The sequence below is a fragment of the Pelophylax lessonae genome (genome assembly GCF_965119305.1).
Source record: "Pelophylax lessonae genome assembly, chromosome: 11".
Taxonomy (NCBI): domain Eukaryota; kingdom Metazoa; phylum Chordata; class Amphibia; order Anura; family Ranidae; genus Pelophylax; species Pelophylax lessonae.
This window is the reverse complement of record NC_138778.1, coordinates 234,303,010-234,439,251: the sequence shown is the minus strand read 5'-3', so window position 1 is coordinate 234,439,251 and position 136,242 is coordinate 234,303,010. Positions and strand designations below refer to the sequence as shown.

At 50.4% G+C, this 136,242-nt stretch overlaps 1 protein-coding gene across 1 annotated transcript; it reads left to right on the top strand.

The window, feature by feature from the left end:
* The first annotated feature begins 28,796 nt into the window (after positions 1-28,796).
* On the top strand, positions 28,797-128,056 carry RGS9 (regulator of G protein signaling 9). Its single transcript, XM_082272755.1, has 19 exons — positions 28,797-28,956; positions 57,248-57,344; positions 65,933-65,983; positions 72,636-72,742; positions 75,503-75,554; positions 75,962-76,020; positions 78,643-78,719; positions 82,730-82,811; positions 82,902-82,964; positions 87,416-87,445; positions 90,587-90,648; positions 92,498-92,611; positions 94,983-95,098; positions 98,680-98,767; positions 102,688-102,826; positions 102,910-102,992; positions 115,610-115,727; positions 121,444-121,955; positions 127,594-128,056. The coding sequence occupies exons 1-19, from the start codon at positions 28,894-28,896 to the stop codon at positions 127,745-127,747; spliced, it is 2,067 nt and encodes a 688-aa protein (XP_082128881.1). The 5' UTR covers positions 28,797-28,893; the 3' UTR covers positions 127,748-128,056.
* Positions 128,057-136,242: the final 8,186 nt, after the last annotated feature.

Below are 136,242 nucleotides of genomic sequence, written 5' to 3'. Positions count from 1 at the left end.
ATCCCGCCAGGAAGCGGTCACTGTACTGGGCCAACCAAAAGTGTCCAAGGCGTTCCCCACCCTGTAGCCCGTATAGAATTCCTCAGCCACTGATGATTGGCCCAGTACAGTGACAGCTTCCTGGTGGGATTGGTCCTGTGGGTTTGGACTCGGATCTGAACATAGTGTATATTATGAGTGCGCTAACCTGTGTGTTGGGGAGGCAGCACTTAAAGCGGAGTTCACAATAGATTTTGTGCCATCCGCTTCCTTAGTTTCACCTGAAAAACAATTGGATATTCCCGATTTTTTTTTTTTACTTACCTTGTTTCAGAAGAAAATATACATACCTTCCTTCCACTTCCTCCCTCTGCGGCCGCGGCCCGCGCCGTCACTTCCTGTCCTGCAATGCGTCCTGGGAGCTATTACTCATCACTCCTAGGATGCAATGGGCAGTGACGTAGGCGGCCGGCCGCTCCTCTCATCGCGTTATTTGCAAACAGGAAATAACGCGATGATAGGCGTTCCTATGGAAACCCTCACTATGCCGATCGCATAGTACTGGGCATGCGCGAGATTTCGCGCTGCATTCATCTGCCCCATCCAGCAGGAAGCAGGGCATACATTTATCATACTGCGGCTTCGGGTGACCACAACAAAGATGTCGGCGCTCAGCAAACGATTTCTAAAGTAAGATTTTATGATTGCAAATCACTTATTAAACTGTGTAAAACCGGATTAGCGGATGTATGAAGGGCGGTGGATCACTATTTGGGAAGTATTTTTTAAATAAAAAAAACGATTCTGTGGCCGGAACTCCGCTTTAAACTTTAAGAACTAGAGAATGCAAACAATGGGAATAAAATAAGTGCGCTCTTCAGAAATTTGTGCAAGTGACAAAAAAGAAAATGCTATGTAAGAAATAGCAAGGTGTAAATAATTTAACCACTTAAGCCCCAGCCCTATTTCGGACACTTTTTGTTTACAAGTTAAAATCAGTATTTTTTCCTAGAAAACTACTTAGAACCCCCAAACATTATATATATATATTTTTTTTAGCAAAGACTCTGGAGAATAAAATGTCGGTCATTGCAAAATTTTTTGTCACGCGGTATTTGCGCAGCGGTCTTTAAAACGCCATTTGTTTGGAAAAAGTTTGAAAAATCACATTTCACTGCATTTAAAAAATACTAAACAGTAAAGTTAGCCCATTTTTTTTTGTATATTGTGAAAGATGATGTCACGCCGAGTAAATAGATACCCAACATGTTACGGTTTAAAATTGCGCCCCCCCGTGGGATGGCCACAAACTACGGTCAATAGAGATCTCAATCTGCGACGCTTTAAATTTATAACGGTTACCAGTTTAGAGTTAGAGTGTAGCTCTTTTTTTTTAACCGCTTGCCGACTGCTCACAGTATATTTACTGCGGCAGTCAGCCCCTCACAGGCAGAGGGACGTAGGTCTACGTCGCTAGCCTGTGAGGCTCTGGGGAGCGAGCGCGCGCCCGCGGAGGCGCGCTCCCGCGCGGTCACGGACCCCCCCCGCGCGTGTGACTGGCGGACCCGATGTCCGCCGGTCACTCGGCGATCGTCGGGGGAGAGGGAGAAAGTCAGGCGGCTTGTGTAAACAAGCTGCCTGTCATTCTCCTTGGTGTAAAGACACTGATCACACGGATCTACTATGTAGATCCGTTGATCAGTGTCCTTACAGCTCAAGCCACAGCCAATCACAGTAGAAAGCACGCCCCTAGGGACACACACAGCCCCTCCCTTCCAAATAAAGTTAACCCCTTCACTACCAGTGTATTTTTACAGTAACAGTACATATGTATAGCACTGATTACTGTAGAAATGTCACTGGTAACCCCAAAAGTGTCAAAAATGTCAGTCAAGGGTCCGATCTGTCCGCCCCAATGTCGCAGTACCGCAAAAAAAATCGCAGATCGCCGCCATTACGCGTTAAAAAAAAAACAACAAAAATGACAAAAATCTTTCCCTTTGTTTGTAAACGCGATAACTTTTGCGCAAACCAATAAAAATACGCTTTTTGCGATTTTTTTTACCAAACATATGTAGCATAAAACAAATTGGCCGAAAATGTTAAAAAATTTTGATTTTTACATTTTTTTTGGGGGGGGAATTTCATATAAAAAAATGTGAAAAATATTGTTATTTTTGCAAAATTGTCGCTCTTTTTTTGTTTATAGCGCAAAAAGTAAAAAGCGCACAGGTGATCAAATACCACCAAAAGAAAGCTCTGTTTGTGGGAAAAAAAGGATGTCAAATTCGTTTAGGTACAGCGTCGCACGACTGCGCAATTGTCCGTTAAAGTCACGCAGTGCCGAATCACAAAATACCCCCTGGTCGTTTAGCAGGAAAATCCTCCGGGGCTTAAGTGGTTAATTATTGCCCACGCTCTGGCGATCGCGGCAATACCTGTGTGGTTTGAACAGCGATTTCATTCGTGGCTCGACTTGCGTATACGTTTTTTTTTATGCGCGAGCTAACGGTGACGGGGGCGGCTACATTTTTTATTTATTTTTTTCCTATTTATTTTTTCTTTTTTTTAACTTTATTACAGGTTTTTTAAAAAAAAAAAAAAATCTGATCACTTTTATTGCTGTCACAAGCAATGTAAACATCCCTTGTGACACCAATATGTAGACAGGTACTCTTTATGGAGGGATCGAGGGTCTAAAAGACCCCAAACCCCTCCACTACACTTCCATGTATGCAAAACGCCGAAAACGGCGTTTTTGCATACAGCCGTTTTTTAAATTTGCAGCACAGTAACCCGGAAGTGAGGTCATGGACGCCGCCTCCGGGTTACGTCATCGGAGACCCGATCGATGCCGTTTCCGTCATTCATCGGGACTCCATCCAGCAGGCGGACGCGCCGTCTGGGTGCTCGAGGCTCCCGGTGGGACGGGAGCCCTGAGCAAAGCCACGGAAGGCGGCGGGAGGGGGGGGGAGTCCCCTCCCGCTCACCCGGGTAACGATCGAGCGGCTCCCGAGCCGCATGGGTCGTTACCGACGGAAAGCCGACCGTCGGCTTTAAACCACGGTACCGGGATGATGCCTCTAACTAGAGGCATCATCCCGGTATAACCCTGCAAAGTTACCCAACGTACCGGTACGTCAGTATGTGGTAAGTGGTTAAATCCACCAAAGACAAAAAAACTCCTATCCTCAAAAGCTGTGTTTGGTGACAAATTAGAGTAACAACACCCCATAAAGTGTAGATACCACCACACTGAGAAGAGACAAATGGCAAAAACTTTCCACAAAGTTTGCACAAATACGTGCTTGTGAAGAAAATATAGTGAATGGCTCCTTCTGGAGTTACTATGGGAACTACATCGCAGGCAACATATATATAGTGGGGATCGAAAGTTTGGGCACCCCAGGTAAAAATTTGTATTAATGTGCATAAAGAAGCCAAGGAAAGATGGAAAAATCTCCAAAAGGCATCAAATTACAGATTAGACATTCTTATAATATGTCAACAAAAGTTAGATTTTATTTCCATCACTGACACTTTCAAAATAACAGAAAACAAAAAAATGGCGTCTGCAAAAGTTTGGGCACCCTGCAGAATTTATAGCATGCACTGCCCCCTTTGCCAGGCTGAGACCTGCCAGTGTCACGGATTGTTCTCAATCATCGTCTGGGAAGACCAAGTGATGTCAATTTCAAAGGTTTTAAATGCCCAGACTCATCTGACCTTCCCCAACAATCAGCACCATGGGATCTTCTAAGCAGTTGTCTAGAAAACTGAAACTGAAAATAGTTGATGCTCACAAAGCTGGAGAAGCCTATAAGAAGATAGCAAAGCCTTTTCAGATGTCAATATCCTCTGTTCGGAATGTCATTAGGAAATGGCAGTCATCAGGAACAGTGGAAGTTAAAGTACTGATAAGGCTGCAGTGATGGGCACTGATAAGGGTGCACTGATGAGGCTGTACTGATGGGCACTGATAGACAGCACTGAAGGGCACCGATAGGGGGCAGTAATAAGCTGCACTGATGGGGCTGCACTGGTAATCAGTGTCCCGATTTTCAGTGTAAAGAACGTACTGAGATCCTTGCCGGTCTCCTTTCCAAACACAGACTCAGTCTGTTTATATGTGATCAGTTGTGGTTGGACACAGCTGATCACATGGTATAAGGCTGCTGTGATTGGCCCTTTACCGTGATCTGTGATCATCTGTGTTCAAATCACACAGCAGTCACAAGTCACGCCCGATGCGCACCACAGGGGGCGTGCTGGGGGGTGGGGCTCTGGGAGGATCTCCATGTGCGCCCTTCTAGAACTAGAGGGATTGCCAAGGTTCTGTTACAAGGGAAGGGGATACATTTAGTGAATTTGGAGAGAGTCTCTTCATGTGATCTAGCCTTGCTTGCCTTCCATAGTACTCACTGTGTGAGGGGAAACTTGAAGAATTACCTTCTGGATGATTGGAATTGTCCTACAGTGAAATAGGATGGTGAGGTGAGGTGGAGTCCCGGGATCATTTTGCTTGTCATAGAGGTGTATAGAAGGTTGGGGGAGGGCTCCCTTTTCTTTATCACCTGAATTATGCGGAGTGGTGTAAAGGGCACAGGGATTTCGGATACACTTTTTCTAGTTAGAGTCGTTGTTCACTCCTTCATGTGACACGCACGGTGCCGGATTTTCTTGCAGCAGAAGATCCTCCATGTTGGATTGGTGGCCCATCATTCTGAGTGAGGTTGGAAAGATTTGGAATGTTGAGAGAAGCGGTGAGCCTTGGGCGGTCTGGAGAAGGGTGTGGAGGAATATCAGATCTCTCTCTAGGTGAGGGTCTTTCTATGTTCTCTTTACTATCTTTACCTTGTAATTTGGGTGTTTGGTGTATGTGTGTGTTTAGGTGAAGGTTTTGGGTATCCCCTGTAGGGTTGATTTCTTGTTTGCCATAAACCTGTATTTCTGTTTAGGAGAAGAATTTACTGAACTGAAAATATTTTTTATGTCATACAAATATGTACTGTATGCATTCATTCATTCATTCACTTATGTTTTATGTGCTTATTGCTTGCAAGAAAAATGAGTGATGATCCACATAGATGGAGCCCAGGATATCCTAGGAAATGTTCTATTCATTGCAATGATGGTTAATGATGACCTACTGTACATATAAGGAGCCCATGGTGTCTGGGGGGTAACACTCCATCCATTGTGGTGATGGTGGTAAGTGATTATCTACATATAAGGAGCCCAGGGTCTCTGGGGGTAACTCTTCATCCATTGTGGTGATGGTGGTAAGTGATTATCTACATATAAGGAGCCGGGGTCTCTGGGGGTAACTCTTCATCCATTGTGGTGATGGTGGTAAGTGATTATCTACATATAAGGAGCCGGGGTCTCTGGGGGTAACTCTTCATCCATTGTGGTGATGGTGGTAAGTGATTATCTACATATAAGGAGCCGGGGTCTCTGGGGGTAACTCTTCATCCATTGCGGTGATGGTGGTAAGTGATTATCTACATATAAGGAGCCGGGGTCTCTGGGGGTAACTCTTCATCCATTGTGGTGATGGTGGTAAGTGATTATCTACATATAAGGAGCCCAGGGTCTCTGGGGGTAACTCTTCATCCATTGCGGTGATGGTGGTAAGTGATTATCTACATATAAGGAGCCCAGGGTGTCTGTGGGGTAACACTCCATCCATTGCAGTGATGGTGGTTAGTGATTATCTACATATAAGGAGCCCAGGGTCTCTGGGGGTAACACTTCATCCATTGTGGTGATGGTGGTTAGTGATTATCTACATATAAGGAGCCGGGGTCTCTGGGGGTAACTCTTCATCCATTGTGGTGATGGTGGTAAGTGATTATCTACATATAAGGAGCCCAGGGTCTCTGGGGGTAACTCTTCATCCATTGTGGTGATGGTGGTAAGTGATTATCTACATCTAAGGAGCCCAGGGTCTCTGGGGGTAACTCTTCATCCATTGCGGTGATGGTGGTAAGTGATTATCTACATATAAGGAGCCGGGGTCTCTGGGGGTAACTCTTCATCCATTGTGGTGATGGTGGTAAGTGATTATCTACATATAAGGAGCCCAGGGTCTCTGGGGGTAACTCTTCATCCATTGCGGTGATGGTGGTAAGTGATTATCTACATATAAGGAGCCCAGGGTCTCTGGGGGGTAACACTCCATCCATTGCAGTGATGGTGGTTAGTGATTATCTACATATAAGGAGCCCAGGGTCTCTGGGGGTAACACTTCATCCATTGTGGTGATGGTGGTAAGTGATTATCTACATATAAGGAGCCAGGGTCTCTGGGGGTAACTCTTCATCCATTGTGGTGATGGTGGTAAGTGATTATCTACATATAAGGAGCCCAGGGTGTCTGTGGGGTAACACTCCATCCATTGCGGTGATGGTGGTAAGTGAGTATCTACATATAAGGAGCCGGGGTCTCTGGGGGTAACTCTTCATCCATTGTGGTGATGGTGGTTAGTGATTATCTACATATAAGGAGCCCAGGGTGTCTGGGGGTAACACTCCATCCATTGCGGTGATGGTGGTAAGTGATTATCTACATATAAGGAGCCCAGGGTGTCTGGGGGGTAACACTCCATCCATTACGGTGATGGTGGTAAGTGATTATCTACATATAAGGAGCCCAGCATTTCTGGGGGTAACTCTTCATCCATTGTGGTGATGGTGGTTAGCGATTATCTACATATAAGGAGCCGGGGTCTCTGGGGGTAACTCTTCATCCATTGTGGTGATGGTGGTTAGTGATTATCTACATATAAGGAGCCGGGGTCTCTGGGGGTAACTCTTCATCCATTGTGGTGATGGTGGTTAGTGATTATCTACATATAAGGAGCCCAGGGTGTCTGGGGGTAACACTCCATCCATTGCGGTGATGGTGGTAAGTGATTATCTACATATAAGGAGCCCAGGGTGTCTGGGGGGTAACACTCCATCCATTACGGTGATGGTGGTAAGTGATTATCTACATATAAGGAGCCCAGCATCTCTGGGGGTAACTCTTCATCCATTGTGGTGATGGTGGTAAGTGATTATCTACATATAAGGAGCCCAGCATCTCTGGGGGTAACTCTTCATCCATTGTGGTGATGGTGGTTAGCGATTATCTACATATAAGGAGCCGGGGTCTCTGGGGGTAACTCTTCATCCATTGTGGTGATGGTGGTAAGTGATTATCTACATATAAGGAGCCGGGGTCTCTGGGGGTAACTCTTCATCCATTGTGGTGGGGGTTATTGATTATTTTAATTATTAATACTATACAGGATTTATATAGCGCCAACAGTTTACGCAGTGCTTTACAACAGTACAACTACAATACACTTTAATACAGTGGGAATCAGAGGGCTCTGCTCGTTAGAGCTTTCAATCTAAGAGGGAGGGTCAAGAGATACAAGAGGTAATAACTGTGGGGGGATGTGCTGATGGAGAAAATAAATGTACAGTTGTTAGGTGGGGGCCCGATAGGCTTCTCTGAAGAGATGTGTTTTCAGGGATCGTCTAAATGTGGACAAAGTGAGAGATACTTAGACAGATTGGGGTAGAGCCTTCCGGAGGATGGGAGAGGCTGGGGAGAAGTCCTGGAGGTGAGCATTCGAAGAAGTGACAGGGGAGCTAAAGAGCAGGAGGTCCTGGGAGGAACGAAGAGAACTATTTGGTTGGTATTTTGAGACCAGGTTAGTGATGTAGCTGGGGGCCAGGTTATGGATGGCTTTGTAAGTTTTGGTTAGTATCTTGAATTTAATTCCTCAGGTGAGTGGTAACCAATGAAGGGATTGGCAAAGAGGGGTAGCAGACGCCACGCAGTTTGTAAGGTGGATGAGTCTGACGGCAGCATTCATGATGGACTAAAGGGGGGGGGGGGATAGCCTATTTAAAGGTAAGCCAATGAGGAGGGAGTTGCAGTAATCGAGGCGAGAGATGACCAGGGAGTGTATTAGAAGCTTTGTGGTGTCATTGGTTAGGAAGGGACGTATCTTGGAGATGTTGCGAAGGGTGATGCGGCAAACTTTGGACAGCGACTGGATGTAGGACCTAAAGCATGGGTGTCCAACCTTTTGGCTTCTCTGGGCCACATTGAGTGTAGAGAAATTTTCTCGGGCCGCATATAAAATATATACTATAGTTAAGATATATAAGTAATAAAACGCTGCTGTGCCCTTCCCGCGCTGCCGCGCGCCCTTCCCAGCACTAATTTAACACAACTGGTGGATGATCCCCTCCGAGGCAGCCTCTGCCTACAGTTAGTTGGAAACCTCTGTGGCCGTGCCCCCGACTCGACTCCCTTCCTCCCCAGCAAAAAAGAAAAAACAATTGTCAGGGGGCAGTGGGCCGCATTGCCTGTGGTTCGGGGCCGCAGGTTGGACATGCCTGACCTAAAGCATAATTCAGAGTCCAGGATTACACCTAGGACCTTGGCATCGAGGGGGCGGGTTGATCGTTGGGCCATTGATTTTAACAGAGAAATCAGGGGAAGAGGACCATGGGGGGGGAGGAAATATCATGAGCTCGGTTTTGGATAGGTTGAGTTTAAGGAAGTGATGGGACATCCAGGCTGATATGTCTGTTAGTAAGTTGGTGATGCGTGAGGAGACTGAAGGAGTGAGCTGAGGGGTGGAGAGATAGATTTGGGTGTCATCAGCGTAGAGATGATATTAAAAAGCCATGGGAGGCAATCAACTGACCCAGGGAGAAGGTGTAGATTGAGAAAAGGAGAGGTCCAAGAACAGAACCTTGGGGGACCCCAACAGAGAAAGGAAGAGAAGAGGAGGTAGTAGAGTTGTAAGTGACACTGAAGGTGCGTTGGGATAGGTAGGATGAGGACCAGTGAAGAGTACGGTCTCGGAGACCAAGGGAGTGAAGTTTATGGAGGAGGAGGGGGTGGTCTACTGTGTCAAAGACAGCAGAATGGTCCAGGAGGAGTAGTACAGAATAGTGTCTGTTGGTATTAGCCGTTAGTAGGTCATTTGTGAGTTTAAGGAGAGCAGTTTCGTGGAATGTTTAGGCCAAAATCCAGACTGAAGGGGATCAAGAAGTTTGCTCTTATCTAAAGCCTCGTACACACGCGTCGAAAATCGGCAGGGAATTTTCATCCTATGACTGATCTGCCGATTTTCGGCTTGTTAGTATGATGCTTCCGACAACCGACTCTGACTTTTCGGCCGAAAAAAAATCTGGTGTGCAGGCTATAAAATTTTTGTCCGCCGTCAAAACACGTCTGATTTTCGTGCAGTCAGTACAGATTTCGACAGGGAAAAATCGAATGAGCAAGACTGGGCATGGTCAGAGAAGAAAGAACACAAAGAAAGCAAACCAACACATGACATCACTTCTGAAGTAGAATTTTGTCGGGCGAGAAAATTCGTGTGCAGTCTAGGCACATTCCAACCAACAAAAAACCACACTGGACAAAAGACGGACGATCGGTCGGCCGATAATCGTTGCGTGTGTACGGGGCTTTAGTCAGTCAGTCACTCAGGAGTTTGGAGGAGAAGGGAAGTAAGGAGATGGGGCAAAGGTTGTGAAGATTGGAGGAGTCCAGTGAGGGTTTTTTAAGGATGGGGGTGACTAGCGCATGTTTTAGAGAATTGGGGAAGATGCCAGAAAAGAGGGAGATATTAAAGATGTGGAGATTAGAGAGCGTAGAATAGAGTCAGAGGGTGAGCGTAGCATTTGCAAGGGAACAGGATCCAGGGGGCAGGTGGTTAGATGGGTGTTAGAAAAAAGTCCAGCAACCTTGTTAATACTAGCAGGGTTGAACGAGGAAAGTAATGATTGTACCTGTGGACATGGGGTGTTAAGTGGGGGTGGTTTCTGCACATTTGAGATCTCCTCGTGAATTTTATCGATCTTTTTTTTAAAGTGGCGATCTCCTGGGCAGAGAGTGAGTTAGTAGGTGGAGGCAGTGGAGGTGGAGCACAGGGTAGAAAGTTAAAAGATAGAGAAGAGTTAACGGGGACTAGATGAGAATGTGTTAATGAGAGTGATAAAATAGGTCTGCTTGGCCGTGAGGAGGCAGGAATAGTATTTTAGGAGGGCAGATTTATATTGGTTGATGTCTTCCTGGGACTTAGTCTTACGCCATAGGCGCTCAAGAGCGAGGATATGTTTTCTGAGACTTCTGGTGTCATCAGTTTGCCAGGGTTGTAGCGGTCGGGGCCTGATTCTGTGTGTAATGAGGGTAGTGAGCTTGTCTAGGAAGGATGATAGTGAGCTACTATAGATGGAAGTGGCTAGGTTGGGGCATGATAGGGGTGAGATTTTGTCATAGAGATGGTGGATAGCAGAGTAGAGAAGAGAAGGGTTGAGGTGGCAAGGTTTCTACGGGTAACTGTTGGAGGGAGAGGAGGTGGAAGACAGGAAGAGAGTGAAACTAATATGGTGGTGCAGGTGATCAGAGAGTGGGAGAGGATTGTTGGAGAGATAGGAGAAGACAAGGTCAAGGGTGTAGCCATTGAAGTGTGTAGGAGCCTGCATTCATTGCTTCAGGTCAAGAGATGAGGTTAGACTGAGAAGTTTAGAAGCAGTAAATATTAGCATTAACAGGGATGTTGAAGTCATGGAGATTATTTGTGGGGATTTCAGAAGAGAGAAAGTGGGGTAGCCAGGCAGAGAAGTCATCAAGGAAGGTTGATACTGGTCCAGGGGGCCAGTAGATGACAGCAATTCTTAGAGAAACAGGAAAAAATAGACAAATGCAATGTGCCTCAAAAGAGGAGAGTGTCAGAGAGGGAGGTGAGTGAAGTACCTGATAGGTGCTGCATGTGGCTAGAAAAGGATTCCCTCTCTGGGAGTAACTCTCCATCCATTGTGGTTGGGGTTATTAATGATCTACATATAGGGAGTCCGGGATCTCTGGAGGTAACTCTCCATCCATTGCGGTGGGGGTTATTAATGATCTACATGTAGGGAGACCGGGGTCTCTGGGGGTAACATTCTGTCCATTGTGGTTTTTTTTTGCATTATACTGTAATTCATTAAGGTGTATTTTTTCCTAAAAATTTGCATTTTAAAAATGCTGAGCAAATACCGTGTGGCATAAAATATTGCAACAATCGCCATTTTATTTATAAAATATATTTTTTATTTATTTTTTATATGTACTAAAAAAGATATAATGTTTGGGGTTCTAAGTCATTTTTTTGCAAAAATACAGATTTTCACTTGTAAAGTGTCAAAAAAACGCTGAGACCCACCACAGTTATTATCCTCTGGCTCTAGGTGTGATGTATATCTCCAGGAACATCTCCCAGCTCCGGAGTCTGCACTGTGTCTATGTCTATACTGAGTCTTTTCTGATAGAGGCTGGCTCTAGGTGTGATGTATATCTCCAGGAACATCTCCCAGCTCCGGAGTCTGCACTGTGTCTATGTCTATACTGAGTCTTTTCTGATAGAGGCTGGCTCTAGGTGTGATGTATATCTCCAGGAACATCTCCCAGCTCCGGAGTCTGCACTGTGTCTATGTCTATACTGAGTCTTTTCTGATAGAGGCTGGCTCTAGGTGTGATGTATATCTCCAGGAACATCTCCCAGCTCCGGAGTCTGCTCTGTGTCTATGTCTATACTGAGTCTTTTCTGATAGAGGCTGGCTCTAGGTGTGATGTATATCTCCAGGAATATCTCCCAGCTCCAGAGTCTGCACTGTGTCTATGTCTATACTGAGTCTTTTCTGATAGAGGCTGGTTCTAGGTGTGATGTATATCTCCGGGAACATCTCCCAGCTCCGGAGTCTGCTCTGTGTCTATGTCTACACTGAGTCTTTTCTGATAATGGCTGGCTCTAGGTGTGATGTATATCTCCAGGAATATCTCCCAGCTCCAGAGTCTGCACTGTGTCTATGTCTATACTGAGTCTTTTCTGATAGAGGTTGGTTCTAGGTGTGATGTATATCTCAGGGAACATCTCCCAGCTCCGGAGTCTGCTCTGTGTCTATGTCTATACTGAGACAGATATGGAAGGAGAGAGCTTGGCCTCAGGCTGGATCCCGGGATCTCACCCAGGAAATGTCTGTACATTGGCGGGATCTTCCTCTAGGAGCTCTCAGACAGACGTGACACCAGGCACACGGAAGTCACAGCACCATGGGGTCAGTGTGGTTAAAAGTTCACATGCTGGGGGAAGACAGACATGAAGGAGCGGCCTGGTGTTTGATGTGGAGAGCTGGGCGTCACATGCGATAACCCGTGCCGTGAGAGCTCAGATCATAGATCTCATCTGCTGCTAAGTGGACCATATAGAATGTGTGATGGGGGGATGGGATCCTTCGTCTTTTGGTAATAAGCAGCAACAAGTCCCATCAGTCAGGAAGATGGTATTTGCTTCCAGGACAATGGGGACCAAATCTAGACTGAACGTGGTGCATGTGAGAAAGATGGCCGGGCCCACTACATGGACGCAGCAGGGCCTAAATATTCCATGGCAATGAGAAGTGACCAAATGTGATTGGGGGGGGGGGGGGGGTGTTAATATTTTCTGTAAGGGCCAACACAGTCAGATTCAGCAGGCTTTTTACAGTGCATCCAAGGTTGTGTACACTGTTATGTCCCCTAATGCCCTGGTGGGTGGAGCCACTATGAGCGGAGGCACTACACTGTGCTGTCCCCTAATGAGTGGGCGGAGCCACTATGAGCGGAGGCACTACACTGTGCTGTCCTCTAATGCCCTAATGAGTGGGCGGAACCATTATGGACGGACGCACTACACTGTGCTGTCCCCTAATGCCCTAATGAGTGGGCGGAGCCACTATGAGCGGAGGCACTACACTGTGCTGTCCCCTAATGCCCTAGTGAGTGGGCGGAGCCACTATGAGCGGAGGCACTACACTGTGCTGTCCTCTGAGGGGGCGGAGCCACTATGGGCGGAGGCACTACACTTTGCTGTCCCCTAATGAGGGGCGGAGCCATTATGGGTGGAGGCACTACACTGTGCTGTCCTCTAATGCCCTGAGTGGGCGGAGCCATTATGGGTGGAGGCACTACACTGTGCTGTCTCCTGAGGGGGCAGAGCCACTATGGGCGGAGGCACTACACTTTGCTGTACCCTAATGAGGGGGCGGAGCCACTATGGGCGGAGGCACTACACTTTGCTGTCTCCTAATAAGCGGGCGGAGCCATTATGGGTGGAGGCACTACACTTTGCTGTCTCCTAATGCCCTAATGGGTGGGTGGAGCCACTATGGGCAGAGGCACTACATTGTGCTTTCCCCTAATGCCCTAATGAGTGGGCGGAGCCACTATGGGCGGAGGCACTACACTGTGCTTTCCCCTAATGCCCTAATGAGTGGGCGGAGCCACCATCACGTACCTGGTGGAGATCGAGCTGTAGAGAGGGCTTCTCTTGCACCTCCTGTCCAACACCCCTGGTAGAGATGACAGGCGGTGTAGGACACAGAGTGGCACGAGGGCCGGTATAGCAGGTGGTGCCTTGCCAGGAGACTGATAGCTGTGGATCACCGGATGAGCATCTGGAACTGGAACTCAGTAAAGCTGGATGAGAAGGCAGTAAGGAAGCCGTAACACAAGCCAAGGAGTCGTCAACAGCCGGGCAGCGCGGGTACAGGAACGTGAGACAGAAGCAGAGTCAGGATACAAGCCAAAGTCGGTACACAGCGAGGTACAAAGGCATAAAGACAGGAGCAGGGTCAATCACAGGAAGGGGTCACAGGTAGGCAGGCAGGAATCCAAAGGAGAGACAAGGACAAGCCGGGTCAGAATGGGTAATCCAGAAGCAGGTCATGGCACAGGTAAACAGGAACAAGCTGAAAGACCACTCAGCAATGTGCTCCTGTCACTGCTCAGTTTAAATAGGCCGCTTGGCGCCAAATGCATGTGCGCACGTTCGCGTACGCGCATGCGCATATGCACATTTCTTCCTGTATACCCAGTAATGTGCCTGGGCATGCGCACCAACTCCTGTTTGGGTCCAGCTGAGCGTCTCTTACAGCCACTATGGGCGCAGGCACTACACTGTGCTGTCCCCTAATGAGGGGGCGGAGCCATTATGGACGGAGGCACTACACTTTGCTGTCCCCTAATGAGGGGGCGGAGCCATTATGGCTGGAGGCGCTACACTTTGCTGTCTCCTAATGCCCTAATGGGTGGGTGGAGCCACTATGGGCAGAGGCACTACACTGTGCTGTTGCTTCGTGCTTTGACTGCAATACCCATACATTGCGTTTTGCAAGTGGTTTTCCGAGATTATGGATGAAGATATCCCCGGGATTGTTTTGTTTTCAGCCGGCGGCCGACATCTCCATGAGTCGCTGGAACGCTTTTAGAAGAAACAGCCCCCCCCCCCCTCCTCCCGCTGCTCGCTGGCGTTTCTCGGGCTTACCGTTTCCACCACACACTAGGAAACTATCCCATGGTGTGGCCAGCCGGTCACAAAGACCATCAAAGAGTAAACCTGCTTTGATCGCCTCTTTGGCCTTGGAGGATCGGAGCGATGCCATGACATCACTTCCGGTCCAGGGTGGAAGTAAACAATTTTTTTTTTTTTTTTTTAGAGTTTTTTAGTTTTTTTTTTAGAGCTTTTAAAGTTAAAGAAGAGATTTTGGTTCTTTTTGACCCCAGATCTCTCCATAAAGAGGTCCTGTCATTCCTATTTATATTACATGGGATGTTTACATTTCTTGTGATAGGAATAAGAGTCCATTCACACTGCCGCGACTTGTGAGGCCACCTGTGTGCCCTCAAGTCGCACCCAAGTCGCTTGACATAACAAAAGCAATGTTAATCAATCAGTGCCGTCTTAATTGGCACTACTGAAGTCGCTCCGACTTCAGAAAAGGGTCCTGTACTACTTTGAGGCGACCTCTATCCGACTTGTCCCAATAGACTTCAATGGGAGTCGCCTCCAAGTCGGATCCTTATCTTATTTGAAGCGACTTGTGAGCCAACTTTCCATTAAAATGGTCCTGAACCAGAAAAGAAGATCATTTTTCTTAGAATTTTTAGTAGCTCAGGGATGGGGCTCCGCTCCTTTCATACCTATATGTGTGTATGTGTATATATACATATATGTGTGTGTATATATACCCCTATACAGAAGGTCAGATGTCATGCCTGCCTCCAAAGACGCCCAAAAAATGCGAAGGTGTGAAAGGAGCGGAGCCCCATCCCTGTGCTACTAAAAATTCTAAGAAAAATAATCTGTTTTTTTTTTTTTTTTCTGGTTGTGGACATGCTACAGAGCTGAAACTTCACAGGGACACTTTTTTAGACCCCCCAGACACTAAATCCAAAGAAATCTCTTTTTTTTTTTCAATAATTTTTTCAATAATTGGCTCTCTATCAAAAACGACAATTTTTAAGAACTTTTTTTGTGTGATTGAGCATGACCCAGAACCATCATATTCTGATTGGCCAAATACAAAGTCATACAAAGTCGTCTATCATACAAGTCGCGCTGAAGTCACGCTGAAAGTCGCGCTAACAAGTCGCCCCTTATGAGGCGACTTTCTGGTCACGGCAGTGTGAATGGGGTCTTAAAGAGATAAAAATAAACAATTAAAGGGACAGTGTCAAAATAAAATAAATAAGAGGGAAAAAAAAAATAAAGCACCCCCCATCCCTCCACCGTGCTCGTGCGCAGAAGTCAACGCATACATAGGTTGTGCACGCATATGTAAACGATGTTTGCACCACACATGTGAGATATCCCTGTGAACATTAGAGTGAGAGCAATAATTCTAGTAATAGACCCCCTCTGTAACTCTAAACTGGTAACCCTTAAAGGCATTTATAGAGATTTTTAAGTGCTATAGTTTGTCGTTATTCAATGAGCATACGCAATTTTAAAGCATTACATGTTAGGTAACTACCGTATATACTTGAGTATAAGTCGACCTGAATATAAGCCGAGACCCCTAATTTTACCACAAAAAAGTGGGAAAACTTATTGACTCGAGTATAAGCCTAGGGTGGGAAATGCAGCAGCTACTGGATCCAACTGGACCACCACAAGACACAAAACAGGGGCTGCGGGCACGGTACAGGAGATGGCACAGGTCATAGTATAGGCATTGCACAGGTCATGGTAAGGGCATGGCACAGGTGATGGTACAGGCATAGCACAGGTCATGGTACAGGCATGTCACAGGTCATGGTACAGGCATGTCACAGGTCATGGTACAGGCATGTCACAGGTCATGGTACAGGTATGTCACAGGTCATGGTACAGGCATGTCACAGGTCATGGTACAGGCATGTCACAGGTCATGGTACAGGCATGGCACAGGTCATGGTACAGGCATGTCACAGGTCATGGTACAGGCATGGCACAGGTCATGGTACAGGCATGGCACAGGTGATGGTACAGGCATAGCACAGGTCATGGTACAGGCATGTCACAGGTCATGGTACAGGCATGGCACAGGTGATGGTACAGGCATAGCACAGGTCATGGTACAGGCATGGCACAGGTCATGGTACAGGCATGTCACAGGTCATGGTACAGGCATGGCACAGGTCATGGTACAGGCATGGCACAGGTCATGGTACAGGCATGGCACAGGTCATGGTACAGGAGATGGTATAGGCATGGCATAGGTGATGGTATACGCATGGCATAGGTGATGGTATACGCATGGCATAGGTGATGGTATAGGCATGGCACAGTAAGTACAGGCATGGCACAGTAAGTACAGGCATGGCACAGGAGATGCAGTGCTGCGGGCATGGTACAGGAGAATGTCCTGTACCATGCCCGCAGCACTGCAAGAGGAATTGCAGGGGCTGCGGAGGAGTCTCACTTACCTGTCGGTGAGGCGCCTTCAATTTAAAAATCGCGCCGCCCGGCGCCAATACTACGTCACTGCAAATGCGCCGCCGATGCTCGGGAAAGCTTGAACACGTTCGGCTAGTCCCGGGCATGCGGCACATGCGCAGTGACACATCGGCGCCATTTTTAAAAACACAGTTAAGCCAGTGACTCGAGTATAAGCCGGGGGGGGGGGCATTTTCAGCATGAAAAAACATGCTGAAAAACTCGGCTTATACTCGAGTATATACGGTGTATATACTCGGCGTAACATTATCTTTTATATCCTACAAAAAAATTGGGTTATATATTGTGTTTTGTTTTTTTTAATCATTAAAATGTAATTTTTCCCCAAAAAATGCGTTTAAAAAACTGCTGCGCAAATACTGTGTGGCATAAAACATTGCAACAATCACCATTTTATTCCCTAGGGTCACTGCTATCTATCTATCTATCTATCTATCTATCTATCTATCTATCTATCTATCTATCTATCTATCTATCTATCTATCTATCTATCTATCTATCTATCCATAATGTTTGGGGGTTCTAAGTAATTATCTAGCAAAAAATACTGATTTTAAACTTGTAAACAAAATGTGCCAGAAAAAGCCTGGTCTGGGTGGAGCCACTATGACCTCATAGAGAGGGCGGAGCTGGAACCCTGGGAACACACAATTTGATTTTTTAGAGTCAGGGGTCGGCCCTGGGGCTAAGAATCCACCAAGTCATCAATCATTAATTAATTCACACAGGTGTCTCCAATTGGTCATTAAGAAGACTGATATAAGGTTACCGATTTATTTTGGTAATTTATATATTGCCGAAAATACACAAGGATCTTTTTGGATGTTTTTCCAGTAAAAGAAAGAACATTTGTGCAGCAATCCCTGTGGACTTTTCTCTTTATATATATGGCCTGTGGGATGGCTTGATTGCTTTGCACACGAATCTAATGAACCAATGCTGTTGTGCTGCTCACCGCATCTGTGATATATATATATATATACTGACAGCGTCAGTAGAGCAGAGGTTGGTGTCAGTAGAGCAGTGGACGGTGTCAGTAGGGCAGTGGACGGTGTCAGTAGAGCAGTGGATTGTGTCAGTAGAGCAGAGGACGGTGTCAGTAGAGCAGTGGACGGTGTCAGTAGGGCAGTGGACGGTGTCAGTAGAGCAGTGGATTGTGTCAGTAGAGCAGAGGACGGTGTCAGTAGAGCAGTGGACGGTGTCAGTAGGGCAGTGGACAGTGTCAGTAGGGCAGTGGATGGTGTCAGTAGGACAGTGGATGGTGTCAGTAGAGCAGTGGACGGTGTCAGTAGAGCAGTGGACGGTGTCAGTAGGGCAGTGGACGGTGTGAGTAGAGCAGTGGACGGTGTCAGTAGGGCAGTGGATGGTGTCAGTAGGGCAGTGGATGGTGTCAGTAGGACAGTGGATGGTGTCAGTAGAGCAGTGGACGGTGTCAGTAGAGCAGTGGACGGTGTCAGTAGGGCAGTGGACGGTGTCAGTAGAGCAGTGGACGGTGTCAGAAGGGCAGTGGATGGTGTCAGTAGGGCAGTGGATGGTGTCAGTAGGACAGTGGATGGTGTCAGTAGAGCAGTGGACGGTGTCAGTAGAGCAGTGGATGGTGTCAGTAGAGCAGTGGATGGTGTCAGTAGGGCAGTGGATGATGTCAGTAGGGCAGTGGATGATGTCAGTAAAGCAGTGGACCATGTTAGTAGGGCAGTGGACGGTGTCAGTAGGGCAGTGGACGGTGTCAGTAGAGCAGTGGATTGTGTCAGTAGAGCAGAGGACGGTGTCAGTAGAGCAGTGGACGGTGTCAGTAGGGCAGTGGACAGTGTCAGTAGAGCAGTGGACGGTGTCAGTAGGGCAGTGGATGGTGTCAGTAGGACAGTGGATGGTGTCAGTAGAGCAGTGGACGGTGTCAGTAGAGCAGTGGACGGTGTCAGTAGGGCAGTGGACGGTGTCAGTAGAGCAGTGGACGGTGTCAGTAGGGCAGTGGATGGTGTCAGTAGGGCAGTGGATGGTGTCAGTAGGACAGTGGATGGTGTCAGTAGAGCAGTGGACGGTGTCAGTAGAGCAGTGGATGGTGTCAGTAGAGCAGTGGACGGTGTCAGTAGGGCAGTGGATGATGTCAGTAGGGCAGTGGATGATGTCAGTAGAGCAGTGGACGGTGTCAGTAGAGCAGTGGACGGTGTCAGTAGAGCAGTGGACGGTGTCAGTAGGGCAGTGGACGGTGTCAGTAGGTCAGTGGATGGTGTCAGTAAGGCAGTGGATGGTGTCAGTAGGGCAGTAAATGGTGTCAGTAAGGCAGTGGACGGTGTCAGAAGGGCAGGGGATAGTGTCAGTAAGGCAGTGGATGGTGTCAGTAGCGCAGTGGATGGTGTCAGTAGGTCAGTGGACGGTGGGAGTAGAGCAGTGGACGGTGTCAGTAGAGCAGTGGACGGTGTCAGTAGAGCAGTGGATGGTGTCGGTAGAGCAGTGGATGGTGTCAGGGCAGTGGATGGTGTCAGTAGGGCAGTGGAAGGTGTCAGTAGGGCAGTGGACGGTGTCAGTAGGTCAGTGGATGGTGTCAGTAAGGCAGTGGATGGTGTCAGTAGGGCAGTAAATGGTGTCAGTAAGGCAGTGGACGGTGTCAGAAGGGCAGGGGATAGTGTCAGTAAGGCAGTGGATGGTGTCAGTAGCGCAGTGGATGGTGTCAGTAGAGCAGTGGACGGTGGGAGTAGAGCAGTGGACGGTGTCAGTAGGACAGTAAATGGTGTCAGTAGGTCAGTGGATGGTGTCAGTAAGGCAGTGGATGGTGTCAGTAGGGCAGTAAATGGTGTCAGTAAGGCAGTGGACGGTGTCAGAAGGGCAGGGGATAGTGTCAGTAAGGCAGTGGATGGTGTCAGTAGCGCAGTGGATGGTGTCAGTAGGTCAGTGGACGGTGGGAGTAGAGCAGTGGACGGTGTCAGTAGAGCAGTGGACGGTGTCAGTAGAGCAGTGGATGGTGTCAGGGCAGTGGATGGTGTCAGTAGGGCAGTGGAAGGTGTCAGTAGGGCAGTGGACGGTGTCAGTAGGTCAGTGGATGGTGTCAGTAAGGCAGTGGATGGTGTCAGTAGGGCAGTAAATGGTGTCAGTAAGGCAGTGGACGGTGTCAGAAGGGCAGGGGATAGTGTCAGTAAGGCAGTGGATGGTGTCAGTAGCGCAGTGGATGGTGTCAGTAGAGCAGTGGACGGTGGGAGTAGAGCAGTGGACGGTGTCAGTAGGACAGTAAATGGTGTCAGTAAGGCAGTGGATGGTGTCAGTAAGGCAGTGGATAGTGTCAGTAGAGCAGTGGACGGTGTCAGTAGGGCAGCGGACGGTGTCAGTAGGGTAGTGGATGGTGTCAGCAGGGCAGTGGATGGTGTCAGTAGGGCAGTGGATGGTGTCAGTAGAGCAGTGGACGGTGGGAGTAGAGCAGTGGATGGTGTCAGTAGGTCAGTGGATGGTGTCAGTAGAGCAGTGGACAGTGTCAGTAGAGCAGTGGATGGTGTCAGTAGGTCAGTGGATGGTGTCAGTAGAGCAGTGGACAGTGTCAGTAGAGCAGTGGACGGTGTCAGTAGAGCAGTGGACGGTGTCGGTAGAGCAGTGGACGGTGTCAGTAGAGCAGTGGACGGTGTCGGTAGAGCAGTGGATGGTGTCGGTAGAGCAGTGGATGGTGTCAGGGCAGTGGATGGTGTCAGTAGGGCAGTGGAAGGTGTCCGTAGAGCAGTGGATGGTGTCAGTAGGGCAGTGGACGGTGTCAGTAGGGCAAAGGACGATGTCAGTAGGGCAGTGGACGGTGTGAGTAGAGCAGTGGACGGTGTGAGTAGAGCAGTGGGCGGTGTCGGTAGAGCAGTGGACGGTGTCGGTAGGGCAGTGGAGGGTGTCGGTAGAGCAGTGGATGGTGTCGGTAGAGCAGTGGATGGTGTCAGGGCAGTGGACGGTGTCAGTAGGGCAGAGGACGGTGTCAGTAGGTCAGTCGGCGGTGTCAGTAGGGCAGTGGACGGTGTCAGTAGAGCAGTGGACGGTGTCAGTAGGGCAGTGGGCGGTGTCAGTAGAGCAGTGGGCGGTGTCAGTAGGGCAGTGGACGGTGTCAGTAGAGCAGTGGGCGGTGTCAGTAGAGCAGTGGGCGGTGTCAGTAGAGCAGTGGGCGGTGTCAGTAGAGCAGTGGATGGTGTCAGTAGGGCAGTGGACGGTGTCAGTAGAGCAGTGGACGGTGTCAGTAGGGCAGCGGGCGGTGTTAGTAGAGCAGTGGGCGGTGTCAGTAGAGCAGTGGATGGTGTCAGTAGGGCAGTGGACGGTGTCAGTAGAGCAGTGGGCGGTGTCAGTAGAGCAGAGGACGGTGTCAGTAGGGCAGTGGACGGTGTCAGTAGAGCAGTGGGCGGTGTCAGTAGAGCAGTGGGCAGTGTCAGTAGAGCAGTGGGCGGTGTCAGTAGAGCAGTGGGCAGTGTCAGTAGAGCAGTGGACGGTGTCAGTAGAGCAGTGGACGGTGTCAGTAGGGCAGTGGACGGTGTCAGTAGAGCAGTGGGCGGTGTCAGTAGAGCAGTGGGCGGTGTCAGTAGGGCAGTGGACGGTGTCAGTAGGGCAGTGGGCAGTGTCAGTAGAGCAGAGGACGGTGTCAGTAGGGCAGTGGACGGTGTCAGTAGAGCAGTGGGCGGTGTCAGTAGTGCAGTGGACGGTGTCAGTAGGGCAGTGGATGGTGTCAGTAGAGCAGTAGATGGTGTCAGTAGAGCAGTGGACGGTGTCAGTAGAGCAGTGGGCGGTGTCAGTAGAGCAGTGGGCGGTGTCAGTAGAGCAGTGGGCGGTGTCAGTAGAGCAGAGGACGGTGTCAGTAGGGCAGTGGACGGTGTCAGTAGGGCAGTGGGCGGTGTCAGTAGAGCAGTGGGCGGTGTCAGTAGAGCAGTGGGCGGTGTCAGTAGAGCAGAGGACGGTGTCAGTAGGGCAGTGGACGGTGTCAGTAGAGCAGTGGACGGTGTCAGTAGGGCAGTGGGCGGTGTCAGTAGAGCAGTGGGCGGTGTCAGTAGAGCAGTGGGCGGTGTCAGTAGAGCAGTGGATGGTGTCAGTAGGGCAGTGGACGGTGTCAGTAGAGCAGTGGGCGGTGTCAGTAGAGAAGTGGGCGGTGTCAGTAGGGGGAATTTATTATTATTTTTGTTTACAACTTTTTTTGGGAGCCCCGTTAGGGGATTTGGTAAAACATCAGGGGTCTAAACAGGGGGAATTAATATTTTTATAATTCATATAGGGGGATGGAGAATGGATGGGGGATGGATGGAGTGATGTCACCGGATTTCCTTCCTTCCTCTGCAGTCCTTTACAGTCCGCTTCTTTCTTGGAATATATTTTCTGATGTGAGATTGCAGGATTTGCAGAACCTGAACCCCGGGCAAAGGAACTCTCATAGAAATCCGTTCCTCAATAACTACAGAAGATAGAAATCTACTTTCTGAGCAACCTTTACAATCCCAAATATTTCCTTGTAAAAGTATCAGTGACATCATCACTGTGCTGTACATAGCCTGTGTAGAGAGCAGAGACGTGGGAGGGATCAGGCAGGCCACACCCACTACAGATAATACAGTAGGGGGGCGGAGACAAGACCAGTCCCCCTGCACAAAGATAGAGAGCAGAGCTGTGGGAGCCGCCCAAGTCTCCACCCCCTACAGAAAACTACAGAAGGGGCAGAGACAAGAGTGTTCCCCCTGCCCAAGACAAGGAGAGAGCAGAGCTGTGGGAGGAGCTCAGCAGGTTCCACCCACTATGGAAAATTACAGGAAGGGCGGAGATAAGACCAGTCACCCTGCACAAGGAAAGAGAGCAGAGCTGTGGGAGGAGCTCTGCAGGCTCCACCCTCTACAGAAAATTACAGGAGGGGGCGGAGACAAGACCAGTCCCCCTGCACAGGGAGAGAGAGCAGCAGTGAGCGGTCTTTATTGCAGGAAGTCTCACACTGGAGGATTGCACAGATCTGGAAGTCACATGACTGATGGATTTATTATCTCGGTCAGATCTACCTATCAGAGTCTGGGATCCTATTGGCTGTCGGGGGGGGGGCACTATAGAAGACATTGCCCCCCCCCGGATCTCTGATGAATAAATGTCCCGGGGGGTTTCCAGGTCTCATTGAATACACAGAGAGAGGAGGAGAGGGATGTGAGGACGATGCCAGTGATCCCCCCCCCCCACCGCAGAGGATCAGTTCCTCTTTGTGGACGCACACAGCGGCAGGTTTGGTGATGTACGACATAAAATACTTTCACTTCTGTGAAATCTCTGCACTCGGTTCCTGCAGACTATCGCTCCACCCAGACACAACGCTCAGCGCCCTTCACCCACATCTCCACCGCCAACAATACACAGCCCCCCCCCCCCCCGCACTGCGGCTCCTAAACTCCATAGAAGTCTCTGTCTGTGTTCACACAGGCTTCTACCGGAGATTAGGAGCGCTGACATTACCGGAGCTTCAACCTCAAAATCCCTTTCAGGATAGGAAGGTTTTTGATGCCGGCCTCCGGAATGATTTTGCGTTTTCCAGCAGCCGGGGGGTAAAGTACGCTGTGTGTACATGAAACCTCCCACTTCTGTCTGTACCGGAGCAGTGTGCGGGGGAGGGGGGGGGGCAGAGACCCAGACTGGGGTGTGAGGACAGCGGCAGGGATCAGGGTGAAGGGCCAATCACAGCTGATCACCATGTGAACACTCTTACCCGTTATCGGCATTTCTTTCCTCATGCGTTGTCACCGTGTGAGGAGAGGAGAGGAGAGCCGGAACACGTGACATCTACACTGATAATCAGTGCAGCCCCAACAGTGCCAGTCAGTGCTGCCTATCAATGCTGCCTATCAGTGCCAGTCAGTGCCCATTAGTGCTGCCCATCAGTGCTGCCTATCAGTGCCCATCAGTGCTGCCTATCAGTGCCAGTCAGTGCTGCCTATTAATGCCCATCAGTGCTGCCTATCAATGCTGCCTATCAGTGCCAGTCAGTGCCCATTAGTGCTGCCCATCAGTGCTGCCTATCAGTGCCCATCAGTGCTGCCTATCAGTGCCCATCGGTGCTGCATATCAGTGCTGCCCATCAGTGCTGCCTATCAGTGCCCATCAGTGCTGCCTATCAGTGCCCATCGGTGCTGCATATCAGTGCCCATCAGTGCTGCATATCAGTGCTGCCCATCAGTGCTGCCTATTAATGCCCATCAGTGCTGCCCATCAGTGCTGCCCATCAGTACCTCCTCATCAGTGCCGTATATCAGTGCAGCCTCATCATGACCATCCCATCAGTACAGCCTCATGAGCGCTGCCTCTTCAGTGCCCATCAGTGCTGCCTATTATTTCCCATTTGTGCCTCCTCATTAGTGCCACATATCAGTGCCTATCAGTGCCACATATCAGTCCAGCCTCATCAGTGCTGCCCCATCAGTACAGCCTCATGAGCGCTGCTTCTTCAGTGCCCATCAGTGCTGCCTATTTATTCCTATTAGAGCCTCCTCATCAGTGCCCATCAGTGCCTCCTCATTAGTGCCGCATATCAGTGCAGCCTCATCAGTGCCGCATATCATTGCCTCCTCATCAGTGCCCTATATTAGTGCAGCCTCATCAGTGCCCATCAGTGCTGCATATTAGTGCCTCCTCATCAGTGCCGCATATTAGTGCAGCCTCATCAGTGCCTCATATTAGTGCAGCCTCATCAGTGCTGCATATCAGTGCCTCCTCATCAGTGCCACACCTGACACCTGTCACCGGGACAGGAAGTGAGGGGCGATGTCTGTAACAGAGCCTGTGACACCAGTAAAAACCTGCCAGGGGCTCTAGCATTCCCCTACTCTAGTATAAAAAAGCATTTCTCTGTTCCCTTGTTGCAGATTTCCCCTCACTTCCTGTCTGGTAAAACGTTGTCACCGGGACAGGAAGTGAGGGGCGATCTCTGTCATAAAATTATCTGCTGAGTATTCCCGGGGCATTTCAGGGGCCCCATCCCCACCAGCTGAGTATTCCCGGGACATTTCAGGGGCCCCATCCCCACCAGCTGAGTATTCCCGGGACATTCCAAGGGCCCCATCCGCACCGGCTGAGTATTCTCAGGACATTCCAGGGGCCCCATCTGCACCGGCTGAGTATTCCTGGGACATTCCAAGGGCCCCAGCTCCGCCGGCTGAGTATTCCCGGGACATTCCAGGGGCCCCATCCCTGCCAGTTGAGTATTCCCGGGACATTCCAGGGGCCCCATCCCCACCGGCTGAGTATTCCCGGGACATTCCAGGGGCCCCATCCCCACCGGCTGAGTATTCCCGGGACATTCCAGGGGCCCCATCCCCACCGGCTGAGTATTCCCGGGACATTCCAGGGGCCCCATCCCCACCGGCTGAGTATTCCCGGGACATTCCAGGGGCCCCATCCCCACCGGCTGAGTATTCCCGGGACATTCCAGGGGCCCCATCCCCACCGGCTGAGTATTCCCGGGACATTCCAGGGGCCCCATCCCTACCGGCTGAGTATTCCCGGGACATTCCAGGGGCCCCATCCCCACCGGCTGAGTATTCCCGGGACATTCCAGGGGCCCCATCCCCACCGGCTGAGTATTCCTGTGACATTCCAGGGGCCCCATCCCCACCGGCTGAGTATTCCCGGGATTTGGTTTCTATCACTCCACTCAGAACTGACATTTCTGGAAGATTCCTCTTCCTCTGTCATCCCAATGTGCGGGAAATGTGTTACACCCCTCCCCCCTCCCCTTCACACACAGAGATCTACTGATTATCACAATGTATCCATAGAATAGATTGGATCTTATCAGTCCTCTATTCTTCCCTATCCTTCACCCGGGGATCCTGTCCTAGGGTGACAACGCTCACCTACTGCATGGGAAAGAAGAAGTGTTGTCCCCCTAGGACAGGACTACAGAACACCTCCCCCCTCCCCCCACACACCTGACATGATAAAAGGTCTACAATACAAGGAAATATTATGAGGGGTTCTCACCATCCCTGTATAATGATAGTGTGTGACTGTGGGGGAGGGGACATTAGAGTGTAAGCTCCTCTGGTACAGAGACTGAGGTGACTGTGGGGGAGGGGACATTAGAGTGTAAGCTCCTCTGGTACAGAGACTGATGTGACTGTGGGGGAGGGGACATTAGAGTGTAAGCTCCTCTGGTACAGAGACTGATGTGATTGTGGGGGAGGGGACATTAGAGTGTAAGCTCCTCTGGTACAGAGACTGATGTGATTGTGGGGGAGGGGACATTAGAGTGTAAGCTCCTCTGGTACAGAGACTGATGTGATTGTGGGGGAGGGGACATTAGAGTGTAAGCTCCTCTGGTACAGAGACTGATGTGACTTTGGGGGGAGGGGACATTAGAGTGTAAGCTCCTCTGGTACAGAGACTGATGTGACTATGGGGGAGGGGACATTAGAGTGTAAGCTCCTCTGGTACAGAGACTGATGTGACTGTGGGGGAGGGGACATTAGAGTGTAAGCTCCTCTGGTACAGAGACTGATGTGACTGTGGGGGAGGGGACATTAGAGTGTAAGCTCCTCTGGTACAGAGACTGATGTGACTGTGGGGGGAGGGGACATTAGAGTGTAAGCTCCTCTGGTACACAGACTGATGTGACTGTGGGGGAGGGGACATTAGAGTGTAAGCTCCTCTGGTACAGAGACTGATGTGACTGTGGGGGAGGGGACATTAGAGTGTAAGCTCCCCTGGTACAGAGGCTGATGTGACTATGGGGGAGGGGACATTAGAGTGTAAGCTCCTCTGGTAGAGAGACTGATGTGACTGTGGGGGAGGGGACATTAGAGTGTAAGCTCCTCTGGTACAGAGACTGATGTGAATGTGGGGGAGGGGGGCATTAGAGTGTAAGCTCCTCTGGTAGAGAGACTGATGTGACTGTGGGGGAGGGGACATTAGAGTGTAAGCTCCTCTGGTACAGAGACTGATGTGAATGTGGGGGAGGGGACATTAGAGTGTAAGCTCCTCTGGTACAGAGACTGATGTGACTGTGGGGGAGGGGACATTAGAGTGTAAGCTCCCCTGGTACAGAGGCTGATGTGACTATGGGGGAGGGGACATTAGAGTGTAAGCTCCTCTGGTAGAGAGACTGATGTGACTGTGGGGGAGGGGACATTAGAGTGTAAGCTCCCCTGGTACAGAGGCTGATGTGACTATGGGGGAGGGGACATTAGAGTGTAAGCTCCTCTGGTACAGAGACTGATATGACTGTGGGGGAGGGGACATTAGAGTGTGAGCTCCTCTGGTACAGAGACTGATATGACTGTGGGGGAGGGGACATTAGAGTGTAAGCTCCTCTGGTACAGAGATTGAAGTGACTGTGGGGGAGGGGACATTAGAGTGTAAGCTCCTCTGGTACAGAGACTGATATGACTGTGGGGGAGGGGACATTAGAGTGTAAGCTCCTCTGGTACAGATACTGATGTGAATGTGGGGGGGAGGGGGACATTAGAGTGTGAGCTCCTCTGGTACAGAGACTGATATGACTGTGGGGGAGGGGACATTAGAGTGTAAGCTCCTCTGGTACAGAGATTGAAGTGACTGTGGGGGAGGGGACATTAGAGTGTAAGCTCCTCTGGTACAGAGACTGATATGACTGTGGGGGAGGGGACATTAGAGTGTAAGCTCCTCTGGTACAGATACTGATGTGAATGTGGGGGGGAGGGGGACATTAGAGTGTGAGCTCCTCTGGTACAGAGACTGATGTGACTGTGGGGGAGGGGACATTAGAGTGTAAGCTCCTCTGGTACAGAGACTGATGTGACTGTGGGGGAGGGGACATTAGAGTGTAAGCTCCTCTGGTACAGAGACTGATGTGACTGTGGGGGAGGGGACATTAGAGTGTAAGCTCCTCTGGTACAGAGACTGATGTGACTGTGGGGGAGGGGACATTAGAGTGTAAGCTCCTCTGGTAGAGAGACTGATGTGACTGTGGGGGAGGGGACATTAGAGTGTAAGCTCCCCTGGTACAGAGGCTGATGTGACTATGGGGGAGGGGACATTAGAGTGTAAGCTCCTCTGGTACAGAGACTGATATGACTGTGGGGGAGGGGACATTAGAGTGTAAGCTCCTCTGGTACAGATACTGATGTGAATGTGGGGGGGAGGGGGACATTAGAGTGTGAGCTCCTCTGGTACAGAGACTGATATGACTGTGGGGGAGGGGACATTAGAGTGTAAGCTCCTCTGGTACAGAGATTGAAGTGACTGTGGGGGAGGGGACATTAGAGTGTAAGCTCCTCTGGTACAGAGACTGATATGACTGTGGGGGAGGGGACATTAGAGTGTAAGCTCCTCTGGTACAGATACTGATGTGAATGTGGGGGGGAGGGGGACATTAGAGTGTGAGCTCCTCTGGTACAGAGACTGATGTGACTGTGGGGGAGGGGACATTAGAGTGTAAGCTCCTCTGGTACAGAGACTGATGTGACTGTGGGGGAGGGGACATTAGAGTGTAAGCTCCTCTGGTACAGAGACTGATGTGACTGTGGGGGAGGGGACATTAGAGTGTAAGCTCCTCTGGCACAGAGACTGATGTGACTGTGGGGGAGGGGACATTAGAGTGTAAGCTCCTCTGGTACAGAGACTGATGTGACTGTGGGGGAGGGGACATTAGAGTGTAAGCTCCTCTGGTACAGAGACTGATGTGACTGTGGGGGAGGGGACATTAGAGTGTAAGCTCCTCTGGTACAGAGACTGATGTGATTGGCTCAGTGATCTCTGTACAGCACTGAGGTATATGTCAGAGATATATAAATGTATAATGCTACTGTAATAGGTAATATAAGAAGACAGTTAATAATCAGGCAATCATGTTTTTATGTTTCTGTTGATCTGACTGGTAAAGGGTTAATTGCTCTCTGCTCTCTCCCTGTACAGAGCGCCTCTAATGGTCAGAAGGTGAAGTGACTCTCCTGTAGAATAGAGGTGCCCCGTGCGCCCTCTAGCGACCTTATTCCGGTACTGCAGCCACTCAGCTGAGCATGCAAATGAGAACAGCTGCTGTGTGGTTGCTGATTGGCTGCAGCTTGGAGGATCCTGAGCTGGGAGAGGGGCAGAATCCCTGAGCCCACCACAACCTGAGTGTCTGCTGTGTGTGCTGCTATCTGTCTGCTGCCAACATGACTGTCAAACACCTAGACCAGGGCCAGCACTACAGGCCCAGGATGGCATTCCTGAAAAAGGTGAGCATTGCTGCCAGTGCAGAGTGTGATCAGGGCTCTGACATTTGTTGCTTGCATGGAGTGTGTGCAATGTTTATACCATGTATATGGATAATGCTTAGTGTTTATCTTATGTGATCATACAATGTGCGCTCTGTGATCAATATTTATACAATGTATGTGATCAGTGATCAATATTTATACAATGTATGTGATCAGTGATCATACAATGTGTGCTCTGTGATCAATGTTTATACAATGTATGTGATCAGTGATCAATGTTTATACAATGTATGTGATCAGTGATCAACGTTTATACAATATAGGTGATCAGTGATCATACAATGTGTGCTCTGTGTTTGTTTGGGGGTATCTGTGATCAATGTTTATAATCAGTGTTTATGTAATAATGTGATCAATATTGATACAATGTGTCCAGTGTGTTTACACAATGTGTGCATTCAGTTGTTTAATGTATTAATTGATGAATGTATCTCTGATCAATGCATGTTTCCAATATTAATACACCATACGCATGCGGGATACGAATGGCATACAATGTATCTATGTGCCCAGCATGCGGGATACCAATGGCATACAATGTATCTATGTGCCAGGCGTGCGGGATACCAATGGCATACAATGTATCTATGTGCCAGGCGTGCGGGATACCAATGGCATACAATGTATCTATGTGCCAGGCGTGCGGGATACCAATGGCATACAATGTATCTATGTGCCAGGCGTGCGGGATACCAATGGCATACAATGTATCTATGTGCCAGGCATGCGGGATACCAAAGGCATACAATGTATCTATGTGCCAGGCGTGCGGGATACCAATGGCATACAATGTATCTATGTGCCAGGCGTGCGGGATACCAATGGCATACAATGTATCTATGTGCCAGGCGTGCGGGATACCAATGGCATACAATGTATCTATGTGCCAGGCATGCGGGATACCAAAGGCATACAATGTATCTATGTGCCAGGCGTGCGGGATACCAATGGCATACAATGTATCTATGTGCCAGGCGTGCGGGATACCAATGGCATACAATGTATCTATGTGCCAGGCGTGCGGGATACCAATGGCATACAATGTATCTATGTGCCAGGCGTGCGGGATACCAATGGCATACAATGTATCTATGTGCCAGGCGTGCGGGATACCAATGGCATACAATGTATCTATGTGCCAGGCGTGCGGGATACCAATGGCATACAATGTATCTATGTGCCAGGCGTGCGGGATACGAATGGCATACAATGTATCTATGTGCCAGGCGTGCGGGATACGAATGGCATACAATGTATCTATGTGCCAGGCGTGCGGGATACGAATGGCATACAATGTATCTATGTGCCAGGCGTGCGGGATACGAATGGCATACAATGTATCTATGTGCCAGGCGTGCGGGATACGAATGGCATACAATGTATCTATGTGCCAGGTGTGCGGGATACGAATGGCATACAATGTATCTATGTGCCAGGCGTGCGGGATACGAATGGCATACAATGTATCTATGTGCTATGCATAACATATAAAGTGTACCTTCTATATACAAGGAGGCTTATTTATTAAAGTCGTCAAATCTTCATTAATTAAAGTGATTGATTATTCCAGTCATTCTTCCAATCATGTAAAGATACAAATTCCCCTTTATTGTTTCACCTTCCTGTGATTGAAGTGAATAGTCAATCAATGTATTGATTCTGAAGTACTTTGGTAAATACGCCCCTGGGTATGTGCGGTGTTTTATACAAGGTGTTGGGTTGTCAGCCTGCCATGGTGATCCTTGCTTATGCTGTGTTTGTCCTCTCCAACCAACTCCTCATATTTATCCCATAATTTGGTATTGAAGGGTGTGATGTACTTTCTCCATTTGATATTCATTGAGTGAAGCTGGTGGTGGGATTGCTGTGTTCGTGCTTCCATTGAGTGAAGCTGGTGTTGGGATTGCTGTGCTGGTGCTTCCATTGAGTGAAGCTGGTGGTGGGATTGCTGTGCTAGTGCTTCCATTGAGTGAAGCTGGTGGTGGGATTGCTGTGTTGTATTTTTCATTGGCCAATTTCTGGGTTGGACCTTTTGTTGACCGATTTTCTGGGTTGGATCTTTCGTTGGCCGCTCTCTGGGTTGGAGCTTTCATTGGCCAATCTCTGGGTTGGAGCTTTCTTGGCCGATCTTTGGGTTGGATCTTTCGTTGGCCGGTCTTTCTCTGGGTTGGATCCTTCGTTGGCCGTCCTCTCTGGGTTGGATCCTTCATTGGCCGTTCTCTCTATGGGTTGGATCCTTCGTTGGCCGTCCTCTCTCTGGGTTGGAACCTTCTTTGGCAGTCCTCTCTCTGGGTTGGATCCTTCGTTGGCCGTCCTCGCTCTGGGTTTGATTCTTCGTTGGCCGTCCTCTCTCTGGGTTGGATCCTTCGTTGGCCGTCCTCTCTCTGGGTTGGATCCTTCGTTGGCCGTCCTCTCTCTGGGTTGGATCCTTCCTTGGCCGTCCTCTCTCTTGGTTGGATCCTTCCATGGCCGTCCTCTCTCTGGGTTGGATCCTTCGTTGGCCGTCCTCTCTGGGTTGGATCCTTCGTTGGCCGTCCTCTCTCTGGGTTGGATCCTTCGTTGGCCGTCCTCTCTCTGGGTTGGATCTTTCGTTGGCCGTCCTCTCTCTGGGTTGGATCCTTCGTTGGCTGTTCTCTCTCTGGGTTGGATCCTTCGTTGGCCGTCCTCTCTCTGGGTTGGATCCTTCGTTGGCCGTCCTCTCTCTGGGTTGGATCCTTCGTTGGCCGTCCTCTCTCTGGGTTGGATCCTTCGTTGGCCGTCCTCTCTCTGGGTTGGATCTTTCATTGGCCGTCCTCTCTCTGGGTTGGATCCTTCGTTGGCCGTTCTCTCTCTGGGTTGGATCCCTCCTTGGCCGTCGTCCTCTCTCTGGGTTGGATCCCTCCTTGGCCGTCGTCCTCTCTCTGGGTTGGATCCCTCCTTGGCCGTCGTCCTCTCTCTGGGTTGGATCCCTCCTTGGCCATCGTCCTCTCTCTGGGTTGGATCCTTCCTTGGTTGTCCTCTATCTGGGTTGGATCCTTCGTTGGTCGATCTCAACCTGTGACATTGCATGATGGTGTAATGCTTTGGCTCAGTGCGGCAGTTGTTTGACACTTTAATGTAGAGCAGTAGGTGGGGTTTTCTATAATTCAACCAATTCAATAAAGAACTACACTGCTCAAAAAAATTAGAAAGAACACTTTGAAAACACATCAGATCTCAATGGGGAAAAATATCATGCTGGATATCTATACTGGTATGGACTGGGTAATGTGTTAGTATCTATATTGTTAGGAAGTGGACTGGGTAATGTGTTAGGATCTATACTGGTATGGACTGGGTAATGTGTTAGGATCTATACTGGTATGGACTGGGTAATGTGTTAGGATCTATACTGGTATGGACTGGGTAATGTGTTAGGATCTATACTGGTATGGAATGGGTAATGTGTTGGGATCTGTACTGGTATAGACTGGGTAATGTGTTAGGCTCTATCTATGCCCATGCAATTTTTCTCCCCACCCAAACATCCCAAAAAAACAAACCCACACCTAGACTTATCTAAACAAACTATTACACTTGGATTTTGTATATACTTCACATTCTTCGATCAATCATCTTATTATTCTTGCACACACTTTATTGATTGGAATGGATCTCCGGCGTGCTATTCTATTTAATGTGTTTTTTTTTTATTATTTTGGACATTGTTTGTTTTTTAAATGTTTTATTTTTCATTATGTCTTCTCACTAAAATGCTGTGCAGATTTCACATATAACAAGGCAGGCTTTTTATATCCATTTATTTCTTTTATTATTATTATTATTATTGTTATTAAATGCAAAAATATTTTTTACAGCACTGGAGATTTGGGAGCGCTGCCCAGTAGGGTCAACTTTTCCAGTTGTTATACAGTCAGGTCCATAAATATTGGGACATCGACACAATTCTAATCTTTTTGGCTCTATACACCACCACAATGGATTTGTACTGAAACAAACAAGATGTGCTTTAACTGCTGACTTTCAGCTTTAATTTGAGGTTATTTACATCCAAATCAGGTGAACGGTGTAGGAATTACAACAGTTTGTATATGCCCCTCCCACTTTTTAAGGGAACAAAAGTAATGGGACAGATTAGCAATCATAAATCAAACTTTCACTTTTTAATACTTGGTTGCAAATCCTTTGCAGTAAATTACAGCCTGAAGTCTGGAATGCATAGACATCACCATATACTGGGTTTCATCCCTGGTGATGCTCTGCCAGGCCTCGACTGCAACTGTCTTCAGTTCCTGCTGGTTCTTAGGGCATCTTCCCTACAGTTTTGTCTTCAGCAAGTGAAATGCATGCTCAATCGGATTCAGGTCAGGTGATTGACTTGGCCATTGCATAACATTCCACTTCTTTCCCTTAAAAAACTCTTTGGTTGCTTTCGCAGTATGCTTCGGGTCATTGTCCATCTGCACTGTGAAGCGCCGTCCAATGAGTTCTGAAGCATTTGGCTGAATATGAGCAGAAAATATTCCCCGAAACACTTCAGAATTCATCCTGCTGCTTTTGTCAGCAGTCACATCGTCAATAAATACAAGAGAACCAGTTCCATTGGCAGCCATACATGCCCACGCCATGACACTACCACCACCATGCTTCACTGATGAGGTGGTATGCTTTGGATCATGAGCAGTTCCTTTCCTTCTCCATACTCTTCTCTTCCTATCACTCTAGTACAAGTTGATCTTTTTCTCATCTGTCCATAGGATGTTGTTCCAGAACGGTGAAGGCTTTTTTAGATGTTGTTTGGCAAACTCTATTCTGCCCTTCCTGTTTTTGAGGCTCACCAATGGTTTACATCTTGCGGTGAACCCTCTGTAATCACTCTGGTGAAGTCTTCTCTTGATTGTTGACTTTGACACACATACACCTACCTCCTGGAGAGCGTTCTTGATCTGGCACACATACACCTACCTCCTGGAGAGTGATCTTGATCTGGCCAACAGTTGTGAAGGGTGTTTTCTTCACCAGGGAAATAATTCTTCGGTCATCCACCACAGTTGTTTTCCATGGTCTTCCGGGTCTTTTGGTGTTGCTGAGCTGACCGGTGCATTCTTTCTTTTTAAGGATGTTCCAAACAGTTGATTTGGCCACACCGAATGTTTTGCTATCTCTCTGATGGGTTTGTTTTGTTTTTTCAGCCTATTGATGGCTTGCTTCACTGATAGTGACAGCTCTATGGATCTCATATTGAGAGTTGACAGCAACAGATTCCAAATGCAAATAGCACACTTGAAATTAACTCTGGACCTTTTTATCTGCTCCTTGGAAATGGGATAATGAGGGAATAACACACACCTTGCCATGGAACAGCTGAGCAGCCAATTGTCCCATTACTTTTGGTCCCTTAAAAAGTGTGAGGCACATATACAAACTGTTGAAATTCTTACACCTTTCATCTGATTTGAATGTAAATACCCTCAAATTAAAGCTGAAAGTCTGCAGGTAAAGCAAATCTTGTTTGTTTCATTTCAAATCCATTGTGGCGGTGTATAGAGCCAAAAAGATTAGAATTGTGTCGATGTCCCAATATTTATGGACCTTACTGTATATGTTGCATCATTTAGTCACCTGCTGTATGCACATATCTTGTAGCATTATTTTTAAAGTGGTTGTAAACCCACTTTAAAGACTTTTACCTATAGGTAAGCGTATGATAAGGTTTACCTATAGGTGCTATAAATATCTCCTAAACATGTACCGTTTAGGAGATATTTACAGTGCATGCAGCCGATGACATCATCGGTGCATGCGCTGTGAAGGAACGGCCACCTGTGCAGTTCCTTCAGAGCCCTGCCCTGTGACCAACGGCTCCCACGCGCATGCTGATGTAATCAGCGGCGATCAGCAATTTTTTATTTTTTTTTTTTGAGGGACTGCTACATTGTGGCGGACAGATCGGACCCCTGACTGACATTTTTGACACTTTTGGGGGGACCAGTGACATTACTACAGTAATCAGTCCTAAAAATATGCACTGTTACTGTAATAATGACACTGGCAGGGAAGGAGTTAACATTGTGGGTGATCAAGGGTTTAAATGTGAGCCTAGGGGAGTGATTCTAACTGTGGGGGGGGGCGTGGCTTGTGAAATGACCATAGAGACATGTGTTCCTATATAGAAGGATCACAGGCGCTCTGTGATCATTCCAGGGAGAACCAACGGTCAGCTGTGTTTACAACATCCGACTGTTCTTCTCTCTCAGCGGGGAGCGATCACGGTTGTCAGGCGGCAATCGGAGCCACCTGCCCCGTGCATTGGCTTCCCCGCTGACGAGCGGGGGTGGGAGAGCTCACTGCCAGCGGCACGCGCTCGCCCCCTAGCCTCCTGCTCGTGGCCGACGTACAGTTACGGCGGTTCACGCAGGAGCGGGTGACTGCCGCAGTACAAATGCGGTGGATAGTCATAAAGCGGTTAAGGTCAGCTATGCTCCGCCCCTTTTCAACAATGTCATGAAGGGGAGGGACTTAGTCATTATCACATAAAGCTTCGGTATTTAAAGGTTTGAGAAACCTGATGCAAAAGCAAAGCTGACCCTCTCTGTTTTGGGTCTGTGCATGCACGTGACGTCAGTACGTGCTGTGACGCCACGTGTCGTGCCTCTGTGCATGGGGCCACAAATCTCCTCAATTTCCTTGCCCCAGGCTCCCCCTTTCCTGGGATGATAGCACCGGGGTGGCCTGGGGCTGAGGACAGTGGTCCGCACAGCTGCTGTCAGTCACTGCGCAAGCCGCGACTCACGAGTATTTATTTTTAAAGGGAGAAAAATAAGCCTCTCTTTGCTGGTTTTCAGAGTGCTGATCGCCGCTCACATGACCCGCCACCTCTCTCCTCCTCTCGACCTCTCCTCCTCCCCTCCTACTGACGTCAGCGGGGGAATCCTCGGCCCCGGCCGCTGCAGGCAGCTGTCGGAGAGGGTGAGGAGAGAGCTGGCGGCTCACGTGAGCGGAGATCGGCGCTCTGAAAACTGGTAAAGAACGGCTTATTTTTTTGAAAACGCAGACACAGGGGCATGGGCACACAGGAATATTAAACTGACCAGACAGGATAGTATAAAGTGGCTTAACAACAACTTTAAAGGGGAAGTTGAGATTCCAGGGGGGGCACTTGCCCCCCCCCCCATGTGGACGCCCATGATGCCTGCATTTCCAGCAGAAAAAAGGTGCATGCAGCATTTTAAAAAAGCAGTGGCCTTGACATTGCATCATGCTTTTGCACCGTGTGATTTACCTGCAGTTCCCGAATCCGCATATGCTCTGTGTTTTTTTATGTGATGTCTACACATGTAAAAACGTAGCATGTTTGCAGGTGCAGGATCTGCAGAGAAATCGCATGGTGCAAAAGCATGATGTGATTTCAGGGCCACTGCATTTTTAAAATGCTGCATGCACCTTTTTTTCTGCTGGAAATGGAGGCATGGCAGCCCATTTAAACAACCCACATACATGTGAACCATCAGGCAGTGCTGCGTTTTACTGTCTGTGTAGATGTCAGCACAGTGCCGCCACTGGTTTTGTGAGCCATGATGCGTGCTCTCCAAATTTAAGCCACAGCCAGGTCAGAGTTTTGGAACTTAAATATGGGGAGCCAGGGGAGAAGAAGGACCTTCCTGGTCTGCCGCTCACCATCTGCGGGCTCACTCTGGTGCTTCCGGCTGCCACTGGCACTCTGACATCGGCTCCTACCCGAGGCCTCCCGAGTCGGGTCCTGTTGTGCAGGCATGGCATGGGGCGGAGTCAGAACGTCATTGGAGCTCACGGCCCCACCCACTCCTTGCTCGAGAAATGTACAGCACAGCGCGCTTATGCCAGCTGTTGCCTCTGTGAACTGGAGTGGGCATTTTGCGGTGTCGTGAGGAAGTCGGAAGTACGAAACGCGTCAGGGCGTGGCCAGGCGGCGTAACCTCATACGTGTAAACAAGGAGTCTGCAAACCCGGAAGGCGCGCTACCTACGGCGTGGAGCCTGGGTCCCGGTCCCGATGGGTGATCACCTCCTGATCTGATATGCTGTAATTTTACCAAGGAAATGTGAGTGCAATATATTTACTGTGTGTGCAATAAAGCGGAGTTAAACGTTATTACACTAGTGGAGTATTTCTCTCCCCTTGCATGTCTGATACGTGATTGGTCCTGAGCTAGTGATTCCGGTCTTGGAAATCTGGAGGAAATTGTGATTACTTGTCTGTTTGCTCTGTCATGAGAGTGGCTGAGCCTATGAAGTCGGTGAGTGGGCATTGCATCTCCCCCTTCAGAGCACAGTGGTGATGGTTGGTGACCCCATACATCTGCACCCACAATTTACTTCTCCATAACGGATGTCTCATGGACTATTGCTGCATATCATTGATGAATTATACTGCATTGGTGTCAAAATTTATTTTAATTATATTTTATTTATTTTATGGTTGTCAGTGGTAGCTGACGCTTCTGGTAGGTGTTGTGATTTTGCTCTTCACCCTTGCGCTACAGGAATATTGACCATCTGTGTATTTTAATATTCTTCTTTTTATTTATATGTTTCTTATCAAGTAGCAGCATTTACCAATTTAGAGTGTGAGTTATCTCCTCAACAAGCGCTAGGTTGCTTGCAATTAGGTAGGATACGGTGTGCTTGTAAGCAGTTTTTCACAAATGTGTAATAGCGTTTGTTCTGGACTGAAAGAGGAGAGCCCCTTTAAGAGCTTCAGGCAGCAAATGTGTCAAAAAAGTGGGATGAGATAAGTGATGGCATTGGAGGACGTGGCTGTATTTGAGGATGTGGTGGGGCATGTATACTTAGTGTGTGATCATGTATACTTAGAAGAGTCACCAGACTCTCTTCAGATCTATTATCATACAGCTGCGCCCTCTGAAGGCCGTATGGATGCAGCAAGTGACGTCCCGTCTCCCATCGTTCATTCATTTTCTTCATCATCTTTGTCATAGCGTGGAGGGGGGTGGGTTGACCCCTCCGGATTCATACCTGAGTAGAAAACCTTGCTGGGAGTCGGGCCCCTGCCGCCTGTCCTCCAGGCAGGGTGATGTGGATGGAGCCTTCCAATCTGCTCTAATCCCGGCACTTTGTCTTATGTCTCCTCCACCGGGGCTTATCCCACTGAGGAGAATTACACTGATGGCCTGTGACAAGGCCAGCTGCTCCCTGCGGTCGATGCGCTCCTCGGCACTGAGAAGATTTGTGCTGTCCGGCCTGTGAAGGGTTAAAATGTACCCAAAGCCAAAACTTATTCAGCTTTGGATAGAGTGTGGATGGTGTCAGTTATTAAATCCTGAAGGTGATCAGTAGATAGAGAGGGTAAGGGGCTACTCCTCTATGTCCCTGAAGGTGATCAGTGTACGGAGGAGTCATCCCTTACCCTCTCCGTGTCCCTGAAGGTGATCAGTGTACGGAGGAGTCATCCCTTACCCTCTCCATGTCCCTGAAGATGATCAGTGTATGGAGGAGTCATCCCTTACCTTCTCCATGTCCCTGAAGGTGATCAGTGTATGGAGGAGTCATCCCTTACCCTCTCCATGTCCCTAAAGGTGATCAGTGTATGGAGGAGTCATCCCTTACCCTCTCCATGTCCCTGAAGATGATCAGTGTATGGAGGAGTCATCCCTTACCTTCTCCATGTCCCTGAAGGTGATCAGTGTATGAAGGAGTCATCCCTTACCCTCTCCATGTCCCTGAAGGTGATCAGTGTATGGAGGAGTCATCCCTTACCCTCTCCATGTCCCTGAAGGTGATCAGTGTATGGAGGAGTCATCCCTTACCTTCTCCATGTCCCTGAAGGTGATCAGTGTATGGAGGAGTCATCCCTTACCTTCTCCATGTCCCTGAAGGTGATCAGTGTATGGAGGAGTCATCCCTTACCCTCTCCGTGTCCCTGAAGGTGATCAGTGTATGGAGGAGTCATCCCTTACCCTCTCCATGTCCCTGAAGGTGATCAGTGTATGGAGGAGTCATCCCTTACCCTCTCCATGTCCCTGAAGGTGATCAGTGTATGGAGGAGTCATCCCTTACCTTCTCCATGTCCCTGAAGGTGATCAGTGTATGGAGGAGTCATCCCTTACCCTCTCCATGTCCCTGAAGGTGATCAGTGTATGGAGGAGTCATCCCTTACCCTCTCCGTGTCCCTGAAGGTGATCAGTGTACGGAGGAGTCATCCCTTACCCTCTCCATGTCCCTGAAGGTGATCAGTGTACGGAGGAGTCATCCCTTACCCTCTCCATGTCCCTGAAGGTGATCAGTGTACGGAGGAGTCATCCCTTACCCTCTCCATGTCCCTGAAGATGATCAGTGTATGAAGGAGTCATCCCTTACCCTCTCCATGTCCCTGAAGATGATCAGTGTATGGAGGAGTCATCCCTTACCTTCTCCATGTCCCTGAAGGTGATCAGTGTATGGAGGAGTCATCCCTTACCCTCTCCATGTCCCTGAAGGTGATCAGTGTACGGAGGAGTCATCCCTTACCCTCTCCATGTCCCTGAAGATGATCAGTGTATGAAGGAGTCATCCCTTACCCTCTCCATGTCCCTGAAGATGATCAGTGTATGGAGGAGTCATCCCTTACCCTCTCCATGTCCCTGAAGGTGGTCAGTGTATGGAGGAGTCATCCCTTACCCTCTCCATGTCCCTGAAGGTGATCAGTGTACGGAGGAGTCATCCCTTACCCTCTCCATGTCCCTGAAGATGATCAGTGTATGAAGGAGTCATCCCTTACCCTCTCCATGTTCCTGAAGGTGATCAGTGTACGGAGGAGTCATCCCTTACCTTCTCCATGTCCCTGAAGGTGATCAGTGTATGGAGGAGTCATCCCTTACCCTCTCCATGTCCCTGAAGGTGATCAGTGTAGGGAGGAGTCATCCCTTACCCTCTCCATGTCCCTGAAGGTGATCAGTGTATGGAGGAGTCATCCCTTACCCTCTCCATGTCCCTGAAGGTGATCAGTGTAGGGAGGAGTCATCCCTTACCCTCTCCATGTCCCTGAAGGTGATCAGTGTAGGGAGGAGTCATCCCTTACCCTCTCCATGTCCCTGAAGGTGATCAGTGTACGGAGGAGTCATCCCTTACCCTCTCCATATCCCTGAAGGTGATCAGTGTACGGAGGAGTCATCCCTTACCCTCTCCATGTCCCTGAAGGTGATCAGTAGATGGAGGAGTCATCCCTTACCCTCTCCATGTCCCTGAAGGTGATCAGTGTACGGAGGAGTCATCCCTTACCCTCTCCATGTCCCTGAAGGTGATCAGTGTATGGAGGAGTCATCCCTTACCCTCTCCATGTCCCTGAAGGTGATCAGTATATGAACAAGTCCACCCCTTACCCTCTCCATGTCCCTGAAGGTGATCAGTGTATGGAGGAGTCATCCCTTACCCTCTCCATGTCCCTGAACGTGATCAGTATATGAACAAGTCCACCCCTTACCCTCTCCATGTCCCTGAAGGTGATCAGTGTACGGAGGAGTCATCCCTTACCCTCTCCATGTCCCTGAAGGTGATCAGTGTATGGAGGAGTCATCCCTTACCCTCTCCATGTCCCTGAAGGTGATCAGTGTATGGAGGAGTCATCCCTTACCCTCTCCATGTCCCTGAAGGTGATCAGTGTATGGAGGAGTCATCCCTTACCCTCTCCATGTCCCTGAAGGTGATCAGTGTATGGAGGAGTCATCCCTTACCCTCTCTGCGTCCCTGAAGGTGATCAGTGTACGGAGGAGTCATCCCTTACCCTCTCCATGTCCCTGAAGGTGATCAGTGTACGGAGGAGTCATCCCTTACCCTCTCCATGTCCCTGAAGGTGATCAGTGTATGGAGGAGTAGCCCCTTACCCTCTCCATGTCCCTGAAGGTGGTCAGTGTATGGAGGAGTCATCCCTTACCCTTTCCATGTCCCTGAAGGTGATCAGTGCACGGAGGAGTCCTCCCTTACCCTCTCCATGTCCCTGAAGGTGATCAGTGTACGGAGGAGTCATCCCTTACCCTCTCTATGTCCCTGAAGGTGATCAGTGTATGGAGGAGTCATCCCTTACCCTCTCCATATCCATGAAGGTGATCAGTGTACGGAGGAGTCATCCCTTACCCTCTCCATGTCCCTGAAGGAGATCAGTGTATGGAGGAGTCATCCCTTACCCTCTCTATGTCTCTGAAGGTGATCAGTGTACGGAGTAGTCATCCCTTACCCTCTCCGTATCCCTGAAGGTGATCAGTGTACGGAGGAGTCATCCCTTACCCTCTCCATGTACCTGAAGGTGGTCAGTGTACGGAGAAGTCATCCCTTACCCTCTCCATGTCCCTGAAGGTGATCAGTGTACGGAGGAGTCATCCCTTACCCTCTCCATGTCCCTGAAGGTGATCAGTGTATGGAGGAGTCATCCCTTACCCTCTCCATGTACCTGAAGGTGGTCAGTGTATGGAGGAGTCATCCCTTACCCTCTCCATGTCCCTGAACGTGATCAGTATATGAACAAGTCCACCCCTTACCCTCTCCATGTCCCTGAAGGTGATCAGTGTACGGAGGAGTCATCCCTTACCCTCTCCATGTCCCTGAAGGTGATCAGTGTACGGAGGAGTCATCCCTTACCCTCTCCATGTCCCTGAAGGTGATCAGTGTACGGAGGAGTCATCCCTTACCCTCTCCATGTCCCTGAAGGTGATCAGTGTACGGAGGAGTCATCCCTTACCTTATCCATGTCCCTGAAGGTGGTCAGTGTATGGAGGAGTCATCCCTTACCCTTTCCATGTCCCTGAAGGTGGTCAGTGTATGGAGGAGTCATCCCTTACCCTCTCCATGTCTCTGAAGGTGATCAGTGTACGGAGGAGTCATCCCTTACCTTATCCATGTCCCTGAAGGTGGTCAGTGTATGGAGGAGTCATCCCTTACCCTCTCCATGTCCCTGAAGGTGATCAGTGTATGGAGGAGTCATCCCTTACCCTCTCCGTATCTCTGAAGGTGTTCAGTGTATGGAGGAGTCATCCCTTACCCTCTCCATGTACCTGAAGGTGGTCAGTGTATGGAGGAGTCATCCCTTACCCTCTCCATGTCCCTGAAGGTGATCAGTGTACGGAGGAGTCATCCCTTACCCTCTCCGTATCCCTGAAGGTGGTCAGTGTACGGAGGAGTCATCCCTTACCCTCTCCATGTCCCTGAAGGTGATCAGTGTAGGGAGGAGTCATCCCTTACCCTTTCCATGTCCCTGAAGGTGATCAGTGTACGGAGGAGTCATCCCTTACCCTCTCCATATCCCTGAAGGTGATCAGTGTACCGAGGAGTCATCCCTTACCCTCTCTATGTCCCTGAAGGTGATCAGTGTATGGAGGAGTCATCCCTTACCCTCTCCATGTCCCTGAAGGTGATCAGTGTAGGGAGGAGTCATCCCTTACCCTCTCCATGTCCCTGAAGGTGATCAGTGTAGGGAGGAGTCATCCCTTACCCTCTCCATGTCCCTGAAGGTGATCAGTGTACGGAGGAGTCATCCCTTACCCTCTCCATGTCCCTGAAGGTGATCAGTGTATGGAGGAGTCATCCCTTACCCTCTCCATGTCCCTGAAGGTGATCAGTGTACGGAGGAGTCATCCCTTACCTTATCCATGTCCCTGAAGGTGGTCAGTGTATGGAGGAGTCCTCCCTTACCCTCTCCATGTCCCTGAAGGTGATCAGTGTATGGAGGAGTCATCCCTTACCCCTCCATGTCCTTGAAGGTGATCAGTGTACGGAGGAGTCATCCCTTACCCTCTCCGTATCCCTGAAGGTGATCAGTGTACGGAGGAGTCATCCCTTACCCTCTCCATGTACCTGAAGGTGGTCAGTGTATGGAGGAGTCATCCCTTACCCTCTCCATGTCCCTGAACGTGATCAGTATATGAACAAGTCCACCCCTTACCCTCTCCATGTCCCTGAAGGTGATCAGTGTACGGAGGAGTCATCCCTTACCCTCTCCATGTCCCTGAAGGTGATCAGTGTACGGAGGAGTCATCCCTTACCCTCTCCATGTCCCTGAAGGTGATCAGTGTACGGAGGAGTCATCCCTTACCCTCTCCATGTCCCTGAAGGTGATCAGTGTACGGAGGAGTCATCCCTTACCTTATCCATGTCCCTGAAGGTGGTCAGTGTATGGAGGAGTCATCCCTTACCCTTTCCATGTCCCTGAAGGTGGTCAGTGTATGGAGGAGTCATCCCTTACCCTCTCCATGTCTCTGAAGGTGATCAGTGTACGGAGGAGTCATCCCTTACCTTATCCATGTCCCTGAAGGTGGTCAGTGTATGGAGGAGTCATCCCTTACCCTCTCCATGTCCCTGAAGGTGGTCAGTGTATGGAGGAGTCATCCCTTACCCTCTCCGTATCTCTGAAGGTGTTCAGTGTATGGAGGAGTCATCCCTTACCCTCTCCATGTACCTGAAGGTGGTCAGTGTATGGAGGAGTCATCCCTTACCCTCTCCATGTCCCTGAAGGTGATCAGTGTACGGAGGAGTCATCCCTTACCCTCTCCGTATCCCTGAAGGTGGTCAGTGTACGGAGGAGTCATCCCTTACCCTCTCCATGTCCCTGAAGGTGATCAGTGTACGGAGGAGTCATCCCTTACCCTCTCCGTATCCCTGAAGGTGGTCAGTGTACGGAGGAGTCATCCCTTACCCTCTCCGTATCCCTGAAGGTGATCAGTGTACGGAGGAGTCATCCCTTACCCTCTCCATGTCCCTGAAGGTGATCAGTGTACGGAGGAGTCATCCCTTACCCTCTACATGTCCCTGAAGGTGATCAGCAGTGTTGGGGTAGTTACTCAAAAAATGTAATTAGTTACTAGTTGCTAGTTACTTCTGTAAATTGTAATGAGATTACTTTACTAGTTACTGCATTTGAAAAGTAACTTCACTACTTATTACTTTACTTTCCTCTTTCTTAATTGACCGTGTAGAAGAAGATACATGACACTCTTTCTGCATAGAGTTTATTGTATAAACACAGGCTTTGGGAAACATGAGAACAAAACCTGAAAAAACAGAATAAAACATAAAGTACAACAAAAAGTCATAAACTTCATCCCTCTCTATTCTTCGAAATAACGATTGTATCGCACGGCTTGGGTAACGAAGGAAAGCGCGTGCCTATAGCCTAGTAAAGTAGTGTAGTTACCAATATTAGTATTGTAACTAGTTACTTTACTTAGTTACCAAAAAAAGTAATGTAGTTACTGTAATCAGTTACTTTGTAACTAGTTACCCCCAACACTGGTGATTAGTGTACGGAGGAGTCATCCCTTACCCTCTCCATGTCCCTGAAGGTGATCAGTATATGAACAAGTCCACCCCTTACCCTCTCCATGTCCCTGAAGGTGATCAGTGTACGGAGGAGTCATCCCTTACCCTCTCCATGTCCCTGAAGGTGATCAGTGTACGGAGGAGTCATCCCTTACCCTCTCCATGTCCCTGAAGGTGATCAGTGTACGGAGGAGTCATCCCTTACCCTCTCCATGTCCCTGAAGGTGATCAGTGTACGGAGGAGTCATCCCTTACCTTATCCATGTCCCTGAAGGTGGTCAGTGTATGGAGGAGTCATCCCTTACCCTTTCCATGTCCCTGAAGGTGATCAGTGTACGGAGGAGTCATCCCTTACCTTATCCATGTCCCTGAAGGTGGTCAGTGTATGGAGGAGTCATCCCTTACCCTCTCCATGTCCCTGAAGGTGGTCAGTGTATGGAGGAGTCATCCCTTACCCTCTCCGTATCTCTGAAGGTGTTCAGTGTATGGAGGAGTCATCCCTTACCCTCTCCATGTACCTGAAGGTGGTCAGTGTATGGAGGAGTCATCCCTTACCCTCTCCATGTCCCTGAAGGTGATCAGTGTACGGAGGAGTCATCCCTTACCCTCTCCGTATCCCTGAAGGTGGTCAGTGTACGGAGGAGTCATCCCTTACCCTCTCCGTATCCCTGAAGGTGGTCAGTGTACGGAGGAGTCATCCCTTACCCTCTCCGTATCCCTGAAGGTGATCAGTGTACGGAGGAGTCATCCCTTACCCTCTCCATGTCCCTGAAGGTGATCAGTGTACGGAGGAGTCATCCCTTACCCTCTCCGTATCCCTGAAGGTGGTCAGTGTACGGAGGAGTCATCCCTTACCCTCTCCGTATCCCTGAAGGTGGTCAGTGTACGGAGGAGTCATCCCTTACCCTCTCCGTATCCCTGAAGGTGGTCAGTGTACGGAGGAGTCATCCCTTACCCTCTCCGTATCCCTGAAGGTGATCAGTGTACGGAGGAGTCATCCCTTACCCTCTCCATGTCCCTGAAGGTGATCAGTGTACGGAGGAGTCATCCCTTACCCTCTCCATGTCCCTGAAGGTGATCAGTGTACGGAGGAGTCATCCCTTACCCTCTACATGTCCCTGAAGGTGATCAGCAGTGTTGGGGTAGTTACTCAAAAAATGTAATTAGTTACTAGTTGCTAGTTACTTCTGTAAATTGTAATGAGATTACTTTACTAGTTACTGCATTTGAAAAGTAACTTCACTACTTATTACTTTACTTTCCTCTTTCTTAATTGACCGTGTAGAAGAAGATACATGACACTCTTTCTGCATAGAGTTTATTGTATAAACACAGGCTTTGGGAAACATGAGAACAAAACCTGAAAAAACAGAATAAAACATAAAGTACAACAAAAAGTCATAAACTTCATCCCTCTCTATTCTTCGAAATAACGATTGTATCGCACGGCTTGGGTAACGAAGGAAAGCGCGTTCCTATAGCCTAGTAAAGTAGTGTAGTTACCAATATTAGTATTGTAACTAGTTACTTTACTTAGTTACCAAAAAAAGTAATGTAGTTACTGTAATCAGTTACTTTGTAACTAGTTACCCCCAACACTGGTGATTAGTGTACGGAGGAGTCATCCCTTACCCTCTCCATGTCCCTGAAGGTGATCAGTGTACGGAGGAGTCATCCCTTACCCTCTCCATGTCCCTGAAGGTGATCAGTGTACGGAGGAGTCATCCCTTACCCTCTCCATGTCCCTGAAGGTGATCAGTGTACGGAGGAGTCATCCCTTACCCTCTCCATGTCCCTGAAGGTGGTCAGTGTACGGAGGAGTCATCCCTTACCCTCTCCATGTCCCTGAAGGTGATCAGTGTACGGAGGAGTCATCCCTTACCCTCTCCATGTCCCTGAAGGTGATCAGTGTACGGAGGAGTCATCCCTTACCCTCTCCATGTCCCTGAAGGTGGTCAGTGTACGGAGGAGTCATCCCTTACCCTCTCCATGTCCCTGAAGGTGATCAGTGTACGGAGGAGTCATCCCTTACCCTCTCCATGTCCCTGAAGGTGATCAGTGTATGGAGGAGTCATCCCTTACCCCCTCCATGTCCCTGAAGGTGATCAGTGTACGGAGGAGTCATCCCTTACCCTCTCCGTATCTCTGAAGGTGTTCAGTGTACAGTGGAGTCGCCCCCCCCCCCCCCCCATTCAGGGTACTGGTACGGCTGGTTCACCAGTTCAGCACTGAGTGCCTTTCCATGTTCTCTCTTCGGGTGGATTGCTCTTTGCAGCTGATGTAACATGAGGGGCCCCGACTACATTAAATGAAAAACATTTCTCATGTCATCCACCATGTTCTTCAGCATTTACTAATTGAGGTGTGTGTGTGTGTGTGCATGTGTGTGCGTGTGTGTGTGTGTGTGTGTGTGTGTGTGCATGTGTGTGTGTGTGTGTGTGTGTGTATGTGGGTGTGTTTGTGCAGGTGTGTGTGTGTGCATGTGTGTGTTTGTGCATGTGTGTGTGTGGGTGTGTGTGCGCATATGTGTGTGTGTGTGGGGAGGGAGGGGGTGTGTTTTTTTGAGCTATGTGCAGCGCAGCTACCTAAAGGCCACCAATTGGGCTGAACTTCTCATTGGTGTCCAGCAGTCAGGACGATAGACGGTGATTTGTGATTGGTTGTTGGGGGACACTGAATATTTCTAGTGGCCTTTCTCGGGAAAGGTAGAAATATTGAGGAGATCCTGAAGAGTCCTGGCTGGGATTGGCTCTTGGGCTGTTCAGGACAATGGGCCATACTTCTCATCACCTGCGGGTCCCACTATGACCTCCCAGTGGAAGTTTGTATAGTTTTATCCCACCACAGGTACACTTTACAGGTGAATTAGGGGCTTGTCCCACTACCTGTCTAACCTAGCTGGTCCAGCCCAGCAACCATCAGTTACTACGGTCCCGCTAACCTCCTCATCTGGGGGCTTAGAGAGACCCCAATGCCAAATACTGAGAGATGCAATCAGCTCACCTCATATGGCCCACCACCCAACGCAGGCATGATACTGGCCTCCTCTGTGGGCAGACCCCAACACCAAATACAAGGAGATGCCATCAGCTCATTTATGTGGTCTAGCCCAGCTACCACTTCCTACTGCCACTATGATACTGGCCTTTTCTTTGGTATTAGAGAGGTCCCAACACCAAATACCCAGAGATGCCATCAGCTCACCTAAAATGGTCCAACTCTGCATCCACCACCAACTGCAGCAATGATCCCAGCTTGCTCCTTGGGCTTAGAGAGACCCCAACACTAATTATTTAGAGATACCATCAGCTTTCCTAACTGGTCCAGCCCAGCACCTGCCACTTACTTTACTGCTGTCCTGCTAACTGACCTCATCTCTGGTCTTAGAGATACCCCAACACCAAATACAAGGAGATGCCATCAGCTCACCTAAATAGTCTAGCTCAGCACCTGCCATTACCTGCAACCATAATACTGGCCTCATCTCTATGCTTAGATATACCCCAACACCAAATACAAAGAGATGCCATCAGCTCACTTACATTGTCTGGCCCAGCACTCGCCTCTTATCACAGCCAAGATAACATTCATTCTTTTCTGTGGGCTTAAAGACCCTAACACTAAATACTCCGAGACACCATTGGCTCACCGAGGCGAGATGATCTGGTCCAGCACTTGCCACGTACTGTAGAACCACTGTCGGCCTCATCTGCTGGATTAGAGACTACAACCAACACCAAATACTCAGAGACGCAGTCAACTCTCCCAACTGGTCCGATCAAGAACCCACCACTTACTGCAGCCTCAATACCAACCTCATCTCTGGGCTTAGAGAAACCTCAACACCAGATACTTATTCCATTGGTTAATTAAAATGATCCAGCCCAGCACTTTCTGCTTACTGTAGAACCACCACTGGCCTCATCTCTATGCTTAGATCATCCCCAACACCAAATACTCCAAGATCTCATCAGCTCACCTATGTGGTCTGACCCAACACCCACCTCTTACTGCAGCCATGATACCAGCCTTTTCTGTGGGCTTAAATACCCCACCACTAAATATTTAGAGACACCATCAACTCACTCATATGGTTTGACCCAGAACCTGCCACCTACTACAGCTGCAATACCAGCCTCATCTCTGGGCTTAGAGAGACCCCAACAGCAACTACTCACAGATGCCACCAGCTCACCTAACTGATCCGGTGCAGCACCCGCTAGTTACTGGTTCCCTACTACTGGGCTCATCTGTGGGCTGCAACACCAACTACTACACAGAGATGTCATAAGCTCAGCACCCACCATCTACTGCAGCCATGATACTGGCCAAATACTCGGAGACGCAGTCAGCTCACCTATGTAGTCTGGCCCAGCACCCAACTCTTAATGCAGCCCCAGCTCCTGGCTTCATCTGTGGGCTTAGTGAGACCCCCAACACCAAATACTCAGAAGCCATCAACTCACTCAAATGGTCCAACCCAGAACCTGCCACCTACTGCTGCCCCAAAACCAACCTCATCTCTGGGCTTAGAAAGACTCCCAACACCAAACATTCATAGAACCGCCATCGGCTCATTCTCTCTCAGTGACGTTTATTTTTTATACGTTTTGTACCTTTTGCCCTGTCTTCTCCTGCGCTGTCATTGTCAAGCCCTATAATGAAGGTTGGCACCTTGCAGAATGGGCAACTCATGTGGAAGCATCTCACAGCGCATGTGATGGTGATAATAAACCCTGGGGGCCACTCGCTACCCTGGGGGCCCATTCACTATATACATGGATGGTGTTTTGTGGTGTCAGTTTGCGTTGTATGAGCCGGTATGCTTACTATAGGCCCTCAACACACCACCAAAGAAAATGTTCTGACCTATGTAGTGTCCGGTGCTTTATATTGTGTGCGTCAGAGTGTGCTGATGGTCGGGGGTGTGCTTTGGGGGTGCGCTGATGGTTGGGGGTGTACTGATGGTCGGGGGTGTGTGTCAGAGTGTGCTGATGGTCGGGGGTGTGCTTTGGGGGTGCGCTGATGGTTGGGGGTGTACTGATGGTCGGGGGTGTGTGTCAGAGTGTGCTGATGGTCAGGGGTGTGCTGAGGGGTCCCGTGTGTGCATTGTGTATCGGAGTACGCTGAGGGTCTAGGGTGCGCAGGGGTGCGCTAAGGGTCAGGTATGTGCATGGGTGTCACTGAGGGTCAGGTGTGTACATCGGGGTTGCGCCGGGGGTCAGGTGTGTGGGTCGGGGTTGTGCCGGGGGTCAGGTGTGTGGGTTGGGCTTGTGCCGGGGGTCAGGTGTGTACGTCGGGGTTGTGCCGGGGGTCAGGTGTGTACGTCGGGCTTGTGCCGGGGGTCAGGTGTGTACGTCGGGGTTGCGCCGGGGGTCAGGTGTGTACGCCGGGGTTGTGCCGGGGGTCAGGTGTTTGGGTGGGGCTTGCGCCGGGGGTCAGGTGTGTACGTCGGGGTTGCGCCGGGGGTCAGGTGTGTACGTCGGGGTTGCGCCGGGGGTCAGGTGTGTACGTCGGGGTTGCGCCGGGGGTCAGGTGTGTACGTCGGGGTTGCGCCGGGGGTCAGGTGTGTACGCCGGGGTTGTGCCGGGGGTCAGGTGTTTGGGTGGGGCTTGCGCCGGGGGTCAGGTGTGTACGTCGGGGTTGCGCCGGGGGTCAGGTGTGTACGTCGGGGGTCAGGTGTGTACGTCGGGGGTCAGGTGTGTACGTCGGGGTTGCGCCGGGGGTCAGGTGTGTACGTTGGGGTTGCGCCGGGGGTCAGGTGTGTACGTCGGGGGTCAGGTGTGTACGTCGGGGGTCAGGTGTGTACGTCGGGGTTGCGTCGGGGGTCAGGTGTGTACGTCGGGGGTCAGGTGTGTACGTCGGGGTTGCGCCGGGGGTCAGGTGTGTACGTCGGGGTTGCGCCGGGGGTCAGGTGTGTACGCCGGGGTTGTGCCGGGGGTCAGGTGTTTGGGTGGGGCTTGCGCCGGGGGTCAGGTGTGTACGTCGGGGTTGCGCCGGGGGTCAGGTGTGTACGTCGGGGGTCAGGTGTGTACGTCGGGGTTGCGCCGGGGGTCAGGTGTGTACGTCGGGGTTGCGCCGGGGGTCAGGTGTGTACGTCGGGGGTCAGGTGTGTACGTCGGGGGTCAGGTGTGTACGTCGGGGTTGCGTCGGGGGTCAGGTGTGTACGTCGGGGGTCAGGTGTGTACGTCGGGGTTGCGCCGGGGGTCAGGTGTGTACGTCGGGGTTGCGCCGGGGGTCAGGTGTGTACGTCGGGGGTCAGGTGTGTACGTCGGGGGTCAGGTGTGTACGTCGGGGTTGCGTCGGGGGTCAGGTGTGTACGTCGGGGTTGCGTCGGGGGTCAGGTGTGTACGTCGGGGTTGCGCCGGGGGGTCGGGTGTGTACGTCGGGGGTCAGGTGTGTACGTCGGGGGTGCGTCGGGGGTCGGGTGTGTACGTCGGGGGTCAGGTGTGTACGTCGGGGGTCAGGTGTGTACGTCGGGGTTGCGTCGGGGGTCAGGTGTGTACGTCGGGGGTCGGGTGTGTACGTCGGCCGCGCATTACTGTCTGCTCTCTCACATGTCATCAGCAAACCCGTCCTAATTGCAGCCAATCACAGGGGAGAGAAACCTAAATCCACCAGCCCCGGGGGAATTGAGACTCCCTGGCCACATTGGGGCGGAGCTGGGAGCTCTGTGCCAGAGTCCTCCCCCCATAACTGGAATATCTATTTTCGGTGGGCAGACCGGACCCCATAGACTGTGCCAATACAATCTCCACCGACCAGCCAGAACATTATGACCACTGACGGGGGAAGTGAATAACATGGATTATCTGGTGACAATGACACATGAAGTGGGTGGGATATATTAGGCAGCAAGTGAACATGTTGTCCCTGAAGTTGAAAGCAGAAGAAGAGGCATGGAAGAAGGTGGCCTGGTCTGATGAATTCAAGAATGATTTGAGGAACACAATAGTGAGTTGAGGTGTTGACTTGGCCTCCAAATTCTCCAGTTCTCAATCCAATTGAGGATCTGTGAGATGTGCTGGAAAATCAGGTCCAATCCATGGGGACCTCACAACTTACATGATGTAAGGGATCAGCTAGTGACGTCTTGGTGGCAGATACCACAGCGAACCTTCACAGGTCTATTGGGGTCCATGGTGGTACCCAATATTAGATGGGTGGTCATAATGTTCTGGCTGATCGGTGACCACTCGTGTTGTGAAGGAGGCGGCCGATCACCCACAATGCTCTCTGGCGGTGAGGGAACACTGAGCAGATGTCGGCACTCTGCACCACCAGGACCTTATAAGGAAGAGCTGGCAGCAACACGAGCAGAGCCAAGATACATTGTGATCAATACCCAGAGCAGGCCATGCCATCCAGATCTGCCCGAGCCGGCCATGTCGTCCAGATCTGCCCGAGCCGGCCATGTCGTCCAGATCTCCCCGAGCAGGCCATGCCATCCAGATCTGCCCGAGCAGGCCATGCCATCCAGATCTGCCCGAGCCGGCCATGCCATCTAGATCTACCAGAGCAGGCCATGCCATCCAGATCTCCGCAGAGCAGGCCATGCCATCCAGATCTCCCAGAGCAGGCCATGTCGTCCAGATCTCCCAGAGCAGGCCATGTCGTCCAGATCTCCCAGAGCAGGCCATGTCGTCCAGATCTCCCAGAGCAGGCCATGGCATCCAGATCTACCAGAGCAGGCCATGGCATCCAGATCTACCAGAGCAGGCCGTGCCATCCAGATCTCCCAGAGCAGGCCATGGCATCCAGATCTCCCTGGAGCCATTGATGTGCTACCACCTGGAGTCCTAAGAACCTCACCTGTCACATCTGGAGAGAAGTGCCTTGGGGGGGGGGGATGACTTCACACTGATAGGAGGAGAGAGCGGAGTGACGGGGAGATGACATCACACTGATAGAAGGAGAGAGCGGAGTGATGGGGAGATGACCTCACACTGATAGTAGGAGAGAGCGGAGTGATGGGAAGATGACAGCACACTGATAGGAAGAGAGAGCAGAGTGATGGGAAGATGAATTCACACTGATAGAAGGAGAGAGCGGAGTGACGGGGAATTGACATCACACTGATAGGAGGAGAGAACGGAGTGATGGGGAGATGACATCACACTGATAGGAGGAGAGAACGGAGTGACGGGGAGATGACATCACACTGATAGGAGGAGAGGGCGGAGTGACGGGGAGATGACATCACACTGATAGGAGGAGAGAACGGAGTGACGGGGAGATGACATCACACTGATAGGAGGAGAGAGTAGAGTAACGGGGAGATGACATCACACTGATAGGAGGAGAGAGCGAAAGTGACGGGGAGATGACATCACGCTGATAGGAGGAGAGAGCGGAGTGACAAGGAGAGAAGATGTTACTATATTACAACCCCGCCTATCTTAATTGTTATGTGTTTTATATTAATAATAAAAACAGCTGCTTGTACACAGAGAATTGTGTCAGCTGACCGCTCCGAGCCAATAGAATAGACGCTGATATGTGATCAGTCTGAGCCAATGTGGTGACAGTTGGCAGTACGGTGATGTCATGTGATCAGTCTGAGTGGGAATTCCTCTGCCCCGGTGGGCGTGTTCCTGCCAGGAGATGGGATTGTATGCGGGTTCCTTTTCTCTGAGTGTATAGAGTATATATAATATATACAATCTGATTGTCTTCTCCTCCCCCATTAATAGAAGGTGTGCTGGCCAATAATAAGACGTTGGTGTCAGATGGTCTTCTATATAATCTGTGACCCCCCCCAGACACCCCTGTATGGACCCCCCCCAGACACCCCTGTATGGACCCCCCCCAGACACCCCTGTATGGACCCCCCAGACGCCCCTGTATGGATCCCCCCCAGACGCCCCTGTATGGATCCCCCCCAGACACCCCTGTATGGACCCCCCCCAGACACCCCTGTATGGACCCCCCAGACGCCCCTGTATGGACCCCCCAGACGCCCCTGTATGGATTCCCCCCCAGACACCCCTGTATGGACCCCCCCCAGACACCCCTGTATGGACCCCCCAGACGCCCCTGTATGGATCCCCCCCCAGACACCCCTGTATGGACCCCCCCAGACACCCCTGTATGGACCCCCCCAGACGCCCCTGTATGGACCCACCGACGCCCCTGTATAGAATAGACCCCCCCCCCCAGATGCCCCTGTATGGACCCCCCAGACGCCCCTGTATGGATCCCCCCCCAGACACCCCTGTATGGACCCCCCCCAGACACCCCTGTATGGACCCCCCAGACGCCCCTGTATGGACCCCCCCCAGACACCCCTGTATGGATCCCCCCCCAGACACCCCTGTATGGACCCCCCCCAGACACCCCTGTATGGACCCCCCCCAGACACCCCTGTATGGACCCCCCAGACGCCCCTGTATGGACCCCCCAGACGCCCCTGTATGGACCCCCCCCCAGACACCCCTGTATGGACCCCCCCCCAGACACCCCTGTATGGACCCCCCCCCCAGACACCCCTGTATGGACCCCCCCCCAGACACCCCTGTATGGACCCCCCAGACGCCCCTGTATGGATTCCCCCCCAGACACCCCTGTATGGACCCCCCCAGACACCCCTGTATGGACCCCCCAGACGCCCCTGTATGGATCCCCCCCCAGACACCCCTGTATGGACCCCCCCCAGACACCCCTGTATGGACCCCCCCAGACGCCCCTGTATGGACCCACCGACGCCCCTGTATAGAATAGACCCCCCCCCCCCAGATGCCCCTGTATGGACCCCCCAGACGCCCCTGTATGGATCCCCCCCCAGACACCCCTGTATGGACCCCCCCCCAGACACCCCTGTATGGACCCCCCAGACGCCCCTGTATGGACCCCCCCCAGACACCCCTGTATGGATCCCCCCCCAGACACCCCTGTATGGACCCCCCCCAGACACCCCTGTATGGACCCCCCCCAGACACCCCTGTATGGACCCCCCAGACGCCCCTGTATGGATCCCCCCCCCAGACACCCCTGTATGGACCCCCCCCAGACACCCCTGTATGGACCCCCCAGACGCCCCTGTATGGATTCCCCCCCAGACACCCCTGTATGGACCCCCCCAGACACCCCTGTATGGACCCCCCAGACGCCCCTGTATGGATCCCCCCCCAGACACCCCTGTATGGACCCCCCCCGACACCCCTGTATGGACCCCCCCAGACGCCCCTGTATGGACCCACCGACGCCCCTGTATAGAATAGACCCCCCCCCCCCCCAGATGCCCCTGTATGGACCCCCCAGACGCCCCTGTATGGATCCCCCCCCAGACACCCCTGTATGGACCCCCCCCAGACACCCCTGTATGGACCCCCCAGACGCCCCTGTATGGACCCCCCCCAGACACCCCTGTATGGACCCCCCCCAGACACCCCTGTATGGACCCCCCCCAGACACCCCTGTATGGACCCCCCAGACGCCCCTGTATGGACCCCCCCCAGACACCCCTGTATGGACCCCCCAGACACCCCTGTATGGACCCCCCCCAGACACCCCTGTATGGACCCCCCCAGACGCCCCTGTATGGACCCACCGACGCCCCTGTATAGAATAGACCCCCCCCCCAGACACCCCTGTATGGTCGCTGTGCCTGGCCCGCTCTGCCATTAATGACCTTCTTGTGTATTGTAAATGGCAAACAATGAAATCCCCCCCCCCCCCCCCCTCCTGACAGCTCAGCCTGGATGTGGAGTGCAGACGCCGTCTTGCCCTTTCGGAGGATTCCGCCCCCTCAGTGGCGCTCAGCGGTCTGCGCTCAGAAGTGGGTTAGGTGTGAAGGGAGCGTGAATTATACATCACCCTCCACTCTCTGCGCTCCGGGGGGGTCAGCGCTCCGGGGGGGGGGGGGGGGTCAGCACTCCGGCACAGACGCTTTCTGTACTTTTTAATTTTTTACATCAAATTTTATTGAATTTTAATGGAGGCCGAATTTTCCAGACGTTCGGCTCTGCGGAGGAGCGCCGGAGACCTTCCCTGTGCTATTCCGCATCTGTAACTCGCATCCCCACCTCCGGGTGATTTATTTATTAATCACACCAACCAATCAGATGAAAGGAAATTCCCCTCACTGAATGCAGTTCATAAAGTGTTTGCTGACATGCAAAGATCAAAAACATGAGAAAAATGCCAACACCTGTGCAATGTAACAATGTAACAGCATGTGAGGAGTTCCATAGGGGGGTGCAGCACTAGAGAAGTCCTGGAGAAGAGAATGGGGGGTTAGAAAGTTCATAGAGGAAGTACAACACTAGAGAAGACCTGGTAAGGGGAGCTAGTAGTAAGAAGTTTCATGGGGGGGTGCAACCCTAGAGAAGTCCTGGAGATGAGGATGGGGGGGGGGGTGGTTCCGTGGAGGGGGTGCAGTACTATAGAAGTCCTGGGGATGAGAATGAGTAGTAAGGAGGAACTACAAGTCCTGGCAAGGAGAGTTGGTAGTAAGGAGTTCCATGGGGGGGGGGGGGGGGTGTAGCTCTAGAAAAGTCCTGGGGATAAAGATGGGGTGAGGAGTAACAGGTTTCATGGAGGGGGTACAGTACTATAGAAGTCCTGGGGATGAGAATGAGTAGTAAGGAATTCCATAGGGGGGTGCAGCACTAGAGAAATCTTGGAGATAAGGAATGGGGGGTAAGAAGTTCCTTGGAGGAGGCACAGCGCTACTAAATTCCTAGGGATGAGAATGGGTATTAAGGAAACCCATAGAGGAGGTGCCGCACTAGAAAAGCCCTGGCAAGGAGGGTGGGTAGTCCTGGAGATGAGGGTGGGGGTTCAGCTCTAAAGAAGTCCTGGAGATGAGGATGGGGGGTGTAAGAAGTTCCTTGGAGGGGGTGCAGTACTATAGAAGTCCTGGGGATGAGAATGAGTACTAAGAACTCCATGGGGGGGGGGGGGGGGGGCGGGTGCAGCACTAGAGAAGATCTGGGGAGGAGAGTGGGTAGTAAGGAGTTCCATAGAGGGGCGCAGCACTAGAGAAATCCTGGAGATAAGGATAGGGGGGGGGGGGGGTAAGAAGTTCCATGGAGGAGGCACAGTATTACTACAATCCTAGGGATGAGAATGGGTGGTAGGGATTTCCAAAGAGGAGGTGCAGCACTAGAGAAGTTTTGGCGAGGAGAGCCCGGGGACACCGACAACAGGGAGGGCTGAGCTGCCACCAATGACACAAACTACGGGGGGGGGGGGGCTGAGCTGCCACCAATGACACCCAACTACAGGGGGGGCTGAGCTGCCACCAATGTCACAAACTACGGGGGGGGGGGCTGAGCTGCCACCAATGACACAAACTACGGGGGGGTGGGGGCTGAGCTGCCACCAATGACACCCAACTACAGGGGGGGCTGAGCTGCCACCAATGTCACAAACTACGGGGGGGGGGCTGAGCTGCCACCAATGACACAAACTACGGGGGGGGGGGGGCTGAGCTGCCACCAATGACACAAACTACGGGGGGGGGGGGCTGAGCTGCCACCAATGACACCCAACTACAGGGGGGGCTGAGCTGCCACCAATGTCACAAACTACGGGGGGGGGGGGCTGAGCTGCCACCAATGACACAAACTACGGGGGGGGGGGGCTGAGCTGCCACCAATGACACCCAACTACAGGGGGGGCTGAGCTGCCACCAATGACACCCAACCAAAGGGGGGGCTGAGCTGCCACCAATGACACCAACTACGGGGGGGGCTGAGCTGCCACCAATGACACAAACTACGGGGGGGCTGAGCTGCCACCAATGACACAAACTACGGGGGGGGCTGAGCTGCCACCAATGACACAAACTACGGGGGGGGGGGGGCTGAGCTGCCACCAATGACACCAACTACGGGGGGGGGGGGGGGGCTGAGCTGCCACCAATGACACAAACTACGGGGGGGGGGCTGAGCTGCCACCAATGACACCAACTACGGGGGGGGGGGGGGCTGAGCTGCCACCAATGTCACCACACATACTGACTGGCCATTTTGTGTGTCTTCCAGATTGAGGCGTTATTGTTGGAGATGCAGGATGTGGAGTTGGGAATAAAGACTCACACCCAGCGCCTGATGATCACCACCATCCCTCATGCAATCACAGGTAAGTCGCATGTTTGCCGCATAATCCGGATTTCTGCTACTGCTAAGAAATTACGTTCTAAAAACCAAATCTACTCCAAACTAATTCTTCACACAAGTCTCCGCCCCTCCCACAACACTGAGGTTTCCCCACATTATTTTGTGTCTCCGCCCCTCCCACAATGGTGGGGTTTCCTGCAGTAGTTTGTGTCTCCGCCCCTCCCACAATGGTGAGATTTCAAGGCATTCATTGGTGTAATCCATCTCAATCATGATGACCCGTGGCCCACCAATCTGTACAGGCCACACTCCCATTACTAAATGACAGATTCCGATAAATTTGCAGCCGACCATAAATTTGGGGATCCCCAAATTTGGACAATGACGTCACCTGAGATTGCCAAATTTGGACAATGATGTCACCAGGGATCCAGTGGTAATTTTGGCAGCAAATTTCAATTTAGTTTTAGTTATAGTCTTTTAACTAAAATTACATTTTAGTTTTAGTCAAATTCTAGTCATCTGAATTGTTTTAGGTTTAGTCATATTTTGGTCGACTAAAATCTCCTGTACATTTTAGTCAACTACAAATTATGTTTACATAGTTAGGTTGAAAGAAGACACAAATCCATCCAGTTCAATCAATAAAAAACAAAAAACAGTAAAGAAAACCCAACCATACAATCCCATATACACAATCCTATACCCGCCCCAACCATACAATACCATATACACAATCCTATACCCACCCCAACCATACAATCCCATATACACAATCCTATACCCACCCCAACCATACAATCCCATATACACAATCCTATACCCACCCCAACCATACAATCCCATATACACAATCCTATACCCACCCCAACCATACAATCCCATATACACAATCCTATACCCTCCCCAACCATACAATCCCATATACACAATCGTATACCCACCCCAACCATACAATCCCATATACACAATCGTATACCCACCCCAACCATACAATCCCATATACACAATCCTATACCCACCCCAACCATACAATCCCATATACACAATCCTATACCCTCCCCAACCATACAATCCCATATACACAATCCTATACCCACCCCAACCATACAATCCCATATACACAATCCTATACCCACCCCAACCATACAATCCCATATACACAATCCTATACCCACCCCAACCATACAATCCCATATACACAATCCTATACCCTCCCCAACCATACAATCCCATATACACAATCCTATACCCACCCCAACCATACAATCCCATATACACAATCGTATACCCACCCCAACCATACAATCCCATATACACAATCTTATACCCGCCCCAACCATACAATCCCATATACACAATCCTATACCCGCCCCAACCATACAATCCCATATACACAATCCTATACCCACCCCAACCATACAATCCTATATACACAATCCTATACCCTCCCCAACCATACAATCCCATATGCACAATCCTATACCCTCCCCAACCATACAATCCCATATACACAATCCTATACCCTCCCAACCATACAATCCCATATACACAATCCTATACCCTCCCAACCATACAATCCCATATACACAATCCTATACCCTCCCCAACCATACAATCCCATATACACAATCCTATACCCTCCCCAACCATACAATCCCATATACACAATCCTATACCCACCCCAACCATACAATCCCATATACACAATCCTATACCCGCCCCAACCATACAATCCCATATACACCATCCTATACCCTCCCCAACCATACAATCCCATATACACCATCCTATACCCTCCCCAACCATACAATCCCATATACACCATCCTATACCCTCCCCAACCATACAATAATATATACACAATCCTATACCCGCCCCAACCATACAATCCCATATACACAATCCTATACCCGCCCCAACCATACAATCCCATATACACAATCCTATACCCACCCCAACCATACAATCCTATACCCTCCCCAACCATACAATAATATATACACAATCCTATACCCGCCCCAACCATACAATCCCATATACACAATCCTATACCCACCCCAACCATACAATCCCATATACACAATCCTATACCCGCCCCAACCATACAATCCCCTATACACAATCCTATACCCACCCCAACCATACAATCCCATATACACCATCCTATACCCTCCCCAACCATACAATCCCATATACACAATCCTATACCCTCCCCAACCATACAATAATATATACACAATCCTATACCCGCCCCAACCATACAATCCCATATACACAATCCTATACCCACCCCAACCATACAATCCCATATACACAATCCTATACCCGCCCCAACCATACAATCCCATATACACCATCCTATACCCTCCCCAACCATACAATCCCATATACACAGTCCTATACCCACCCCAACCATACAATCCCATATACACAATCCTATACCCGCCCCAACCATACAATCCCATATACACCATCCTATACCTTCCCCAACCATACAATCCCATATACACAATCCTATACCCGCCCCAACCATACAATCCCATATACACAATCCTATACCCTCCCCAACCATACAATCCCATATACACAATCCTATACCCGCCCCAACCATACAATCCCATATACACCATCCTATACCCTCCCCAACCATACAATCCCATATACACAATCCTATACCCACCCCAACCATACAATCCCATATACACAATCCTATACCCGCCCCAACCATACAATCCCATATACACCATCCTATACCTTCCCCAACCATACAATCCCATATACACAATCCTATACCCGCCCCAACCATACAATCCCATATACACAATCCTATACCCTCCCCAACCATACAATCCCATATACACAATCCTATACCCGCCCCAACCATACAATCCCATATACACCATCCTATACCCTCCCCAACCATACAATCCCATATACACAATCCTATACCCGCCCCAACCATACAATCCCATATACACAATCCTATACCCTCCCCAACCATACAATCCCATATACACAATCCTATACCCACCCCAACCATACAATCCCATATACACAATCCTATACCCTCCCCAACCATACAATCCCATATACACAATCCTATACCCTCCCCAACCATACAATCCCATATACACAATCCTATACCCACCCCAACCATACAATCCAATATACACAATCGTATACCCACCCCAACCATACAATCCCATATACACAATCCTATACCCACCCCAACCATACAATCCCATATGCACAATCCTATACCCTCCCCAACCATACAATCCCATATACACAATCCTATACCCACCCCAACCATACAATCCCATATACACAATCCTATACCCGCCCCAACCATACAATCCCATATACACAATCCTATACCCTCCCCAACCATACAATCCCATATACACAATCCTATACCCGCCCCAACCATACAATCCCATATACACAATCCTATACCCTCCCCAACCATACAATCCCATATACACAATCCTATACCCTCCCCAACCATACAATCCCATATACACAATCCTATACCCTCCCCAACCATACAATCCCATATACACAATCCTATACCCGCCCCAACCATACAATCGCATATACACAATCCTATACCCACCCCAACCATACAATCCCATATGCACAATCCTATACCCTCCCCAACCATACAATCCCATATACACAATCCTATACCCACCCCAACCATACAATCCCATATACACAATCCTATACCCGCCCCAACCATACAATCCCATATACACAATCCTATACCCTCCCTAACCATACAATCCCATATACACAATCCTATACCCTCCCCAACCATACAATCCCATATACACAATCCTATACCCGCCCCAACCATACAATCCCATATACACAATCCTATACCCACCCCAACCATACAATCCCATATACACAATCGTATACCCACCCCAACCATACAATCTAGGGCTGGGCGATATGGCTGAAAACTGTATCACGATATCAGTGTTTCATATCGGTCGATATCGATAATTATTGATATATTTTATTACCCATTTAAAATAAGGACCCTAGGGTGAGAATGCAGGGCGGCGGGCATGGTACAGGAGAATGCAGGGTACTGGCATGGTACAGGAGAATGCAGGGTACTGGCATGGTACAGGAGAATGCAGGGCACTGGCATGGTGCAGGAGAATGCAGGGCACTGGCATGGTGCAGGAGAATGCAGGGCACTGGCATGGTGCAGGAGAATGCAGGGCACTGGCATGGTGCAGGAGAATGCAGGGCACTGGCATGGGACAGGAGAATGCAGGGCACTGGCATGGTGCAGGAGAATGCAGGGCACTGGCATGGGACAGGAGAATGCAGGGTACTGGCATGGGACAGGAGAATGCAGGGTACTGGCATGGGACAGGAGAATGCAGGGCACTGGCATGATGCAGGAGAATGCAGGGCACTGGCATGGTGCAGGAGAATGCAGGGCACTGGCATGGTGCAGGAGAATGCAGGGCACTGGCATGGGACAGGAGAATGCAGGGTACTGGCATGGGACAGGAGAATGCAGGGTACTGGCATGGTACAAGAGGATCCGGGGTTGTGGGCATACTACAGGAGATGCAGTGCTGTGGGCATGGTACAGGTAGACCATGCCCGCAGCATTGCATCCCTTGTAGTGTGCCCGCAGCCCTGCATAATGGCAGGTAGTGAAGCTGTTTCACTTACCTGTTCCAGAGGCGCCTTCATTTTAAAAATGGCGCCGCCACGTCATTGCGCACGCGCCGCCACCGCTCGTGTAATTTCGGCTATTTCCGGCCTCTCCCGAGCGGCGGCGGCGCGTGAATACATGTCACCGCGCACCCGCCGCCGCCGCTCGGGAGAGGCCGGGAATAGCCGAAATTACACGAGCGGTGGTGGCGCGTGCGCAATGACGTGGGGGCGCCGAGCGGCGCCATTTTTAAAGCTTAAACCCGTCGGAGCGGACTTATCGTTCAAAGTCTTTTATTGCTATCGGAAATGTCACTATCGCGATACATATCGGTATCGTTTTATCGCCCAGCCCTAATACAATCCCCTATACACAATCCTATACCCTCCCCCACCATACAATCCCATATACACAATCCTATACCCTCCCCAACCATACAATCCCATATACACAATCCTATACCCTCCCCAACCATACAATCCTATATACACAATCCTATACCCTCCCCAACCATACAATCCCATATACACAATCCTATACCCTCCCCAACCATACAATCCCATATACACAATCCTATACCCTCCCCAACCATACAATCCCATATACACAATCCTATACCCACCCCAACCATACAATCCCATATACACAATCCTATACCCACCCCAACCATACAATCCCATATACACAATCCTATACCCACCCCAACCATACAATCCCATATACACAATCCTATACCCACCCCAACCATACAATCTCATAAACACAATCCTATACCCTCCCCAACCATACAATCCCATATACACAATCCTATACCCACCCCAACCATACAATCCCATATACACAATCCTATACCCACCCCAACCATACAATCTCATATACAAAATCCTATACCCTCCCCAACCATACAATCCCCTATACACAATCCTATACTCTCCCCAACCATACAATCCCATATACACAATCCTATACCCGCCCCAACCATACAATCCCATATACACAATCCTATACCCACCCCAACCATACAATCCCATATACACAATCCTATACCCGCCCCAACCATACAATCCCATATACACAATCCTATACCCACCCCAACCATACAATCCCATATACACAATCCTATACCCGCCCCAACCATACAATCCCATATACACAATCCTATACCCTCCCCAACCATACAATCCCATATACACAATCCTATACCCGCCCCAACCATACAATCCCATATACACAATCCTATACCCTCCCCAACCATACAATCCCATATACACAATCCTATACCCGCCCCAACCATACAATCCCATATACACAATCCTATACCCACCCCAACCATACAATCCCATATACACAATCCTATACCCACCCCAACCATACAATCCCATTTATATTATGTACACCCAGGAAAGAATCCAGGATTTTTTTATAGCAATCTAGTGAGCTGGCCAGAACCTCCTCTGGAGGGAGTCTATTCCACATTTTCACAGCTCTTACTGTGAAGAAACCTTTCCGTATTTGGAGATGAAATCAGTTTTCCTCTAGACGTAAAGAGTGCCAAATGGAATGGGATTAGGTCTATTGTAACGCATTATTTAAACATTTCTCTAGAATTTCCAAACGAATTCTATACTCCTGGAGTAAAAATGGAATAATCTGTTATTATTTCTGGTATTGGGGGTTGAACTCACAGATTTATCCGTTGTGATATAAAACGTCTTTATAAATAAAACCGAGTTTCATAAACAAACAAAAATATCGCTTTTTGACAAACAGAAATGCAACTTTAAAATACAAAAAACTCAAAAACTGTAATCTCTTGGCTGTGATGTCATCGCTCATATCACCGAATCTATCACCAGCATTAAATATTAAGAAAAAATAGAAGAAAAGCTTTTTTCCTAATTGTTTCCCGTCCAGCAGCTCAGGAGACGCCCTTACTTATGTGTGTGCGGTGGTGCAATGTTTAAACTTTAATGTGTTATTATTACCGGCTCTGGATGGAATTTTGTTGCTGATTTAGAAATGGCCGGCAGAGGAGCGTTACTTTTTATATCAATTTTTGATTTAGTTTTAGTTTTAGTCTCTTGGCTAAAATGTCATTTTAGTCATATTTTAGTCATCTGAATTCTTTTATTCGACTAAAATAGTGTGAATTTAGTTGACAAAAATATTTTAGTTGAAGAAATCAACACTGCTGGGATCCCCAAGTTTCGGCAAGGACTTCAGCTGGGATTGCCAAATCTGGTCAGAGTCTCCTGGAATTCCCAAATTTGGTTAATGACGTCACCTGGGAATAACAAAATTTGGCAAAGACATCACTTGGCATTGCCAAATTTGGTCATTGACGTCACCTGGGATCCCCAAAATTTGGTAATGACATCACCTGAGTTCCCCAAATTTGGGCAATGAGGTCACCTAAGATCTTCAAATTTGGGTAAAGACGTCACCTGAGATTCCCAAATATGGACAATGACATCACCTAGGATGACCAAATTTTGGCAATGACGTCACCTGGGATGCCCAAATTTTGGCAATGATGTCATCTAGGATGACCAAATTTTGGCAATGACGTATCCTGGGATCCCCAAATTTGGGCAATGACATCATCTAGGATTTCCAAATTTGGGCATTGACGTCACCTGGGATCCCCAAATTTGGGCAATGATATCACCTGAGATCCCCAAATTTGGACAATGATGTCACCTGGGATGCCCAAATGTGGGCAATGACATCACCTGGGATGCCCAAATGTGGGCAATGATGTCACCTGGTATTCCCAAATGTGGGCAATGACGTCACCTGGAATCACGAAATTTGGGCAATGACGTCACCTGTGATGCCCAAATTTGGGCAATGGCATCACCTGGGATCACCAGATTTTGGCAGTGACATCACCTGGGATCACCAGATTTTGGCAGTGACATCACCTGGGATGACCAAATTTTGGCAATGATGTCACCTAGGATGACCAAATTTTGGCAATGACGTATCCTGGGAGCCTCAAATTTGGGCAATGACCTCATCTAGGATTTCCAAATTTGGGCAATGATATCACCTGGGATCGCCAAATTTGGGCAATGACGTCACTTGGGACCTCCTGCGTTAAGATTAAATGACAACAGCCAGGAATTTGTCATTTAGTAGCGGGGGTGTGGCATGTAATTTGGTCATTGGTCTACCAGGAAGGTTATCGGCCATCCCCAGACCTGAGCGCTGTGCGTTGCAGCTTTATTCTATGAGAACGCAGAGAATGGGGGAGGTGGTGCTGTATTGGAGGAGGTGATGGCAGATGTTGGTGATATGTCGGTAGACTCCCCCAGGATACGCTCGGTGTAGGAGGAATGTCCCCTGCCATAGATGGGAAGAGGACAGAACAGTGGCGAATCCTCTTCACATGGGGTGATGGGTATCTGCAGGCTGACGCACACACATCGCAGCGCTGCGTCTTTGTGACGCTGATGAACATCTCGCCATCTTCTGGAATCCTCCAGATAGAGATGACCTTGTCTGACCTCTGCTATCACACTGCCCATTGGATGGGGCTGACATAGATGTAGGGGGATCATTACACCATGTGACAGACCACTCTCGTCTCAGCCAATCACATCTCACCCCGGGGTACAGAGCGATGAAAGATTATTTCTGATTGGCTGCAAAGCCCCTATTTATGAAGAAGTCTGTATACACTGAGCTATGGTACCCAACATCCTGACAGGTAGATTTATAGTGGTACAGGCGCCCTTCAGTCCTTGTCAGTCCCTTCTGGGGTTTGTAGTGCGGCTTTTACAGCCCGGCTGGCCACCAGCACACGGGATGACGTGCAATGAAGGGCGGTCAGCCTTTGCTGCTCCATATTTCTGATGAGGATGTGAATGATGAGATAATTGTGTTGGTGATCCCTCCTGATTGGTGTGTTTATTGGACAGGTCACGATATCCTGGAGTGGCTCATTCAGAGGTTACAGATCGGAGATGAAGGTGAGTGAAGGACGCTCGATGTTCCACCATGTGGCGCTCCACCAATGTTTCATGTTTTATGACTTTGTATATTCAGCTGTAAGAAACCCCAATAACCCTCCTATGTGACCACACATCGCATCGTTCACCTATTTATCATCGCGATGGGCGATGGGTCTGAGCGCGCAGGACAATAGACGAGGGGGCCTGAGCGTGCGGCACAATAGATGAGGGGGCCTGAGCGTGCGGGACGATGGGCGAGGGGCCTGAGCGTGCAGCACAATAGATGAGGGGGCCTGGGCGTGCGGGACGATGGGCGAGGGGCCTGAGCGTGCGGCACAATAGATGAGGGGGCCTGAGCGTGCGGGACGATGGGCGAGGGGCCTGAGCGTGCAGCACAATAGATGAGGGGGCCTGAGCGTGCGGGACGATGGGCGAGGGGCCTGAGCGTGCAGCACAATAGATGAGGGGGCCTGGGCGTGCGGGACGATGGGCGAGGGGGCCTGAGTGTGCGGAACGCCCCCAGTCTTCAACCTAACCTGCGGCACGTCCCCAGTCTCTGACCTAAACTGCGGCACGTCCCCAGTCTCTGACCTAAACTGCGGCACGTCCCCAGTCTCTGACCTAAACTGCGGCACGTCCCCAGTCTCTGACCTAAACTGCGGCACGTCCCCAGTCTCTGACCTAAACTGCGGCACGTCCCCAGTCTCTGACCTAAACTGCGGCATGTCCCCAGTCTGTGACCTAACCTGTGGCATGTCCCCAATCTCTGACCTAACCTGCGGCACGTCCCCAGTCTCTGACCTAAACTGCGGCACGTCCCCAGTCTCTGACCTAAACTGCGGCACGTCCCCAGTCTCTGACCTAAACTGCGGCATGTCCCCAGTCTGTGACCTAACCTGTGGCATGTCCCCAATCTCTGACCTAACCTGCGGCACGTCCCCAGTCTCTGACCACACCTGTGGCATGTCCCCAATCTCCGACCTAACCTGCGGCACGTCCCCAGTCTTCGACCTAACCTGCGGCACGTCCCCAGTCTCTGACCTAACCTGTGGCATGTCCCCAGTCTTTGACCTAACCTGCGGCATGTCCCCAGTCTCTGACCTAACCTGCAGCACGTTCCCATTCTCCGACCTAACCTGCAGCACGTCCCCATTCTCCGACCTAACCTGCAGCCTGTCCCCAGTCTCCGACCTAACCTGCAGCCTGTCCCCAGTCTCCAAACCTATGCTGCAGCATGTCTCCGACCTAACCTACAGCACGTCCCCATTCTCCGACCTAACCTGCAGCACGTCCCCAGTCTTCGACCTAATCTGCAGCATGTCCCCAGTCTCCGACCTAACCTGCAGCCTGTCCCCAGTCTCCAAACCTATGCTGCAGCATGTCTCCGACCTATCCTGCAGTACGTCCCCATTCTCCGACCTAACCTGCAGCATGTCCCCAGTCTCCAAACCTATGCTGCAGCCTGTCTCCGACCTAACCTACAGCACGTCCCCATTCTCCGACCTAACCTGCAGCACGTCCCCAGTCTTCGACCTAATCTGCAGCATGTCCATAGTCTCTGACCTAACCTGCAGCACGTCCCCAGTCTCCGACCTAACCTGTGGCATGTCCCCAGTCTCTGACCTAACCTGCAGCACGTCCCCAGTCTCCAACCTAACCTGCAGCCTGTCCCCAGTCTCCGACCTAACCTGCAGCACGTCCCCAGTCTCCGACCTAACCTGTGGCATGTCCCCAGTCTCTGACCTAACCTGCAGCACGTCCCCAGTCTCCAACCTAACCTGTGGCATGTCCCCAGTCTCCAACCTAACCTGTGGCACGTCCCCAGTCTCTGATCATCATTTATGTCCAGTACTCCATATACTGAACTTTGTGTGGCCCTTTGGTGATATCAGGCGGCACAGTTGGGGGCCCATATACCATCCAAAACAACAAAGAGAACATTGAGCCTGCGATAAACTTTACGCAGCATTTCTCTGGAGACAAAACAAAGCCATTATAAATTGGCGTTGGTTCTGGCGGTGAGCGAATGACCAGAGACTTGGGAAATCTCCGCCATTGTTTGAGTGGTGCTGCTGTTGTCATGTTTTGTGTCCTAATGAGAGAGGATTCATACATGGCAGATCTATCAGAAAAGTGATGGCCCCCCTCTCTGCGGCCCCTCCCCCCCTCTCTGTGCCCCCCCCCCCCCAGGCCTGGGACCCCTTCATGGTGATCTCTTCCGCCAGTCTATTCCAGGTACAAAGCTGCTTCTTTCTGGTGACATTAATTATTGCAAAGGTCATCGGAGAGATGATCAGTGTGACGGGAAGACATTTCCAGTATAATGGCCAATTATCTCGCCTCTTCATTAGCATGGCGGATCCGTGTCTTCCCTGTGTGAGCGCTTATTGGGCTCATGTTACCCGGGAGCCTTTGTAGTGCCGATGTCCGCCACCTGGGGGGGCTGCATTTATCATCTTCTCTATTACGTGAAATGATGGCCTCAAGGCTGAGGGAGCCAAGAGCCAGGACATTCCTGATTGGTCATCACCTCACAGCGCCCCCCAGTGGAAGGATTATCATGAATCTGTGTGTCTGGCATAGAGGAATATAATCCTTCATCTGCAGAAAGACACCCATGTGTGAAGTGTCAGCTCTGCAGGACAGAATATTGCATCTCTCATCATGTTTACTGCCGCCATGGATTTACTCCATATGGATATCCAATGGCATCCCTCACTTCTAATGGATTGTTATCTCTTATTATGTGTGATGGCCAAACCGAGGGGATCGGTGATCCCAGGAATCCGCCGGACACTCCATTATCTACTGATCTATACTAATGGTTCTCCCAATCCACCCCACCCTAATACCCTGTCACCTGCCCCCCACCCGACTACTTACCCTGTCATCCTGATCACTGCCCCCTTCACCCTAATACTTACCCTGTCATCCTGATCACTGCCCCCTTCACCCTAACACTTACCCTGTCATCCTGATCCCTGCCCCCCTCACCCTAATACCCTGTCACCTGCCCCCCACCCGAATACTTACCCTGTCATCCTGATCACTGCCCCCCCCACCCTAATACTTACCCTGTCATCCTGATCACTGCCCCCCCCCCCACCTAATACTTACCCTGTCATCCTGATCACTGCCCCCCCCCCCCAACCTAATACTTACCCTGTCATCCTGATCACTGCCCCCCTCACCCTAACACTTACCCTGTCATCCTGATCACTGCCCCCCCCCCCCACCTAATACTTACCCTGTCATCCTGATCACTGCCCCCCCCACCTAATACTTACCCTGTCATCCTGATCACTGCCCCCCCCCCCCCACCTAATACTTACCCTGTCATCCTGATCACTGCCCCCCTCACCCTAATACTTACCATGTCATCCTGATCACTGCCCCCCTCACCCTAATACTTACCCTGTCATCCTGATCACTGCCCCCCCACCCTAATACTTACCCTGTCATCCTGATCACTGCCCCCCCCACCTAATACTTACCCTGTCATCCTGATCACTGCCCCCCCCCCCACCTAATACTTACCCTGTCATCCTGATCACTGCCCCCCCCACCTAATACTTACCCTGTCATCCTGATCACTGCCCCCCTCACCCTAATACTTACCCTGTCATCCTGATCACTGCCCCCCTCACCCTAATACTTACCCTGTCATCCTGATCACTGCCCCCCTCACCCTAATACTTACCATGTCATCCTGATCACTGCCCCCCTCACCCTAACACTTACCCTGTCATCCTGATCACTGCCCCCCCCCACCTAATACTTACCCTGTCATCCTGATCACTGCCCCCCCCACCTAATACTTACCCTGTCATCCTGATCACTGCCCCCCTCACCCTAATACTTACCCTGTCATCCTGATCACTGCCCCCCTCACCCTAATACTTACCCTGTCATCCTGATCACTGCCCCCCTCACCCTAATACTTACCATGTCATCCTGATCACTGCCCCCCTCACCCTAACACTTACCCTGTCATCCTGATCACTGCCCCCCCCCACCTAATACTTACCCTGTCATCCTGATCACTGCCCCCCCACCTAATACTTACCCTGTCATCCTGATCACTGCCCCCCTCACCCTAATACTTACCCTGTCATCCTGATCACTGCCCCCCCCCCAACCTAATACTTACCCTGTCATCCTGATCACTGCCCCCTTCACCCTAACACTTACCATGTCATCCTGATCACTGCCCCCTTCACCCTAACACTTACCATGTCATCCTGATCACTGCCCCCCCCCACCTAACACTTACCCTGTCATCCTGATCACTGCCCCCCTCAACCTAACACTTACCCTGTCATCCTGATCACTGCCCCCTTCACCCTAACACTTACCCTGTCATCCTGATCACTGCCCCCTTCACCCTAACACTTACCCTGTCATCCTGATCACTGCCCCCTTCACCCTAACACTTACCCTGTCATCCTGATCACTGCCCCTTCACCCTAATACTTACCCTGTCATCCTGATCCCTGCCCCCCCCACCCTAATACTTACCCTGTCATCCTGATCACTGCCCCCCCCCCCAACCTAATACTTACCCTGTCATCCTGATCACTGCCCCCTTCACCCTAACACTTACCATGTCATCCTGATCACTGCCCCCCTCACCCTAATACTTACCCTGTCATCCTGATCCCTGCCCCCCTCACCCTAATACTTACCCTGTCATCCTGATCACTGCCCCCCTCACCCTAATACTTACCCTGTCATCCTGATCACTGCCCCCCCCCACCCTAATACTTACCCTGTCATCCTGATCACTGCCCCCCTCACCCTAATACTTACCCTGTCATCCTGATCACTGCCCCCTTCACCCTAACACTTACCCTGTCATCCTGATCACTGCCCCCCCCCCCCCCAACCTAATACTTACCCTGTCATCCTGATCACTGCCCCCTTCACCCTAACACTTACCCTGTCATCCTGATCACTGCCCCCCTCACCCTAATACTTACCCTGTCATCCTGATCACTGCCCCCCTCAACCTAATACTTACCCTGTCATCCTGATCACTGCCCCCCTCACCCTAATACTTACCCTGTCATCCTGATCACTGCCCCTTCACCCTAATACTTACCCTGTCATCCTGATCACTGCCCCCCTCACCCTAACACTTACCCTGTCATCCTGATCACTGCCCCCCCCAACCTAATACTTACCCTGTCATCCTGATCCCTGCCCCCCTCACCATATCATCCTGATCCCTGCCCCCCTCACCCTAATACTTACCCTGTCATCCTGATCACTGCCCCCCCACCCTAATACTTACCCTGTCATCCTGATCCCTGCCCCCCTCACCCTAATACTTATCCTGTCATCCGGAGCCCTGTCCCCCCATCCTAATACCCTGTCACCTGCCCCCCACCCGAATACTTACCCTGTCATCCTGATCACTGCCCCCCCACCCGAATACTTACCCTGTCATCCTGATCACTGCCCCCCTCACCCTAATACTTATCCTGTCATCCGGAGCCCTGTCCCCCCATCCTAATACTCTGTCATCCTGATCCCTGCCTTTCCCCAGCCCCCTCCAACCCTAACACTTACCCTGTCATCCTGATCCACCACCCCCCCCCCCCACCATAACACTTATCCTGTCATCCGGAGCCCTGTCCCCCCATCCTAATACCCTGTCATCCTGATCCCTGCCTTTCCCCAGCCCCCCCCTCCCTAATACTTACCCTGTCACCCTGATCCTTACGCCCCACCCTAATACTTATCCTGTCATCCGGAACCCTGTCCCCCCCATCCTAATACCCTGTCATCCTGATCCCTGCCTTTCCCCAGCCCCCCCAACCCTAATACTTACCCTGTCTTCCTGATCCCTGCCCCCCCACCCTAATACTTACCCTGTCATACTTATCCCTGCCTGTTGCCAGCCCCCCCCTCACTCTTATACTTACCCTGCATCCTGATCCCTGCCCCCCCCACCCTAATACCCCACCTGCCCCTATCCCTGTCCCCTACCCGGTTACTTACCCTATCATCCTGACATCCTTATCCCAGCCCCCCACCCTAATACTTACTCTGTCACCCTGATCCCTGCCCCCCCCCACCCTAATACATACCCTGTCCCTGCCTTTCCCCAGCCCCCCACCCTAATACTTACCCTATCATGCTGATCACTTAATTTCCCCTGCCCCCCCCCCCCACCCTAATACTTACCCTTTCATCCTTTATCCCTGCCTGTCCCCTGCCCCCCACCCTAATACTTACCCTGTCATCCTGATCTCGCCCCACCCTAATGCTTACCCTGTCATCCTGACATCCTTATCACTCTCCCCCCACCCTAACACTTACTCTGTCCCCCTAATGTCTGCCCCCCCCATCCTATTACATACCCTGTTATCCTTATCCCTTCCTTTCCCCAGCCCCCCACCATAATACTTACCCTCTCATCCTGATCTCTGCCCCCCTCACCCCAATACTCACCCCATCCTGATCACTGCCTTTCTGCTGCCCCCCACCCACCCTAATACTTACCCTTTTATCCTGATCCCTGCCTGTCCCCCCACCCCCACTGTAATACTTACCCTGTCATCTTGATCCCTTCCTGCCTGTTGGTTGTCATATGGGGGGTGACACCTGGCAGCACTCTTCTGTTCTATGTGGTTATCGCTGGTTGTGCTTTGTTTTCTCTCCACAGAGGGGCAGCATCTGGGCAATCTGATGGTGAAATGCGGCTACATCTACCCTCTGCAGGAGCCCACCAACCTCGTCCTGAGACCAGACACCAGTCTGTACCGCTTCCAGGTCTGGGGGTGCAGAGCGGGTGTATAATGCGAAGATGTACATAGGGTCGGGGGAAGGGAGAGTGGTAAAGGGATGATGATGGGGTGCAGGTTGAGAAAAAGGGGATGAAGATGGAGAAAGATGCAAAGATGAGCTGGAGGGTAATAGGAAGAGGGTGAAGATGGACGGAGGATGAGGATGAGGTGAAAATGGGGTGTAGGATGAGAGAAAGAGAGGGTGAAGATGGAGGACAACGTGAACATGGGGTGCAGCATGAGAGGAAGGAGTTCATGATGGGGTGCATGAGGAGAGGAAGGAGATGAAGATAGAGAAAAAGGTGAAGATGGGGGTACAGAAGGAAATGAAGGTGAAGATGGGGTGCAGGAAAGAGGAAGAGGATGAAGATGGAGGTGGAAGTGAAGATGGGGTGCAAGAATTGAGGAAGGGGGTGAATATGGAGTAGGAGGTGAAGATGGTGTACAGAAAGAGATGAGGATGGAGGAGAAGGTGAAGATGGGTGCAGGAAGAGAAGAAGGGGATGAAGGTGAAGATGGGGCGCAGGACAAGAGGAAGATTGGGAAGCAGGAGAATATTATGAAGATGGGGTACAGAAGGAGATTAGGATGGAGGAGAAGGTAAAGATGGGGTGTAAGACGAGAGGAAAGGGATGAAGATGTAGTGCAAGAGGAGAAGTAGGGGATGACGATAGAGGAGAAGGTGAAGATTGGGGGCAGGAGGAGAGGAAGTGGGTGAAGATGGGGTGCAGGAGGAGAGGATAAGGATAGAGGAGAAGGTGAAGATGGGGTACAGAAGGAGATAAAGGGGAAGATGGGGTGCAGGAGGAGAGGATAAGGATAGAGGAGAAGGTGAAGATGGGGTACAGAAGGAGATAAAGGGGAAGATAGGGTGCAGGAGAAGAGGAAGGGGATGAAGATGGAGGTGGAAGTGAAGATGGGTGCAGAAGGAGAGGAAGGGGATGAAGCTGAAGGTAAAGATGGGGCGCAGGATGAGAGGAAGGTGATGAAGATTTGGAAGCAGGAGTAGAGGATGAAGATGGGGTACAGAAGGAGATTAAGATGGAGGAGAAGGTGAAGATGGAGTGCAAGACGAGATGAAGGGAATGAAGATGTAGTGCAGGAGGAGAGGTAGGAGATGAAGATGGAGGAGAAGGTTAAGATCAGGGGCAGGAGGAGACGAAGGGGGTGAAGATTGGGTGCAGAGGAATAAGACTGGGAAGCAGGAGAAGAGGAAGGGATTAAAGATAGAGGAGAAGGTGAAGATGGGGTGTAGGAGGCGAGGAAGAGGATGAAGATTGGGTAGCCGGAGGAGAGGAAGGGGATGAAGATGGAGTATAAGGTGAAGATGGGATACAGAAGGAGATGAAGAGGTGGAAGTGAAGATGGTGTGCAGGAGTAGAGGAAGAGGGTGAAGATGGAGAGGGTGAAGATGGGGCGCAGGACGAGAGGAAGGGGGTGAAGATGGAGTAGGAGGTGAAGATGGGGCGCAGGACGAGAGGAAGGGGGTGAAGATGGAGTAGGAAGTGAAGATGGTGTACAGAAAGAGATAAGGATGGAGGAGAAGGTGAAGATGGCTGCAGGAGGAGAGGAAGGGGATGAAGATGGAGGAGAAGGTGAAGATGGGGCGCAGGACGAGAGGAAGGGGATGAAGATTGGAAAGCAGGAGGAGAGGATTAAGATGGGGTACAGAAGGAGATGAAGATGGAGAAGAAGGTGAAGATGTGGTGCAAGACCAGAGGAAGGGGATGAAGATGTGGTGCAGGAGGAGATGGAGGAGAAGGTGAAGATAGGGGGCAGGAGGAGAGGAAGGGGGTGGAGATGGGGTGCAGGAGGAGATAAAGGGATTAGGATTGGGAAGCAGGGGGGGAAGAAGGGGATAAAGATAGAGGAGAAGGTGAAGATAGGGGGCAGGAGTAGAGGAAAAGGTTAAGATGGGGTGTAGGAGGTGAAGAAGGGGATGAAGATGGAGGAGAAGGTGAAGATGGGGGTGTAGGAGGAGAGAAAGGGGATGAAGTTTGGTTAACGGGAGGAGAGGAAGGGGAATGAAGATGGAGGAGACGATGAAGATGGGGTACAGAAGGAGATGAAGATGGAGGAAAAAGTGAAGATGGGAAGCAGGAGGGGAGGAAGGCAATGAAGACAAGAAGGTGAAGATTGGATGCAGGATGAGAGGAAGGGGGTGAAGATGGAGAAGAAGTTGAAGATTGGGTACAGAAGTAGATGAAGACGGAGGAGAAGGTGAAGATGGGGTACAGGAGTTGAGGAAGGAGATGGAGGAAAATATGAAGATGGGGTGCAGAAGTAGATGAAGACGGAGGAGAAGGTGAAGATGGGGTGCAGGAGGAGAGGAAGGAGATGAAGATTGGGAAGCAGGAGTTGAGGAAGGAGATGGAGGAAAATATGAAGATGGGGTACAGAAGAAGATGGGATGAGGAAATTATGATGGAGGAGGAGGTAAAGATGGGGTGCACGGCAATTGGAAGGGGAAGAAGATAAGAACTAAAGTTGAGGTGCAGGCTGAGAGGAAGAGGATGGAGATGGAGGTGAAAATGGGGTGCAGGGTAAAATGTAGGGGATGCTAGGTGAAGGAGGTGAAGAAGGGGGGTGCAGACTTGTATAAAAAACAATGTTCCTTGCTGGGGTTTGGAGGTGTAAATTCTGCCCTCTCCGGTGGGGTTGCATAGTATATAGTAGTGTTAATGTTCCCTCTGCTTTGTGGCTGAGAAGTTTTACATTTCCCATAATGCTCTCTGTCTCATTCCAGACTCCATACTTTTGGCCAACACAGCAGTGGCCAGCAGAGGATACGGACTATGGTGAGTGTTAGACCAGTCCTGTCTATTCATCCATGTGCAGGGAGTGGGAGGGATTATAATATGGTGACAAGTTTTAGGGTGGGGAGGGGCAACAAAGAATTATCAATGATAAGGAAAGTATCAAAGCAATTAATGTGCTGTATGTAAATGAGGAGGCGGAGACAGCTAATGGAAGTCTTTCGTTGATGAAGGCGGGGTTCCTAGAGGTTTAGCAAATATCTGACTTAAGTCACAAAGCTAATAATTTTAATTTTTAAGAAAGTGACAGTTATTTTCAGTCCAATAAGATTTGAGGATTGAAGTCACATGGATAATATAGAGAGTCGTATTCTTGTGTTAGAGCTTTGTGAATTGAGCTATTTCTTTCCTGTGTTGAGTCGTTGATATTGATCGGGTTTTTGTTGCAGCAATTTACCTGGCGAAGAAGAATATCCGGAAGAAGGGGATTCTGGAGGAGTATGAGAAGGTGAGTACACAGGGCGGGGAGAGATCTGACCATTCACAAGTGAGCCATAAGACTCATGAAGAATCCTCCAATCACAGCTGATGATGCCATAAATCTTGGTTCAGAGATCTCTCCACCCACCTAAATATCCAACATCTCCGACAAATGACTCTTCCAAGAGGACATGTCATTAAAAATGCATCAAACTGGCACATTGCCATTCTATGCACCCCTAAAACCAGGTCCTTACAGTACTTCTAGATATTTGCACCCCCTTCCCCTTTATAGATATCTCCCCCTACTTCCCCCTTCTGGATATCTGACCCCATTCTGACCACATTCTGTTTCCCCCACATGCACCCCAGTATTCACTTTCTGTTCCCATACCCCCTGTACCCCAGTATTTACATTCTGTTTTCCTATCCCCCTGCACCCCAGTATTCACATTCTGTTCCCATACCCCCTGTACCCCAGTATTTACATTCTGTTTTCCTATCCCCCTGCACCCCAGTATTCACATTCTGTTCCCATACCCCCTGTACCCCAGTATTCACATTCTGTTTTCCTATCCCCCTGCACCCCAGTATTCACATTCTGTTCCCATACCCCCTGTACCCCAGTATTCACATTCTGTTTTCCTATCCCCCTGCACCCCAGTATTCACATTCTGTTCCCATACCCCCTGTACCCCAGTATTTACATTCTGTTTTCCTATCCCCCTGCACCCCAGTATTCACATTCTGTTCCCATACCCCCTGTACCCCAGTATTCACATTCTGTTTTCCTATCCCCCTGCACCCCAGTATTCACATTCTGTTCCCATACCCCCTGTACCCCAGTATTCACATTCTGTTTTCATATCCCCATGCACCCCAGTATTCACATTCTGTTTTCCTATCCCCCTGCACCCTCCTGCACCTCAGTACTCAACCCCCCCCCCCTCATTCTGTAGTATTCACTTTCTCTCTCCTCTCTGCACCCAATACCCATGCTCTGTTCCCCTACCCCCAGTACTCCCATTCTGTTCCCCTACTCCCTGAACCCCAGTACTCACATTATGTTCTCCTACCCCCAGCACCCCAGTACTCCCATTCTGTTCCCCTACCCCCAGCACCCCAGTACTCCCATTCTGTTCCCCTACCCCCAGCACCCCAGTACTCCCATTCTGTTCCCCTACTCCCCGAACCCAAGTACTCACAATCTGTTCCCCTTACCCTACACCCCAGTACTCACATTCCGTTCCCCTACCCCCACACCCCAGTACTCACATTCTGTTCCCCTACCCCCCACACCCCAGTACTCACATTCTGTTCCCCTACCCCCACACCCTAGTACTCACATTCTGTTCCCCTACCACCCCAGTATTTACATTCTGTTCCCCTACCACCCTCACTCCAGTACTCGCATTCTGTTCCCCTACTCCCCAAGCCCCAGTACTCACAATCTGTTCCCCCTACCCCCACACCCCAGTACTCACATTCTGTTCCCCTACCACCCCTGCACCCCAATATTTACATTCTGTTCCCCTACCCCCTGCACCCCAGTACTCACATTCTGTTCCCCTACGCCCGGCATTCCAGTACTCACATTCTGTTCTCCTACCCCCTGCACCCCAGTACTCACATTCTGTTCCCCTACCCCCGGCATCCCAGTACTCACATTCTGTTCTCCTACCCCCGGCATCCCAGTACTCACATTCTGTTCTCCTACCCCCTGCACCCCAGTACTCACATTCTGTTCTCCTACCCCCTGCACCCCAGTACTCACATTCTGTTCCCCTACCCCCGGCATCCCAGTACTCACATTCTGTTCCCCTACCCCCGGCATCCCAGTACTCACATTCTGTTTCCCTACCCCCCCTGCAGCCCTAGTATTTACATTCTGTTCCCCTACCCCCCTCACCCCAGAACTCACATTCTGTTCCCCTGCACCCCAGTATTTACACTCTGTTCCACTACCCCCCTCACCCCAGTACTCACATTCTGTTCCACTACCCCCTGCACCTCAGTACTCACATTCTGTTTTCCTACCCCCCCCCCACACCCCAGTATTTACAGTCTCTTCCCCTACCCCCAATGCACCCAAATACTCAAATTGTATTCTCATACCCCCTGCACCCCAGTATTCACATTGTTTTCCTATCCCCCCTGCACCCCAGTATTCACATTTTCTTCCACCCCTCCCTACCCCCCCCCCCCCTGCACCGAATAACTCGCCCACACCCCAGTACTCACAATTTGTTCTCCTGACTTTTTCACCCCAGTATTCACATTCTGTTCTCCTACCCCCAGCACCCCAATACTTATTTTCTGTTCTTCTACCCCCCTGCACCACAATACTCAGATTTTGTTTACCCCTGCACCACATTATTCACATTTCTTCCCCCCATACCTCAGTATTCACATTCTGTTCTCCCCCTTCCCTCCCTGCACCCCAATACTCACAATCTGTTTCCCCTGCACCCCAGTATTCCCATTCTCTTCTACCTTCCTGCACCCCAGTACCAATATTCTCTCCCCTGCCCTCGCTCACAGACAGCACCGTGTTTTGCCTCCCCCCCTTCCCCCGTCTCCCTGGGCTCTCCATAATTTATGCTAATTTCCATAAGAGCTCATTAGATTTCCCTTCCTCTTCCCGTTCCAGGAAAACTACAGCAATTTGAATAAGAAAATTAACCACAAATGGGACTTTGTCGTCATGCAGGCGAAGGAGCAATACAAGTGAGTACTCCGCCCCTGTACGTGTTGTCTCATTAACCCCTTCCTTCCAACGCGTGACGCTATGCGGGGGGGGGGGGGGATCGCAGGTAAACCACAGCTACCATGGGCATCCGGAGGTAGGGGCAAGGGGGGGCAAATGCCCCCCTTTGGAATCTCAACTTCCCCTTTTAAGTGGTTGTTAAGCCACTTTATACCATCCTGTCTGTTCTGTTTAATAATCCTGTGTGCCTGTGTGTCTGTGTTTTAAAAAAATAAGCTGTTCTTTACCAGTTTTCAGAGGGCCGAGCGCCGCTCACGTGACCCGTCAGCTCTCTCCTCTCTCCGGCTGACAGCTGCCTGCAGCGGGCGGGGCCAAGGATTCCTCACTGATGTCAGTTGGGAGGGGAGGAGGAGGGGAAGAGGAGAGGAGGAGAGAGGCGGCGGGTCACGTGAGCGGCGAGTGACACTCTATACTTGTAAAGAATGGCTTATTTTTATAAAAAACAGACACAGGGGCACACAGGATTATTAAACAGACTGTAGACAGGATATGAAACTTTAAATGAAACTACAGCAGCAGGAGAGGAGGAGGGGTGGGCACTGACACAGGAGCAGACAGGCAGGGAGGGAGGGGGGGGGGGAGAGGACAGAGAAGGACAGGAGGACTGCGGATGATGGAGGCACGTAAACTGACCACGGTGTCAGGGCTCAGCAGCCATGGTATACCGTGGTCAGTTTACAGGGAGGATATAGCCAGGCAGGATCAGCCAGGTATTTTAGGTGATAGAAGGGGCCAAATTACACAGCAAAGCACTGTGCTGTATAACATGATTTAAGGGAATATACTCAAAATAAGTATAATGACTAAGCCCCTCCCCTTCATGACATGTTGAAAAGGGGCGGAGCATGGGTGACCTTAAAATTATGCCCCCCCCCCCTGAAAAAAGTTCTGCGGACGCCCATGACAGCTACCTGTATCATTTATAGGTTGGGCCGATAAGATGGATGTGATCAGCTAGCCAACACCCGGGCAGGTTTAGGATCCGATTCCTCAAACTCAGAGTAGCACCCAACCATCCTAAAGGAATGCCACAGTGACCTCTCAGTCCATGTTTTTATGTCATTTTAGCATGCCTAAAGTGGGCCTCCACTCTAAACTGAGAATATGCTGTTATAGGGAACGCCTGCTGTAGAAATGGTAATTCTGTGCCCCGCCTTCAGGCCTGAATTCCTCCTGAAAACTATCAGAGCGCTTCCTGTGCCTGGCCACGCCTCCTGTTCTATAGCCTCATATATCTGCAGTGTGACATCATCTCCAAACTTTCTATACAAAGGGACAGATAACTGTCCTTCAGAGTTTGCAGGGGCCGCACTGTGGCCAGTGGGGTTAGAAAAGGTTCTGACATCAGTGGGAAAAAACAATGCCCCATCTTTGGTGCCTGTGGGAGAAATTGTGTCCTATCGTTGGTGTCATTGGGCCCCATTGTTGGTGTCAGTGGGAGGAATAGTGTCCCATCATTGGTGTCAGTGGGAGGAATAGTGTCCCATCATTGGTGTCAGTGGGAGTAATAGTGCCCCATCATTGGTGTCAGTGGGAGTAATAGTGCCCCATCATTGGTGTCAGTGGGAGGCAGGGCAGCCATCAGGGGGGGACAGCCCATACACATGTAAGGGGCCCAGGCGTTCCATGGGGCCCAGCTGCCCAGGCCCAACCAATGAGATCAAGTTGTTGCTGCTGTAGTAACTAGCAATTGCTAAAGCAGGGTGGCCGCAGAGTAAGCTGATGCAGTCGAAGGGATGTCTCTTTGCTGGATTGGGCTGTCTTTTTGCTAAATATGTGAGCTTGTCTCTTTGCTTAATTGGGATGTCTCTTTGCTGAATATACGAGGCAGTCTCTTTGCTGGATTGGGATGTCTCTTTGCTAGATTGGAATATCTCTTTGCTGAATATATGAGGATGTCTTTTTGCAGGATTGGATTAATTTTCATATATTAAGTTGTAAGAGTGTTAAAATAAAAGTGGGTGCACTGAAGGACTCAGTAGGATTGCCAGCGGGCAGATTTGGTGGGATGGCCAGAGGACCGGCCCTGGGGAATGTTGGTTGCCAGGCCCGGAGGGGCCCAGACCTAAAGCTGTGTAAGGGGCCCCAGAATTTCTGATGGCTACCCTGGTGGGAGGAATAGTGTCCCATCATTGGTGCCAGTGGGAGGAATAGTGCCCCATCATTGGTGTCAGTGGGAGGAATAGTGCCCCATCATTGGTGTCAGTGGGAGGAATAGTGCCCCATCATTGGTGTCAGTGGGAGGAATAGTGCCCCATCATTGGTGTCAGTGGGAGGAATAGTGCCCCATCATTGGTGTCAGTGGGAGGAATAGTGCCCCATCATTGGTGTCAGTGGGAGGAATAGTGCCCCATCATTGGTGTCAGTGGAGGAATAGTGCCCCATCATTGGTGTCAGTGGGAGGAATAGTGTCCCATCATTGGTGTCAGTGGGAGGAATAGTGTCCCATCATTGGTGTCCTTGGGAGGAATAGTGCCCCATCATTGGTGTCAGTGGGGGGAATAGTGCCCCATCATTGGTGTCAGTGGAAGGAATAGTGCCCCATCATTGGTGTCAGTGGGAGGAATAGTGCCTCATCATTGGTGTCAGTGGAAGGAATAGTGCCCCATCATTGGTGTCAGTGGGAGGAATAGTGCCCCATCATTGGTGTCAGTGGGAGGAATAGTGCCCCATCATTGGTGTCAGTGGGAGGAATAGTGTCCCATCATTGGTGTCCTTGGGAGGAATAGTGCCCCATCATTGGTGTCAGTGGGAGGAATAGCGTCCCATCATTGGTGTCCTTGGGAGGAATAGCGTCCCATCATTGGTGTCATCAGGAGAAATAGTGCCCCATCATTGGTATCATTGGAAGGAATTGTGTCCCATCCCTAGTGTCATTGGGCCCAATTGTTGTTGTCATTGGGAGAAATTGTACCCCATCATTTGTGTCATTGGGAGGAATTGTGTCCTATCATTGGTGTCATTGGGCCCTGTTGTTGCTGTCATTGGGAGAAATTGTACCCTATAATTTTTGGTATCTTTGGGAGTAATTGTTCTCCTTCACTGGTGTCAGTGGGGGGAATTATGCCCCATTGTTAGTATCAGTGGATGAAATTGTGTTTAAAGGTGCACTGCTGCCTGTGACTGCTGGTCTCACTGGGTTTGGAGTGAGATTTGGTGATGTCACTACTTTGCTCCTTACTGTACCTGAGGACCTGCAGAATCTCCCTGCTTCCAAGCCTTATTTCAGGAGACTTGGGGTAAGATTTGGTGATGTCACTACTCTGCTCCTCACCGTTCTCCTTGCTGGAGGGGAAGCTGAACCTGAGGACCTGCAGTGCAAGAATCTCCCTGCTTCCATGCCTTGTTATTTCAGGAGATTTGGCAATGTCACTACTCTGCTCCTCACTGTTCTCCTTGCTGGAGGGGAAGCTGTACCTGAAGTCCTGCAGAACAAGACTATCCCTGCTTCATCCATTCTGCAGATCCACCTCTGTCATTACCCCACCAGTCACCGGGGGGGGCAGCTCTGACATGAGGAAGCATAATCCTTCTTTAGCCAAGATGTCCGCCTCCGTGAAGATACAGTCCAGAACAAGACTTAGTCATCCAGTAATAAGCTAAAGATCAGCTGAGGGGGAGCACACAGGCTGCGTTGGGGACTAGTCCTTTGCTCGCTGTTTTCCAGGCAAAGCTTTTCTCAGTTCAGGTCCTCTGTTCAGCATACTTTAAGGGGTGCATTAAAAAAAAATTGTCAGCTCCATCTAGTGGCCACAATGCTTTCTGTCCTGAAATACCTTAATCAGGGAAGTACTCCATAGTGGCCAATAGATGGAGCTGTGAATCATAGGAAATCAACATATATAATATTTTATGAGGGCTTGTGATAATTTTCTTGTTTTTTTTTTGTCATAATTGATATTCTGTTATGCAATTATAATACTTTGTGAATGATATCTGTGAAATGTAACCTTGTTGCCATTCATTTCAGGGCGGGGAAGGAGCGTAAGAAGGCGGACCGGCTGGTGCTGGATTGCCAGGAGAAAGCGTACTGGCTGGTCCACCGGCCACCAGTGAGTAACCCGCCAACCGGCCGCAAATTTATTGAACGTTTTTCTTCTTTAAATCCATTGATGACATTACCTCCGCCCCTTTTCTTCCAGCCAGGGATACTGGACGTGTTGGATTATGGGATGGACAGGGCCAGTGACCCCAACGTTGTCAAGGTAAACAGGTGAGACGCTGGTGCAGGCGCTGCAGGATGGCGCCATGAAGCTGGTAACATCACAGGGGGTGCGGTCTTTCCAAACCTGTGGTTTTACCCCCCCCCCCCCAGGGAAAAATTTTGGGCGTTTTGGAATATGGTGAACAAATGAGCAGTCGCCAAGTTTGCTGGTGCGGAGGTGAAAGGGTTAAGGTCGGATCGCTCTGCGTCATTTGTAATTGGATTCACGCGGCGGTCCTGCAGGGCTGAATTATGCGGTCACGCTCGGTCAGGGTGACGGACGCACAATGAAGGATCGCTGATAAACTTCCCAACGAGGCCCTCGAACGAGTCAGAGATGAGAGATTAGCGGGGTCTGGTGGGATCTGTTGCTATGGCAACACTGTGCGTGTAATAAGGCCAAGGAGGGGGTCTCAGGAAGACAAGCGGAGACGAGTTCCTCTGACTCATCTCCTGTACAGCCCAACTGACGCAGGCTAAGAGGGGAACTATACGAGCCTGCGCTATTTCCTGATTGCGTCCCCGAGGGGAGGGCTCCTTTAATATCAGCGCGGCGGGGTAATGGGGGGGCATTCATCAAATAAGAGTTTAGCTTCACTTTACTAAAATCAATATTTATCCTTCATTTACACATTGGAGGCGGGATTTTAGAGTTGCAGCATCTGGTTTCTATGGGTTACCACACTTTATCAATGATTGTTACTCTCTACTATTGGTGGTTACTCCTATCAACGCTTCTTATCAGTGAAGGGGGGGATTTGTACTGGGAGTACTGGATTTGAGGGGGGCTCTTACTATTGGGGCTCCTTATCATACTAGGCTGTATGTTGTGTTCCCCCACAGGGAGAGGGGACTTGTAGCCCCCCACAGGGGAAGGGGACTTGTAGTCGCCCTCGGGAGAGGAGGGCTTGTAGTCTCCCCCCTCAGATAGTCGCTCACACTGGGAGGAGACTTGTAGTTGCCTACAGGGGGGTAGACTTCTAGTCACCCACAGGGGCAGAGACTTGTAGTCGCACACAGTGGGAGGAGACTTGTAGTTGCCCGCAGGGAAGGAGACTTGTAGTCTCCCCCCTCAGGTAGAGGAGACTCGTAGTCGCTCACAGGGGGAGGGGACTTGCAGTCGCCCATAGGGATAGGGGACCTGCAGTTGCTCACAGGGGGAGGAGACTTTGTCGCCCCCCTCAGGTAGAGGAGACTTGTAGGCCCCCACAGGGGGAGGAGACTTGTAGTCGCCCACAGGGGGAGGAGGCTTGTAGTTGCCCACAGGGGAGGAGACTTTTAGTCTTGTGGTCTCCCCCCTCAGATAGTTGCTCACACTTGGAGGAGACTTGTAGTCGCTCACACTGGGAGGAGACTTGTAGTCGCTCACACTGGGAGGAGACTTGTAGTCGCTCACACTGGGAGGAGACTTGTAGTCGCCCACAGTGGGAGGAGACTTGTAGTCGCCCACAGTGGGAGGAGACTTGTATTCGCCCACAGTGGGAGGAGACTTGTAGTCGCCCACAGTGGGAAGAGACTTGTAGTCGCCCACAGTGAGAGGAGACTTGTAGTTGCCCACAGGGGAGGAGACTTGTAGTCTCCCCCCCTCAGGTAGAGGAGACTTGTCGCCCACAGGGGAAGAGACTTGTAGTCGCTCACAGTGGAAGGAGACTTGTAGTCGCTCACAGTTGAAGGAGACTTGTAGTCGCCCACAGGGGAGGAGACTTGTAGTCGCCCGCAGGGGGAGAAGACTTGTAGCCGCCCACCGGGGAGGAGACTTGTAGTTACTCACATGGGAAGGAGACTTGTAGTTGCCCACAGGGGAGAGACTTGTAGTCGCCCTCAGGGGAGGAGACTTGTAGTCGTCCGCAGGGGGAGAAGACTTGTAGTCGCCCACCGGTGGAGGACGCAGTATGAAGTGTGTAGTATGAAGTATTGGCGTTCTCTGTAATGTGACCTTTCTTCTCTCTTCTCCTCTCTCCGCAGGTCGCTCTTTGAACTCTTCTCTGGGGGAATGGTGGTGAGAATGTGGCGGTGAGGCAGAGGCCGGGGTGTCGGATGATAAGGACTTCATTGAAGGACCAGGGAGACAAGGAGCCCTTTTATGTTCTCTCCTCGCTCTGCCCGGCACGCCGCGCTCTTATTATCCCCCAAATTGTCCACGCTCAGCGTGCAGAGAGCGCGTGACACAACAGATTTCATTGTGCGTCCCCAGAGAGGCCGAGGGCACCCCTCACTTTGTAAGAATGAGTGCCCGGCTTCCAGGAAGAGATGGCGGTCAGTCCCACTTCTGTGCGATCTGTCATTGTGGAGTTCATTAAAGCCCAACTCCGGCCAAAATGTTTTTGGATGGAGTGGGGATCCTTCCCGAGGTGCTGTTCTAAAACCTGTCACCAGAGGGGGGCACTGAGCAATCTACGCCCCGCCAGTGCCCTCCACCTCCAGAGTTCCCTCCATACATTGGCAGTTATTATAGAATTTATTGAACTGGAATAGAATAAGACGGTCATATTGTGTGTCGTAGTCCCGATCACAAAGTGGTGACAATTGGAAGCTGTAAGATTTTTCTATCTTTGTGGTTTTGGGGGTTCAGCTTCTGCATTGATGTTCAGACATAATAACATGTGGGGGGTCCAGGAGATGTGAGTTTCGGGGTCACCTCGTCTTCTACATACACAGAGAACCCCCATACTGAGCAGCCTGAGGGCATGAATGAAGTGTCACTATGTGCACTTCCAATAAAGTTGGCCAAAAAAAGTGAACTGTGTGATACGCTAAAACACATCACTCCACCCCCTACCGCACCTCCCTGCAGCCCAAAACTGACAGCCCCCGCATCCTAAAATGGTGGGTTTAAATATGGGAGGTGTGAAGGGGCCCTAAAAGAGCCCTTAAATATAATCTATGACTCCGCTGTCCACAGGTGACAACACTGCCACTTGATTCCACTGCAGAATGAACAGTGTTGTCACCCTGTTACAGAAAGTTAAAAAATAAGCCACCTGCTGGCAGAATCAACAGGTAATAAAGTTATGTTACAATGGGACTCAGAAATTCAAGGACTGGAGCTGAGGAGGGTTCATTCCACTGACAGACTCCTTCATATATGTGTCACTTTATTTTGTACTTTATTACTGCACAAATATATGGCGCTGGAGGTGAGGGATAAACGGGTAAGGTGAAGGGGTTGTACAGGTAAGCAGGTTGTACAGGGTTCTACAGGTCAGGGAGTTGTACAGGTGAGGGGGTTGTACAGGTAGGGGGGTTGTACAGGTAAGGGGGCTGTACAGGGTTATACAGATAAGGGGGTTATACAGGTCAGGGAGTTGTACAGGTGGGGGGGTGTTGTACATATGAGGGGTTGGTACATGTGAGGGGTTGGTTCAGGTGAGGGGTTGATACAGGTGAGGGATGAGGGGTTGGTACAGGTAAGGGGGCTGTACAGGTCAGGGAGGTTTACAAAGATCATTCCCTGCAGATTGTGTAAGTTTGCCCACTTACATAGATATGGCGGGTGTATAATTTTATCATCGGTGTATTTTATATGATAGAGACAGAATATCAACCAAAATCCAGAAAAAAACACACATGATACAAATGTTATAAATTAAGTTGAGGGGCCAATGGGCGGGGCCATGTATTGTAAAATCTTGGATGAGAACCTTCTTCCCTCAGCCAGAACACTGAAGATGGGTCATGGATGGGTCTTCCAGCGTGACAATGACCAAAACATATCGCCAAGGCAACAAAGGATTGGCTCAGGAAGAAGCACATTAAGGTCATGGAGTGGTCTAGTCAGTCACCAGACTTTATTCCTATAGAACATTTATGGAGGGAACTAAAACTTTGAGTTTCCAAGCAACAGCCAAGGAACCTTAAGGATTTAGAGATCTGTAAACAGTGGTTCAAAATCCCTCCTGAGATGTGTGCAAACCTGGTCACCAACTACAAGAAACGTCTGACCTCTGTGCTTCCAACAAGGGTTTCTCCACCAACTACTAAGGGGATGAAATACTTATTTTACTCACTGAGCTGCAACTCCATTTATAACATTTGTATCATGTGTTTTTTCGGAATTTTTGGTTGATATTCTGTCTCTATCATATAAAATACACTGATGATAAAATTATACACCCGCCATATCTATGTAAGTGGGCAAACGTACAAAATTTGCAGGGGATCAAATAATAATTTTCCCCTCTGTACACATCACTATGAGAGGGGATCAATCCCTACACAGATGGAGCAGATTCCGGTGATCAGAGTTACACAAGTAGAGATTCATTTCACATTCATTGTGATTGTCTGCAAAAAAAAAATGCGACTGTGTTCTACGTGTGTAACTCTCTAATGGATGTGTCCCATCTGTATACCGATCAATTACTTCACTGATAATCCCAGAGCTCCCACCCTGATGGAGTTTAGTGAATAGCGATATTGGTGTCACATGTCTTCTCTCTTTGTGTCTTACAGAAGAAGACGGTGGATTTCTACAGGCGTGAAGTGAGTATCTGTTCCTGGAAAGACGGGGAACAGGCGTGATTACACCTTGTGGAATGAAAACACCATTCCTTCCTCTCTATATATATCTGGGTGGGCGGCTGGCTCGCCAAAAATATACACCATTAACTCTTCCCTCCCCTCATCTGATTCCTTCTTATATACCATTAACTCTTCCCTCCCCACATCTGATTCCCTCTTATATACCATTAACTCTTCCCTCCCCTCATCTGATTCCTTCTTATACACCATTAACTCTTCCCTCCCCACATCTGATTCCTTCTTATATACCATTAACTCTTCCCTCCCCACATCTGATTCCTTCTTATATACCATTAACTCTTCCCTCCCCACATCTGATTCCTTCTTATATACCATTAACTCTTCCCTCCCCACATCTGATTCCTTCTTATATACCATTAACTCTTCCCTCCCCAAATCTGATTCCTTCTTATATACCATTAACTCTTCCCTCCCCATATCTGATTCCTTCTTATATACCATTAACTCTTCCCTCCCCACATCTGATTCCTTCTTATATACCATTAACTCTTCCCTCCCCACAGCTGATTCCTTCTTATACACCATTAACTCTTCCCTCCCCACAGCTGATTCCTTCTTATACACCATTAACTCTTCCCTCCCCACATCTGATTCCTTCTTATATACCATTAACTCTTCCCTCCCCACATCTGATTCCTTCTTATATACCATTAACTCTTCCCTCCCCACATCTGATTCCTTCTTATATACCATTAACTCTTCCCTCCGAACAACTGATTCCTTCTTATACACCATTAACTCTTCCCTCCGAACATCTGATACCTTCTTATATACCATTAACTCTTCCCTCCCCACATCTGATTCCTTCTTATACACCATTAACTCTTCCCTCCCAACATCTGATTCCTTCTTATACACCATTAACTCTTCCCTCCACTTCGCCTTCCTGCTCTGAATTCCTATTATAGTGTTTTTCATGTTTCTATCTTGCCTTCCTGGTTTTTGTTCCATGGAGTCACTATTATATTTTATATCACGAAGTATAATAAAACCAGATTATGCCAGATTTAGGGAGATTGGATTGTTTGATAGAGATCACTGGAGGACTTCATATGGGGAACAATAGGTGATAGAGATCACTGGAGGTCTTCATATGGGGAACGATGGGTGATAGAGATCACTGGAGGTCTTCATATGGGGAACGATGGGTGATAGAGATCACTGGAGGACTTCATATGGGGAACAATAGGTGATAGAGATCACTGGAGGTCTTCATATGGGGAACGATGGGTGATAGAGATCACTGGAGGTCTTCATATGGGGAACGATGGGTGATAGAGATCACTGGAGGACTTCATATGGGGAACGATGGGTGATAGAGATCACTGGAGGACTTCATATGGGGAGTAATTGGTGATAGAGATCACTGGAGGTCTTCATATGGGGAACGATGGGTGATAGAGATCACTGGAGGTCTTCATATGGGGAGTAATTGGTGATAGAGATCACTGGAGGTCTTCATATGGGGAACGATGGGTGATAGAGATCACTGGAGGTCTTCATATGGGGAGTAATTGGTGATAGAGATCACTGGAGGTCTTCATATGGGGAACGATGGGTGATAGAGATCACTGGAGGTCTTCATATGGGGAACGATGGGTGATAGAGATCACTGGAGGACTTCATATGGGGAGTAATTGGTGATAGAGATCACTGAAGGTCTTCATGTGGGCAGCGATGGGTGATAGAGATCACTGGAGGTCTTGGTGTGGGGAACGATGGGTGACAGAGATCACTGGAGGACTTCATATGGGAAACGATGGGTGATAGAGATCACTGGAAGTCTTCATGTGGGGAGCTATGGGTGATCGAGATCACTGGAGGTCTTTGTGTGGGGAACGATGGGTGATAGAGATCACTGGAGGACTTCATATGGGTAAAGCTTGGTGATAGAGATCACTGGAGGCCCTCCTATGGGGAACAATGGGTGACAGAGATCACTGGAGGTCTTCATATGGGGAACGATGGGTGATAGAGATCACTAGAGTTTTTCATGTGGGGAACGATGGGTGATAGAGATCACTGGAGGACTTCATATGGGGAATGGTTGGTGATAGAGATCACTGAAGAACTTCATATGGGGAATGATGGGTGATAGAGATCACTGGAACAGAACGATGGGTGCAGGGATTCACTATCTGTCTGGGGAACAGATCATACTGCAATGCTGATTTTTAGATTGAAGGATAGAAGAAGGGAAATGTCTATTGTGGATGTTCTACATATTAAGGAGCTCCGGCTGGAAACCCTCCTTTTAAGTCTTTGTAGAATTGTGTTGTGTAGGGATTGTTTGAGATAAATAGGACTTTATTTGGTGATTAATCTCTTTTTGATCTTCTGTGATTAAGAAGTGTAATTTCTGATCTATAGGGAGCTGTGTAAGATATAGAGAGCGGTGTAAGATGTAGAGAGCGGTGTAAGATGTAGAGAGCGGTGTAAGATATAGAGAGCGGTGTAAGATGTAGAGAGCGGTGTAAGATGTAGAGAGCGGTGTAAGATGTAGAGAGCTGTGTAAGATGTAGAGAGCGGTGTAAGATATAGAGAGCGGTGTAAGATGTAGAGAGCGGTGTAAGATGTAGAGAGCTGTGTAAGATGTAGAGAGCTGTGTAAGATGTAGAGAGCGGTGTAAGATATAGAGAGCGGTGTAAGATATAGAGAGCGTTGTAAGATATAGAGAGCAGCGTGAGCTGTATGGAGGGGTATAAGATTTATGTAGGGGTGTAAGATATAGGGAGGGGTGTACTATATAGGGAGCAGTGTAAGATGTAGGGAGGGGTGTAATATATATTGAGTGGTGTAAGATGTAGGGAGGGGTGTAATGTATATAGGGAGCAGTGTAAGATGTATGGAGGGGTGTAAGATGTAGAGATGGGTGTAAAATATATGGAGCAGTGTAAGATGTAGAGAGAGGTGTAAGATTTAGGGAGCGGTGTAAGATCCAGAGAGTGGTGTAATCATGGAAGGGAGACACTATGTAGAGATTAGAGCCGATGACTCCAGCTGGTTGGGGGGGGTTGGTGTTGTAGAGGAGATGTGAAGATTATCAGTGGTATAAAGAGTCTGTACTCCTCTCCTCTACAGATCATGTACTATCAGCAGTCTCTAATGAGATCCACAGTGAAATCCTCCGTGTCTGTGAATGGGTAAGAAATGTCTTCCTGGATAACAAATATGGCGCTGATCTTCCCTCCCATCTCTCCATTCCTCCTCCTCCCCTCTCTCTGATACAATGTAAGACTTGTAGAGAACACTAGAGGGAATCAGTCACCATTGGTTACATGTATTAGCTAGCTCCCTCTAGTGCAAGCTGTGATGTATAGGAATCAGTCACACGTCATGTAGACATCTACAATCACATCTTTGTTTTTTAAACTCTTTACTTCCTGAAGTGACACCACTGTCATCCAGAACACTGACAGAGAAGGTGGTGTCACTCTTCTAGCTGTATCTAGTGGAGGTGTGTGAGCTAGAATACCTTTGTTGGATAGGGCGCCTCTCATAGGGTGCCTCTCATAGGGTGCCTCTCATAGGATGACTGTCATAGGGCGCCTCTCATAGGATTACTGTCATTGGGCGCCTCCCATAGGACGCCTCCCATAGGACGCCTCCCATAGGACGCCTCCCATAGGGCGCCTCTCATAGGGCGCCTCTCATAGGGTGCCTCTCATAGGATGACTGTCATAGGGCGCCTCTCATAGGATTACTGTCATTGGGCGCCTCCCATAGGACGCCTCCCATAGGACGCCTCCCATAGGACGCCTCCCATAGGACGACTCTCATAGGGCGCCTCTCATAGGATGATTGTCATAGGACGCCTCTCATAGGATGCCTCTCATAGGACGCCTCTCATAGGACGACTCTCATAGGATGACTCTCATAGGACGTCTCTCATAGGACGTCTCTCATAGGGCGCCTCTCATAGGACGCCTCTCATAGGGCGCCTCTCATAGGGCGCCTCTCATAGGACGCCTCTCATAGGGCGCCTCTCATAGGATGACTCTCATAGGATGACTGTCATAGGGCGCCTCTCGTAGGAGGACTGTCATAGGACGGCTCTCGTAGGAGGACTGTCATAGGACGGCTCTCGTAGGAGGACTGTCATAGGACGCCTCTCGTAGGAGGACTGTCATAGGACGCCTCTCGTAGGATGACTGTCATAGGGCGCCTCTCGTAGGATGACTGTCATAGGGCGCCTCTCGTAGGAGGACTGTCATAGGACGGCTCTCGTAGGAGGACTGTCATAGGACGGCTCTCGTAGGATGACTGTCATAGGGCGCCTCTCGTAGGATGACTGTCATAGGGCGCCTCTCGTAGGAGGACTGTCATAGGACGGCTCTCGTAGGAGGACTGTCATAGGACGGCTCTCGTAGGAGGACTGTCATAGGACGCCTCTCGTAGGAGGACTGTCATAGGACGCCTCTCGTAGGAGGACTGTCATAGGACGCCTCTCGTAGGAGGACTGTCATAGGACGCCTCTCGTAGGATGACTGTCATAGGGCGCCTCTCGTAGGATGACTGTCATAGGGCGCCTCTCGTAGGATGACTGTCATAGGGCGCCTCTCATTGGAGGACTGTCATAGGGCGCCTCTCATAGGAGGACTGTCATAGGGCGCCTCTCATAGGGCGCCTCTCATAGGATGACTCTCATAGGATGACTGTCATAGGGCGCCTCTCATAGGAGGACTGTCATAGGGCACCTCTCATAGGATGACTGTCATAGGGCGCCTCTCATAGGATGACTGTCATAGGGCGCCTCTAATAGGATGACTGTCATAGGGCGCCTCTCATAGGATGACTCTCATAGGGCGCCTCTCATAGGTGTATTTAGGGTGTGCTGGGAATTTGAGCAAACAAAGATGTATTGTTTCCTCCATTGTAATAATAATTTTGAAATAGTAAATTGGAGTGGGGATTGCTCATCAGCAACGATTCCTATTACTTTCCTCTGTACAAGAAAACCGCCATGTCTGATGCTCTGTGTTTTCCCATCAGGATCCTGAAATACTGTGAGCAATACTTCACCCATGACCCCATCATGTCCGGCTGCCTCCCCAGCAACCCCTGGATCACAGATGACAGCCTGTTCTGGGAGCTGAATGCCAAGCTGTGAGTGGTCTGTATGGGGTGCAATAGCTGCCTGAACTCTGAACATTAATCTGTGAACCCCCTTGTCCATGTACTGCCCCCTGCTGGAGGCATAGACATTACTAATGGTAAGCTGACCTAGTATACTGCCCCCTGCTGGAGGCACAGACATTACTAATTGTAAGCTGACCTAGTATACTGCCCCCTGCTGGTGGCACAGACATTACTAATAGTAAGCTAACCTAGTATACTGCCCCCTGCTGGAGGCACAGATATTACTAATGGTAAGCTGACCTAGTATACTGCCCCTGCTGGAGGAACAGACATTACTAATGGTAAGCTGACCTAGTATACCGCCCCCTGCTGGAGGCACAGACATTACTGGTTGGTAAAATGGCCTGGTGTAGTGCCGTCTGCTGGAGGCACAGATATTACTAGCAATAAGATGCCCTGGTGTAGTGCCCTCTACTGGAGGCACAGACAATGCTAGTAATAGGATGTCCTGGTGTACTACCCTCTGCTGGAGGCACAGACAATGTTAGTAGTAAGATTTCCTGGTGTAGCGCCCTCTACTGGAGGCACAGACAATGCTAGTAATAAGGTGTAGTGCCCTCTGCTGGAGGCACAGACATTATCGATAGTAAGAAGTCCTGGTGTTCCGCCCTCTGCTGGAGGCACAGACCAGGCTAGTAATAAGATGTTCTGGAGTACTGCCCCCTGCTGGAGGCACAGACATTACTGGTAGTAAGATGCACTGCCCTCTGCTGGAGGCACAGACAATCCTAGTTGTAAGAAGTCCTGGTGTACTGCCCCCTGCTGGAGGCACAGACATTACTAGTAGTAAGAAGTCCTGGTGTACTGCCCTCTGCTGGAGGTACAGACATTACTAGTAGTAAGATATCCTGATGTACTGCCCTCTGCTGGAGGCACAGATATTAGTGATAGTAAGAAGTCCTGATGTACTGCCCTCTGCTGGAGGCACAGACATTACTAGTAGTAAGAAGTCCTGGTGTACTGCCCTCTGCTGGAGGTACAGACATTACTAGTAGTAAGAAGTCCTGGTGTACTGCCCTCTGCTGGAGGCACAGACAATCCTAGTAGTAAGAAGTCCTGGTGTACTGTCCTCTGCTGGAGGCACAGACAATCCTAGTAGTAAGAAGTCCTGGTGTACTGCCCTCTGCTGGAGGCACAGATATTAGTGATAGTAAGAAGTCCTGATGTACTGCCCTCTGCTGGAGGCACAGACATTACTAGTAGTAAGAAGTCCTGGTGTACTGCCCTCTGCTGGAGGTACAGACATTACTAGTAGTAAGAAGTCCTGATGTACTGCCCTCTGCTGGAGGCACAGACATTACTAGTAGTAAGAAGTCCTGGTGTACTGCTCTCTGCTGGAGGTACAGACATTACTAGTAGTAAGAAGTCCTGATGTACTGCCCTCTGCTGGAGGTACAGACATTACTAGTAGTAAGATATCCTGATGTACTGCCCTCTGGAGGAGGCACAAACAATATAGTAAATTCCCCCTGTGTACTGCCCTCTGCTGGAGGCACAGACCGTATAATAAGATGCTTTGGTGTACTGCCCCCTGCTGGAGGCCTTTCTGTGAAGTTGCTGCATACAAACACTTTCAAAATGCCAGGCCCTAAGTATGGTAAAATATAAAGGTGGCACGTTCTGGGGCACACAGGTATCCATGCTATCTCTCACTGTACCTGATCCTTCTTCCCTGTGCTGTCCTGCATGTTGGTGGGCTGGGGTCTCATGCGGAGCAGTGTCTTTCCTTTCCCATTCCTGAGGGTTTGGCAGCAGAAACCCATTCACTGATCATAACGTTGTCTCTCACACACTGGCAATACTTTGGAATTGATCATCCATACTTGTAGAGGGAGCAGAGAACTCCAAGGCTGCCTAGAATAGGATCAGGGGCAGAACACAACCAGAAGGGGGCGCCTTTGATTTTTACATCTCTTTAATGAATCAATAATTCAAATTTTGGAAAGACAATAAACCTGAAAATTGTGAAGAATAAACCCCAGTAGGGCGGTGCCGGGTCCTCCCACCCCCTTTGAGACCGGATGGCTGACCCTCTACCGGCCATTGTCCAATGATTGCTCTGATCTCCCCCCCCACATTGATGCTACATTGGCCCCCCCCGGCGTCCTCTACATCCCGGTGACTGTCGATTATTGATCAGACTTCAGATCGGTATAAAGACACCGTACCCCTATTCTCAGGGTTTTCATGGAATCCAGATTAATCCCCATAATAATGGCGGACCCCCCCCCCCCCCCCCAGGGACTGACAGCTGTATGGGGGGATGTACTGATTTTATGTGTCCTCCAATGTATCCAACAAAGTCCAATCCTTCCATGTCCATCAATGTGTTCTGTAGGGCGGAGGTCCCCACCAAGCTGCGGGTGGAGCGATGGGCGTTCAATTTCAGCGAGCTGATCAGAGACCCCAAAGGGCGGCAGAGCTTCCAGCAGTTCCTGAAGAAAGAGTTCAGCGGTGAGTGTGATGGGGGGGGGGGGGGGGCACATTAGATGGGGAGGGGGGGGGGGTCAGACACTTGGCCAGCAAGAAAATAGGGTGCCAAAGGGCAGACCTGGGACTTGTTATTGCTCATAGTCCATGTGTATCTATAGCCAAACGTGTGATGCTGAGGCTCCATGATTGAGAGAATTCTATCCAATGAGTAAATTGTATATATGGGGGAAGTGTATTGAGGAGAATAGCTTACGGGGATGTATTTGGGGAGATGGTTTGAGAGGGGTGTATTGAGGGAAATGGTTTTGGGGGGGGGGGGGGTGTATTGAGGGAAAAGGTTTAGGGGGATCTGAGGGGAATGGTTTTGGGGGGGGGTGTATTGAGGGAAATGGTTTTGGGGGGGGGGGTGTATTGAGGGAAAAGGTTTAGGGGGATCTGAGGGGAATGGTTTTGGGGGGGGGGTGTATTGAGGGAAATGGTTTTGGGGGATCTGAGGGGAATGGTTTTGGGGGGGTGTATTTAGATGGAGGGTTTGGGGGTTCTAAGGGGGTGGTTTGGGGGGGATGTATTGAGAGGAATGGTTTGGGGGGGTGTAGTTAGGGGGATGGTTGGTTTGAGGGGGGTGTATTAAGAGGAGTTCGGGGGGTGTATTGAGGGGAATAATATGGGGGAAGTGTACTCAGGGGAATAGTTTAGGGGGATGTATTTAGGGGGATGGTTTGAGGGGGGTGTATTGAGGGGAATGGTTTGGGGGGGGTCTGGGGGGAATGCTTTTGGGGGGATGTATTTAGATGAATGGCTTGGGGGGGGGGGGGTCCAAGGGGATGGTTTGAGGGGGTGTATTGAGAGGAATGGTTTGGGGGGTTGTAGTTAGGGGGATGGTTGGGTTGGGTGGGGTGTTTAAGGTGAATGGTATGGGGGGATGGTTTGAGGGGGGTGTATTGGGGGGATTGGTTTGGGCGATAGTTTAAGGAGGGTGTATTGGGGGGTGAATTTAGGGGGAAGGTTGGGGGGTTTAAGGGGAATGTTATGGGGCGGATGGTTTGAGGGGGATGTATTCGGGGGATTCGTTTTGGGGGGGATGGTTTGAGGGAGGTGTATTGGGGGGATGGTTTGAGGGAGGTGTATTGGAGGGATGGTTTGAGGGAGGTGTATTGGGGGGATGGTTTGAGGGAGGTGTATTGGGGGGATGGTTTGAGGGAGGTGTATTGGGGGGATGGTTTGAGGGAGGTGTATTGGGGGGATGGTTTGAGGGAGGTGTATTGGGGGGATGGTTTGAGGGAGGTGTATTGGGGGGATGGTTTGAGGGAGGTGTATTGGGGGGATGGTTTGAGGGAGGTGTATTGGGGGGATGGTTTGAGGGAGGTGTATTGGGGGGATGGTTTGAGGGAGGTGTATTGGGGGGATGGTTTGAGGGAGGGGTATTGGGGGGATGGTTTGAGGAGGGTGTATTGGGGGGATGGTTTGAGGGAGGTGTATTGGGGGGATGGTTTGAGGGAGGTGTATTGGGGGGATGGTTTGAGGGAGGTGTATTGGGGGGATGGTTTGAGGGAGGTGTATTGGGGGGATGGTTTGAGGGAGGTGTATTGGGGGGATGGTTTGAGGGAGGTGTATTGGGGGGATGGTTTGAGGGAGGTGTATTGGGGGGATGGTTTGAGGGAGGTGTATTGGGGGGATGGTATGAGGGAGGTGTATTGGGGGGATGGTTTGAGGGAGGTGTATTGGGGGGATGGTTTGAGGAGGGTGTATTGGGGGGATGGTTTGAGGGAGGTGTATTGGGGGGATGGTTTGAGGGAGGTGTATTGGGGGGATGGTTTGAGGGAGATGTATTGGGGGAATGGTTTGAGGGAGGTGTATTGGGGGGATGGTTTGAGGGAGGTGTATTGGGGGGATGGTTTGAGGGAGGTGTATTGGAGGGATGGTTTGAGGGAGGTGTATTGGGGGGATGGTTTGAGGGAGGTGTATTGGGGGGATGGTTTGAGGGAGGTGTATTGGAGGGATGGTTTGAGGGAGGTGTATTGGGGGGATGGTTTGAGGGAGGTGTATTGGGGGGATGGTTTGAGGGAGGTGTATTGGGGGGATGGTTTGAGGAGGTGTATTGGGGGGATGGTTTGAGGGAGGTGTATTGGGGGGATGGTTTGAGGAGGGTGTATTGGGGGGATGGTTTGAGGGGGGTGCATTGGGATGGTTTGAGGAGGTGTATTGGGGGGATGGTTTGAGGGAGGTGTATTGGGGGATGGTTTGAGGGAGGTGTATTGGGGGATGGTTTGAGGGAGGTGTATTGGGGGATGGTTTGAGGGAGGTGTATTGGGGGATGGTTTGAGGAAGGTGTATTGGAGGGATGGTTTGAGGGAGGTGTATTGGGGGGATGGTTTGAGGGAGGTGTATTGGGGGAATGGTTTGAGGGAGGTGTATTGGGGGGATGGTTTGAGGGAGGTGTATTGGGGGGATGGTTTGAGGGAGGTGTATTGGAGGGATGGTTTGAGGGAGGTGTATTGGGGGGATGGTTTGAGGGAGGTGTATTGGAGGGATGGTTTGAGGGAGGGTGTATTGGGGGGATGGTTTGAGGGGGGTGCATTGGGATGGTTTGAGGAGGTGTATTGGGGGGATGGTTTGAGGGAGGTGTATTGGGGGATGGTTTGAGGGAGGTGTATTGGGGGATGGTTTGAGGGAGGTGTATTGGGGGATGGTTTGAGGGAGGTGTATTGGGGGATGGTTTGAGGAAGGTGTATTGGGGGGATGGTTTGAGGGAGGTGTATTGGAGGGATGGTTTGAGGGAGGTGTATTGGGGGGATGGTTTGAGGGAGGTGTATTGGGGGGATGGTTTGAGGGGGGTGCATTGGGATGGTTTGAGGAGGTGTATTGGGGGGATGGTTTGAGGGAGGTGTATTGGGGGATGGTTTGAGGGAGGTGTATTGGGGGATGGTTTGAGGGAGGTGTATTGGGGGATGGTTTGAGGGAGGTGTATTGGGGGATGGTTTGAGGAAGGTGTATTGGGGGGATGGTTTGAGGGAGGTGTATTGGAGGGATGGTTTGAGGGAGGTGTATTGGGGGGATGGTTTGAGGGAGGTGTATTGGGGGGATGGTTTGAAGGAGGTGTATTGGGGGAATGGTTTGAGGGAGGTGTATTGGGGGGATGGTTTGAGGGAGGTGTATTGGGGGGATGGTTTGAGGGAGGTGTATTGGAGGGATGGTTTGAGGGAGGTGTATTGGGGGGATGGTTTGAGGGAGGTGTATTGGGGGGATGGTTTGAGGGAGGTGTATTGGGGGGATGGTTTGAGGGAGGTGTATTGGGGGGATGGTTTGAGGGAGGTGTATTGGGGGGATGGTTTGAGGGAGGTGTATTGGGGGGATGGTTTGCGGAGGGTGTATTGGGGGGATGGTTTGAGGAGGGTGTATTGGGGGGATGGTTTGAGGGAGGTGTATTGGGGGGATGGTTTGAGGGAGGTATATTGGGGGGATGGTTTGAGGGAGGTGTATTGGGGGGATGGTTTGAGGGAGGTGTATTGGGGGATGGTTTGAGGGAGGTGTATTGGGGGGATGGTTTGAGGAGGGTGTATTGGGGGTTCTGACCTCTGAAGGTGACTTGTCTCTTCTTCTAGGTGAGAATATGAGCTTCTGGGAGGCTTGTGAGGACCTGAAATATGGTGACCAGTCCAAGGTGAAGGAGAAGGCAGAGGAGATCTACAAGTGAGTCTCGGGGAGCGGTCGGATCTCTGAGGTCCCGAGATGACTTCTAAATTTTCCCTTGTTCAGGTCCTGATTGCCCCCACCTGGCCCTTCTCATTAGTTGTAATTTGGAGGGGGTGGGTACAATCAGCGATTGCAGTAACAATAATGAGTTTGGGTCCAACAAGGTCCAGGTCACACCTGAGTTATTCTAAGCACCTTTCCTGATACTCTTCAGCGCTCAACATCAAGATTCCCATTCTATTTAATCTTGCCGGTTACTTCTGATGCCTCCTTCCCAGCTTGAGAATTGAATTTAAGGTACAGTATCTCACAAAAGTAAGTACACCCCTCACATTTTTGTAAATATTTTATTCTATCTTTTCATGTGACAACACTGAAGAAATGACACTTTGCTACAATGTAAAGTAGTGAGTGTACAGCTTGTATAACAGTGTAAATTTACTGTCCCCTCAAAATAACTCAACACACAGCCATTCATGTCTAAACCGCTGGCAACAAAAGTGAGTACACCCCTAAGTGACCAAATTGGGCCCAATTAGCCATTTTCCCTCCCCCGGTGTCATGTGACTCGTTAGTGTTACAAGGTCTCAGGTGTGAATGGGGAGCAGGTGTGTTATATTTGGTGTTATCGCTCTCACTCTCTCATACTGGTCACTGGAAGTTCAACATGGCACCTCATGGCAAAGAACTCTCTGAGGATCTGAAAAAAAGAATTGTTGCTCTACATAAAGATGGCCTAGGCTATAAGAAGATTGCCAAGACCCTGAAACTGAGCTGCAGCACGGTGGCCAAGACCATACAGCGGTGTAACATCACAGGTTCCACTCAGAACAGGCCTCACCATGGTCTATCAAAGAAGTTTTGTCATTGTGTCATTTCTTCAGTGTTGTCACATGAAAAGATATAATAAAATATTTACAAAAATGTGAGGGGTGTATTTACTTTTGTGAGATACTGTAAGTAAGAGCGAAGTAGAGAGTGCTCTATAGAGAGAAAGGAGATAGTTCTGCAGAGGTCGCCTTACTTACTGAGCCACTCTGAGAAGCTCTCTGCCCCTGCACCCAACCAAAACTCTCTGCCCCTGCCAAGGCTCTCTGCCCCCCCCCCCACCCAGCCGAGGCTCTCTGCCCCTGCACCCAGCCGAGGCTCTCTGCCCCCGCACCCAGCCGAGGCTCTCTGTCCCCGCACCCAGCCGAGGCTCTCTGCCCCCACACCCAGCCGAGGCTCTCTGCCCCCACACCCAGCCGAGGCTCTCTGCCCCCACACCCAGCCGAGGCTCTCTGCCCCCGCACCCAGCCGAGGCTCTCTGCCCCCACACCCAGCCGAGGCTCTCTGCCCCCACACCCAGCCGAGGCTCTCTGCCCCCGCACCCAGCCGAGGCTCTCTGCCCCCGCACCCAGCCGAGGCTCTCTGCCCCCGCACCCAGCCGCGGCTCTCTGCCTCTGCCCCGACCCAGGTTCTCTGCCCCCGCCCTGGTCCAGGTTCTCTGCCCTCAACCCGGGTGAGGAAGGGGCAGCACCATTCCCTCCACAGTCCTGCTGCTTAGTAATACCCACCACACTAGTAGTTATTTGTGGCAGGCACTCTCCCCATCCACACCTGGCCCCTCTTGGCTCTCCTGCGGGCCTCATTGGCTGTAGTTCCCCTCAATGATTAGGTATGTATAATGTGGAGGACTGTGTAGATGAATCTCTCACCTAGATGGAAGTGACTGCTTCACCTCCTTATCAAATATTGATTACCTCTGAGCGCTGGATGGAGGGCTGAGGTTAGTTTGGGTGAATGGTGCCTCCATATTATCCAGACTCCAATTCCGCATTTATCCTGCCCGGGATTTATTTCATGTAGTGGCATCTCTCTGCACTGCCTGTGATCCAAGTTCTATCAATGTGGACCTAAGACCTGAACTGGGCTCTTTAGGTTTGGATGGAGTGGTGAAGGGTCAGATTTTTACGGCCGTGTCCCCACTGGGGAGATTCACCCTCTATACAGTGCATTGAAAAAGTACTTACCCCCTTGAAATTTCCCACATTTTCTCATGTTCCAACCAAAACCGTAAATGTATTTTATTGGGATTTTATGTGATAGACCGACACAAAGTGGCCATAATTGTGAAGAGGAAGGAAAATGATAAATGATACAAATAAATCTGTGAAAAGTGTGGCTGCATTTGTATTCACCCCCCGGAGTCAATCCTTTGTAGAACCGCCTTTCCCTGCAATTACAGCTGGGAGTCTTTTTGGGGATGTCTCTACCAGCTTTGCACATCTAGAGAGGACATTTCTGCCCATTCTTCTTTGCAGAATATCTCATCTCTGTCAGATTGGATGGAGAGCGTCTGTGAACAGCAATTTTCAAGTCTTGCCACAGATTCTCAATGTGATTTAGGTCTGGACAGTGACTGGGCCATTCTAACACATGAATATGCTTTGATGTAAACCATTCCATTGTAGCTCTGGCTGGATGTTTCGGGGCGTTGTCCTGCTAAAAGGTGAACCTCCGCCCCAGTCTCAAGTCTTTTCTTCTAAGATTGTCCTGTATTTGGCTCCATCCATCTTCCCATCAACTCTGACCAGCTTCCCTGTCCCTGCTGAAGAAAAGCATCCCCACACCATGATGCTGCCACCACCATGTTTCACAGTGGGGATGGTGTGTTCAGGGTGATGAGCAGTGTTAGTTTTCCCCCACACATAGCGTTTTGCTTTTAGGCCAAAAAGTTTGGTAAAATTTTGGTTTCATCTGAGCAGAGCTCCTCCCGCCACATGTTTGCTGTGTCCCCCACATGGCTTCTCACAAACTGCAATCAGGACTTCTTATGGCTTTCTTCCACCAATGGCTTTCTTCTTCTCACTCTTCCATAAAGGGCAGATTTGTGGAGCGCACGACTAATAGTTGTCCTGTGGACAGATTCTCCCACCTGAGCTGTGGATCTCTGCAGCTCCTCCAGAGTTCCCATGGGCCTCTTGGCTGCTTCTCTGATGAATTCTCTCCTTGCCCGGCCGGTCAGTTTAGGTGGACGGCCATGTCTTGGTAGGGGCCCGGCCGTCAGTTTAGTTGGGCGGCCATGTCTTGGTAGGGGCCCGGCCGGTCAGTTTAGGTGGACGGCCATGTCTTGGTAGGGTTACAGTTGTGCCATACTCTTTCCATTCTCCCATGATGGATTGAACAGCGCTCCGTGAGATGGTCAAAGCTTGGGAGATTATTTTATAACCTAACCCTGCTTTACACTTCTTCACAACTTTATCCCTGACCTGTCTGCTGTGTCCCTTGGCCTTCATGATGCTGTTTGTTTACTAAGGTTCTCTAACAAACCTCTGAGGGCTTCACAGAACAGCTGTATTTATACTGAGATTAAATGACACACAGGGGGATTCTATTTACTAATTAGGTGACTTCTGAAGGCAATTGGTTCCACTAGATCTTAGCAAGGGGTATCAGAGTAAAGGGGGGTGAATACAAATGCAGCCACACTATTCACAGATTTATTTGTATCATTTATCATTTTCCTTCCATTTCACAATTATGGCCACTTTGTGTCGGTCTATCACATAAATTCCCAATAAAATACATTTACGTTTTTGGTTGTAACATGACAAAATGTGGAAAATCTCAAGGGGTGTGAATACTTTTTCAAGGCACTGGTGATCAGTCATGGGAAGTCCAAAATGTTACAGTTGTCACCAGAACAGGGATAGAAGGGAAATCTTCCAATGGGGACACTTGTTCAGGTGACAACCTAGAAGTGATTTCTTTCTCCCTTCCTGCTGTGTCTATAGGACAGGAAGTGTGGGGAAAACCTTTTTCCTTCTCTCTATAAATCAGAAGAGACGAGTCTGAGGTTGATAAGCGATTGAACAGAGAGCGATGATTGGATATCGGTAGTAGAAATACTCACGCGTTTCTCTCTCCCATCGCAGACTATTCCTGGCGCCGGGCGCTCGGCGGTGGATTAACATTGATGGTAAAACGATGGACATCACGGTGAAAGGACTCAAGCACCCCCATCGCTATGTGCTGGACGCCGCCCAGACCCACATCTACATGCTGATGAAAAAGGTTTGTCGTTCTTCTGGGGCGGGGTGGGCGTGTCTGCCCCGCCCCCTGCGCACATTTTACCATCTTCTCTTGTCTCCTAGTAGGATTCCTACGCTCGCTACCTGAAATCGCCCATCTACAAGGAGATGCTGAACAAGGCCATAGAGCCCCAAGAGACCAAAAAGAGGTGGGCGGAGCTTTGTGCGCGGACATGCTGCGTTCGGACGGTCTGTAACTGAGCGCGCCAGTCTGAGGGATTGATCCTATAGGACATTGGTGGGGAACCTTGGCACCTCAGATGTTTTGGAACTACATTTCCCATGATGCTCAACTACACTGCAGAGTGCATGAGCATCATGGGAAATATAGTTCCAAAACATCTGGGGAGCCAAGCTCCGCCATCACTGCCTCAGATAATAAGCAGCCGCCATGGCGCTATGTTGATCGGTACTGTGCATGGTTTTGGGTGAGACGAATCCATAAGAGGCATTGGAGAAGGCACTATGGATGAATGCTGCTCATCCGGTAACCTATTGCACATACAGGAAATAAACAGAAGAGGGCGTCTGCAACTAAGTGTAGTAGAGGATACACTACACTTAGATTTTGGCGCCCTCTTCTTATTTCCTGTAAGTGTAGTGTATCCTCTACTACACTTAGGTGTCAGAACCCCACCATGGAAAGCACCAGAGTGTGGAAGGGAAGCCATGGCAGACCCCCACTATGAAGAGTACCAAAGTGTGGAAGCCATGGTGTCAGAAACCCACAATGGAAAGCACCTGAGTGTGGAAGCCATGGCAGAACCCCACCATGAAGAGTAGCCAAGTGTGGAAGCCATGGTGTCAGAACCCCACCATGGAAAGCACCAGAGTGCAGAAGCCATGGTGTCAGAACCCCACCATGGAAAGCACCAGAGTGTGGAAGCCATGGTGTCAGAACCCCACCATGGAAAGCACCTGAGTGTGGAAGCCATGGTGTCAGAACCCCACCATGGAAAGCACCAGAGTGCAGAAGCCATGGTGTCAGAACCCCACCATGGAAAGCACCAGAGTGCAGAAGCCATGGTGTCAGAACCCCACCATGGAAAGCACCAGAGTGCGGAAGCCATGGTGTAAGAACCCCACAATGGAAAGTACCAGAGTGTGGAAGCCATGGTGTAAGAACCCCACCATGGAAAGCACCAGAGTGTTGAAGGGAAGCCATGGCAGACCCCCACCATGAAGAGTACCAGAGTGTGGAAGCCATGGTGCCAGAACCCCACCATGGAAAGCACCAGAGTGCGAAAGCCATGGTGTCAGAACCCCACCATGGAAAGCACCAGAGTGTGGAAGCCATGGTGTCAGAACCCCACCATGGAAAGCACCAGAGTGTTGAAGGGAAGCCATGGCAGACCCCCACCATGAAGAGTACCAGAGTGTGGAAGCCATGGTGCCAGAACCCCACCATGGAAAGCACCAGAGTGCGGAAGCCATGGTGTAAGAACCCCACAATGGAAAGTACCAGAGTGTGGAAGCCATGGTGTCAGAACCCCACCATGGAAAGCACCAGAGTGTGGAAGGGAAGCCATGGCAGACCCCCACCATGAAGAGTACCAGAGTGTGGAAGCCATGGTGCCAGAACCCCACCATGGAAAGCACCAGAGTGCGAAAGCCATGGTGTCAGAACCCCACCATGGAAAGCACCAGAGTGTGGAAGCCATGGTGTCAGAACCCCACCATGGAAAGCACCAGAGTGTGGAAGCCATGGTGTCCTTCTCCAATGCCTCTTATGGATTTCTCTAACCCAAAACCATGCACAGTACCGATCAACATAGCGCCATGGCTGCTGCTTAGTATCTGAGGCAGTGATGGTGAACATTGGCTCTCCTGATGTTTTGGAGCTACATTTCCCATGATGCTGATGCACTCTGCAGTGTAGTTGAGCATCATGGGAAATGTAGTTCCAAAACATCTGGAGTGCCAAGATTCTCCATCACTGAGGTATTGATCCTGCTACCTTCATGGGGTCGGCGGGGAATGTTTTTGCTCCCATAAGCCTTCATTTGTCTCATTTTCACCAGGAAGCGGATGGGGGGGGGGGGGTGTTTCTTACCAAAACAAAAAATGAATAGTGAGAACAAGGGGCACAAATCCCACTTTTATTGGTTAGATGTGTCTGAACTGACTGGAATCTGATTGGCCAGATAAGTTCTTGTGTGCTGGACTACAGAACACCTCCCCCTCCCATTATCTGCATAAAAATACACTGGAGATGTTCTCCAGCAGGGGACAACCGGGCAGGGCTGACAACGCTGCTTTGGATTTCAGTGTAGCAGAGGCAGCGTTGTCAGATCACTACAGGAAGTGAGGAGCTCCCTGGATTCCTGACACTTGCAAGGATTTAAAGGGACAGAGCATGGAACATAGGCATGTATTGTTTTATCTTTATGGTTTAAACCACTTATCCTTCGGTGGACGTCATCTGAAATCCTAGACTTTGAGTGGAGATATCGGGATGATGGCTGCAGGCATCTTTAAAATATCATTTTTTTCGGCTGGCGATTCCTTCACATGTAAAAGCAATCCTAGCCGCTTTGTTCAGCCACTTAATTGCTTTTACAGGCGGTGGGAGGGGAGGTCATCCATTCACCCCCCCCCCCCCACCTTCCACCCCCCACCATCACCACCACCACTCTCTGTTGCTTCACTGGTCTTTCCCATGCGATCGGAGCTGAAGAATAAATCAGCTGGCGGCGGCAGCTTACCATAGAGCTGGCCGTGGACCAGATCTTCCCTGACCATCTCTATGACCCTCAGAGGGCGGAAGCGACGTCATGATGTCACTTCCGGCATCGGCAGATGTAAACACTGCCAGTTGTTTTTAGCTGGAAAGCCTGAGATCGATATATATATATATATATATTTTTTTTTTTTTTGGATCTCAGGCTTTCCAGCCTAGAGGAGAGATGTGGGGTCTTATAGATCCCAGATGTCTCCATAAAGAGGACCTGTCATGCCCTATTCCTAATACAGGGGATGTTTACATCGCTTGTAATAGGACTAAAAGTGATCAAAAAAAAAAAATGAAAGGCCCATCCTGTGTGCTCTGTCTGGCGGGGCCCGTCTGGTGTGCTCTGTCTGGCATGGCCCGTCCCGTGTGCTCTGTCTGGCATGGCCCATCCCGTATGCTTTGTCTGGCGGGGCCTGTCGTCCCGTGTGCTCTGTCTGGCGGGGCCCATCCTGTGTGTTCTGTCTGGCGGGGCCCATCCTGTGTGCTGTGTCTGGCGGGGCCCGTCGTCCCGTGTGCTCTGTCTGGCGGGGCCCGTCGTCCCGTGTGCTCTGTCTGGCGGGGCCCGTCGTCCCGTGTGCTCTGTCTGGCGGGGCCCGTCGTCCCGTGTGCTCTGTCTGGCGGGGCCCGTCGTCCCGTGTGCTCTGTCTGGCGGGGCCCGTCGTCCCGTGTGCTCTGTCTGGCGGGGCCCGTCCCGTGTAGTCTGTCTGGCATGGCCCATCCCGTGTGCTCTGTCTGGCGGGGCCCGTCCCGTGTAGTCTGTCTGGCATGGCCCGTCCCATGTGCTCTTTCTGGCGGGGCCCATCCCGTGTATTCTGTCTGGCGTGGCCCGTCCCGTGTATTCTGTCTGGCGTGGCCCGTCCCGTGTAGTCTGTCTGGCGTGGCCCGTCCCGTGTAGTCTGTCTGGCGTGGCCCGTCCCGTGTAGTTTGTCTGGTGGGGCCCGTCCCGTGTATTCTGTCTGGCGTGGCCCGTCCCGTGTAGTCTGTCTGGCGTGGCCCGTCCCGTGTAGTCTGTCTGGCGTGGCCCGTCCCGTGTAGTCTGTCTGGCGTGGCCCGTCCCGTGTAGTCTGTCTGGCGTGGCCCGTCCCGTGTAGTCTGTCTGGCGTGGCCCGTCCCGTGTAGTCTGTCTGGCGGGGCCCATCCCGTGTGCTCTGTCTGGCGGGGGCCCATCCCGTGTGCTCTGTCTGGCGGGGCCCTTCCCGTGTAGTCTGTCTGGCATGGCCCATCCCGTGTGCTCTGTCTGGCGGGGCCCATCCCGTGTAGTCTGTCTGGCGGGGCCCGTCCCGTGTAGTCTGCCTGGCATGGCCCGTCCCGTGTGCTCTGTCTGGCGGGGCCCCGTCCCGTGTGCTCTGTCTGGCGGGGCCCCGTTCCGTGTGCTCTGTCTGGCGGGGCCCCGTCCCGTGTGCTCTGTCTGGCGGGGCCCGTCCCGTGTGCTCTGTCTGGCGGGGCCCGTCCCGTGTAGTCTGTCTGGCGGGGCCCATCCCGTGTGCTCTGTCTGGCGGGGCCCGTCCCGTGTAGTCTGTCTGGCGGGGCCCATCCCGTGTAGTCTGTCTGGCGGGGCCCGTCCCGTGTGGTCTGTCTGGCGTGGCCCGTCCCGTGTGGTCTGTCTGGCGTGGCCCGTCCCGTGTGGTCTGTCTGGCGTGGCCCGTCCCGTGTGCTCTGTCTGGCGGGGCCCATCCCGTGTGCTCTGTCTGGCGGGGCCCGTCCCGTGTGCTCTGTCTGGCGGGGCCCGTCCCGTGTGCTCTGTCTGGCCGGGCCCCGTCCCGTGTGCTCTGTCTGGCGGGGCCCCGTCCCGTGTAGTCTGTCTGGCATGGCCCATCCCGTGTGCTCTGTCTGGCGGGGCCCGTCCCGTGTAGTCTGTCTGGCATGGCCCGTCCCATGTGCTCTTTCTGGCGGGGCCCATCCCGTGTAGTCTGTCTGGTGGGGCCCGTCCCGTGTATTCTGTCTGGCGTGGCCCGTCCCGTGTATTCTGTCTGGCGTGGCCCGTCCCGTGTAGTCTGTCTGGCGTGGCCCGTCCCGTGTAGTCTGTCTGGCGTGGCCCGTCCCGTGTAGTCTGTCTGGCGTGGCCCGTCCCGTGTAGTCTGTCTGGCGTGGCCCATCCCGTGTAGTCTGTCTGGCGTGGCCCGTCCCGTGTGCTCTGTCTGGCGGGGCCCATCCCGTGTGCTCTGTCTGGCGGGGCCCATCCCGTGTGCTCTGTCTGGCGGGGCCCTTCCCGTGTAGTCTGTCTGGCATGGCCCGTCCCGTGTAGTCTGTCTGGCATGGCCCGTCCCGTGTGCTCTGTCTGGCGGGGCCCCGTCCCGTGTGCTCTGTCTGGCGGGGCCCCGTCCCGTGTGCTCCGTCTGGCGGGGCCCCGTCCCGTGTAGTCTGTCTGGCGGGGCCCCGTCCCGTGTGCTCTGTCTGGCGGGGCCCATCCCGTGTAGTCTGTCTGGCGGGGCCCGTCCCGTGTAGTCTGTCTGGCATGGCCCGTCCCGTGTGCTCTGTCTGGCGGGGCCCCGTCCCGTGTGCTCTGTCTGGCGGGGCCCCGTTCCGTGTGCTCTGTCTGGCGGGGCCCCGTCCCGTGTGCTCTGTCTGGCGGGGCCCCGTCCCGTGTGCTCTGTCTGGCGGGGCCCGTCCCGTGTGCTCTGTCTGGCGGGGCCCGTCCCGTGTAGTCTGTCTGGCGGGGCCCACCCCGTGTGCTCTGTCTGGCGGGGCCCATCCCGTGTGCTCTGTCTGGCGGGGCCCTTCCCGTGTAGTCTGTCTGGCGGGGCCCGTCCCGTGTAGTCTGTCTGGCGTGGCCCGTCCCGTGTGGTCTGTCTGGCGTGGCCCGTCCCGTGTAGTCTGTCTGGCGTGGCCCGTCCCGTGTAGTCTGTCTGGCGGGGCCCGTCCCGTGTGCTCTGTCTGGCGGGGCCCCGTCCCGTGTGCTCTGTCTGGCGGGGCCCCGTCCCGTGTGCTCTGTCTGGCGGGGCCCGTCCCGTGTGCTCTGTCTGGCGGGGCCCGTCCCGTGTAGTCTGTCTGGCATGGCCCGTCCCGTGTGCTCTGTCTGGCGGGGGCCCGTCCCGTGTGCTCTGTCTGGCGGGGTCCGTCCCGTGTAGTCTGTCTGGCATGGCCTGTCCCGTGTGCTCTGTCTGGCGGGGCCCGTCCCGTGTGCTCTGTCTGGCGGGGCCCATCCTGTGTGCTCTGTCTGGGGAATTGTAGTACATTGTAATAATATTTAGGGCAGTGATGGCGAGCCTTAGCACCATAGATGTTTTGGAACTATATTTCCCATGATGCTCATGCACTCTGCAGTGTAGTTGAGCATCATGAGAAATGTAGTTCCAAAACATCTGGGGTGCCAAGGCTCGCCATCACTGATTTAGGAGATCTTTGTATGGCTGAAGCTACGCAGAAATATTATTGGTGCTTTGCTGCCCTCTAGTGGCCATTTGTGGCATTACAAGCAGGTTGTCAGACTGTGTGTGACACACTGTAGAATGTAGAAGGTGTTCTTGGTGCTCCCAGGATGATGAGATCTTTATATTTCTGGCTCTGCAGGAGGTTCCCGCCATCCTTGTAGGATTTCTAGTTTATAATGTACGGAATGTAAGATCAGAGTGTGGACTCCTCCGCTGTGCCGGGAGATCTCACCTCTGGAGTCACTCCACTGAACTAAGACTTTGATGTTCTCTTCTCTTATTGTCAGCTTTTCTTTCCTCTTCAGCCACGTAATGTGGAAGTCCAAATACCCCTGAGAGCCAAATATACCCAATTTTACCCCATTGGAAGGATTTCCTGCCGGACCCCAGAAAGGCAGCTGGATCAATTTCCTAAAACTGTCCTTTATAGATTAAACTGTGAAGGCCATTGCTTATCTGACCGGTTTCTAATATTCATTAGTCATTTTATCATAAATGCCTCAAGCAGTATGTCATTGGCCAGCTTGGCCACTCTTGGTGTAAAGAATCCTTCCGAAAATGATGATAAAATATATTTCCTCCACACACCTTTGATGCCTCATTATCCTTTATATAGTCCTTAGAATAGATACAAATTGTTCAATGAAACAACATGTTCTAAGGCTAGGACTGGAGATCTGTCAGCCTGCACTAAGCTCTCCCAAAGACAGCGGGGGAAGGGGGTGGGGCTCAGTAAGAAGTGACTATAGATTAGAGAGTACCACAGTGCGAAAGCCATGGTGTCAGAACTACACCATGGATAGGACCAGAGTGTGGAAGCCATGGTGTCTGAACCCCACCATGGAAAGCACCAGAGTGTGGAAGCCATGGTGTCTGAACCCCACCATGGAAAGCACCAGAGTGTGGAAGCCATGGTGTCTGAACCCCACCATGGAAAGCACCAGAGTGTGGAAGCCATGGTGTCTGAACCCCACCATGGAAAGCACCAGAGTGTGGAAGCCATGGTGTCTGAACCCCACCATGGAAAGCACCAGAGTGTGGAAGCCATGGTGTCTGAACCCCACCATGGAAAGCACCAGTGTGTGGAAGCCATGGTGTCAGAACCCCACCATGGATAGGACCAGAGTGTGGAAGCCATGGTATCTGAACCTCAACATGGAAAGCACCAGAGTGTGGAAGTCATGGCAGAACCCCACCATGAAGAGTACCAAAGTGTGGAATCCATGGTGTCAAAACCCCACCATGGAAAGCACCAGAGTGTTGAAGCCATGGTGTCAGAACCCCACCACGGAAAGCACCAGAGTGTTGAAGCCATGGTGTCAGAGCCCCACCATGGAAAGCACCAGAGTGCGGAAGCCATGGTGTCAGAACCCCACCATGGAAAGCACCAGAGTGCGGAAGCCATGGTGTCAGAACCCCACCATGGAAAGCACCAGAGTGCGGAAGCCATGGTGTCAGAACCCTACCATGGAAAGCACCAGAGTGCGGCAGCCATGGTGTCAGAACCCCGCCATGGAAAGCACCAGAGTGCGGAAGCCATGGTGTCAGAACCCCACCATGGAAAGCACCAGAGTGCGGAAGCCATGGTGTCAGAACCCCACCATGGATAGCACCAGAGTGTGGAAGCCATGGTGTCCAAAGCCCACCATGGATAGCCCCAGAGTGTGGAAGCCATGGTGTCCAAACCCCACCATGGATAGCACCAGAGTGCGCAAGCCATGGTGTCAGAACCCCACCATGGAAAGCACCAGAGTGTTGAAGCCATGGTGTCAGAACCCCACCACGGAAAGCACCAGAGTGTTGAAGCCATGGTGTCAGAGCCCCACCATGGAAAGCACCAGAGTGCGGAAGCCATGGTGTCAGAACCCCACCATGGAAAGCACCAGAGTGCGGAAGCCATGGTGTCAGAACCCCACCATGGAAAGCACCAGAGTGCGGAAGCCATGGTGTCAGAACCCCACCATGGAAAGCACCAGAGTGCGGAAGCCATGGTGTCAGAACCCTACCATGGAAAGCACCAGAGTGCGGCAGCCATGGTGTCAGAACCCCGCCATGGAAAGCACCAGAGTGCGGAAGCCATGGTGTCAGAACCCCACCATGGAAAGCACCAGAGTGCGGAAGCCATGGTGTCAGAACCCCACCATGGATAGCACCAGAGTGTGGAAGCCATGGTGTCCAAAGCCCACCATGGATAGCCCCAGAGTGTGGAAGCCATGGTGTCCAAACCCCACCATGGATAGCACCAGAGTGCGCAAGCCATGGTGTCAGAACCCCACCATGGAAAGCACCAGAGTGTTGAAGCCATGGCTGAACCCCACCATGAAGAGTACCAGAGTGTGGAAGCCATGATGTCAGTACCCCACTATGGAGAGTACCGGAGATTGCAGGAAGAGGCTGGGAGAGATTGGATGGGTAAATCCTCCTGTATGGTTTTCATTTGACCAATCCCATTGTCCTTAATCTAAGAGAAGAGTTGTGTTGTGGGAATGATGGTAGAGCTGAAGGTGGAAATAATGGCAGGGATGATGGGGGATTGATGATGTTGGGAATGATGGGAGAATGATGGTGGGAATAATGGTGGGGTTGATGTGGGGAATAATGACAGGGGTGATGGGGGAATGATGATGGTGATGATGGTGGTAATGATGTGGAGGCAATGTTGGGAATGATAATGGCAAAAATGATGCGGGGATGTTGTTGGGAATGATGGAAGAACAATGGTAATGTTTGTAATGATAACAGGGGTGATGGGGGAATGATGGTGGGTATGATGTCGAGAGTGATGGTGGGGATGATGTGGAGGCAATGTTGGGAATGAAAGGAATGATGGGGGAGTGATGCAGGTGGGAATACGGGCAAGGATGATGACGGGGATGATGTTGATGATGATGTAGAGAATGATGGTAGGGGTGATGGGGGAATGATGGTGAGGATGTTGGGAATGATATTGAGGATAATGGGGGAATGATGGTGGGGATTATGGGGAGATGATGGGGGAATGATGGCAGAGATATACAACAAAATCAAAATGGGTGGGACTTTGAGGCACCAATGATCAAAAAAACGGGTATATATAAAAATACAAAATGTTTTATTTAGAACATAATTTAAAACCTCAAAAAGAGGTATAAAACACCACACATTGAATAAGTAAAGAAGACTTAACATATGGTATTCTAAATCTGCCACATGGGCTGAGAGGCCCAGTGGTAACCCCTACTCATTTCAACTAGTAGAGGCTTCCTCAGGGGGTTCTAGCAGACAGAAATAGTATATTCTATAAAAGAAATATGCCTTTTAGCCCATATCTGTTTTTCTGATCATTGGTGCCTCAAAGTCCCACCCATTTTGTTTGTTTTGTATATTTTGCTATCGGGGATTGGCACCCTTACCCTTTGAGCTTTATTAGACACACGTGTTATACTTTTTGAATGATGGCGGAGATGATGGGGGAATGATGGTTGGAATGATGGTGGAAATGATGGGGAATGATGGTGGAGATAATGGGGGAATGATTGTGAGGATGTTGTGAATTATAGCAGAGATGATGGGGAAATGATGACAGGGGTGATGATGGAATGATGAGAGGGATGATTTTGGGGATGATGGGGGAATGACGACAGGGGAGATGATGTTGGGAATAATGACAGGGATGAAGTTGGAAATGATGGGGGGAATGATAGAGGAATATTGGTGGGGTGATGGGGAAATTATGGCAGGGATGATGGTGGGAATGATGTTGGAGAGGATGGGGGAATGATATTGGAAATGATGGGGATGATGTTGGGAATGATGACGAGGATGATGTTGAAAATCATGGTGGAGATTATGGAAGAATGATGGCGAGAATGATGTTGGAGATGATGGCGGGAATGATGACTGGGATGATGGTGTAGACGATGTTGAGAATGATGGGGATGATGGTGGGAATGATGTTGAAGATGATGTTGGAGAGGATGGAAGAATGATGTTGGAAATGATGGGAATGATGTTGGAGATGATGGAAATGATGATGAGGATGATGTTGGAAATTATGTAGGAATGATTGGCAGGGATGATAGTGGAGATGATGGTAGAATGATGGCAGAAATGATGTTGGAGATGATGGCGGGAATGAGGGCAGGGATGACGGTGGAGACTATGTTGGGAGTGATGGTTGGGATGAGGGGATGAAGTTAGGAATGATGGTGGGGATGAAGGGAGAATGATGGGGATGATGTTGGGAATGATGGCTATTCCCAACCTTGCTTTGATGGCACACATCTGTTCCCTGTATAGGGAGACTCGCTATAAGAGAGCCTGAACTGTAACTATCAGCAGATTGGAGGCTCGGAACTCTTCCTGCCATGTATCCCCTCTCCCCACTTTTCACTATAATCCCACTCCACCCCGGAAGCCCCTCTGTATTTCCCATGAACCACTTGCACTTTTTATGTAAATTCTGAACCCCTTCCCCACTGTTCCCATCATCTTCTGAACTTTTTCCAATGTCCCACCTTTGCTGTGAGTTTTTTTTCTTTCTGCTTTTCCACTGAACTCTTCCCCACACTTGTCCCATCTCTCTTCACCTTTCCCAGGGGCTCTTCTTTGTCCGCCTTTATGCTGAGGATGCTTCCCCTTCCCATCACCTTTTCCAGCGACTCCTCCCTCTTTTCCTGCCTTTCCCAGGGACTCCTCCCTCTGTCCCTGCTATTCCTAGGGACTCCTCCCTCTGTCCCTACCTTTCCCAGGGACTCCTCCCCCTGTTCCTGCCTTTTCCAGAGACTCCTTCCTCTGTTCCTGCCTTTCCCAGGGACTCCTCCCTCTGTTCCTGCCTTTCCCAGAGACTCCTTCCTCTGTTCCTGCCTTTCCCAGGGACTTCTCCCTCTGTTCCTGCCTTTTCCAGAGACTCCTCCCTCTGTTCCTGCCTTTCCCAGAGACTCCTTCCTCTGTTCCTGCCTTTCCCAGGGACTCCTCCCCCTGTTCCTGCCTTTTCCAGAGACTCCTTCCTCTGTTCCTGCCTTTCCCAGGGACTCCTCCCTCTGTTCCTGCCTTTCCCAGAGACTCCTTCCTCTGTTCCTGCCTTTCCCAGGGACTCCTCCCTCTGTTCCTGCCTTTCCCAGAGACTCCTCTCTCTGTTCCTGCATTTCCCAGAGACTCCTCCCTCTGTTCCTGCATTTCCCAGAGACTCCTCCCTCTTTTCCTGCCTTTGCCAGGGACTCCTCCCTCTGTCCCTGCTATTCCCAGGGACTCCTCCCTCTGTCCCTACCTTTCCCAGGGACTCCTCCCCCTGTTCCTGCCTTTTCCAGAGACTCCTTCCTCTGTTCCTGCCTTTCCCAGGGACTCCTCCCTCTTTTCCTGCCTTTCCCAGAGACTCCTTCCTCTGTTCCTGCCTTTCCCAGGGACTCCTCCCTCTGTTCCTGCCTTTCCCAGAGACTCCTCCCTCTGTTCCTGCATTTCCCAGAGACTCCTCCCTCTGTTCCTGCATTTCCCAGAGACTCCCCCCCTCTGTTCCTGCCTTTCCCAGAGACTCCTCCCTCTGTCCCTGCCTTTCCCAGGGACTCCTTCCTCTGTTCCTGCCTTTCCCAGAGACCCCCCCCCTCTGTTCCTGCCTTTCCCAGAGACTCCTCCCTCTGTTCCTGCCTTTCCCAGAGACTCCTCCCTCTGTTCCTGCCTTTCCCAGAGACTCCTCCCTCTGTTCCTGCCTTTTCCAGGGACTCCTCCCTCTTTTCTTGCCTTAACCAGAAACTCCTCCCTCTGTTCCTGCCTTATCCAGAAACTCCTCCCTCTGTTCCTGCCTTAACCAGTGATTCCCCTCTGTCCCTGCCTTTCCCAGTGACTCCCCTTCTGTTCCTGCCTTTCCCAGAGACTCCTCCCTCTGTTCCTGCCTTTCCCAGTGACTCCCCTTCTGTTCCTGCCTTTCCCAGTGACTCCCCCTCTGTTCCTGCCTTTCCCAGAGACTCCTCCCTCTGTTCCTGCCTTTCCCAGAGACTCCTCCCTCTTTTCTGCCTTTCCCAGAGACTCCTCCCTCTGTTCCTGCCTTTCCCAGAGACTCCTCCCTCTGTTCCTGCCTTTCCCAGTGACTACCCCTCTGTTCCTGCCTTTCCCAGTGACTACCCCTCTGTTCCTGTCTTTCCCAGTGACTCCCCCTCTGTTCCTGCCTTTCCCAGTGACTCCCCTCTGTTCCTGCCTTTCCCAGTGACCCCTCCCTCTGTTCCTACCTAGGAACAGAGGGAGGAGTCCCTCTAGCATCTCGGATTAGGAATTCCCCCCACTGTCTGTACAGCAGGCACAGTGCAGGATGAGCGACCTCCTGGCTTATTCTTAGAGCAGGTACTTTGTTGGACTACTTGTTTTTGGTCCAAGGACTATATAAAGGACAACAGGGTTCTCTGCAGTAAGAGCAGTCAAGCTGTTGAACTGCATGAGGCAGTCCCTGCTGCAGCCTCCTACCTTGTAACTTGCTACAAAGTTACAATGTACAGTCTGGGGGAGGGGAGACTGAGGAAATGCTTCCTCCTGCCTGCAGCAGACTGATGACATCATCTCAGCCCAGGCACAGTCAGTGACTGCAGCTGAAAGCCGGTTTTTTAGTGATAAAAGTGGCTTTTTTTACAATTGATTCTTCTCTTCTGTGGAATGTCAGGAATTTGTTGCTGAATAAAATGTGACATTTCTTTTACAGCAGTAACTTCCCGTTCATGCGCAGACATCGGCGGTCCAGCCCCAGCCCGGTGATCCTGCGGCAGCTTGAGGAAGAGGCCAAAGCCAAAGAGGCAGCCAATACAGTGGACATCACGCAGGTCATGAGCAAACTAGACCGCAGGAATCAGCCAAAGGCCACCTAAACCCGGGGCCCCGCTGGGATGGGGACCCCATAATTATCACAATGAGATACCATGTAGTTCCAGGGAGAGAAACTTAGAGCAAGAAATGGAAAGATTTCTACAGTTCCAGAATTTGCCACTAGAGGGCGCCATTGCTTTACATTTCTAGGACAGGCTGTTAGAGTGTAGAAGAGACAAAACTTCCAAGTTATCAAATTTTTATTATACAAAAAAAACTCCGCTAAACTCTGCAGATTATCACGTCTCCGCATCACTGCCTATCACACTCCTCCAGCAGTGCAGAGTATTTCAGGAGAGGAGAGTTATAGAGGAAGGAGCAGAGTCCTCCAGCAGTGCAGAGTATTTCAGGAGAGGAGAGTTATAGAGGAAGAAGCAGAGTCCTCCAGCAGGGCAGAGTATTTCAGGAGAGGAGAGTTATAGAGGAAGGAGCAGAGTCCTCCAGCAGTGCAGAGTATTTCAGGAGAGGAGAGTTATAGAGGAAGGAGCAGAGTCCTCCAGCAGTGCAGAGTATTTCAGGAGAGGAGAGTTCTAGAGGAAGGAGCAGAGTCCTCCAGCAGAGCAGAGTATTTCAGGAGAGGAGAGTTATAGAGGAAGGAGCAGAGTCCTCCAGCAGTGCAGAGTATTTCAGGAGAGGAGAGTTATAGAGGAAGGAGCAGAGTCCTCCAGCAGTGCAGAGTATTTCAGGAGAGGAGAGTTCTAGAGGAAGGAGCAGAGTCCTCCAGCAGAGGAGAGTATTTCAGGAGAGGAGAGTTATAGAGGAAGGAGCAGAGTCCTCCAGCAGAGCAGAGTATTTCAGGAGAGGAGAGTTATAGAGGAAGGAGCAGAGTCCTCCAGCAGTGCAGAGTATTTCAGGAGAGGAGAGTTATAGAGGAAGGAGCAGAGTCCTCCAGCAGTGCAGAGTATTTCAGGAGAGGAGAGTTATAGAGGAAGGAGCAGAGTCCTCCAGCAGTGCAGAGTATTTCAGGAGAGGAGAGTTATAGAGGAAGGTGCAGAGTCCTCCAGCAGTGCAGAGTATTTCAGGAGAGGAGAGTTATAGAGGAAGGAGCAGAGTCCTCCAGCAGAGGAGAGTATTTCAGGAGAGGAGAGTTATAGAGGGAGGAGCAGAGTCCTCCAGCAGTGCAGAGTATTTCAGGAGAGGAGAGTTCTAGAGGAAGGAGCAGAGTCCTCCAGCAGTGCAGAGTATTTCAGGAGAGGAGAGTTATAGAGGAAGGAGCAGAGTCCTCCAGCAGAGGAGAGTATTTCAGGAGAGGAGAGTTATAGAGGGAGGAGCAGAGTCCTCCAGCAGAGGAGAGTATTTCAGGAGAGGAGAGTTAGAGGAAGGAGCAGAGTCCTCCAGCAGTGCAGAGTATTTCAGGAGAGGAGAGTTATAGAGGAAGGAGCAGAGTCCTCCAGCAGAGGAGAGTATTTCAGGAGAGGAGAGTTATAGAGGGAGGAGCAGAGTCCTCCAGCAGTGCAGAGTATTTCAGGAGAGGAGAGTTAGAGGAAGGAGCAGAGTCCTCCAGCAGTGCAGAGTATTTCAGGAGAGGAGAGTTAGAGGAAGGAGCAGAGTCCTCCAGCAGAGCAGAGTATTTCAGGAGAGGAGAAGGAGAGGAGAAGGAGTAGAGTCCTCCAGGAGAGGAGAGTATTTCAGGAGAGGAGAGTTATAGAGGGAGGAGCAGAGTCCTCCAGCAGTGCAGAGTATTTCAGGAGAGGAGAGTTAGAGGAAGGAGCAGAGTCCTCCAGCAGTGCAGAGTATTTCAGGAGAGGAGAGTTAGAGGAAGGAGCAGAGTCCTCCAGCAGAGCAGAGTATTTCAGGAGAGGAGAAGGAGAGGAGAAGGAGTAGAGTCCTCCAGGAGAGGAGAGTCCTGTCCAGGTTTGTGTGGAGTGGCAGGAGACATTTTACATGTAAAATTCCACATCATTGTCAACAGAAATCCGACACGTTTCAGGGTTCTAGAAACCTCTTTATCAGGGCTATACAGAATGATAAAATAATACATTTATACTAAAGAATAAAAAATTACATTTATAGTTGAGTATAAAAAAATACATAATATGAATGAATAAAAGCACATTTTATATTAAGGAATAAAAAAAGAACTTAAGTTAAAAAAAAGAACTTAAATTAAGGGGAAAAAGAACACTTTGTATATTATTGAAAAAAAAAGAAAAAAATTGTATATTAAGGAATAAAAAATAAAAATAAAACGCGTATATTAAGGTATAAAAAAAAAAAATAACATGTATCTTAAGGAATACAAAAGAACACATTTTATATTAGGGAATAAAAAGAACACATTAAAAAACAGAAAAGAATACATTCATATGAAAGAGTGCAAAAAATACTTATATGAGGACACGTATTATATTAAAGACGAATTATTATAAAATGATTTATTATATTAATTATTTATTATAAAAAGATGAATAACCAATAATACAAAGAAGAACACATTAAAATGAGAGCCCTGAGGAAGCGGAAGTTTCTATATATTTGTTGTCTTATAAACAATAAAGTGGTTTTTCCATTTGAAACGTCAGATCAGATTTCTTCTGAAGCTCCACACAAACCCCTCCCCCCACCCCTTCCAGAACTGAAGAAGAGTCTGTGCCCGGGGTTGTTCTTTATTAGGAGCGGGGTGTTGGTGAGGCGGCGCAGTGATCTATGATATAATATGTTGCGGCAGGTCAGCGGCTCGGTCCGCTGGGCGCTGTCCCCGACTTTATTTTCTGTTACATTTATATTCTTCTCCATTGAATGTGTTTATATTGGTGGTGGCTCCGCCCTCTCCATGACATCACTGTCTTTTCTGTTACATTTATATTCTTCTCCTTTGAATGTATTTATATTGGTGGTGGCTCCGCCCTCTAATGACATCACTTTATTTCCTGTTACAACGAAATAAAATCTAAATGTAACCGAAAAGACAGTGATGTCATGGAGCGGGCGGAGTCACCACTAATATAAATACATTCAATGGAATGAAGAAGAATATAAATGTAACAGAAAAGACAGTGATGTCATGGAGAGGGCGGAGCCACCACCAATATAAATAAATACATTGGAGAAGAATATATATGTCTTTTATTGGTGGTGGCTCCGCCCTCTCCATGACATCCCTGTTGTCTTTATTTTCTGTTAAATTCATATTCTCTTCCTTGTATGTATTTATATTAGTGGTGGCTCCGCCCTCTCCATGACATCACTGTTTTTTTCTGTTACACTTATATTCTCTCCCTTATATGTATTTATATTAGTGGTGGCTCCGCCCTCTCCATGACATCACTGTCTTTTCTGTTACATACAATTGAGAATAATATAAATGTAACAGAAAAGACAGTAATGTCATGGAGAGGGCGGAGCCACCACCAATATAAATACATACAATGGATGAAATGTCTTTAATTGGTGGCTCCGCCCTCTCTATGACATTACCGTCTTCTTTATGTTCTGTTATATTTCTTTTCTGTTGTACGTATTTATATTGGTGGTGGTGACTCCGCCCTCCCCATGACATCACTGTCTTTCTTTTCTGTTACATTTATATTCTCTCCTATGTATAATTATATTGGTGGTGGCTCCGCCCTCCTCCCCATGACATCACTGTCTTTTCTGTTACATTTTATATTCTCTCCTATGTATAATTATAATGGTGGTGGCTCCGCCCTCCCCATGACATCACTGTCGTTTCTGTTACATTTGTATTCTTTCCCATGTATATTTATATTGGTGGCTCCGCCCTCCCCATGACATCTTTTCTGCTACATACAATTGAGAAGAATATAAATGTAACAGAAAAGACAGTAATGTCATGGAGAGGGTGGGGCCATCACCAATATAAATACATACAATGGATGAAATGTCTTTTATTGGTGGCTCCACCCTCTCTGTGACATCACCGTCTTCTTTATTTTCTGTTATATTTATTTTCTTTTCTGTTTTATGTATTTATATTGGTGGTGACTCCTCCCTCTCCATGAGATCACTGTCTTTTCTGTTACATTTATATTCTCTCCCTTGTATGTATTTATATTGGTGGTGGCTCCGCCCTCCCCATGACATCACTGTCTTTTCTGTTACATGTATATTCTCTCCTGTGTATAATTATATTGATGGTGGCTCCGCCCTCTCCATGACATCACTGCCTTTTCTGTTACATTTATATTCTTCTCCCTTGTAACAGAAAAGACAGTGATGTCATGGAGAGGGAGGAGTCACTACCAATATAATTCCATACAATAGAAAAGAAATGAAATGTAACAGAAAATAAAGAAGACAGTGATGTCATAGAAATGGCGGAGCCACAAACAATAAAATACATTTATATTCTTCTCCATTGTATGTATTTATATTGGTGGTGGCTCCGCCCTCTCTATGACATCACTGTCTTTTCTGTTACATTTATATTCTTCTCAGTTATATGTAACAGAAAAGACAGTGATGTCATGGAGAGGGTGGGGCCACCACCACTACGGAGCAGAATATAAATGTCTTTCATCGGTTGTGGCTCCGCCCTCTCTATGACATCACTGTCTATATTATTTTCTGTTACATTTATACTCTGCTCCGTTGTATGTATTTTATTGGTGGCGGCTCCGCCCTCCCCATGACATCACTGTCTCTTTTCTGTTGCATTAATATTCTTCTCCTTTGTATGTAACAGAAAAAACAGTGATGTCATGGAGAGGGCGGAGCCACCACCAATATAAATACATACAACGGAGCAGAATATATCATTATTATTATTATACAGGATTTATATAGCGCCGACAGTTTGCGCAGCGCATTACAATATGAGGGAAGACAATTCAGTTACAGTACAATTCAATACAGGAGGATTTAGAGGGCCCTGATCCTTAGAGCTTACAATCTAGAAGGGGGGTCAAGTGAAATATAAATGTCTTTTATTGGTGGTGACTCCGCCCTCTCTATGACATCACTGTCTTTATTATTTTCTTTTACATTGTTATCCTTCTCTGTTGTATTCTATTAGTGGTGGCTCCGCCCTCTCTGACATCACCGTCCTTTATTATTTTCTGTTACATTTATATTCTTCTCCGTTGTATGTATTTATATTGGTGGTGGCTCCGCCCTCTCCATGACATCACTGTCTTTTCTGTTGCATTAATATTCTTCTCCTTTGTATGTAACAGAAAAGACAGTGATGTCATGGAGAGGGCGGAGCCACCACCAATATAAATACATACAACGGAGCAGAATATAAATGTATTTTATTGGTGGTGGCTCCACCCTCTCTATGACATCACTGTCTTTTTATTATTTTCTCCTAAATTGTTATTCTTCTCCTTTGTATTTTATTAGTGGTGGCTCCGCCCTCTCTGACATCACCGTCCTTTATTATTTTCTGTTACATTTATATTCTTTTCTGTTGTATTTTATTGGTGGTGGCTCCACCCTCTCCATGACATCACTGTCTTCCTATTTTTCTGTTATATTTATATTCTTCCCCAACTTTATGTCCTTTATTAGCGGTGACTCCGCCCTCTCTATGACATCACTGTCTTCACGTTCAATAAACACGCTCCATTTTGCGTTCTTGTCTTCCGTCGTTTCTGTTCATGTTGTGTGTGTGCGCCTCTCTGGTGAAGTGTGTACTGTCTGTGTGAGTGAATGCTCCTATAGGGGGCGCTCCTAGTTCCCCTAGTGATATCCTCTGCTCTCTCCTTACAGCTCTGCCATTACACCGCTCCCATCCCTCACCTGACCGTCTACACGGGTACCTGCGCTCCTCCATCCCCCACCAGCCCCTTCCTGTCCTGCCGCCCTACAGTGGAGCTCTCCAGTCCCTCCCCCGCGCACATTGCCCTCCCCAACTCTGCTGTCTGCCCCTCCCCCATCAGCGTAGCTATAGAGAGCACGCCGGGCATGGAGAGGAAATGGGAGGCCAACGGGGCCGGCGACTCAGACTACCAGTTTACATCTTCCACCGACAACACGGAGGCGTCGTTCGGGTCGGAGTCTGGGACAGGCGGGAACCACCACCTCTCCGTCCCGGTGGAGATCAAGGCCGTGCCGAAATCCAAAGTCACCCTGTCCTTCAGCAAGCTCCTGAAGAGGGGGTGCTCCAGCTCGCCTGTCTTCGCCACCCTTTCCCCCAAGTGCCCGGCGGTGAATCAAAGCAAAGTGCAGCCGCTCAACGAACTGGAGCAGCAGCTGCAGCAGACGTCCAGGAAGGTGACCAAGTGAGTAGATTGGGGTGGGGTGTTGAGGGACACACGGTGATGGGTTCACCAAGGACAACCTTTTTATCCGTTACAATGGGTGCCTTTTATATTAAAAAAAAATCCTGAGAAACTGTATGTACATTCGTTCTGTGCGCACAGGGGCAAAATCGAATGTTACTACTGGGCCATTTTCCTTCCACGTTCATAAAGAAAAGAGTCAATAAGGAATATGTCATAATTTGGCCACTAGATGGAGCTGAGGATCCTGGGATTTCCTGTGATTACCTGCTCCATCTAGTGACCATAAAGTTGTATTTTCCGGAACCACTTTATTTTTTTTATGTGTGAATAACATTCGACCTGTAGAGGAAATAGAAGGAAAACATTTGTTTTTGCTCCATTTGGACAGTACGGGTGTACTAGCAGCTTCACTGGATGACACTGTCACCTACCTATTTAGAGTGGAGTGACCATGTCTTCTTCTTATACTCCACCCCCCAACAAGTATTAATAATGCATGCCCCCCCCCCCCTCTAATTAATGCACAGACCCTTCTTAGTGCACAAGTCCAGCCTGGTGTCAGAGCCTACCCGGGCAAAGTAAACCTCCCTCTGCCCCCCCCCCCCATGTGACTGTGGCTGCTCAGGCCTGAACACTGTCACTTGGGAGACTTATACCCATACTCTTCACCCTATTACAGCAGGTGGCTAGGGAGGTGTACCTTGTTGGGGGTGCGGGCAACCAGGATGCACCGTCACGCTGCCAGTTGAGCCTGTCTCTTTAACAAGTTTTGGAATGCAAATAGAACTACTACAAGTACCTAATTCTATCTTCATACCAGCTTCCCCCTTCACTTGCTGTCCAGGTGACTCCTTGTATGTCAGTGTGTTGTAGGGTGTCACCCCGACAGGAACTAAATGAAGTGTCTGGTTTTACCTATTACTATGAATGTTGGTATTGTCACAAACTTCGTACGACGTGTTCAGGCGGAGGATATTCCCAGCCAGGGTTTGATCCCCATTTAATGAAGAAGCTCTACCCAGGAGGAGAGGCGTAGGTAGGGTCTGATCCCCTTTTAATGAAGAAGCTCCACCCAGGAGGAGAGGCGTAGGTAGGGTTTGATCCCCATTTAATGAAGAAGCTCCTCTCAGGAGGAGTGGTGTGGGCGGGGTTTGAACCCCATTTAATGAAGAAGCTCCACCCAGGAGGAGAGGCGTAGGTAGGGTCTGATCCCCTTTTAATGAAGAAGCTCCACCCAGGAGGAGAGGCGTAGGTAGGGTTTGATCCTCTTTTAATGAAGAAGCTCCACCTAGTAGGAGAGGCGTAGGTAGGGTTTGATCCCCCATTTAATAAAAAAGCTCCTCTCAGGAGGAGTTGTGTAGGTGGGGTTTGATCCCCATTTAATAAAGAAGCTCTGCCAAGAAGGAGAGGCGTAGATGGGGTTTGGTCGCCATTTAATGAACCTCCACCCAGAGGAGGGAAGGCATAGGTGGGGTTTGTCCCCATTTAATGAAGAAGCTCCTCCCAGGAGTAGAGGCATAGGTGGGGTTTGATCCCCATTTAATGAAGAATCTCCACCAAGGAGAAGAGGCATAGGTGGGGTTTGATCCCTAATAAATGAAGAAGCTCCACTGAGGAGAGGCGTAGGTGGTGTTTGATCTCTTTTTTCTGAACCTTTACCCAGGAGGAGAGATGTAGGGGATGTTTGTCCCCCTTTAATGAAGAAGCCCTGCCCAGGAGTAGAGACATAGGTGGGGTCTGATCCCCTTTTAATGTAGAAGCTCCACCCAGGAGGAGAGACGTAGGCAGGGTTTGATCCCCATTTAATGAAGAAGCTCCTCTCAGGAGGAGAGGATTATGCAGGGTTTGATTTCTATTTAACGAAGAAGCTCCGCCCAGGAGAAGAGGCATAGGTGGGGTTTGATCCCCATTTAATAAACAAGCTCCACCCAGTAGTAGAGACGTAGGCAGTTTTTTATCCCCATTTAATGAAGAAGGTCCTCTCAGGAGGAGAGGTGTAGGCGCAGTTTGATCCCCATTTAATAAACAAGCTCCACCCAGTAGTAGAGACGTAGGCAGTTTTTTATCCCCATTTAATGAAGAAGGTCCTCTCAGGAGGAGAGGTGTAAGCGCAGTTTGATCCCCATTTAATAAACAAGCTCCACCCAGAAGCAGAGGCGTAGGTGATGTTTGTCCCCATTTAATGAAGAAGCTCAGCCCAGGAGGAGAAGCATAGGTGGGGTATGATCCCCATTTAATGAAGAAGCTCAGCCCAGAAGGAGAGGCATATGTGGGGTATGATCCCCATTTAATGAAGAAGCTCAGCCCAGGAGGAAAGGTATAGGTGGGGTATGATCCCCATTTAATGAAGAAGCTCAGCCCAGGAGGAGAGGCATAGGTGGGGTATGATCCCCATTTAATGAAGAAGCTCAGCCCAGGAGGAAAGGTATAGGTGGGGTATGATCCCCATTTAATGAAGAAGCTCAGCCCAGGAGGAGAGGCATAGGTGGGGTATGATCCCCATTTAATGAAGAAGCTCAGCCCAGGAGGAGAGGCATAGGTGGGGTATGATCCCCATTTATTGAAGAAGCTCAGCCCAGGAGGAGAGGGATTGGTTGGGGTATGATCCCCATTTATTGAAGAAGCTCAGCCCAGGAGGAGAGGCATAGGTGGGGTATGATCCCCATTTATTGAAGAAGCTCAGCCCAGGAGGAGAGGGATTGGTTGGGGTATGATCCCCATTTATTGAAGAAGCTCAGCCCAAGAGGAGAGGCGTGGGTGGGGTTTGATCCCCATTTAATGAAGAAGCTCAGCCCAGGAGGAGAGGCATGGGTGGAGTTTGATCCCCATTTAATGAAGCTCAGCCCAGGAGGAGAGGCATGGGTGGAGTTTGATCCCCATTTAATGAATACACCTGCCCAGGAGGATAGGTGTATGAGGTGGAGAGGGATGGGTGTAATGATAATGTGAATATTTTCCATCATTTCTGATTGGCTCAGGTTAATTTCTATAATGATTACAATATTTTTTTTTTAAATTGAATTACATATTTTATTTTAATATTCAATTTAAAAAAATATTTTCAGTTTCAATAAATCTTTATTTTATTATCTGAACTATCCCTAGTAGAGCTCCACCCACCTGTTCCATCACCAAAGATTGAGTATATAGAAAGGACCTATAATGCTGCATGTAGTTGACCTAGTGGGTGTGGCTTTGTTGTGTCACCATTTTATTGGTTCAGCTATTTTCAGTCCTTAGTGACACCTTGTGTCCAGTTTGTGAATTGCATTTCCCTGTCTATTGGCTGATCGTTGCATGGCGTTGTCTCAGCATGCCTATTTGTCTTCACATGTCCTTGGAAAAGTCCCCTGTTTTCTGCCTGCATGTGGGAGGTCCCTGCGCTGCTTCCAGTTTGTATTGTGTCCGCGTATTCACCAGCCATGATCCTCACTGCATGATCCGCTCAGCCACTGACGGTAAGGAGCCATCTTTACATCTAACCAAGGGTTAAAGTAGACCTGTTATGTCGCCAGCCCGAGGCCTGACTGTCATGGTTATCCTCACTTCGGTACTTGGAGTCACCGACCCGAGACAAGCATGGCAGGTCGGGAAAATCAGAGGAAAGATATTCTCTGCATACTTGCTGAATCTGCAGGATCCACATGACAGCTCATCAATGACAGATTTCAGTATCCATTTTCTCCAGTCCCTTCACATTAAAGGTCGTCCACACCCAGAACAATAGCAATGCCAGGAGAGCTGAGGGAGGGAGCGTGGCCTGGCCCAGCCTGGCTCTTCCTGTCAGGGCCCAGCCGACTCAACCTTGTCCTGGCCCAGCCGACTCAACCTTGTCCTGTCCCGGCACACCTTGTCCTGTCCCGGTCTGCCTTGTCCTGTCCCGGCCCACCCTGTTCTGTCCCGGCCCGCCTTGTCCTTCCCCAGCCCGCCTTGTCCTTCCCCAGCCCGCCTTGTCCTGTCCCGGCCCGCCTTGTCCTGTCCCGGCCCGCCTTGTCCTGTCCCGGCCCGCCTTGTCCTGTCCCGGCCCGTCCTGTCCTGTCCCGGCCCACCCTGTCCTGTCCCGGATAGCCTTGTCCTGTCCCGGCCCACCCTATTCTGTCCCGGCCCACCCTATTCTGTCCTGGCCCGCCTTGTCCTGTCCCGGCCTGCCTTGTCCTGTTCCGGCCTGCCTTGTCCTGTTCTGCCTTGTCCTGTCTCGGCCCACCTTATTATGTCCTGGCCTGCCTTGTCCTGTCCCATCCCGCCTTGTCCTGTCCCGGCCCGCCTTGTCCTGTCCCGGCCTGCCTTGTCCTGTTCTGCCTTGTCCTGTCTGAGCCTACCCTATTCTGTCCCGGCCCGCCTTGTCCTGTCCCGGCCCGCCTTGTCCTGTTCTGCCTTGTCCTGTCTGGACCCACCCTGTTCTGTCCCGGCCCACCCTGTTCTGTCCCGGCCCGCCCTGTTCTGTCCCGGCCCGCCCTGTTCTGTCCCGGCCCACCCTGTCCTGTCCCGGCCCGCCTTGTCCTGTCCCGGCCCGCCTTGTCCTGTCCCGGCCCGCCTTGTCCTGTCCCGGCCCGCCTTGTCCTGTCCCGGCCCGCCTTGTCCTGTCCCGGCCCGTCCTGTCCTGTCCCGGCCCACCCTGTCCTGTCCCGGCCCACCCTGTCCTGTCCCGGATAGCCTTGTCCTGTCCCGGCCCACCTTATTCTGTCCTGGCCCGCCTTGTCCTGTTCCGGCCCGCCTTGTCCTGTCCCGGCCTGCCTTGTCCTGTTCTGCCTTGTCCTGTCTGAGCCCACCCTGTTCTGTCCCGGCCCACCCTGTCCTGTCCCGGCCCGCCTTGTCCTGTCCCGGCCCGCCTTGTCCTGTCCCGGCCCGCCTTGTCCTGTCCCGGCCCGCCTTGTCCTGTCCCGGCCCGTCCTGTCCTGTCCCGGCCCACCCTGTCCTGTCCCGGCCCACCCTGTCCTGTCCCGGATAGCCTTGTCCTGTCCCGGCCCACCTTATTCTGTCCTGGCCCGCCTTGTCCTGTTCCGGCCCGCCTTGTCCTGTCCCGGCCTGCCTTGTCCTGTTCTGCCTTGTCCTGTCTGAGCCCACCCTATTCTGTCCCGGCCCGCCTTGTCCTGTCCCGGCCTGCCTTGTCCTGCCTTGTCCTGTCTGGACCCACCCTAGTCTGTCCCGGCCCACCCTGTCCTGTCCCGGCCCGCCCTGTTCTGTCCCGGCCCACCCTGTCCTGTCCCGGATAGCCTTGTCCTGTCCCGGCCCACCCTATTCTGTCCCGGCCTGCCTTGTCCTGTCCCGGCCTGCCTTGTCCTGTCTGGGCCTGGTGCTCCTTGTCCTGTCCCGGCCCGCCCTGTCCTGTCCGGGCCTGGTGCTCCTTGTCCTGTCTCAGCCCATCCTTTCCCATCCTGTCCTAGCTCACCCGCCTTGTCCTATTATTTTGATGCTCTAGCTTCATTTCCCTCTGGTCCCTGACCTAGAACAAAGCTTGTAGCTAGCAACATCCAAGCTTCTGCTCTTCAGACACAGGCAGCATCAGAGAGTATGAGATGCCCGGGCCCCGGGGTATAGATATTTCTCCATTCAGCCAATCACGGGCCTATCAGTGTTGTAGGGCGGGGCCGTGTTGCTCAGTAATTAGAAATAACTTGACTTTTCTGGCTTGCAGCTTCTTCCAGATAAAGGTGGACATCCCGGCGGAGAGTCGGATCTACCCCATTGACTCGGAGGAGGAGGAGGACAATCAGCTGGCCTGTAAGGACTCGGTCCAGGAGGTGATTTGCCCCTGGGAGCACATCATAGAAGAAGGTAAAGCTGGCTAGCGGCACGCTGCCTAAGGACGCCCGGGAAAGGGGCCCTTCTCATACACTGTGGCCGGGAGCCCCTCTGACTAAGTGCATTAGGATTCGCTACCAACCGAGCGATCGCCTTCACCATTAACCAGATCACTGCCAGCGGGGGGTGGAACCGAACCCCCTCAACCCCTCCCCCGCCTTCTCACTCAAGCACAGCAGTATTAGCCAAAAGCACCCAGAATCCTTTGCAGCCAAGGGGCCCCTAGAACCTCAAGGGACCTCCCCAGGGGCGAAGTGGTTCAGCATATCTGTAGCCAGTACAACGTGTTCACAATATCACATCGGTGGCCTCTCTATGTGATTGGATGATGATGATGGAGGACAGTGCGATCCGCCCCCACAGTGCGATCCGCCCCCCCCCCCCCCCAGGTACAGCCCTGCAGAAAGGGGCATCAGACTGAAGGGGGCGCCACACAGAAGAACCATGAACTCACATGGAAAGGGGAGATTCTGGGGGATTTCTGTACCAATGTTATCTTCACTTCTCTTCCCCGGGGGACATTTATAAACCTCGCACCGGCATCTGCAGGGATGGAGGTCTCACTCCCACAGAAGGATTTAATATTACTGTTACAGTTTTGGATATTGCAGCAGAAGGAGTGAGACTTCTCACCAATGAAGTGCCAAAAAAAACCAAATGATCCTAGCGGGGGACTTCATCCATCCATCACCAGAATGAAATCTCCGCGGGGTTCTGCTTTATCTGCCAAAATATTGGGGATTCTGTTCAGCTAATTCTGTGATTTACACAGCCTGCCACACAGTATAGACTGGAGGAGTACTGCTTCCTCCCCCTCTAGCCTCTAGTACCCCAACTCCTCCCCCCTCTAGCCTCTAGTACCCCAACTCCTCCCTCTCCAGCCTCTAGTACCCCAACTTCTCCCCCTCCAGCCTCTAGTACCCCAACTCCTCCCCCCTCTAGCCTCTAGTACCCCAACTCCTCCCCCCTCTAGCCTCTAGTACCCCAACATCTCCCCCCTCTAGCCTCTAGTACCCCAACATCTCCCCCCTCTAGCCTCTAGTACCCCAACATCTCCCCCCTCTAGTACCCCAACTCCTCTAGCCTCTAGTACCCCAACTCCTCCCTCTCCAGCCTCTAGTACCCCAACTCCTCCCTCTCCAGCCTCTAGTACCTCAACTCCTCCCTCTTTAGCCTCTAGTACCTCAACTCCTCCCTCTTTAGCCTCTAGTACCCCAACTCCTCCCCCTCCAGCCTCTAGTACCTCAACTCCTCCCCCTCCAGCCTCTAGTACCAAAACTCCTCCCCCTCTGTCCTCTAGTACCACAATCCCCTCTGTCCTCTAGTACCACAACTCCTCCCCCTCTATCCTCTAGTACCACAACTCCTCCCCCTCCATCCTCTATCACCTAAGCACCTCCCCCCACAGCCTCTAGTTTCCAAACTCCCAGAGTACCTAAATTCCTCCCCTTCTAGCCCTTAGCACCTAAACCCCTCCCCCTCCAGCCTTAAATACCTAAACCCCACCCCCTCCAGCCTTTAGTACCTAAACCACTCCCCTTCCAGTCTTTAGTACCTAAACCTCTCCCCCTCCAGCCTCTAATACCTAAGCACCTCCCCCACAGACTTTCTTATCCAAACTCCTCCCCCTCTTTCCCTCCCCCCCAGCCTCTAGTACCTAAACCACTCCCCCTTTCACCTCCAGTACCTAAGCACCTCCCTCACAGACGTTATTACGCAAACTCCTTCTAAAGTACACAAACTCCTCCCCCTTTCACCTCCAGCCTTTAGTACCTAAGCACCTCCCCCACAGACATTATGCAAACTCCAAGTACAACCCCCCCCCTCCAGTCTCTAGTACCTAAGCACCCCCCCCAGTCTTTATTACCCAAACTCCTCCTCAACTACCTAAACCCCTCTCCCCTCCAGCCTCTAGTACCTAAGCTCCTCCCCATAGGCTTTATTACTCCAACTCCTCCTCCTCCTCCAGCATTTAATACCTTAACTCCTCCCTTCCAGCTTTCAGTACCTAAACCCCGCCCCCTTCCCCAGCCTCTAGCACTCCCCTCCAGCCCCCAGTATGTGAAACATGTTTTGAAGACAGCACAGTACAGTGCAGGAGACCCTGATTGGCTAATGCAGCGCCCCGCTCTGTGGGGCATTTGGGGGGGGGGGGGGGTAATAATCCAGATGTCAGGTAGGTGTATTGAAATCTTTGATGGTTTTTAGGTTTTCGCCCATTTTTGCCTTAATAAAATGTAGAATCCTTCTAGCTCCTCCCCCTCACAAGGGGGCCATTGTCCCGCAGGTGGGGGTCATGTACCCCAATAGAGAGGACCAGTGTGAGTGTTATATGTCCCCCAGAATCAGCAGGATTCATCCACCTGAGACTCCTCCCCCCTAGGTAAGCTCCACCCACCAATGTGAGCGGCACTTTGCTTTTGCCGGAATAATGGTGGTGCGACACATTGCCCCTCCCCCACCTCCATGTAGCCGAGGTTGGGGGGTCTGTAGCGGGAGGACTGCCGTCTGATGTCTGTGCCGCCTGCTGCGTCGTCGTAGCGCGGCCTCGTGTCGTGTCCGATGCCTTATTCTGTCTCCAAATAAACAGGAATTTTGTGACCGATGGCTCTCCGTGTCGCTTTATTTCCCCCATCCCCCCCCCCCCCCCCCGTAACTACATCACCCACTCTCCTTACTGTCCCATATTTACACCATGGGTTCCATATCTGCAGATAATGTACTCAGCACCACGGCTTAACAGCTGCTGAGATAAAACCAGGCTACATTCACACCTGAGAGCAGCGTCTTACAGCGTTTATCCAGCAGGTTTTTATGTGTGATTTTTGGCGCGATTTTATGCGTCTTTTTATACAACATTTTTGAGCTTTTTTATTAGCCAAAAGAGAAAACTATCATTTGTTGCATCATTTGTTGCTAGTTTTTTTTTTAGCTTTTGCATTAGCTTTTATTTGTTTTTTTATTATTATTAATTTATTTTATATATATATATATATATATATATAATATATCATTTCTTTTGTTAGGGTAAGGGGTTAGAGTTAAGATTATGGGATAATATTTTATTTATTTTATTCTTTTATCTACCACTACTACTAAATAAAAATAATCATAAATAAATGAATACTATGTAGTAATAAATATATAATTAACCCCTAACCTTAAACCTAACCTTAACCCCTAACCCTTCAAAAATAAAAGTAATAATAATAAAATAATAAACACCCTAACACAAAATGAATACATTATTATTATTATTATTATTAATAATAAAAATAGTAATAATAATAATAATAAAATATTTATTTTTTTGTTCGGGTTTGGGAATTTTTTATAATTTTATTATTATTTCTATTATTAATCATTTTATTTAATATTATATTTTAAGGTTAGAAGTTAATTATATATTTATTATTACAGATTATTATTTTTTTTATTTATTAAGGATGATTTTTAGTTGTGTATTTCTTTTTCTTGTTTATATATATATATATATATATATATATATATATATATATACAGTATCTCACAGAAGTAAGTACCCCCCTCACATTTGTATAAATATTTTATTCTATCTTTTCATGTGACAACACTGAAGAAATGAGACTTTGCTACAATGTAAAGTAGTGAGTGTACAGCTTGTATAACAGTGTAAATTTACTGTCCCCTCAAAATAACTCAACACACAGCCATTAATGTCTAAACCGCTGGCAACAAAAGTCAGTACACCCCTAAGTGATAATCTCCAAATTGGGCCCAATTAGCCATTTTCCCTCCCCGGTGTCATGTGACTCATTAGTGTTACAAGGTCTCAGGTGTGAATGGGGAGCAGGTGTGTTACATTTGATGTTATCGCTCTCACTCTCTCATACTGGTCACTGGAAGTTCAACATGGCACCTCATGGCAAATAACTCTCTGAGGATCTGAAAAAAAGAATTGTTGCTCTACATAAAGATGGCCTAGGCTATAGGAAGATTGCCAAGTCCCTGAAACTGAGCTGCAGCACGGTGGCCAAGACCATACAGCGGTATAACAGGACAGGTTCCACTCAGAACAGGCCTCACCATGGTCGGCCAAAGAAGTTGAGTGCCGTGCTCAGCGTCATATCCAGAGGTTGCCTTTGGGAAATAGACGTATGAGTGCTGCCAGCATTGCTGCAGAGGGTGAAGGGGTGGGGGAGGGGTCGGCCTGTCAGTGCTCAGACCATACGCCGCACACTGCATCAAATTGGTCTGCATGGCTGTCGTCCCAGAAGGAAGCCTCTTCTAAAGATGATGCCCAAGAAAGCCTGCAAACAGTTTTCTGAAGACAAGAAGACTAAGGACATGGATTACTGGAACCATCTCCTGTGCTCTGATGAGACCAAGATAAACTTATTTGGTGTCAGATGGTGTCAGGCGTGTGTGGGGGCAACCAGGTGAGGAGTACAAAGACAAGTGTGTCTTCCTACAGTCAGGCATGGTGGTGGGAGTGTCATGGTCTGGGGCTGCATGAGTGCTGCCGGCACTGGGGAGCTACAGATCATTGAGGGAACCATGAATGTCAACATGTACTGTGACATACTGAAGCAGAGCATGATCCCCTCCCTTCAGAGACTGGGGGGCAGGGCAATATTCCAACATAACGACCCCCCAAACACCTCCAAGATGACCACTGCCTTGCTAAAGAAGCTGAGGGTAAAGGTGATGGACTGGCCAAGCGTCTCCAGACCTAAACCCTATTGAGCATCTGTGGGGATCCTCAAACAGAAGGTGGAGGAGCGCAAGGTCTCTAACATCCACCAGCTCTGTGATGTCATCATGGAGGAGGGGAAGAGGACTCCAGTGACAACCTGTGAAGCTCTGGTGAACTCCATGCCCAAGAGGGTTAAGGCAGTGCTGGAAAATAATGGCGGCCACACAAAATATTGACACTTTGGGCCCAATTTGGACATTGTCACTTAGGGGTGTACTGACTTTTGTTGCCAGCAGTTTAGACATTAATGGCTGTGTGTTGAGTTATTTTGAGGGGACAGTAAATTTACACTGTTATACAAGCTGTACACTCACTACTTTACATTGTAGCAAAGTCTCATTTCTTCAGTGTTGTCACATGAAAAGATAGAATAAAATGGGAGGGGTGTACTTACTTTTGTGAGATACTGTGTATATACTGTGTGTGTATATATATATATATATATTTACATTTGAGCAGATAATTGCGCAAAAACTCACAAAAGCGCACAAAAATGCACAAATCGTGCCTTTCCATTAATTTTTATGAGACTAAAATGTGTAAATCTGCCAAATTTAAGCTACAAAAAAAGCTTCAGAACTGTTTTGGTCTTCAGGAGACTTGGAGCGGAGATTTGAACCGTCATGGATTTTTTTCTCCCCCAGCGTTTCGGATCTTCGAGGTGTGAATGGGGCCTTAGAGATCTGTAGTTTCCGGTCTCCCGCATAGAGGCCGAGGAATGGTAAACAGACGCAGACCAGGAGGCGGAGCCCGCATATGTAATCAGATAGGGCCACACCCCTACATGGATAAGGTCTGGGGCCCCGTTCACATGGTGAGATCTGTGTCATTATCTTCAGCTGAACCGTTATCTCTGCGTTCTCTGACTATACTGACGCAGATCTCTTCATGTATGTGACCGGGCCCTAAAGGTGTAAGGAGCCCATTCAGAGATGTGTGCATTCCATAAGATTCCCAGCCCTCCTTCTGCCATGAATATACCCCGGGCAGTGATGTGCGTAAACAGGCGGCTTATCGCAGTGCGCAAACACAGCCTACAGGAAGATGGTGGTTAAAGAACTCACTTTTACTGGAAAGAATCCCTCCTTTGAACTCTTTCCATTGCTAATATAGATGTCAGGTCCTTCAGCCCCCAGGAAGCTGGGGGGGGGGGGGGTACAAGTGCAGCAGACATGTTCAGATAATAAACTGACGTTGGTGAACTGTCAGGCACAAAATAAATAGAAAAACACGTAAAGATGGTGGGAAAATCAGGGATAAATATTCCAAAAACACAAAAAAACTTAACCAAAAAATACATTTTACCCCGACATAGGGAAACGGGGGGAAAGGAGATGGTCTAGTGGAGGGGACACTTGGAAAGGAGGAGGGGGCCTGAGGAATAGGGTCCCAGGGAAGGGAGGAGATCTGAGGAGTAGGGACCCAGAGAAGGGAGAGGGCCTGAGGAATAGGGTCCCAGGGAAGGGAGGAGACCTGAGGAGCAGAGACCCAGAGAAGGGAAAGGGCCTGAGGAATAGGGTCCCAGGGAAGGGAGGGGACCTGAGGAGTATGGACCCAGGGAAAGGAGGGGACCTGAGGAGTAGGGACCCAGGGAAAGGAGGGGACATGAGGAGTAGGGACCCAGGGAAAGGAGGGGACCTGAGGAGTAGGGACCCAGGGAAAGGAGAGGACCTGAGGAGTAGGGACCCAGGGAATGGAGGAGACCTGAGGAGTAGGGACCTGAGGATTAGGGTCCCAGGGAAGGGAGGAGATCTGAGGAGTAGGGACCCAGAGAAGGGAGAGGGCCTGAGGAATAGGGTCCCAGGGAAGGGAGGGGACCTGAGGAGTAGGGACCCAGAGAAGGGAGAGGACCTGAGGAGTATGGACCCAGGGAAAGGAGGAGACCTGAGGAGTAGGGACCCAGAGAAGGGAAAGGGCCTGAGGAATAGGGTCCCAGGGAAGGGAGGAGACCTGAGGAGCAGAGACCCAGAGAAGGGAAAGGGCCTGAGGAATAGAGTCCCAGGGAAGGGAGGAGACCTGAGGAGCAGAGACCCAGAGAAGGGAAAGGGCCTGAGGAATAGGGTCCCAGGGAAGGGAGGGGACCTGAGGAGTATGGACCCAGGGAAAGGAGGGGACCTGAGGAGTAGGGACCCAGGGAAAGGAGAGGACATGAGGAGTAGGGACCCAGGGAAAGGAGGGGACCTGAGGAGTAGGGACCCAGGGAAAGGAGAGGACCTGAGGAGTAGGGACCCAGGGAAAGGATTGTACCTGAGGAGTAGGGACCCAGGGAAGGGAGGAGACCTGAGGAGTAGGGACCTGAGGATTAGGGACCCAGGGAAGGGAGGGGACCTGAGGAGTAGGGAGAGGGGCCTGGGAGGTAGTCTATTGGCTGGGACACATGGATAGGAAGGGGGGGCCTAAGGAGTAGGAACCCAGGGAAAGGAGAGGGGCCCTGGAAGGTGGTCCAGTGAAGTAGACACATAGACAGGATGAGGGGGCCTGGGGAGGGGGGACCCAGGGAAGGGAGAGGGGACATAGAGATGGTCCAGTGGAGGGGATACATGGAGAGGAGGAGCATGAGGTGTAGGAACCCAGGGAAAGGAGAGGGACCCTGGAGATGCTCTAGGGGAGTGGATATATGGAGAGGAAAAGGGGCCCGAGGAGTAGGGACCCAGGGAAGGAAGAGAGGGGACATGGAGATGGTCTAGTGGAGTGGACACAGAGAGAGAGGAGGAGGGGCCTAAGAAGTAGGGACCCAGTGAAAGGAGAGGGGCCCTGGAAGGTGGTCTAATGGAGAAGACACAGGGAAGGCAGAGGGGACCTGTAAATGGTCTAGTTGGGTGGATACATGGAGAGGAGGAGGGGCCTGATGAGTAGGGACCCTGGGAGGAGGGTTAATGGAGAAGACACATAAACAGAGAGAGGGGACCCAGGGAAGGGAGAGGGGACCTGCAGATGGTCTAGTGGCGTGGACACATGGAGAAGAGGAGAGGACCCAGGGAAAAGAGAGGGGAACTGGGAGATGGTGGAAGGGACACATGGACAGGAGTAGGGGGCCTGAGGAGGGGACTTGAAGAGTAAGGACCCAGGGAAAGGAGAGGTGTCTTGGAAAATTGTCTAGTGGGGGGGGGGGGGGAATACATGGACAGAATGAGGGGGCCTGGGAGGCAGGGACCTAGTGGTGGGAAGGAGGAGACCTCAGTAGTCTGGGACCCAGGGAAGGGAGAGAAAGGTCTAGTGGAGGGGAGGAATCTAGAAAAGGGAGAAGGGATCCCAGGATGACAAGTACCTGGTGGAGGGGACCCAATGAATAGGGAACCCAGGGAAGGAATGAGGGGATCTGGAGAGGTGGAGACCTGTGCAGCAGGGGACCCCTGGGTAAGCAGGGCCTGGAGGAAAGGATTTGAGGTGTAGAAGACCCAGGAAGGGAAGATGGGAACTGGGTAGGCTGGGACGTAATGGAGGGGAGAAGGGGATCCCAGAATGGCAGGCGGGCCATTTGGAGGAGATCATGAGGAGGTAGGAACCTAGTGGAGGGGAGAAGGGGATCCCAGAATGGCAGAGGGGCCAATTGGAGGAGATCCCGAGGAGGAAGGAACCTAGTGGAGGGGAGAAGGGGGATCCCAGAATGGCAGAGGGGCCAATTGGAGGAGATCTGGAGGAGGAAGGAACCTAGTGGAGGGGAGAAGGGGATCCCAGAATGGCAGAGGGGCCAATTGGAGGAGATCCCGAGGAGGAAGGAACCTAGTGGAGGGGAGAAGGGGATCC

Excerpts from the sequence above, each read along its gene's own strand:
- RGS9 (XM_082272755.1), top strand. The coding sequence starts at position 28,894 with ATGACTGTCAAACACCTAGACCAGGGCCAGCACTACAGGCCCAGGATG. Across the intron at positions 78,720-82,729 it reads CAGGCGAAGGAGCAATACAA|GGCGGGGAAGGAGCGTAAGA; the intron begins GTGAGTACTCCG and ends CATTCATTTCAG. Across the intron at positions 98,768-102,687 it reads AAGGCAGAGGAGATCTACAA|ACTATTCCTGGCGCCGGGCG; the intron begins GTGAGTCTCGGG and ends CTCCCATCGCAG.